Genomic DNA, 137613 nt, shown 5'->3' on the forward strand with positions numbered 1-137613 from the left:
TCTCCTCTCCGCCGCTCGCCGCTCACATCCGTCATGCCTCCCAGCGGCAGCATGTATAACGCTGGAAGGTCGTTGATTTATGCAAACACCGGGGTCACATGAGTGACCCGGCGTTAAAGCAACAGTACCACAATCACAGTGGGAGGCTTAGATATCTCCCACGTGTGATTGTTAATTCTGATTGGAAGTTATCCAATCAGAATTTAACCTAGGGTATTTATACTCACCTTTCCTGTTCCTCCCTGCAGGGGCGTATTTGCCGCGAGTCAAACAAGGCATTTGCCTTGGGCGGCATTTTCCAGGGGGCGGCAAAAAAAGCCGCCCCCAAACGCCCAGGGCAAATGCCTTGTTAGCCTTGCGGCTAACAGACATCCTGGGCTGGTGGCTGGTTGCTGGGCGGGCGGGCGGCTGGCGAGGGAGCACTTCCTCTGAGCTGTCTGCTCAGCTCCCTCGCGCGCCGCAGAGTGAGGCTGGGAGCCGGAATATGACGTCATATTCCGGCTCCGCCTCCCAGCCTCACTCTGCGGCGCGCGAGGGAGCTGAGCAGACAGCTCAGAGGAAGTGCTCCCTCGCCAGCCGCCCGCCCAGCAACCAGCCCAGCAGCCTGACCGGCAGCCCCACTAGACCCCAGGGAGAGGGAGAACCCCCCCAGCATTCCCAAAGGTAAGGAGGCTGGGGGGGTAAATTAAAAAAAAAAATGAGTTAATGTGAGTGAGTGTGTCTGTTAGTGTGTGTCTGTTAGTGTGTGTCTGTTAGTGTGTGTCTGTTAGTGAGTGTGTCTGTTAGTGTGTGTGTGTGTGTCTGTTAGTGTGTGTGAGTGTGTCTGACTGTGTGTGTGAGTGTGTCTGACTGTGTGTGTCTGTTAGTGTGTGTGAGTGTGTCTGTTAGTGTGTGTGTGTGTGTGTCTGTTAGTGAGTGTGAGAGTGTGTGTGAGTGTGTCTGACTGTGTGTGTCTGTTAGTGTGTGTGAGTGTGTCTGTTAGTGTCTGTTAGTGTGTGTCTGTTAGTGAGTGTGAGTGTGTCTGTTTGTCTGTTAGAGTGTGTGTGTGAGAGTGTGTCTGTTAGAGTGTGTGTGTGTGTCTGACTGTGTGTGTCTGTTAGTGTGTATGTCAGTGTGTGTGAGTGTGTCTGTTAGTGAGTGTGTGAGTGTGTCTGTTAGCAGCTAACAGACACACTCACACACTCACTAACAGACACTCACACACACTGACATACACACACTAACAGACACACACACTAACAGACACACACACTAACAGACACACTCACTAACAGACACACTCACTAACAGACACACTCACTAACAGACACACTCACACTCACTAACAGACACACTCACACACACACACACTCATACACTCACACACACACACACTGACAGATACGCATCCATTAGCTAACAGTTAGCTAATGGATGCGTATCTGTCAGTGTGTGTGTATTTAGAAGGCGGGGGAAGGGTTGGGTGGGGGTGGCGGGGGGGGGGGTGAGGGGGGCGCCTGAGTTTTGTCCTGCCTAGGGCAGCACAAAACCAGGATACACCCCTGCCTCCCTGCCCTGTTGTGGTCTTTGCTGTATGGTATTGATTCTGAACTTGTGATTTCTGGTTACGTACTCTCTGGCTTGTTAAACTGACTTTGTGACTTTCTCCTACCCTTTGACCTCGGCTTGTTTATCGTTATCCTGTTTTCTGGTTCCCCTGACTCGGCTTGTCTCCTGACTATTCTGTGTGTGCTTAGCCCGGCCACTCTAAGGTCCGGTACGGCACCTTTTCTGTGTGTGTGTGTCTGTTAGCGTGTTGGGTTCCCGGAATCGTGACATTACAACAGGGCCATTATGAAACCTGCTGACATTCCACAGCTCCTAGTTAATCAGGAGGCTAGAATGGATGGTTTAGACCATCGTATGGATCAGTTTGCCCAGGCTTTACAAACCATACTGGCTCGTACTGCCCACTTGCAACCTGCCGTTCAAGAAGTTGTTGCTGCTGGGCCAGAACCCAGTCCTGATCCGGTAACCGCTCCTGCTCACGTGGTTCACATGACGCCACCTCAGCGCTATAGCGGTGATCCAGCATCGTGCCGTGGTTTCCTCAACCAAATTGATATTCATTTGGTGATGAATCCGCAATCATACCCCACTGACAGAGCCAAAATTGCTTTTCTGATCAACCATTTGTCAGGAAAAGCTCTAGCATGGGCCAACCCCATGTGGGAGAACACGTCCCCAATGTCCTTTGCAGACTTTCTAACAGCTTTCAAACGTACGTTTGATCAGCCCGGCCGGGTTGCTTCTGCTGGCAAAGCTCTGCTTAGGATCCGACAGGGCAGTAGATCAGTAGCGGATTATACCATTGAATTCCGCACTCTGGCAGCTGAAGTGGTTTGGAATAACGACTCTCTCGTAACAGCTTTTCAGGAGGGTTTGGCCGCTTACATATTAGACGAAATAGCATCCAGGGAATTGCCTATTCTTCTGGATGATCTAATAGATTATATCATTCTAATTGACAACCGTATAAGAGAGAGGCGTAGTCAAAGAAGAATGAATACACAGGGGTTACCTGCTTTATCCAGTACTGCACTACTAGCGTTACCTCCCCCTACTCAACCACCTCCCGAACCCATGCAATTAGGTGCTGTAGGCTTATCTGAAGCTGAAAGAACATACCGCAGAAGGGAGGGCTTGTGCCTTTATTGTGGTAAGAGGGGGCATCTCCGAAGTAACTGTCCTAGTTTGCAGGGAAACTACAGCACCTAAGGCCTAGAGAGGGGTCGGCCTCGGGTGTTATGGTTTTTTCCCCTCATGTGTCCATCTCCAGACCATTCATTACGGTTACTCTTTTGGTCAATCAAACCACGATTACAACTAAAGCCTTGATCGATTCAGGTGCTGCAGATAACTTTATCGATGAGAACTTTGCTAAAACCGCAGCCTTGAATCTGATCCAAAAGGCCACACCCTTGGCCGTTGAGGCCATAGATGGTAGACCACTTGAGAAACCCCTGGTGACCCATGAGACCCAAGAAATGGTTATGGCCGTGGGGGCCTTACACAAAGAAAGGATAACCTTCCAAATAATTGACTCCCCTACAGCTTCCATCATACTGGGCTTCCCCTGGTTAGTTAAGCATAACCCGGTACTTGATTGGGGTTGTTTGGATATACTCTCCTGGGGGGAATCCTGTCAACAAGACTGTATGGTCCGTTTACGTCCCGTTTGGTTACTCAATGTGCCTACAGCTAAACCACTTTCTGTTTCTGTCCCCCCTGTCTATGCAGACCTCGCATTGGTCTTTGAAAAAAGGGAAGCTGATAGACTACCCCCACATCGGGATTATGATTGTGCCATAAACTTGTTACCTGGAACGATGCCTCCTAGGGGCAAGGTCTACCCGCTTTCTGAGAAAGAAAACCAGGTCATGGAGGAGTACATACAGGAATCCTTACGTAAAGGTTTTATCAGAAGGTCCTCCTCTCCGGCTGGTGCTGGTTTCTTTTTTGTTGCCAAGAAAGAGGGCGATTTAAGGCCATGTATAGACTATAGAGGCCTGAATAATATAACAGTTAAAAATGCTTATCCTATCCCTCTCATTACTAAGTTGTTTGACCGTTTCAAAGGTTCTAGATTTTTTACCAAACTAGACCTCAGGGGGGCTTATAACTTGGTTCGTATAAAAGAAAACGATGAATGGAAGACAGCGTTCAATACACGCAGTGGGCATTACGAGTATCTAGTTATGCCTTTCGGACTGTGTAATGCTCCTGCTGTCTTTCAGGACCTCATAAATGATGTCCTTAGAGATTTACTACATGTCTGTGCCGTGGTCTATCTCGATGATATACTTGTGTTTTCTCCTGATCTGGAGTCTCATCATGCCCATGTGAGGAAGGTACTTAAGAGATTGCTACAAAATGGTCTTTATTGTAAATTGGAAAAATGTTTATTCGACCAAAAATCAGTACAATTCCTAGGGTACATCATTTCTGAACAGGGGTTCAGCATGGATCCTTCAAAATTAGAAGCCATGTTGTCTTGGCCTCTTCCTCAAGGCCTTAAAGCAATACAGCGATTTATAGGCTTTGCCAATTATTATCGCAGGTTTATTAAAAACTTTTCATCAGTCATTTCTCCTATCACTAAACTGACTAAAAAGGGTTTGCACCCCAGGGTTTGGACTCCTGAAGCCATTAAAGCCTTTGAGACTCTCAAAAAGGCATTTGCCACTGCCCCTGTGCTACACCATCCCGATCCTTCCCTTCCCTTTGTAATGGAAGTAGACGCTTCAGAATCAGGTGTGGGAGCTGTATTATCACAAAGACTATCCTATAACGAACCACTCCATCCCTGTTGTTACTTTTCTAAAAAATTATCTGATTCGGAAAAAAATTACGACGTCGGGAACAGGGAACTATTAGCTATTGTGATGGCTTTTAAAGAGTGGAGATACTTATTAGAAGGAGCCAGACACGAAATCCTGGTTATAACTGATCATAAGAACCTCTCCTACATAGCTGATGCTAAAAGATTGTCCTCTCGTCAAGCCAGATGGTCTTTATTTCTTTCACGCTTTCAGTTCATTATCACATATAGGCCTGGGTACCGTAATGTCAAGGCTGATGCTATCTCCCGACAATACGAACCTTTGGAGTCTATTGCCCCCGCTCCTGAACCCATTGTACCCACGTCTAAGATAATAGCCGCTACCCGTTTGGTTATTTTGTCCCTTTTCCTGGATGGTATCAAGGCATACCAAACCCAAGCACCCTCTGAGACACCTGTTGATTATACGTGAAAGAAAGAGATAGAAAGAAATTGTTTTATTTCACACCGCCAAAACGGCTGGTCACCCAGGGGTTACCAAAACATACAAGGGTCTCCTTCAACAATTCTGGTGGCCTTCACTTAAGCAAGACGTAGTGGATTATGTGCAGGCTTGTCGTGTTTGTGCACAGTGTAAGTCCCCTACTGTTAAACCCCCGGGTCTCCTGATGCCTCTGTCCGTACCCAAGAAACCATGGACCCACCTATCCATGGACTTTATTGTTGATCTTCCTTCATCCGATGGAATGACAGTAATTTTGACTGTGACTGATAGGTTCTCTAAGATGGCACACTTTATTCCACTCAAAAAACTACCTTCTGCGGTTCAGTTGGCTCGGGTGTTTGCCAATGAGGTTTTCCGCTTGCATGGTATACCACGGGATGTCGTATCCGACAGGGGTCCTCAGTTTGTCTCTCGGTTTTGGAGGGGCTTTTGTGCTGAGATGGGGATTTCCTTGTCATTTACCTCCTCCTATCATCCACAATCCAATGGAGCTGCCGAACGGGCAAATCAATCTGTGGAGTTGTATTTACGCTGCTTCACGAATGCACACCAGGACAACTGGTCTCACCTCCTTCCCTGGGCGGAATTCGCCAGAAACACTGTGACTCATTCGTCCACTGGCTTAAGTCCTTTTTTGGTTGCTTATGGGTTCCAACCCTCTGTCCTTCCCGGCGTATTCTCCGACAAGGGAATACCCGCTTTGGACGAGCACCTAACCTCCTTACGGAAGATGTGGGATCAGGTCCATGCTACTCTTTCTGGCTGTTGCTCAGAAGAGATTTGCTGATCGCCGTAGAGGTGCTGCTCCTTCTTATGTTCCGGGTGATAGGGTTTGGTTGTCCTCTAAGAATCTCCGCCTCAGGGCCCCCTCGATGAAATTCGCACACAGGTTCCTTGGCCCCTACAAGGTATTGCGTAGGGTCAATCCTGTGTCCTACTCCCTGGCCTTACCTCCTTCCATGCGTATTCCTAACACCTTTCACACCTCCCTTTTGAAGCCCCTGCTCTGTAATCGATTCTCTGGCCCTCTCAGGCGTCCGGATTCCCTCCGCGCAGCCTCTAGTGGCATGTACGACGTGGCTGCCCTGCTTGATTCTCGTTTTTCTCGGGGTCGCTTGCAGTATCTGGTTGACTGGAAGGGATACAGCCCTGAGGAGCGGTCCTGGGTTTCTGCCTCTGACGTGAACGCGCCCCTCTTTGGTCCGCTCCTTTCATGCGCGGTTTCCTTTGAAGCCTTCAGCTTCCCGCCCGTTGGGCGGTCCTCGAGGGGGGGTTATGTCAGGGGTCCGCAGGCGGCTAGTAGGGGAGGCTGCTCGCAACTCGCAGCACTCACCCTCAGTCCATCGCCGCCCGCGGTCTCCCCTCCTCCTACCTGTCGGCGAGCGGCGTCTCCTCTCCGCCGCTCGCCGCTCACATCGGCCACGCCTCCCAGCGGCAGCATGTATAACGCTGCACGCTGGAAGGTCGTTGATTTATGCAAACACCGGGGTCACGTGAGTGACCCGGCGTTAAAGCAACAGTACCACAATCACAGTGGAAGGCTTAGATATCTCCCACGTGTGATTGTTAATTCTGATTGGAAGTTATCCAATCAGAATTTAACCTAGGGTATTTATACTCACCTTTCCTGTTCCTCCCTGCCCTGTTGTGGTCTTTGCTGTATGGTATTGATTCTGAACTTGTGATTTCTGGTTACGTACTCTCTGGCTTGTTAAACTGACTTTGTGACTTTCTCCTACCCTTTGACCTCGGCTTGTTTATCGTTATCCTGTTTTCTGGTTCCCCTGACTCGGCTTGTCTCCTGACTATTCTGTGTGTGCTTAGCCCGGCCACTCTAAGGTCCGTTACGGCACCTTTTCTGTGTGTGTGTGTCTGTTAGCGTGTTGGGTTCCCGGAATCGTGACGGGGGAAAGCCAGGAGTCGCGGAGGCTGTTTGTTTTGATGGGCTGGGAGAGCGGCCGTCTCTACCCTGCCCTGCGTGTTGTAGGCCCCAAGCCTCGGGTCAGGCTTTCCAGCGGGCATATCAGGCATGTAAGGTATCCCCCTGTTCCCCTGCTTCTGTATAACAAGATGAGGTAGGTTGGGGTTCAATCCAAGGCGATGCGCCCCTATTTTCCGTCGATTATTAGGCCCAGGCTCGGGAGCTCACAGATAGTGTGTCTGCTCAGCTCCACAGTCAGGCTCCGCCCCCATATCGGCAGACATTTTGTGCTATGATAGAAATTAAAATGTATATTGTCAGAGTCACTCTGAACAGAGCAGACTCCATTTTGTTATTTTCAAGCTAACAAAAGACACAAGATTTCTATCCTTTCTGTAACGCTAACTACTGAGCTGGGAGCTTAGGAATGTTTGTATATACAAATCAAGTGATAAGAAATGAGAACGGGGATGGACAGACTGTCTAAATGCTAATGGAATAGAATAAATTCTAAACCCAGACATTTGTGACAGAGAAGATTAAATAATTTAATTTTACTTTCGATATTGTATAAGGTCCCATTGTAATTTAGAGGTCATATTTAGTTATAACTGTCATATTAGAAATTATAGCAGAATTTGCCAGACACATAGTCTGAAGAAAGCCCAAAGAAACTCTTTGAACTGACTGAAAACTAAAGTTATAGATAACCATAAAGATAAGCTAAATGACGTCAAAATAGCCACCAGGAAAAGTTAACTCTTTCCTGGATAGGAATGTTTAGTGGGACGAGACTGCCCTCTATAGACCAAATACTTATATTGCTATCTGGAAGGTAACCGCACCTCCAGTTTTCTATTGGTCTATCACCTAGTGACGAACAGAGAATTTTTCCCTTTAAAAGTTAAGCCAAAGGGAAGAGAGGTATGCAAAGGAAGCAAAGGGGTGAGCAGTCGGGGACAAAGCAAGGAGTCAGAAAGAAGCAAGTGAGTCAGAGCGAGAAAGAGACCCATGACAAACATTCCTTGACACTTAGCTACCTGAGAACATCTGATGAGAACATCTCTTCAACTGGTAATTATACTGGTTTCATTTAATTAATCTAAATTAATTAAAAAATTTCTAATAGCATGATATATGACTGGATAAATCACGATCAGATTTCGATACTTAGAAATCTTACTTAACCAAGGAATATATAGTTAAGCATTCCATTCTGCAGATGGAAAAGAGTAATTATATATTAGTGTGATTACATCACATGTTAGCATATCGTGATATTTATCCAGGTGTATTGATTTGCTCTAAAATAAGATAAAATATCTGTTTAGGCAAATTAAAATTCTGCTTATAGAACATGGTAAATTACTCTTATTGGATGGTTCCAGGAAATGACTAATGAGCTGGTTTAAATGTTATTTTATTTAAAATTACATGAGAATAGATCTTAATTACCTAGGAGGTCTAGCCAGCATTGCAAGGGTTATTCTAACTGTTAGCTAAAGTTTTTATGGCCTTATGCTGCAAGCTGTGTGAAAAAAAGTGTCTCTGTGAAGCCCTTCATAAATCATTGTCTTGACAATTGGCTGTGTTAACCATTGGAATGTATTGCCATTTGTATTGCATACTCATGTTATACTGAATATTCATTGATTATTATAACGCATGTTACATATTATTATTTAAATTGTCACAATAAATTGTATCTATTTTTATAACAATTTGTGATTTTATTTATATGGAATACATTTCACTTACATGATAACGATCTTTGGGATCTGAGAACTGAAATAGTGGGCAATTCTCAACTGTTTACTATTATCCCATAAATATCCCCGCATTACAAAGAAAGGTTAAAAAATGTGAATCTCTTTCGTTTGGAAAAACAGCGCCTCAGAGGGGATATGATAACATTATACAAATATATTCGGGGCCAATACAAACCATTATCTGGAAATCTATTCATAAACAGGGTTATACATAGGACCCGAGGTCACACATTTAGGCTGGAAGAAAGGAGATTTCATCTAAGGCAAAGAACAGGTTTTTTTACACTAAGAGCAATAAGGATATTGAATTCTCTGCCTGAAGAGGTGGTTTTATCAGAGTCCATACAGATGTTTAAACTGCAATTGGATAAATACTTGCAAAAACATAACATACAGGGATATCATTTCTAATTAGTGAGGTAATAGCTGCGTGATCCAAGGAGACATCTGACTGCTATTTTGGGGTCAAGAAGGAATTTTTTCCTAGTTTGTTGCAAAATTGGAAGCACTTCAGACTGGTTTTTTTTTTTTTTTTTTTTTAATTCTTTATTTTTGTTGTGCACAAAATTAACAGACAGCCTTGCTACGCCACAACAGCGATTGCAAGATATGTAGTAGTACAGTATATAATACAAGTTGTGACATTTGTTAATCAGGCACTATTTTTTTTTTTTGAGTAAATGATTTAACAGTTATTTTTCTCTGTTTGTTAACAAAGCCTAGAGAGTTAACTTATACACACAATATAGCTATACAAACATGTTAGGTTGGGTAGTGCGTATCTAGGTCCTCTGTCTGCGTGTATGGCAATGCTGCTTGCTATATAACAGATGATAATAATGCACTTTTTATAACACGAAAATAACCTTATGGTGTAACGGCATGCTATATCTCCATTGCTAGGGAGTTTCTTAACTGTATGTAGGGTAAGATTAATTGCAGGATAAAGAGGCTTACAGGGTATAGACTAATGGTTGCACTGTGATGTCTATCTCAGCTGGGATACATCTGCAGCAGCAGGGAGGGTGTCAGTTAAGTAGGCTGGTATGCCCTCAGAGGTGCACCGCCCGGGGAAGGAGCCTGTATGATCCCTATGTTGTACTATATGTTAGAGGTTTAACATTCATATCTATGAGCAGACTTATCTAGTTCACTGATTGGGTTAGGCAGATTAGCAGTGGTTGGGGTTCTTGAGAGTTCGTTTGGGGCATGGGAGGCTGAGTGACTGTGATTACTATGCCTGGTAATAAGTCCAAGTCAGCTGGTGCCTTCTCGTGGCTAAGTGTGTGCCCCCCATGTTAGTCTTTTGAGCTGTGTATCACCCGTTTATTCCTTGGTGGATCTGCGGCGTTTGCTGGTTGTGGTCTGCTCTTTCATCCTCCTGGTGTTTGGTGTCTGCTTCTGTTCGAGTGGTAAAGCGATTACCTCGCCGCCGACAGGCTTCAACCTCGGGGGCATCCCGCCCAGGAAGGCAGTCGTGGAGCCAGGCTCGATCTTTGGTGGTAAGCAGGGGCTGTTCAGAGGGTCAGACGCTTGTCTGTAGGCTCATGGTGTATGCTGCGTGTGGTCCTGTGGGCAGAGCTGCTTGCAGATAGCTGCAGATGCAGTTCCCGGCATCAGTTGCGTCTCCGCCATTTTGGCGCCCCAGCGTGTGGTGCGTTTTATCAGGCGGGCTCGGAGGGAATTAGGCGGTAGTTCCCTCCAGGGAGGACCGGGATAACCCCCCCGGTCCATGGGGGGGAAGCAGGGGCCCGTGAGACACATCACTGGGCTATTGCGCGGGAACCAGGTTCCAAAGCAGGACGGCGGCCGTCCGCCCCGCTCTCCACCCGCATAGGCCGCAGACCCCGAAGCCTCGCATCTCCCCCTGGGTCTGCAAAGCTCCCGATCTCGGGGACTGCAGTGGCACCGGCAACCACCCGGACATGAGAGGTGGCCTCTTGGCTCCGAGTCAGGCTTTAAGTTTGGTATTTTCTCCCAATTTAGGCCGATTCTTGCAGGAGCGTCTCCAGCCCGCGACCGGTCAGCATGGCGGTCGGGCCCCGCCCCCAGACTGGGTTTTTTACCTTCTTTTGGATCAACAGCAAAAACATAGGTGAGGAAGGCTGAACTTGATGGACGCAAGTCTCTTTTCAGCTATGTAACTATGTAACCTCTTGGGCCTCAGCTCAGGGCATGGTTGATGTTCTAGTGGTTGTGTGATGGGGGTGAGAGATCTGTTAGAGATGCGCCCCCAGAACTCCTGGCAGAGTTGGTCAAATCGGGCCTCGAAGCCTTCCCTCCATTTCAGGCTGTCAGCGTCTTTCTGGGCCCGTAGGGTCCATTTTGGGCTCACCATGCGGTCTCCAGCCCAGCGGGAGAGTCGGAGGATGCAGAGAGGTGGGATTCCCCAGCGAGGACTGGGATATCCCCCACCGGTCCAGAGGGGGGTTGCGGGGCACCACGGCTGTTGCTGAGCGATGCACACCCAGCGCCGGGAGATCGTCCGCCTTCCCTGACTGCCAGGCCATCACCCCCTCTGGCCTTATGACCAGATGGGTCGATGGCACGGCTATGCAGTGTGTTTCACAATTGCTGGAGCTACCGGTCGGTGTTGCTGTAGGTTGGTGCTCAGGCAAGGCTATTTGTAGCTTGTTAGTAGGGAAAAAAATGCTTTTTTCAGCCCAATTGTGCAGGAGCCGAGCTGAAACATCTTGGCTCCCAGGCCCCGCCCTGTAGGTATTTTATTTGGCTTCTTTATTAAAAGCCTTTTTCGCAAAGTTAATCAATACCTGAGTCCGACGCAGTTTTGTCTTGATTTTCCAAAGCTGGAAGTTGCTTTTTAACATCAAGCAGGGCCGCCATCAGGGGGTGACAACCATGACGGTTGTCACGGGCCCGGCGGTCCTGGGGGGCCCGGACTGCACAGGTAATCCTCTGCATGCCCGGGCCCCCAGCCCTTCAATCTGCATATATAAATAGCGAGTTCCGCTATTTATATATGCCTCTGCGGGCCCTGCTGGCTTCCAAGCAGGACCCAGGATATAATTACCTTCCCCTCCAGCACTCTCGCGAGCCACGGCTGTAAAGCGTTGCCGCAGGTTGTCATGACAACGCTCCGCGGCACGCAATGCATGCTGGGCTCGCATAGAGCAGTGGCTGGCAGGAGGGAGAACGTGGAGGGAGTCTGCTGGGCTCCTCCTTGCTGCACCAACAAGCGGAGCCACCAGACCACCAGGGAATCCAGTGTCCCACCTCCCTTCCTACAGGTAAGAGGCAGGGAGGGGGGAATACATCTTTTCTTTATTATACATCATCCACTACACAACCATGCACATCATCCACTACACAACCACGCACATCATCCACTACACAACCACACACATCATCCACTACACAACCATACACATCATCCACTACACAACCATACACATCATCCAATACACAAATACACACAATGCATCCACTACACAACCACACACATCATCCACTACACAACCATACACATCATCCACTACACAACCATGCACATCATCCACTACACAACCACGCACATCATCCACTACACAACCACACACATCATCCACTACACAACCATACACATCATCCACTACACAACCATACACATCATCCACTACACAACCACGCACATCATCCACTACACAACCACGCACATCATCCACTACACAACCACACACATCATCCACTACACAACCATACACATCATCCACTACACAACCATACACATCATCCAATACACAAATACACACAATGCATCCACTACACAACCACACACATCATCCACTACACAACCATACACATCATCCACTACACAACCATGCACATCATCCACTACACAACCACGCACATCATCCACTACACAACCACACACATCATCCACTACACAACCATACACATCATCCACTACACAACCATACACATCATCCACTACACAAATACACACAATGCATCCACTACACAACCACACACATCATTCACTACACAACCATACACATCATCCACTACACAACCACACACATCATCCACTACACAACCATACACATCATCCACTACACAACCATACACATCATCCACTACACAACCATACACATCATCCACTACACAAATACACACAATGCATCCACTACACAACCACACACATCATCCACTACACAACCATATACATCATCCACTACACAACCACACACATCATCCACTACACAACCATACACATCATCCACTACACAACCATACACATCATCCGTTACACAACCACACACATCATCCACACAACCATACACATCATCCACTACACAACCATACACATCATCCACTACACAACCATGCACCTCATCCACTACACAAATACACACACTGCAACCACACACATCATCAGCTACACAACCATACACATAATCCACTACACAACCATACACATAATCCACTACACAACCAAACACATCATCCACTACACAACCATACACATCATCCACTACATAAACACACAAACTACATCCACTACACAACCACACACATCATCCACTACACAACCACACACATCATCCACTACATAAAGACACAAACTGCATCCACAACACAACCACACACATCATCCACTACACAACCATACACATCATCCACTACATAAAGACACAAACTGCATCCACTACACAGCCACACACATCATCCACTACACAACCATACACATCATCCACTACACAAATACACACACTGCATCCACTACACAACCACACACATCATCCACCACATAAACACACAAACTGCATCCACTACACAAACATACACATCATCCACCACATAAACACACACTACATCCACCACACAACCACACACATCATCCACTACACAACAACACTAACTGCATCCACTACACAACCATACACATCATCCACTACACAACCACACACACATCATCCACTACATAAACACACAAACTGCATACACTACACACATCATCCACTACACACACACACACAGCATCCACTACACAAACACACACTGCATTCACTACACACATAATCCACTACACAAACACACACTGCATTCACTACACAAACACACACTACTTCCACTACACAAATACACACTCTGCATTAACTATACACACACACTACATCCACTATACACACACTACTTACACTTCACAAACACACACTCTGCATTAACTATGCACACACACTACATCCACTACACAAACACACACTCTGCATTCACTATTCAAATACTACATCCACTACACAAACACACACTCTGCATTCACTATACACACAATACATCCACTATACACACACTCTGTCCACTACACAAATATACAATCTGAATCCACTATAAACAGTGTATCCACTTTACTCACACACTTTGTATCCACTACACACATTCTATAGCCACTATACACACACACAAAAAATTCAGTACACACACACTTCATCCTTGTGGGTGGACTTAAGAAGGGCCCTGTGGGTGGATTTGGGGACGGTCATGTGGGCGAACTTGGTGAAGGTCACTTGGACTGACTTGCACCACGGTTCGCCGGCGAATAGTTACTGGCGAACATAGCGTGTTCGCGTTCGCGGCGGCGGGCGAACATATGTGATGTTCGGTCCGCCCCCTATTCGTCATCATTGTGTAAACTTTGACCCTGTACCTCACATTCAGCAGACACATTCCAGCCAATCAGCAGCAGACCCTCCCTTCCAGACCCTCCTGCCTCCTGGACAGCATCCATTTAAGATTCATTCAGAAGCTGCATTCATATTTATATATTTTTTCAATTTATTATTATTATTTTTTTCAGTGCATGTAAATGTTACAAGCAGATACTGCCCCAGACACTCTGTATTACTGCAGATACTCCCCCCAGACACTCTGTGTTACTGCAGATACTCCATCCAGACACTCTGTGTTACTGCAGATACTCCCCCCAGACACTCTGTGTTACTGCAGATACTCCCTCCAGACACCCTGTGTTACTGCAGATACTCCCTCCAGCCACTCTGTATTACTGCAGATACTCCCCCCAGCAGAGACGCCATCAGGGCATGACAACCGCAACGGTTGTCATGGGCCTGGCGGTCCTGGGGGGCCCGGACTGCTCAGGTCGTCCGGGCCCAACATTCAGTGGGTACATACCGGGTCGCAGGGGGCCCTGCGACCCCGGTATGTACCCACTGGGCCAGCCTCTTCTCCTGGGGGGCCCAGCAGCCGGTCACCTCAGGGCCCCCCAGAGGCTGGCCCTGCTGACAACCGGCGGGCGCGCGAGGGAGCACTCTCCTCTGAGTGCTTCCTCTTCAGCTCCCTCGCGCACCGTACTGATGCCGGAGCCAGAAGATGACGTCATCTTCCGGCTCCGGCATCAGTACGCGGCGCGCGAGGGAGCTGAAGAGGAAGCACTCAGCCAGGGAGAGTGCTCCCTCGCGCACCCGCCGGGTGTCATGAGGAAATTTGAGTGAGTGGGGGAGAGGGAGGGAGGAAATTTGAGTGAGTGGGGGTGGGGGGGGGGGAGGGAGGAAATTTGAGTGAGTAGGGGTGGGGGGGAGAGGGAGGAAATTTGAGTGAGTGGGGGTGGGGGGGAGAGGGAGGAAATTTGAGTGAGTGGGGGGAGAGGGAGGAAATTTGAGTGAGTGGGGGTGGGGGGGAGAGGGAGGAAATTTGAGTGAGTGGGGGTGGGGGGGGAGAGGGAGGAAATTTGAGTGGGTGGGGGGGGAGGGAGGGAGGACATTTGAATGAGTGGGGGGGAGAGGGAGGGAGGACATTTGGGGGAGGGGGGAGAGGAAGGGAGGAAATTTGAGGGAGGGGGGAGAGGAAGGGAGGAAATTTGAGGGAGGGGGAGAGGAAGGGAGGACATTTGAGGGGGAGAGGAAGGGAGGAAATTTGAGGGGGGAGGAAGGAAATTTGAGGGAGGGGGGAGAGGAAGGGAGGAAATTTGAGGGAGGGGGGAGAGGAAGGAAATTTGAGGGAGGGGAAGGGAGGAAGGAAATTGGAGGGGGGAGAGGAAGGAAACTGGAGGGGGGAGGAAGGAAATTGGAGGGGGGAGAAGGAAGGAAATGAGAGGGAGGGGAGAAGAAGGAAATTGGAGGGGGAGAAGGCAATGAGAGGGAGGGGGAGAAGAAGGAAATTATTGGAGAGGGGGGGAGAAGAAGGAAATTGACGGGGGTAGGGGGAGAGATTGACATCATCACACACACACAATGCACCCCTTGCACACAGAAAAACACACGATGCATTACACACAGACACACATACACAAGCAATGCATCCCTTACACACAGCAACACACAATGCACCCCTTCCACACACTCAGTGCATCCCTTACAGACACACACACTGCATCCCATACATACACAAACTCACCTTGCAGCCCTTACACATACAAACACAGATTCACACAATGCATTCCTTACACACATCAGGACATCCCCCCCCCCCCCACACACCCCTGTGAACAAACTCATTGGTGGAACATGAAGGTGGACCCTGGAACCCAGACCTTGAGCTGTGTAAAGGGCCCTCAAAAAATGGAGCTGCTTCCCGTTCTCCCAGAACATTCATTTTTGTGACCACAGTTACAAACCGCCTCCAGAGAGCCTGTTCTACACCAGACCAGTGGAGCCAGACGGCAGCTGAAGCCCATCATCATCCTCATCTGGTTGTAAGTAGGCAATCTCAGGGGCGTATTAGCCGCGAGGCAAACAAGGCATTTGCCTTGGGCGGCATTTTCCAGGGGGCGGCAAAAAACGCCGCCCCCAAATGCCCAAGGCAAATGTCTTGTTAGCCTTGCGGCTAACAGACATGCTGGGCTGGTTGCTGGTTGCTGGGCGGCCAGCGAGGGAGCTCTTCCCCTGAGCTCTCTGCTCAGCTCCCTCGCGCGCCGCCCGCAGAGTGAGACTGGGAGCCGGAATATGACGTCATATTCCGGCTCCGCCTCCCAGCCTCACTCTGCGGGCGGCGCGCAAGGGAGCTGAGCAGAGAGCTCAGGGGAAGAGCTCCCTCGCCGGCCGCCCAACCTGCCCGCCAGTGCCGTCCTGCAGCCACTGGACCACCAGGGAATGGGAGAACCCCCCCACCCCCAGCATTCCCAAAGGTAGGGGGGGGGGGGGAGTAAATAATAAAAAAAAAATGTGTTAATGTGAGTGTGTGTGTGTGTCTGAGTGTGTGTGTCTGATAGTGTGTGTGTGTGTGTGTGTGTGTCTGTTAGTGTGTGTGTGTGTGTGTGTGTGTGTCTGTTAGTGTGTGTCTGTGACTGTGTGTGTTAGTGTGTGTGTGTCTGTTAGTGTGTGTGTGTCTGTTAGTGTGTGTGTCTGACTGTGTGTGTCTGACTGTGTGTCCGACAGTGTGTGTCTGTTAGTGTGTGTGTGTCTGACTGTGTGTTTGTTAGTGTGTGTGTCTCACTGTGTGTGTCTGTTAGTGTGTGTGTGTGTCCGACTGTGTGTGTTTGTTAGTGTGTGTGTCCGACTGTGTGTGTTTGTTAGTGTGTGTGTCAGACTGTGTGTGTTTGTTAGTGTGTGTGTCTCACTGTGTGTGTCTGTTAGTGTGCGTGTGTCCGACTGTGTGTGTTTGTTAGTGTGTGTGTCTGACTGTGTGTGTTTGTTAGTGTGTGTGTGTCCGACTGTGTGTGTTTGTTAGTGTGTGTGTCCGACTGTGTGGGTTTGTTAGTGTGTGTGTCTCACTGTGTGTGTCTGTTAGTGTGTGTGTGTCCGACTGTGTGTGTTTGTTAGTGTGTGTGTCTGACTGTGTGTGTTTGTTAGTGTGTGTGTGTCCGACTGTGTGTGTTTGTTAGTGTGTGTGTCCGACTGTGTGTGTTTGTTAGTGTGTGTGTCTCACTGTGTGTGTCTGTTAGTGTGTGTGTGTGTCCGACTGTGTGTGTTTGTTAGTGTGTGTGTGTGTCCGACTGTGTGTGTCTGACTGTGTGTGTCTGTTAGCTAGTGTATGCGTATCTGTCAGTGAATGTGTGTGTATTTAGAAGGCGGGGCAGGGGGGAAGGGTTGGGTGGGGGTGGCGCACGCGCGCGCGGGGGGGGGGGGGGTCTGAGTTTTGTCCTGCCTAGGGCAGCACAAAACCAAGATACACCACTGGGCAATCTAGTATATTATTCGTGGCACTAATCTCTAATTTACCTCACATTAAAGGGACACTATAGTCCCCAGAACCACTGCAGCTTAATGTAGTGGTTCTGGTGTCTATAGCCTGTCCCTGCAGGCCTTTTATTGTAAACACGGCGGCACTGCAGCACTGTGTTAGTTAACATGGCAGATCATATGGGTGGGGCACTGTGATGTCACATGGGGGGCGGCAAACTTTACTAAAAAAAAAATAAGCGGGTGGACCTACTGTCCCCCCCAGCCCCCCACCTGAGTGGTGGGTGGGGGCCCTAGATAAAAATCCCCACCCCCCAATCAAAGGTGACTAGGGGTTCCCAAGCCCCTAGTCACCCACCCCCCCACCCCAAAAGAAGTTACCCCCTACCTACCCCCCTCACCCTAAAAAAATAGTGAGGGGGGAATAAAATAGCTAACCTGTAAAGAAAAATTCAACTTACCATTTGACGTCTTCTTTTTTCTAAAATCTTCTTTTTTCAGCCCCAAAAAAGGCCAAATAAAAAGCCATAAGAACCGACGCAATTTAAAAAAACAATAAGGGGGGGATTTTTATTTAGGGCCCCCACCCACAGCTCAGGGGTGGGGGCCAGGGGGGGAGGACAGTAGGTCCCCCCCGCCTCATTATTTTTAGGGCCCCCACCCACCGCGCAGGGGTGGGGGCCGGGGGGAGGACAGTAGGTCCCCCCTCACTATTTTCATGGCCCCCACCCACCGCGCAGGGGTGGGGGCCGGGGGGAGGACAGTAGGTCCCCCCCATTGTGATTTATGGCCCCCACCCACCGCGCAGGGGTGGGGGCCGGGGGGAGGACAGTAGGTCCCCCCCCTCACTATTTTCATGGCCCCCGCCCACCGCGCAGGGGGGGGGGAGGGGGGGGGAGGACAGTAGCCCCCCCCCCCTTATCCTTATTTACTGAATATTCCCCTGTATAACAATGTTTGGCATTTAGTGAATATTCCCTATTCTGCTCTGTGTCAGTGTGTATCAGGGATCCTTAGGATAGGTGTCAATCCATATCTGCCAAGTGACCCTATGTAGGGGGAACAGTCCCTATTCTGCTCTGTGTCAGTGTGTATCAGGGATCCTTAGGATAGGTGTCAATCCATATCTGCCAAGTGACCCTATGTAGGGGGAACAGTCCCTATTCTGCTCTGTGTCAGTGTGTATCAGGGATCCTTAGGATAGGTGTCAATCCATATCTGCCAAGTGACCCTATGCAGGAGGAACAGTCCCTATTCTGCTCTGTGTCAGTGTGTATCAGGGATCCTTAGGATAGGTGTCAATCCATATCTGCCAAGTGACCCTATGTAGGGGGAACAGTCCCTATTCTGCTCTGTGTCAGTGTGTATCAGGGATCCTTAGGATAGGTGTCAATCCATATCTGCCAAGTGACCATATGTAGGGGGAACAGTCCCTATTCTGCTCTGTGTCAGTGTGTATCAGGGATCCTTAGGATAGGTGTCAATCTATATCTGCCAAGTGACCCTATGTAGGGGGAACAGTCCCTATTCTGCTCTGTGTCAGTGTGTATCAGGGTCTCTGAGGACAGGTGTCAATCCATATGTCAAGGTGTCAATATGTCATATGTCAGGTGTCAATCCATATCCATTGTGATTTAGGAATGTTAGGTGATTTATGCCCTTTATGGATTAAAACCAGACTCTGCATCAACTGTGTAATTTCCCATGGGAGTTTTGCCATGGATCCCCCTCAGGCATGCCACAGTCCAGGTGTTAGTCCCCTTGAAACAACTTTTCCATCACTATTGTGGCCAGAAAGAGTCCCTGTGGGTTTTAAAATTCGCCTGCCCATTTAAGACTATGGCGGTTTTCCCGGTTCGCCAGTTCGCGAACGTTTGCGGAAAATTTTATGTTCGCGACATCACTATTGGTGATGAGAAAACACTCCCTCTCTGGACCCGCTCACTGCTCACTGGGCCGCTGTCATTAAAAATGTTCAGGTCAATTTATTTTCCCAGCCCGGACCTGGTCAGCTGGAGGTTGTCCCTTGTTTTGCCAAAGATGCCAGGTACCTTAACCACGTTCCCTTGCTGCTTTATGTACAAAGCACAATTCTAAAGGTAAAGCAGCCTCTGCAGGATTACATTGTGTTACAGTAAATGAGTCAGGAACAATAGTTGATGATTTACCCCCTGCAGTGTAAGCACACCCTCTGTACATTATTAGGAAGACAGAGTGGGGTCTGTTGCTTTGATTGTTCCTCCCTCCCCTTCTGGAATGACCTGTACCTGATGTCTTTTGTTATTTAGTGTTTGAGATTTTTTTTAACATCACCTGCTGTCTATTGTACCTGTAATTGAATTGCCTGTTTTAAATTAGGCTCCTCCCTATTGTTTGAGATTTAACTTAGTATAATTGATTTTATTTTTCCCCTGGGCCAGTGGCAGAACTACCGCCAGCTCAGGTGGCCCATCGGGTCGCCCATGCACTTAGGGCAACCCAATGAGTATTCTTTATTTTTTGCTAAACAGGGGCCCGGTTGGGTGCCCTTTAAGACCACGACCGGTCCCCTGTGATACCTACTGGTTGGGAGGAAGGGACAGCAGATCACTTCCTCCCAGCTTCTTACTGAAAGACTGCTTGGGAAGAAAGGGAGGAGGTGGCGGATGAGGAGGCACAGGCAACATTGGAGAAGACAGACAGGAGCTATCTAGACAACTACACCAGCTCCCCTCAGCCAGCAGCAGCAAGACTCCAAACAAGCCAAGATATGTTAACTGTTGGGTGGCTGCAAATATAAAAATTAACATTTATGTGTTTATGTCAGATTGTGTGTGTGTGTGTGTGTGTGTGTGTGTGTGTGTGTATATATGTGTGTGTGTGTATCTGTGTCATGGAGTTTGTCTGTGTGCCAAGGTATATTTCAGTGTGTGTATATGTGTGTCAGGTTGTGTGCATGTGTCAGTGTGTTTCTTTGTGTATGTGTTTATATGTGTGTCAGTATGTTTATATGTGCATCTGTGTGTTAATGTATATGTATATCTGAGTAAGTATGTAGTTCATTGTGTGTATCAGGTTGTGCATCTGTGTATGTGTGTGTGCATCATGTGTGTCAGGGTGTATGTGTGTGTGTCAGTGTGAGTGTATCTGTGTATTTTGGTGTTTGTGTATATGTCAGTGTGTATCTGTGTACCAGGGTGTGTACAGTATGTGTGTATATGAATTTGTGTGTATGTGTTAGTGTGTTTATATATATGTATCTGTGTGTTAATGTGTATGTATATCTGTGTAAGTGTGTATGTATGTGGCAGTGTATGTGTGTATGTTCATATATCCAAGCAATTAAACACCAACACAACATGCAAACACACTCCAGCTATCTAACACAAAGATTACATACAAACACACCCCTTAACCTCGGAAATTATAAACAAACACACTCCGTCACATACTACACACAAATGTACAACCACATTTGAAAAAGCCAACATTACATACAAACACACCCCTGCAATCAAATGCAAAAATTACATACAAACACACACCTGTGTTAAGACACTAAAGTTCAAGCACCCCTTCAATCAAACACCAACACTATTCACAAAAGCACACTTTCATTTAAAATACACCCCTGCATTCAAACTCAAACACAACACACAAGTATACCACAGCATTCCAATTACAGCAGTACATACAAATACACCCCTACATGCACACATATACTCTATACAAAAATAAGCTTACATTCAAACGCACACAAATACAATCCTGCAAGGATGGGCAAATTGTAGATCCCCAGCTGGTATAGCATATTTGGAGTTGCACGACAGATGGGGATCTACCTTTTGGCCACACTTGCACTATAGTGGGGCCCAAATAACTTTCTTGCACTAGTGCCCTCTCGACATTAGTTCTGCCACTGCCCTGGGCCTCTTGAGTCCCTGATAGGTCACTGTTGTTTATGTGTTGTTTGGAGAACTGCTATATATTCTGTCTATGAACCAGAATAAAGTGTGTTCGTGATTTACCAAGAAGGAACTTGTGTGTCTCTTAAAGTATCCAGGTATGTTGTCCACTTTAGAGTAGTTACACATAAACAATTGCCTGTGGACTAGATATATAGATGTTCAAACAGCTACTAGATGCATACTTGCAAAGACAGAATATTCAAGGATATAATCTTTCAATGTAGGGTAATAACTGCTTGATTCAAGGATAAATCTGACTGCCATTCTGGGGTCAAGAAGGAATTTTTTGTCCTAGCTTGTTGCAAAATTGTGCTTCAAACTGGGGTTTTTTTTGTTTGTTTTTGTTTTTTTTTTCTTTTGGATCAACAGCAAAAAACAGGTGTGAGGAAGGCTGAACTTGATGGACGCAAGTCTCTTTTCAGCTATCTAACTATGTAACTATGTAACTATGTAATATCCTATATTACCTGGAGCTATCAGTGCAGTATTCCCTGCATTGCTGGTGGATACACAAATCAAAGTACTGTGTATAGTATAGTGGTTAGCTGTGCAGGTTATTGAGAGAAGCCCATGGATGACAATGCTAGGCTGACAGATATTCTCCTGACTGGCACCCAACCTACAAGACCATGCAGAGAGCATTGCTGAAGCACTCTCTCCATGGCTCTTGTGCTCTCCGCACAGTTAGAGCTTGTATAATGTTGCGCTTGTACCGTGCTACCCATGGACAGCTCCCTGTTGTCCCTGAATGCAGGGAACTAAATCGGGATGGCGGGACAAGACCTCGAAATCTGGATTGTCTTGCTGAAAGCTAACAGTTGGGAGGCCTGCAACCCTCTATTTTTTTTTAATCAGGCTGTAAAAAAACAGTTTGAAAAGTGGAGATCCCTCTTACAATTTGGCCAATGTGAAAGTACACTTCTACGTTTGTCTTTACAACTATGGGCAGCAGTGGTAGTAGTGTGTGTGTGTTTTGTTTTGAAGAATCCTACAGAATATGCATTATACATACTGCAGGGCAATGCTTTTCATGCAATTTCATAAATATGACCAAATTATATGTGTCTTAGTAAACATGGAGGGTCTAGTTACCCTGCCTTAGACTGATGCAGGGTATTGGAGGTTTTAGAGAACGTGAGTGTCCAACCTTTTGCTACTAAAATGGAGTGTGAGTGAAAAAGTGTAGTCGTCAGCGTTAATATAAAAACCAGAAAGACACAGGTGTGAAGAAGTGCCTCTGACAGCCACAGGTTACCTTACAGTATGTGTGTAAATGTGTCTAAGATGGCGTGCTAGCATGTAGAGTGTGTGTATGTGTATTATGTCAGTATATATATATATATATATATATGTATTGTATATCCATGTGTGTCTGTGTTTATGCCTGTAAAAGTGTTAAAGTGTGTCTATACGTGTCTTTATTCTAAATGTCTGATAATATTGCTAAGGTCAGGGTGTGTAACAAGTTGTGTATGTGTGTCAATGACCTATGAATGAGTGTATGTGGCTAAGTAGTTGCATGGGCATGGGTACAACTGTATGTAGTTTTATTACATGTTCATAAGTGCATGTGTGGTAATTATATATGTGTGGGAGGTGAGACCCAGCTTATTTCTCTTTACTAAAGTGAGAATTATTGGGAATTCAAAGTGAAATTAAAATGAATTTCAAATTTATAGGAACACCCCAATGTCCAAATACAACATAAAAAATAAATAAATCACTGTTTAATATATACACCCCCAATGAAAATATGCCTGCATTCAATTATGCATTTTTCATTGGGATATTTACAGGTGATACTCGAAAAATTAGAATATCGTGCAAAAGTTAATTTATTTCAGTAATGTAACGTAAAAGGGGAAACTAATATTTGAGATAGACGCATTACATGCAAAGCACAATAGTTCAAGCCGTGATTTGTCATAAGTGCGATAATTATGGCTTATAGCTCATGAAAAACGGAAATCCACAATCTCAGTAAATTAGAATATTGTTAAAAGGTGCAATATTCTAGGCTCACAGTGTCTCACTCTAATCAGCTAAGTAAGCCATAACACCTGCAAAGGGTTTCTGAGCCTTTTACATGAGTTATGTGCAAGAAATTGGCATTTCATTCATGTATTTTAGCGTCCTGCCATATTGAATGTTTATTTGTTTACAGCCAATGCACTCACTGATTTATAAGGAAGATTTGAGTCTGAAGAGCTTACAAGGGGTATTTGCTGCTATTTGAGTGGCCTTACAGCCATTTACATTGTAAGAAAAATGAATCCCACATTAACCTATATTACCTATTATTATTTATTATTATTATTTTATTATATATACAGTATAGCTTCAGCAAATTCCGTAGCGCTGTACAATGGGTATTTTTTTTAAAGGCAGTGTTTACATGATAATTCCTGCAGGGACTGACTCTATTCACCAGAACATGTTTATTGAATGACCCCATGTCAGTTCCCCTGTCACTACAATTCTGGATTTAGAACTACAGGAGCTGTTGTTGTAGTTCTCGCGGGAGCCGGAAGGGGTCACTGTCTCCTATCCTCCATCCCTCCCCATACTCCTTTCTCGTTGATTGACAGCTGAGCGAGGGGGAGGGGCTAGAGAGGAAAAAAAAATACAGGAGGAGAAAGGCGAAGAGTCGGAGAGCCCTGTCGCCTTTAATCCGTCGCCATCCTGCGCACCGACCGCCCATCCCGACCCCGGCATTATCCACAAGTTACCGCAAAAGAGCCCTCCACAAGACCAGGTTGGTAGTTGTAGCGGGGCGGCGCTCTGGGCCATTATATCCCGGGAGGAGGCGGGGGAGCTGGGGCTGGGGCTGGGTTAGGCCCAGGCCGCAGCTTTGTTCGGTCAGGCCCAGCAGCCATCTTCGGTGGGGTCTGTGCAGGAGGACACTACCCTGGGGGCGTCCTTGGGGTCTCCCTGACTCCCTCCATGAGTCCCAGAAGGGATTGGGTATCACCGTGAGGCCTACTCCATCCTCCAGCCCCCTCCATAGGCCTGATCATCAGGGCAGGGGCCAGTGATGGAGGATGGGAGCACCCCCTCCCCCTATATCCCAGTATCTGTCTGTATACAGGGGGTGACCATAGGCTGGGGGGCTTTGTAATGGTGTAGGGGGGGGGGGGGGGGGGGGGGACATTGAGCCCTGGGTCTGTGTGGGTGCTTCTCATAACCTCATCTATTTAGTAAATACCTACAATTAATATCCTGTAAGATGTACACTGGGCTACTGTTCTTTGTAACAGTAGGCTTTCTTTGAAAAAAAAAAAAAAAGCATTTCAATACATTTTGTGTATGTGGCTTATTGAATTTTGATATTCATAAAACCATGGCTGTTTGGTGAAAATTGGTTTGTTTGTGTGTGTGTGTATATAGATCTATCTATAGTTATTAGAGTATGTGCATCTTAAAATGGACTCCTAATGAATATTCCTTTTATAAATGTGTCACATTCTGTTTTGCTACATTCTAACAACATGGAGGCTGAAATCAGTGTGTGTGTGTGTGAGAGATACACCTCACATACAATTTTTTTTTTTTTTTAGAATTCATTTATGTACATAGACAAAAGGAAATGGTATGGAGAGAAACCTTATTTTCTCTTCTCTCCCTCCCCCCTTTTCTTCATGAGCTTTTTTTGTGTATGCAGTTATTGCTCTAATATTACAGCTCCACCATTTCATATGCACAGGATGATTGTGTTCTACTGCCTTATTGCTATTACGGTGTATTTCTAAGGAACGTACTGTTCTCCCCAAATGTGTGTGTTTGGATGGGAAACTGGTGCATAAATAAATCACTGCTGACTAATGTTTTGAAGACGCCTCTAGGAGAGAAAGGGTTAGTGTCGTATTTACAATGTCTATTGTACTTCCAGTATGTTAACTGCCCACACAACTTCCGATGTGTGTGTATAAACTGAGTTTCTCGTGTGGATGTTTTTTAATAGTGTAGTGTTTCAAATATGCATGTGCAGACATTTAAATCTGCTATCCCCGTTTCCATCTTGTACGGTCCTATAGCAAAATTATTTTTTGTGTTTGGCCTCTGATTTATATGTACTGGTCTCTTGTCATTTACCATTATTTCTAGGTTACTAAATTCAGTAAGAGTCACAATCTTTGAAGGCTTAAGAATTCTTTGTAAGATACCTAGAACTACATGTATCATTGGTTTTATTGAAAGTCTGTCGATCTTGAGTAAGCATGAAGTATGTGTCCTTTTGGTACTTTATGTATTGCAAATGAGTGCATTTGTTATTGGATGAGCATTGTAAGGGTTGGAAGTAAAATGTTAGACTTATTTAAATTGCAGACTTAGTATGATGAAATAATTTACTTTGGTAATCAGAGCAGGAAATCCTGTCGGATTTCTCCAAAGAAATATTTGATATCCGTTGTAGAAGAACCAAAGTTCTGCACCACCTTGTGTTTGACTGGACAGCGATTATCAAAAACAGCGATTCTTAAAGGGACACTATAGTCACCTGAACAACTTAATGATACAGTTTTGGTGTATAGAACATACCCCTGCAGCCTCACTGCTCAATCCTCTGCCATTTAGGAGTTAAATCCCTTTGTTTATGAACCCTAGTCACACCTCCCTACATGTGACTTGCAAAGCCTTCCATAAACACTTCCTGTAAAGAGAGCCCAATTTAGGCTTTCTTTATTGCAAGTTCTGTTTAATTAAGATTTTCTTATCCCCTGCTATGTTAATAGCTTGCTAGACCCTGCAAGAGCCTCCTGTATGTGATTAAAGTTCAATTTAGAGATTGAGATACAATTATTTAAGGTAAATTACATCTGTTTGAAAGTGAAACCAGGTTTTTTTTTTTTCATGCAGGCTCTGTCAATCATAGCCAGGGGAGGTGTGGCTAGGGCTGCATAAACAGAAACAAAGTGATTTAACTCCTAAATGACAGTGAATTGAGCAGTGAAATTGCAGGGGAATGATCTATACACTAAAACTGCTTTATTTAGCTAAAGTAATTTAGGTGACTAGTGTTCCTTTAACCTCTTTAGTAAGCACCCAAACTTTGTAAATGTAATTCACCTAATGACCCATTCTTTAATTTCAAAACAACCTCATTGACCCATTATTATACAAGATGCAGAAACCATACTCACTTAATCTTGTTGAAGTGGATATGGTTCTCTAATACTGTCTCTGCTGTTAATTCAAGGTGTGTTTGTGTCCGCGTCCTCCTCTCTCCCCCGTAATTCTGTCTGTAAGAAACCAGATATTCTCCTTCCTCTCTCTCATACCAATAAGTTGGCTTTGTTGGCATGCATAGGAAGCTCATATAGATGGATGTGCAGGCACTCCTGAACCCCGCCACTAATCATCATTGACTTCCATTGCCTGTCCCAATGGAGGAGACTGTGAGTCTTGTTGTGACCAAAGCTGTGATTGTCTATAAGATTGATGGTATCCACGGTAACAGCACATGATCCCTATGTCCGAATTGTTTCTCTCTTTTTTTCTTTTTTAATTAACAGGGCATAGGTCAAGTTAATGGGACAAATAATTATTCATAGAATATCACTTTAATTCAATGAAGAACCTTTTTTTTTTTTTATTATGCACTTCAGAGTGTCAAAGTCCTAGAGAAAGCAGTGCCACCAAGGCAGCATATTTATTGTGGCCAGCTACCTGTAAACTGATTAATATTACGTGCTTGTTCTGACAATTGAATGCCCTTTAAAACAATGATCGTAACCAACTGGTTAGAGGCACCATAAACACCACAGCCGTTAAGGTAGTTTTGGTTCTTGCAGACTGTTGCTACAGCCCCAGTTCTACCTTAAACCATCCTCGAGTGGTTTGGCACAAGCGGAAGGTATCCTCGGTGTCCGGCCCAACCAATATTTATTTCTGCATTGACCATGTCATTTTTGTCTATTTGGACAGCCTAAATTAGCTGACTTTGTCATCCACAACAAATCGTTGGTTGGTGTTAAACCACTCAGTTTGACACAGAACCTGTGGACAGTGACTAGCCTGCTAGCACCATCACAGCTATTGATTGTAGTGGATATGGTGATTCCAATGGCAATTTTAAAAGCCACTGAACTAAAACAATCAATTTTGGGTGAGATGTGTAGATCTAAATGTTTTTCACTAAACAACTTGGGTTTAGGCCCAAAATTGCAATATTGAAAACTTTCTCCAACTCTAATGTTCCCAAGTCAGTGTGTTTTTTCTTTATTAAAGTGGAACAGTCCCAAAAAACAAGATTCCATAGCGCTTTACAATATTACGAGAGGGAGGATTTAACTATAAATAGGACAATTACAAGAAAACTTACAGGGAATAATAGGTTGAAGAGGGCTTTCCCATAGGATTGGCTGAGACTGACAGGGGCAGAGCCAGCATGATTCAAACACAGCCCTGGCCAATCAGCATCTCCTCATAGAGATGAATTGAATCAATGAATCTCTATGAGGAATGTTCAGTGTCTGCATGCAGAGGGAGGAGATACTGAATGTTTGGATGCATTTTAGGCAGCCATGACCCAGGAAGGATCTATAACAGCAATCTGAGGAGTAGCCAGTGAAGTTATCAATAGACTGTTAAGTAAACACTGCACTTTCTCTGAAAAGACAGTGTTTACAGCAAAAAGCCTGAAGGAAATGATTCTACTCACCAGAACAAATTCAACAAGCTGTAGTTGTTCTGGTGACTATAGTGTCCCTTTTTTTTTTTTTTTTTTTTTACAGAGTTTATTCCTTCAATATGTTCGTTGAGGGATAGAGCAGGGTTTGACAAATTTGCTTTGAATCTAGGAGCCAGCTTAAAAAAGTTAGGAGCCTGGGATGCAGGGATTGCAATGCATCATTCCTGGCAAAATGTCAAATAGTGAGTGGTTGTTCAGCATTCAAAGAGTCAATAAAACCTTTCTAATCTATGGCCATTGCTTTGTAAGGATCTGTTACTGGTTGTCGGCTCAAGCTCTTTCGCATACAGTAATCTTTTCTGCTTGGATTTCTGTAATTGGCTTCATTAGTTTATTTAAAATTTGCCTCTGTTTTGAGTTCTAAGTGAGGCCATGCAAAATCTAGATTCACAGTAAATAATTTACACCTTATAGTGAAATGGTCACTTTTAAAAGGCAAGCTAATAACACATTATAATAGCCTACTTAAAGTGAACCAGTCATGGCAGGTTTATTTCAACAGATAAAAAGATACCATGGCAGTAAATCTCACTTGTAGTGAACTTGGGGCTTTGAACACTGTAGTGCTGTAAAGAGAAGTGTTTTTACTTGCTTCTGTTGCACTTCTCACCCCCAGCAAGCACTTCAATTACATTACGGAGTGTTAAAGAATAAAGAACTGCCACTTTTTGACATTTGTTTCAAATCCCCAGGATTTACTGCTTGTCCAGAGACCTGGGAATGGCATAATCTGTCAGCCTGAATCCTCCTCTGGCTTTCATTAGAATCACTGTATGAATTCCATAAACCCAGTTGATTATAATCTACGTTCAGTGTTTAATGTTTGCTTTAAGAATTCAGTCTAGAATCGGGTTAAGATTGACATTATTTATAATATAGTGTCAATGGAGATAATTATGGTGAATTTTATGTAAACTGGTTATTAGTTAAAGGTTTATTGGCTAAAAAGGAAAACTAGCCTTCTTTGGAAATGATTTAAAGAGATTATAAAGTGTTAGGAAGGACTATATTGGTATTTCATTGAAATAAATCAGAAGATGTCAAAATTTGGGGTACTTTCTTTTACAGACAATACTAATTTTGACAATATGTGGCAATGAGCAGGGTTTCCATCTCAACATCTTGCCACCGACTTAAAATTTTTTATGGGAAAAGTGCACCTATAAATCGTTGCACATAAGCAAAACCATCTATGGAAAATCCTGTGGTCTCAAGGAATATAGGCCTACATTTTATACTCGTGTGTATGCTTCAGGTTGCTATAGCTGCTCCTGGAAGATTCAAGCCACTACAAACTGAAAAAGATCGCCGTGCCAAGGGAATAAAACGTCAGTTAATAGATCTACCTTTCTCCAATAAGCCAAATGTGAAACTCTTTAAAGATATGCTTGGTTCTGCCTGATAGTTCGGGCAGGTTGATGACATTCTAAAGACTAAATGGTGTTGTCATTAGATACAATGTCAACGCTGCCTTACCACCCTCACCATTTGTGTGGGGAAGGGGGGGCGGGCAGTGGCTGCTTATGCAACTTCTGTGCCAGTGGAATAACTATTAAATCCTTGTATAACGTTAAATTGACACTAAGGAATAATATGGCCATTACGTTCAACTAGAATTTTATATACATGCTCTTTCAGCCTGTGACCTCTTTAAATCGTAAGTTTGCCTTGAAGGAACACTCGACCCATTATAACATCCACAGACCTTGTCAAACGTTTTGGATTCTGTTGGGAATCTGTGTCCTTGCAGGACAATCCAGTTCGCTCACATGAGGTAAGCAGAGCTGTGCATGGCTGCTCTGATTGGTTGAGAATGTCGGATGAGAGCTTTCTGCCCATGAGCGTGGTTCTGTATGGAACTTCTTAGCTCAGTGATGACTTCCAGAAAAAGCTGGATGCAGTGTTAGCCCAGGTAAGTTGCTCTAAAACAGACAAATTACTCTAGGGCGGTGCCAAGACACTCAATCATCATAACCACCAGAGAGGGGACTGTAGTGGAAATGGTGATTGTAGTATTCCTTTTAAATGGACAAATGCTCAACACCTTGCATTTTAATCCAGCATTGGGGTGCTTTAATCTCTTTGTACATCTATGCAATCATCCCTTCCATAAGGGTCCATGAAGAGGTTGACATAGAGGGGCTTGAGATGTAACGTTAGTTGAGTATAGGTGCACAGCAGTGCTGCTGCCCTCGAAATACTATGTGCTATTTATTTTGTAGCTAGTTCTCCACTTATTTGTAAATTGTTTATGTGATGGGTACTATACATTTTTTTTTATTTTTTTTATTACAGTTTCTAAAAATAAAATTTCCTGGATAATATTGGTGTCATCACAGTGCAATAGTTGTTGTTGTTGTTGGTTTTTTTTTTTTTTTTTTATGTACCGATAAAGGGGGAAAAAAAGCATCTGTTTTGTAAGTTCTGTGCTGGCTTTCATCTCTCTGTATTTACACTGAACAAAACTATAAACGCAACACTTCAAAGATCTAAGACTTTATATATGTACACAAAAGGCCCATTTCTCTCAAATATTGTTCACATATCTGTTAGTGAGCACTTCTCCTTTGCCGAGATAATCCATCTACCTCACAGGTGTGGCATATCAAGATGCTGCTTAGACAGCATGACTATTGCACAGGTGTGTCTTAGGCTGGCCACAATAAAAGGCCACTCTAAAATGTGCAGTTTTACTGGGGGTGGGGGGATCCTACCCATACCATAACGCCACCATGGGCCACTAGATCCACAACGTTGACCTCCGCAAACCGCTCACCCACACGACTCCATACATGCTGCCATATGCCCTGTACAGTGAAAACCGTGATTCATCTGTTAAGAGAACACACACTTCGACGTAAAGAATACACAAGCAACGTGTACCCTTAATGGAAGTGAATTAGGGATAACCACACACGAAAAGGACTTGGGAATTGTTATAGACAACAAACTATGCACCAATATGTAATGTCAATCAGCAGTGGCTAAGGCCAGTAAGGTATTGTCATGCATGAAAAAGGGCATTCATTCTCAGGACGAGAATATCATTTTGCCTCTTTATAAATCACTTGTAAAGTGGTAAGATCACATATTGAATATACTGCAATTTTTGGGCACCTATTCTAAAGGATATTCTGGCACTAGAAAAAGTGCAGAGACGGGCTACAAAATGTAATAAAAGGAATGGAACATATCAGCTATGAAGAAAGGTTAACAAATTTAAACCTATTTAGTTTAGAAAAACGTTGCCTGAGAGGGGATATGATAACATTATACAAATATATTCGGGGCCAATACAAACCATTGTGTGGAAATCTATTCACAAACCGGACTTTACATAGGAGACGAGGTCATGCGTTTGACTAGAAAGAAGATTTCGTCTATGGCAAAAGGAAAGGGTGTTTTTTTTTTTTGTTTTTTTTTTGGTAAGAACAATAAGGATGTGGAATTCTCTGCCTGAAGTGGATTTATCAGAGTCCATAGAGATGTTTCAACAGCAACTAGATGCATACTTGCAAAAACAGAATATTCAAGGATATAATCTTTTAATGTAGGGTAATAACTGTTTGATCCAAGGATAAATCTGACTGCCATTCTGGGGTCAAAAAGGATTTTTTTTTTCCTAGCTTGTTGCAAAATTGGAAGCGCTTCAGACTGGGTTTGTTTGCCTTCTTTTGGATCAACAGCAAAAAAAACAAAGGTGAGAGGCTGAACTTGATGGACGCAAGTCTCTTTTCAGCTATGTAACCTCTCCAAAGTGCTAGACGCCATCGAATGTGAGCATTTGCCCACTCAAGTTGGTTATGACAACAAATTGCAGTCAGGTCGAGACCCCGATGAGGACGACTAGCATGCATATGAGCTTCTCTGAGACAGTTTGTGCAGAAATTCTTTGGTTATGCAAACCGATTGTTGCAGCAGCTGTCCTGGTGTCAGGTGATCCTGGAAGTGATGCTGCTGGATGGGGAGGTTCTGGGCTGGTGTTGTTGTTACACGTGGTTCTGAGGCCGGTTGGATGTACTGCCAAATTCTATGAAACTCCTTTTGGAGACAGCTTATGGTAGAGAAATGAACATTCAATTCACAGGCAACCGCTCTGGTGGACATTCCTGCAATGAGCATGCAAATTGCACGCTCCCTCAAAACTTGCAACATCTGTGGCATTGTGCTGTGTGATAAAACTGCACATTTTAGAGTGGCCTTTTATTGTATTTAAAAAAAAAAAAGTGTAAATTTTACTATTTAGGAACAGACTCAGAATCACCTGTCGGTCTGTGGCTCCAGCTGACAGAGGAGACAGTCTGGCATGGATTGATACCTGGTGCAATTCCTGATACAAGTGGTGATTTAGCTTTGCTGGTACAATACTTTTAACAAAGTAAACAAAAAGGCAGCAATACTTTGAAGAAAATTATAGTGTAATACTTATTTCTTCATTTATTGCGGTAATGGCTATTTGAATTAAAGTTTCCACAACACTTTTAAAGTTGACAGAGTAGCTATCAAATGATTGCTCAATTGATTTAAAATATTGTATGGTACTTTTTAGCGCATGTCAGTCTGTGCAGTCATACTGTGGTACTTGAAGGGACATAGCAGGCACTCTAAAAATTTAGTCTTATTGAATTATTAATAGCGCCTTGAGTCTCTTGGCACTGCACGTCCATTCACAGTTAAACTGTGTTTGAGCAGTTTAACACTCAATGAGAGTCCCTGGGTTCCCATAGCCCTGCCCCCACATGATATGTGACTGAGTTTACACACTTTCTTCTAGCCATAGCAAGTCAAAAGTGGTAATCCGATGTGATTCTCTGAGCCAATCACAATGCTTTATTATTATTTATATAGCGCCATCAAATTCCGCAGCCCTTTACAATGGGTGGACGAACAGACATGTAGTTGTAACCAGACAAGTTGGATACATAGGAACAGAGGGGTTGAGGGCCCTGCTCAATGAGCTTACATACTAGAGGGAGTGGGGTAAAATGAAACTTAGGATTTCACTTAGGATTGGCTGAGACTGTCAAAGTCAATCAAACACAGCCCTGGACAATCTGCATCTCCTCATAGACCTGCATTGAATCAATGCATCTATATATGAGGAAAGTTCAGTGTCTCCATGCAGTGGGTGGAGACACTGACAGTGCTGCAAAGTGAGCAGCACTGCCCCACGAAGCACCTCTAGCAGCCATCTGAGAAGTGGCCAGTGGAGTTATCAATAGACTGTAATGTAAACACTGCATTTTCTTTGAAGACCGTGTTTACTGCAAAAAGCCTGAACGGAATGATTCTAATCACCAGAACAAATACAATAAGCTGTAGTTTTTCTGGTGACTATAGTGTCCCTTTCAGGAAAGATTACATTCATCATAACCACTACAGCAAACTTAAGTGGATATGGTGCTAGGGGTGCACTGGTGCCCCTCATTTTAAGAAGTCCAGTTTTATATCAATTTAAATAAGTACCTGGGGTCCACCAAGCACTGCTCTCTATCTGCACATTTCCACCAGTCGGAAGATCTCTGTTTGAGGTAAACCTGGATTAGGAGTATGTCGGATGTAGTGCAGATAGGGACACTGCTCTGTGGACACCAGGTAAGAATTCATATATTTTTAGAGCAATTTGACTGCTTGCACTTGGGAGGTGCATCATAACCACTACAGTGCACTATACTGGTTATTGTGCGTGGAGTGTTCTCTTGAAGGGACACCCCTACAGCAATTTAGGTTGCTGAAATGGCTTACATGTGAAGTGTGTTTTGCTCTATTTCAGTTTACGAAAGGTGCAGATTTAAGTTGGCACTCTTTTTTTATAAATATATATATAAAAAAAAAGAAGAAAACAATGTGAACAACCTAAAAAGTGCCTACTAGATCCTACCTGCTGCGGCGGTATCAACTGACGTGTACCAGGGATCGACCGATATTGATTTTTAAAAAAAAAATTATAGAGCAGATACTGATAATCTGTGAACTTTCAGGCCGATAGCCGATAACCTACCGATATTCAATACATTTACCATTTTGAAAAAAAAAACTATTTCTAAAGGTAAATGCACAAAATATACATGCCACATGTAGTGGATGCAGTGTGTTTAGACAGGGGAGCTGTGTGTGTTTGTGTAGTGAATGCAGTGTGTATTTGTGTAGTGTGTGTGTGTGTGTGTGTGTGTGTGTGTGTGTGTGTGTATATAATGAATGCAGGGTGTATTTGTGTAGTGTGTGTAAATTTAGTGAATCCAGAGTGTGCTGTAGGGATATTTATGGGATGATAATATTAAACAGTCGAGAATTGCCCACTATTTCAATTCTCTTAGATCTAGAAGATCGTTATCATGTAAGTGAAATGTATTCCATACAAATAAAATCACAATTTGTTATAAAAATAGATATAATTTATTGTGACTAATAATAATATTGGGCAACATGCATGATGATGATGATCAGTGAATATTTAGTATAACATGAGTATGCAATACAATGGCATGGCTAACAGCATCAATTGTCAAGACAAGATTTGAGGTACTTCCGACAGAGTAAAACTTCACACACCGTGCAGTGAAGAGTCATAAAACTTAGGCTAACAGTTCAACTAAGTAACCCTTTCAACGCTGGCTAGATCCTCCTAGGCATTTAATATCCTATTCTTATGTAATTTTCAAATAAAATAACATTTAAACCCGCTCATTAATAATTTCCTGGAACCATCCAATAAGCATAATCTACCAGATTCTATAAGCCGAATTTTAATTTGCCTAAAAAGATCTTATTTTAGAGCAAATCAATACATCTGGATAAAAACATCGGTATGCTAACATGTGATAATAGCACACTAATATATATAATTATTCTTAATTCCACCTGCAGAATGGAATGTTTAGAACTATATATTCTTTAGTTAACTAAGATTTCTAAATATTGAAATCTGACCGTGATTTATCCAGTCATATATCATGCTATTAGATTTTTAATTAATTTAGATTAAGGGGGGGCGGGGCCCGACCGCCATGCTGACCGGTCGCGGGCTGGAGAGGCTCCTGCAGGATCTGGCCTAACATGGAGGAAAACCCAAGCTTAAAGCTGGTCCCAGAGCCAAGAGACCACCTCTCATGTCCGGGTGGTTGCCGAGATCGGGAGTTTTGCAGCCCCAGGGGGTGATGCGAGCCTTCGGGGTCTGCGGCCTATGTGGGTGGAGAGCGGGACGGACGGCTGCCGTCCTGCTTTGGAACCTGGCAGCCGCGCAATAGCCCAGGGATATGTCTCACGGGCCCCTGCTTTTCACCCACCCCCCCATGGACCGGGGGGGATATCCCGGTCCTCACGTGAGGGAACCACCGCCTAACTGACCCTCCGAGCACGCCTAGCACCCCACATCCTATGCCTGGGCGCCAAAATGGCGGCAACGCGACTAAGATCAGCATCTGCATCTACCAGCTCACCAAGCAGAATACACGGGCCACGGAACCCGAACCGGCAGACAAGCATCAGACCCTCTAATAAGCATCTGCTTACCCCCTCACGGATCAAGCCTTGTTCCACGACTGCCTTCCTGTGCGGGGAGCCCCCAAAGTTGAAACCTCGAGGATCCGACCAGAAGTAGACACCAAGCGTTCATTGGGGTGGAGGAGCTGACCACCGCCAGCAAACACTGCAGATCTGACAATCAATACACCCCAGAGGTCCCCGGCCACAAGACAAGATGGACAGGGAGACATAAATGGCAAAGCTCCAGTGGACTTTTCCTACACACATGGGTCACCTGACTGACAGTATGCATTAAGCTCTGTGGCTACCAACTCTCTGCATAAGGCATATAGTCTAGGCATAGTTCCCTCCATCTTGACACACTCATGTTCCTGCTTACACTTACTATGACTACTTATCTATTTTTCTTTTTTATATATATATATATATATATATATATATATATATATATTCTCTTTACCATGCAAGTAACATGACATAGTGCTGCCTAAACCAAAAGCTAGCCCAATCTGCTTACTTATGCCTATCTTGTACCCAGTGGGCACAGTATATCGACATGCCCTATAGCATTCATACAACCTATTACCAAAGCACAGCATGTTTAACCTACGATAAATCAGATTATGTAAATGCTACTCACACTCGCGATAAAGTTAAACCTAACATGTATTAATCCACTCTACTAATACATTATCACAATTATATATGCCTAACTAATCAGACAAAGCGACATCCTTTAAAACATAAAATGAAGCACACTCAGGAGAATATATATCAAGGTTAACAGTTATTGCATATGTTTGTATATTCACTGATGTATTCTTCCTTCTCTTCCTTTCTGTAACAATTTCACATTGCTTCAATAAAATAAAGAATGGGAAAAAAAAATAATAATTTAGATTAAATAAAACCGGCATAATTACCAGTTAAGTAGATGTTCTCATCAGATGAGTAGGTAGTCCCAGGATTGGTTGTATGCGTGTATGGAGGTGTGTAAGTACTAGTGAAAAATAGTGTTGCTTAGAAAGTAAGAGTAAAATTCTAAGTGTTTCTTGAGTTGGGTCCAAGAGAGTTTGAATGTTAGTCAGTCCCAGAGTGAATATCTGTCATAGATCTCTCTGCATGTCCGGATCTGAAAGCCCCAACTTCAACTCCTAACTAACCTCTTTCCTTTGTCCTAACTTTTAAAGGGAAAGATTCTCTGTACGTCATCAGTTGATAAGGCCAATAGGAAACTGAAGGTGTGGTCAACCTGCAGATTGCAATTTAGGTATTTGGTCTATAGAGGGCAGTCTCGCCTTACTAAACCTTCCTATCCAGGAAACCGTTAACTTTTCCTGATGACGATTTTGACGTCATTTGGCTTATCTATATGACTACCTATAACTTACATTTTCTGTCGGTTCAAAGCGTTTCTTTTTATTTTCTCCAGACAGTGCATCGACAGTTCCTGCTGTAATTTCTAAAATTGACAGTTTAAACTTAATTTAACATTTTACTTTACAATGGGACCTTGTAAAATTAATTACTAATCTTCTCTGTCACTAATGTCTGCGTTTAGAATTATTTCTATTTCATTAACACTTAAACATAGCATTTCATCCCCCTGTCTCATTGTATCACTTGGTTTGTTTATATAATGCATTCTTTAGTTCAGGCTAGTGTTTAGTTACAAAAAGGCAATTATGTGTCTTTGTTAGCCTGAAATCCGAAATGGAGTCTGCTCTGTCCTGAGTGACTCGGACAATAATACACTTTTAATTTCTATTTTAGCACAAAATGTCTGCCGATATAAATATTCTGACAGTGCGTAAAGTGAATGCAGTGTGTGTGTGTATATAATGAATGCAGAGTGTGTGTTTCTGAAGGGATGTCATTTGTGAAATGAGGTGGGGCATTTATTTTATTTTTAATATTTGTTTTTTTTGTATGGCATTCTCTGGTGGTCCGGTGGCATGGACTGTGCAGTGGGGGCCCGCTGCAAGCTGTTCCTTACTTTTCCTTCAGCTCCCTGTGTAAATCTCGTGGTCTGCGTGCCTCGCGGAGCGTTGCCACGGTAACCCATGGCAACGCTCTGACGGCAAGATTTGCACAGGGAGCTGCTGTAATGGGCCTGGCGGTCCTGGTAAGTAATATAGGTATCTTTATTGGCCTATACCGATGTTGCCCAAAATACTGAATATCGGCCGATAATCAGTTGATCCTTAACGTGTACTCTTCCCCCCTTTTATTTTTTTATTTATTTTTTTTTTTAAATGCAAAGAAAATGAACTAGGACCCTGCATACCCAAGCATACAAGACACACACCAAATATATAGTAAAAGTGACATTTCAATAAAAATGTATTTAATCTGAAAAAAAGCCTTAAGATTAAAAACCAAAACAGAGCGGTAACAGTTCTCATTTTGTAGCACTGCCAAAGCAAACCTGGACTCTTGGTATAACGCTTTAAATATGTCCTGTATCCTGTAGGGATTCACCTCCCTCCTCCGGCAGCTTAATGTCTGCTGCTCTGCCTCGCTCACATGCTTATTTGGGTCTCGCTCATGGTACATTCTCCCTCCGAACTGTATGTTCTCAGTTTTGTAAGTGAATTCAATGTCCCTGCTGTGTCCTGCAAGTTTCATAACTTATGCCTACACGTTTTTGCCTGAAACAAGACTTCCTCAGGGCTAAATTTTAGAAATGAACCATGTTACACCTCCCTGACTTTCAAGTGGACAACAGGTTCTGTTACTTCCTGGTTTATTTAGCTCAGTGGAGCTGAACTCAAGAGGCGCCAATTGCCCAGAGCACCGGCTTTTTAAAAGACATCTCATTGAGCTGCATTGGAAAGTCTGTGATTGGACAGCCACAGAAAGACTGTGCGGAGTTAGCTTTTGCAGGCTGTATTTAGATATACCACCAATGGAGGAACATAAAAATCATAAATACATTGCATGTTGTCCTACACTTTTAGTGCTCATTGAGTAATAAGTGGCAACACACATCATTGTTCTTTTCTAATTCAATGCGTGCATGTTTTCATTTAATAAAAATATGTGTGTATGTGTGTATATATATATATATATATATATATATATATATATATATATATGTGTGTGTGTGTGTGTATATATATATATATATATATATATATATATATATATATATATATATATATATATATATATATATATAAAAAATTTAATTTTTTTTTTTGGTCCAGTGGAGTGTCCACTTTTAAGTCCCAGATATATTTCCATCTTTCCTGTTTGTTTTAGCAATTGGGTTAGGTGAGGATTGTTAGTTCAGTTTATTAATTCAGCCACTTGGATATCATTTACCATAATCTGTCAATACATATGTTTTTTATGACAACCCTTGTATTAAATAAACCATGTTGTTCTTTGGTGACTGTGCTCTCTGGTTCATGGAATCTTATCTATTGTCTCTGACTTTTTCCGCCAGCTATACTTGCCAGCTGTCATGTTAAGGGCGTATGGTGGGTTATAGGTGTGTAGACACCTAGTAGTACAGCTCGTGTGGAGGTTGTCTGAAGAATGAATTGGATGGATTGTTACTTATGTCTACCCCAGATAACAATTTATATATAAGAAATTTACATATTGGTCTTGGAAAAAAATTAGTTTGTGCCATATACATCAAATCACACCAGAACAAATTGATCCATCTGCAATGTACCTGGGATATCTTCTTTATACAGTAATATATATTTATATAAATATATATATTTTTTAATTCGGTGAAGATCAGCCATGTTGGTCCTGCTAATCGCTTGATGAAGGCTGTTAGTAGCTGAAATGTTCATCCATTAAATCTGCCTGCACTTTAGATCTGTGCTCAATTATTTTTTTTTGTTTGTTTTTATTTATTTATTTTCACTGAAGAAGACTCCAGGGGAAAATCCCAGACAGAGCGATACGTTCAGGTGTGAATTAAAAGGAGTGTGATTTGAATGAACATTTGTTGCACAAGCCTACATATGGCTTCAACACTGGCAGCTGTGCATTCTCCCATGTGCTACGTCCGTGGCGTATATAAATGCTGCCCAGTGCAAGAACTTTTTTTTTTTAAATGTAAATAATTGTAACCGTATTGCCAGCATACATTATAGTTTAAATGTATCATTTTTGAAAGGTGAGCATGTAATCTACACCATTTGTAAGATCAAGTCATTTTTTTTTATTTATTTTTTTAAGTTGCTTGTTCACACCTGTAAATGGAATGCTGTCTGTATTTTCCTCTTTCCAGGTGGTGGATGAATTAAAAACGGGAATTGCTCAAATATGACTAGTTTCTCCACCCCTGACTCCAGATAACAGATGCCAATATTTGCTTTCTGTTCAATATGCAGGAATACAACTCAATGTCTTGATACGTTGTTTGTAGTCTGCCTGTTCCATGTTTTAATTATGGTTTAACAAAGTCTGTTTTAAGAGGTATGTTGTAGCACACAGATCATAATCTATTTCACTGGAATTTTAATATGAAGTTTGTGCAGAAATAGTAAATGCAAGAGCAGGGAACTTGGATACTTGCATGCTATCTGGGACATTTGTTTCTTATCTTTGTTGCTCGTCTTGAGTGGACATTTTAAACCTCTGGTTCATGGCTGTGTCTTTGGATTGTGTACGTACTTTTAAAGACCTGTTTAGAGCTGCTTACTTGACCGTGCAATTACATTTATGGTATGCTTGCACCGTCATTATTATTGCAATTTATATAGCGCCAACAGATTCCACAGCCCTTTACAATATTATGAGAGGGGATTTAATTATAAATGGGACAATTACAGGAACGATGGATTGAAGAGGTCCCTGCTCAATCGAGCTTACAGTCTATAGGAGGTGGGGTATAAAACACAATAGGACAGGAAATGGCCTTTGGTTAAGCTGCGATTAGGTTGTTAGTAACTTTGGTAAGAGCAGTCTTGGTAGAGTGGAGATGGCGGAAGCCAGATTGAAGTGGGTCAAGGAGAGAGTTCTGGAAGTGAGACATACGGGTAAAGACAAGTCTTTCCAGAAGCTTTGAGTAAAAAGGGAGCAGGAATATGGGACGATAGAGGGGGAGGACGTGTCAATGTGTTTTTTGTTTTTTGTTTTATATATAAAGGATAGGTACTACAGTAGCATGTTTAACCCCTTAAGGACCAAACTTCTGGAATAAAAGGGAATCATGACATGTCACACATGTCATGTGTCCTTAAGGTTTTAAGGCCAACAGGGCCAATGCCAGAAGAAAGCAGTTGAAGATGTGTGTTATGGAAGGCACAAGACAAGGTGGGGGAGATCTGATAAGATGAGATTGGAGAGGATCTAGTGGGCAAGTGGTGGAGTGAGCGGAAAGGGGAAGCACAGCCACCTCTTGTTCAGTAGCCGGGGAGAAAGTCTGAAGGGTAGGAAAGGAATGATCAACGTGTAGTTGAGAGAACGGGAAGGTGGGTGAATTCTTTCCTTTGCTGTAAAATCTTGTTGGTAAATTAGCATGCAAAGCTATCGTCTGTAAGGTTCGTTTGAGGGGAGGGGGTTGAGGGGCCACAGCAGGGCGAAGAAGAGAGTTAAACGTGATGGACGTCTGGGATTGCGTGAACTAATGACTGTTTGGTGAGGGCAAGGGCTGCGCTTTATGAGCACAATATGAATCTATAATGGAGAAAGTCTGACTGGGTGCAAGACTTACTCCAGGAGTGTTAAACACAACAGGAGCATCTTTGCAGGTAGCGTGTTGATTTAGTATGCCACGCTTGGGGGCGTGTCCTCCTCGAGGCACATGTTTGGAGCGGGGCTGCAGCGTTCAAGGCAGAGGTGTGGGTACTGTTATATGTGGAGATGGCCAGTGAGCGACAGAAGCGGGAAGGGATGGATAGCAGTTGTGACACAATTTTAGCTAACAGCTGCTGGAGGTCAATAGAATTAAGGTTCCTCCTGGTTTGAGGGGGATTAGGCTGAGGTTGTTGGGTGAGGGGCTACTCGAGAGCAAACTATAAGAGGTGGGGATCAGAGAGGTAATGGAGTGTTGCAGATACTAGATACTCTACATGCATAAGAGAAAATGAGGTTGAGGGTATTGCAAGCTACATGGGTGGGAGAATTAGCCCACTGCGATAGCCCGAGGGAAGTAATTGACAGTAGTTTAGAGGCTGCTGAGTTCAAAGGTGGGTTAATGGGAATATTGAAATCTCCGAGAATTGGGGATGGAATATTTAAAAGAGAGCAAGTAGGGTAGCCAGGCAGAAAAGTGGTCAAGGAAGAGGAGAGGGGAACCAGGGGGCGATAAATAAATAACAGCAATGTTGGAAGAGAAGGGTTTGAAAAGGCGAATCAAATGATTGGCATGAGAGGGAAAGGGGGGTGGGTAGAGGTTTGAAGGAGCAATGAGGTGAGCGGAGAAACACTACACCACCATCTTTACATTCAGAGTGTCTTGGGTTGTGGGGAAGTTGAACACAACCAAAGGACAATAATGCAGCGGTAGCAGTGTCAGAGGGGGAGAGACATGTTTCTGTTAAGGCTAGTAAATCTAGGGAACGAGAGATGAAGAGGTAGTGGACAGCAGTGGATTTTGTAATATTGCAAACAGAGTGTGCATTCCATTACTAAAGCTTTTATTTATTACCTGGGTAAAGTAAAATCACTGAACCTCTCCTGGTTTCTATGACCTGGTAGACCATAATGTCCAGTAACTGGGCTTTCTTTCTGTGTAATGCCTGATTTGGCTATCCATCAAGGAAAGGTCAAATTTATATGGAACCCTGAAACTGGCAGAACCATATCCTGTACCCGTGTGCAGTGTAATGTCTTAAAAAAAAAAAAAAAAAGTTTAAAAAAAAAAGCTTATATTTTCTTCAGTGCCGAGTCTCCCACAGCTCTGTGCATTGAGAACCGGAGGCGTATGTGTTGCTTGCTTTAAGCTGCCAAAGATTGTCCTAGAGAATCATCGAATGAATTCATTCTGTGGCACTGCACCTGCGCGTGTAGTCTCGGTTCTTCTATACAGTCGCACTAGCAAGCCTTCAAAGTAAAGAGGGAACTATTGTAGGCACCATTTATTGGCCATTACTTGTGCAAACTTTGTAAATGCGATGCTCCAGGTTTTTAATTTATATGAATGGATTAGTAATGACCTCATCCATTCAGACAACGCGAAGCCAGGGCAGATATTTCAAATGAAAAGGAGAAATTAAATTTCCGGATGAATGATTTAAGAAGAAGCAGAGAGAAGGTCAATTTATGCACTTGAAAAAGACTGAAAGTCGAAACGCGTTGTGCTTTACCTATGTTTATTTTTACTGCGATTCTTTTATTGATGTTTCTTTTATTCAAGTGAAGATTTTTTATATCTTATTAATCCTGGTTTGCTACTCATCTCTTATGCATCTGGGGAAGGACATCAGCTGATATATGAAGATCGTGGGGATAGCTTGAAAAAGCTTATTTTTCAAACGTGATTACAGCTAGAGCCTGCTATTTTAGGCTCTATACATCGTGAGTGACCGATTACCTGTGTCATATATATTTGATGCTTTATATACAGTATTATGCTATGTATGCATCATTATATTTTTCAGGTTAACCTCAAGACTTACTACTATTAAGTGTGTGTGTGTGTCTCTCTGGTTTGAACCCCCCACATTGTTTTATTGTTGTTTCACTGTTTGTTAGTGTCTTTTAGTGATTTTTAGACACTGGGGGTAGTTGCTGTCTTGTACTATTTAGCGCCAATCCACCTACACTTTTTAGGGGAAAAAAATGTTCTTGTTTTATACTAGTTTTAACCCCTTAAGGACCAAACTTCTGGAATAAAAGGGAATCATGACATGTCATGTGTCCTTAAGGGGTTAAACTAACTGCTTGGGTCACAGGTCCAATCAGATCACATTTGTTAAAAAAACCTTAGTTGATTTCTGGTAGCGCCTAGTGACAGCCACTGGAGATGCTTCCTATTTCACACACTGCATGGAGACTAATTTATTCAGTGCATATCTATATGGGAATGCATTGGATTGGCAGAGATCATCCAGGTTGACCATTTTAATCCATTCTGTAGGGACCCCTAAATATCTAGTCCTATATTCGTGTTGGCAATCTTAACACCATAGTGTTGCTTTTAGGTGTGTGTGTGTGTGTGTGTGTGTGTGTGTATATATATATATATATATATATATATATATATATATATATATATATAGAGGTGTGTGTGTGTATATTCAAATTTTTATAAAATGAGACATTGAGGTCTCTGTTTTTTTATTTTTTGGGATGCAATCTTTTCGCTTAATTTAATTTTTTTTGAGTGTGTATGAGTGGAAAGTTATTTTAAAATATGCTGCTGGTGTTAAATGCCTAAACTTGTACTTTACTGCATACATCTGTGTAAACCTCAGCTGTCACACCTAGTCAGTACAGGAAGGTTTGTTTAGTCTGCTTCCCCCAACAATACACCATCTTGTGTTTACTATGGTTCTCTGTGCTTCGTGTTCAGACTTGCTCAGTGGCTTGAGGTAGTCTGCATACCCTAGTACTCCACTTCTTATGTGAGTAGATAATTTTCATTTAGGTAAAAGTGGATTGTGAATAGGAATGTAACAAACCTTAACTAAAACAACTGACTTGGGGTTATTACGTTATATTTTTATTATTTTGGAGCAATGGATTCTCCTGTTTCAATTCTTTTTTTTTTTTTTTTTTTTTTTATAACCGAACTAAATGGTTTAAAAAGACTTTTTTAGGGAGACCAAGAGAATACTTGAGAAACGGACAATCGCTCAAATACCTTGCCCTTCAGTGGGTCCCCGCTCAGTTCTCAAGCTGGTTTTAGCTCACATTGTGCCAGTTAAGAATTATTTTTTTTTTTTACCCTCCTCTCCATTAAATTGTCTGAGGGCTGGTGTCTAATTACACCAACTTAAATGCATTTGATGGGTTTAAGACTGCATTGATCTGCTTTATTTTTGCATACAAACTATTAGCCCCACTATTCACATCAGAAAAACACATCCTTGTCATAGTTGTCACTGACCGACAACACTGAGTGATTTTGAACAAAGCAGCAACCTGCTTTAGAAGGAGAGGACACCTGTGTCTGTAGTTTGTCTGCAACCAGGTGGTGGATTAAAAACAGCTCACGCAGTGTTGGTGCACCAACACAACATTTTTAGGTGTGGTTTTACACCAAAGTTGCTTCCCAGGTGCTCATCCCACACTGTCCCTCCCCCCATTTTCTGCTAGTCTCTTGTACTGAGCAGAAAAGGGAAGCATTGGACACTGGTGATGGGCAGAGATCGTTAGCTGAGGCTCTCAGCGCGTACGGTTACTTGCAATGGGCAGCCAGTGATTGGCACAAAGCGTACTTTATTGAGGTTGTTGTGTCAGTTTCTTATGCAACTTTTTTTGCACGGAAGTATGTTTTATAAAAAGTAGTTGTGTGGTTTCTCTATGTCCCTCCATATTATTTTAAACAAATCTGACACTCCAAAAGCAGTCACTATTTTACCATTTCAGAATTGATTTCAGATATATGGGTTGAGAATTTGTATAACTAATTTAGAATTTAACTCTGCTGTAGGGAGACTACCCCAGCTTATGTCAAACTGCTTCAGAGTGGTTTGAAAGTAAAAATGTGGGACTGTCCCACCGACTCATAACACCGGAATTACGGTGAGCTATACAAAAGGAATTGTTTGTTACGGTGTTTGGAGTGTCTTTACTACCCATATTTTAATACATTATCTAGATAATTCATTAGAAAAGACAAAATAATGTATAAGCAATACTGTTGCATCTTGTCAAGAAGCGGTTATTGGGATAAGTTGTTCTTCATATAGGATGCATTGAACCACTTGGTAAACTGATGGCGACCATACTGCTGTCTATACATTGCCAATTTCACTCTTTGGTCACCTATGCTAAACTGTTTCCTTTTAAAATTGCTGCACTACTAAGACCCTCTCAGAGCTGAGAATAGACTTGCAAATGCAAAGTTGTTATGGTGCTTAGTGTTCATTTAAGGTGCAGTCTTTCAGTGAAATCTCTAGTTAATTTTTATTAATTCTCAACAATCGCTAGATGTATTAGCTTTTTACCCTGTCTTGTAATGAAGCTTTGAGGTTTTTTTTTTTTTTTTAGCAAGCTCTGCTCCTTCCCAGCAGTTCTAGCTCTGCCTTAACCCTGCATTTGCCACATTTGTGGGCATGTAGATTGTTTTGTATAGCCTGTCAGAAAGTTTTGGAAGGCTTTCCCAACAGCTGTATAGCCCCTGTTGACATACATGTTGTGGCTTTATTTCTAGCTCATCAGTCCGTGTGTGTGTGTTTTTTTGCAGACGTAAGTGCTGGCTTGGAATGGAGGGCTAATATAGTGTTATATTTTTAGCAAGGCTTCTGCGTTCTCTTGTGCGTAATAGCTTCATGAGGAAAGTAGGTGCGTCTGTGGCTTGCCTGTTATTGTAGTATTTTGCCCACAAGCAAGTTGGGTCTAGAGGGCCTAAAAGCTTATAGCTTATGTCACTCCCTGCAGTGTATAAGAGCTCTTATCTAAGGGTTACCACGGCAATGCTCTGATACACTAGAGTTATGGCTGTACCAGCCTGCTTTCAATCTCCATCATGAAGCTAAATGGTCTCGCGATAACTCGCCCATTACTTGCAAAAACGGCATTTGCCAGGTCTTCAGGAACTTGGCAAACTTGCATGCAAAACGCATGCGCACTTGCCGACAATGAAGCAGGGCTAGAGTAAACTGTGAAGACTGCAGTATCCCTATCAGACAGACATCGGCATAGTCTATTTAAGCGATGGTGAACCTATAGTACACGTGCCACAGCTGGCAAGCCAAGCCCTCTGTGGGCACGCAGCAATAGGTAGACCTATTCAAGCGCCGGCCCTGCTGGGTGCCTTCACGGACGGGGGTAATAACAGAGATTTCCCTCACCCGTCTGCAGGGACATTGCTGGCAGGGGAGGGAGAGGAAACTGGGGATTCTCCACTGGACCCCCAGGGCTTCACAATCAATATTCCCCCATCCCGGGGCAAAGGTAAGAAGGGAGGGGGGATATAAAGCATATCTTTTTTTTATTTAAAAAAAACATTGTTTTAATGAGCCCGCAACTACACACACGCTACCCCCACTGCACACCCATACACACTGCACCCTCATATACACACACTGCGCCCCACACACACTGCCCCCACTGTACATCCATACACACTGACACACACACACACACACACACAGTGTTCCCACTGCACCCTGTCTATATACTGCACTCCCATGCACACGTTACACCTCTAGTTCGGACAACTGTATGAGTTGTTTTTTTCTAAACTTAAATCTCAGTATTCAGGTTTAATTGCCGTTTTGGCACTTTTGAGGGAAAAAAAAGTTGGTTTATAGTACGTTTTGGGCACTCTGGCTAAAAACTGTTCGCCATTACTGGTCTATACTGTTGGTAGGCTAGGGAGCGTGATTTCTAGCTCTGCTCTATAAGGAAATTATGTGAAAACTTGTGAGGAATTTAATAATTTGTATGTGAAAAAGTGCATGACAGTTGTGTTGTCCTTTCATTTCTGGGGAAATGTTTGAATTTGAACTGCTTCTATAAATTAATGGGAGCAACTGGCAGATTACATAACCTATGTCCGTTTTAATTTTTTCCCCATTAGAATAATGAAATGGTAAGTTCCTTTTTTAAGGAAATTCTGAGCTTCTAGTAAGGATTGGCACATAACCTTTAATGAATGTACTAGTAAAAAAAAAAAAGTTACAGGGAATCTCTGTGCACCATAACGACTTCATCAGAACTAATGCATCTAGTCCCTTGTTCTAGTATATTTGTATAACTTTGACATGTTTAGCACAGTTCATATGTTGTATTGAACTCACACCCCCAATTACTCTTAGCCTGTCACTGATATCGAAAGCTATAAAGAACGTTCACTTCTGCAATATGGGACCTATAATACAGTGAGAAATGGATCCCGTAATGAGAACTTGGACTCTAAAGAGGGACAATTGGGGAGGTATGGGTGTATGTATCATTTACAAAGTAGCAAATCTAACTCTCAAATTGTTTATAATTTCATACTACTGTTAGAAACTGCTCCTAGAGATTACAATATTTGCATAATTTGTTTTTGTATTTGTACTTCTGCAATGCTTATCTTCGTAGGGAACGAGTTTATTTTAATGTCTTGTTCAGAAAGGATCGCTAGCGATTTCTCTGCAGCGAGAGAGGAAAGTGCTTTGGAGGCTTTCCACCCACCTTGGGAAAGCAGACTGATCACATGTAATTTGAAGACTTTTTTTTTTAATTGTCCCCAATGTGATTTAGACAATCATATTTGTAGGAATAAACACAATCCCTTAGAGAGGGCAGGGTGGTTTACTACTTGCATGAAAATTTCTCACTATGGTGATTTTGTTAGGGAAATGTATTTATTTTATTCTTTGTGCATTGTATGTATTCTCATAATTGTCACCGAATTTAAAATGTATGCAGCAAGGAGCACTGTTTCACAAACCGCTGTTCTGAGGATCTGCTATTCCTCATTTGATTTCATCTTGGCTATCTAGCTTCATTGATGCTCCACTTTGCTTACTGCTAAGTTATATAACCTGTGATACGCATGGGAGTAAAGGGCTTAATGTATTTAGTATGTTTGTATAATCGACATTGGTATATCTAAAGCACTGTTTAGCTTAACCCACAGAGTGAACCCACCCCCATTATTCTTAGCTGGTCACTGGTGTTCAGGGCTACAGTGGTAAGTGTGGAAATTCACATCTGTATTATAGGAGCCATAATGAGTGGCTGGAGTAGTACACAGTGGAAATGCGGCAAACAAAGCAGCATCAATATGCATATATACAGCAAAGATCCGGCACAGCCTAGTACATTTTGACAGGATTAAATCTTTTTTTTTTTTTGGTAAAAGTATAGTAAATCCTGACTAAGTCTAAGCAGAAAGCATATAACATGTTTCCTGAAGGTGATACAGTTACAAGATGCAAATGGGTAGTAAGTATACAACTACTGTTTTTCGCTGTGTAGAGGCGGAGACTGCTCCACAGGTACATTCACTTATGAGATAAAAAAAGCGAGCGCGGGGAGATGATGTTAATGAGGGAGCTAGCTAGGCCGGGACATACATGCCCCAGAATCATGACTTGGAAATAATAAGGCAACATAATAAAAGTATCTAACAATATAAAAAAAAAAGCAGGAAAACTGATCCTTCTCATACAAGCGACTACACTCAGGTGACTGCCACACTTAATGCGCCGCTTTCCGGAGGCTTAAATGGAGTAATGTTAGCTGGATCCCAGAAGGTGGGTGTGGGTGGAGTTGTAGTCTGAAGCCTTAAGCGGACAAGACTGCATCCACCTCCGAGACATCGGTTACTTTAGGCTCGCTGTTAAGATGGATAATGAGGGAGCGTGGATAGCCCCATCTATATTTCAGGTTATAGGTAGACCCGACTATGCCGCCATTAAGGGTTGGAGAAACTCGGTCCACCGCAGAGTGGAATGTGAAAGATCAACGAAAAGGTTAGTACCATTTCCTCAAAGCGATAAGGGGTCTTCCCTTAGTGGCCTGCAAGAAGACTGCCTTTTCTTGCTCGTCTTGAACTTGACTACAATTTCTCCAGCAGTCGAGGCCTTGCTGGACTGAGGTATGGACAGACGGATCATGCCATCCAACTGGATGCTCTTTGACTGGACATTTTTGGCCCTGTTGCCTCCTAGACAGAGGCTGAAATGTGGCAGCTCAGCCGTTGCAATGCTCCTTTGAAACACCCCCGATCTTCAAATGCTTCCACCTTTTTACGCCTGACATCCACCTGCACTTGAGTTATAGCAGCGGATAAGGCTTGCCAGAAATTCTCCTCTGCCGGTGGAGAGGGTTTGGAGGGACCCTGGTAGCTTAAATCTTCCTTACGGTGTAGAGTTGGTCCCTCTGAGGTGTCATTGAATTTGTCCAGATCTGCCACCATGTTTGGCCTATGCACACCACGCAGCCTCAAAAAAGTTCCTGAAAGCGGCATAAACTGGCCAACCCGGCCTCAGCTTTTTAGATTTGCGCCCCATCGCATGTACAGCACCGTGAGGGGGTCCATCAGATAAGTTTGTCCTGTCGGTGGCTCCAATATCGCCTGTTTACTTATTTGCTGTTGGAGCACCGTAGACATGCGTCTACTCCGTTCAGGCGCAAGCTCACCAAACCCCCACCCCTCCTAAAATTGGCTCTTGTATGGGTAGGAGTAGTCACCAGGAGACTGCCCACAAAAATTGGGCCATGTAGTAGCACTACCTTCAAAGAGGTTTCTGTCTGGAAAGAGTCTAATGAAGGCATTTTGATCTATTACATAACCCTTGAATATGCATTCCTGGGCTAATGCTGTGTGCATAATTTAGGTTGCTGTCATAAGTCTGTTTGGAACCACTACTTTAACCTGTGCATACACTAACCATATCATCCCCTTCAGAGAGTGGAGATATGTTTTCATGTGTATCTGAACTGTAAGGTTATTCACTAAAGTATTGCTGTGGTTTCTAAATTAATTTAAAACTGTAGGCCAATATAGAAAAACTGGATAAGGCAATCTTGCAGAATATTACCAGTTCTTTGTGATATTTAGGCCCAAATAGTTTCACATGATAGTGAATAATCCTGCTAGATTGTAAACCTATAAAAGGAATTATGGTATTTATAAACCATACGTTTTTTTTATTATATATATTTTTTTTTTACACAATTGACCGTAGGATGTTATCGCCAGTGCGTAGGGTGTTATCAATATCTGAACACAGGTGAGTAAGTTCTAGGATATCCTGTGACTCATACAAGTTTACGATGTTTTTCCTTTTCATTTCTTTTGAAGGGTTATTAAAGCTGCTTACCTTGCACAACATTTATTGTACATGTCTTCCCCTGAGGGTTGAAGACCTGAAGGAGTTTGTCTTTGTTGGTTCGTTTTTTTGTTTTGTTTTTTAAGACCCATATTTCCTTTTTGGGGTTGATTTGAGACTGGTTTCTGCCTCTAATTTAGCCACCCATTTTTGTAATGTATTTTAAGGGAAGAGTGTAACTACTTATCAGGAATTGGGTTGGGGGATTTTAAGAGATACTTTACAATTATTTATATAGCGCCAACATATTCCTCAGCGCTGAACAATAGGCAAGCAACCACTAAATTCTAACAAAACATGATTGTCTGACAGGAACAGAAGGTGAAGAGGGTCTTGCCAAACAAGCTTACAATCGAAAGGCAGCTTTGGTGTATAGATCAGGGCCATGCAGTCTCACTGTTCAAATATCTGCCATTTAGGAAATAAACCACTTTTTTTTTTTTTTTTTTTTTAAATATACACCCATATCTACACCTGGCTGTGACTCACAGAGCCTCCAAATATAGGAGGCTGGTTTAGAATTAGAATGTAGCATGGGGTGGGAAATTCTAAATTAAAGGAACACAATGGTCACCTAAATTACTTTAGCTAAATAAAAGCCGTTTTAGTGTATAGATCATTCCCTTGCAATATCACTGTCATTTAGGAGTTAAATCACTTTGTTTCTGTTTATGCAGCCCTAGCCACACCTCCCCTGGCTATGATTGACAGAGCCTTCATGGAAAAAAAAACTGGTTTCACTTTCAAACAGATGTAATTTACCTTAAATAGTTGTATCTCAATCTCTAAATTGAACTTGAATCACATACAGGAGGCTATTGCAGGGTCTAGCAAGCTATTAACATAGCAGGGGATAAGAAAATCTTAATTCAACAGAACTTGCAATAAAAGCCTAAATAGGGCCCTCTTTACAGGAAGTGTTTATGGAAGGCTGTGCAAGTCACATGCAGGGAGGTGTGACTAGGGTTCATAAACAAAGGGATTTAACTCCTAAATGGCAGTGTATTGAGCAGTGAGGCTGCAGGGGCATGTTCTATACACCAAAACTGCTTCATTAAGCTAAAGTTGTGCAGGTGACTATAGTGTCCATTTAAATAAACTGCTATAAGGGATTTAAAAGAAAATAACTGTCTGTCTTTATCTCTGTCTGTCTTTATCTCTGTCTGTCTTTATCTCTGTCTGTCTTTATCTCTGTCTGTCTTTATCTCTGTCTGTCTTTATCTCTGTCTGTCTTTATCTCTGTCTGTCTTTATCTCTGTCTGTCTTTATCTCTGTCTGTCTTTATCTCTGTCTGTCTTTATCTCTGTCTGTCTTTATCTCTGTCTGTCTTTATCTCTGTCTGTCTTTATCTCTGTCTGTCTTTATCTCTGTCTGTCTTTATCTCTGTCTGTCTTTATCTCTGTCTGTCTTTATCTCTGTCTGTCTTTATCTCTGTCTGTCTTTATCTCTGTCTGTCTTTATCTCTGTCTGTCTTTAATCTCGATCTCTCTCCAACAAGCGGCAATCGTTCCAAGACAAGTGTGATGTACAGTAAAGCATTATAAGGCAAAATGACGGACAAGCCCTGTCACTAGCTCATAGCATGTAACCGTACGATATTATTTGAAAACAAGTTCTGCTGATTTTAGAGTAAAGATAGAGATTGCAAAGGGAAGGAACAGGAAGAAAGTAGGAAAAAGGGAAGTTAGTTTTGCAGAAGGCTGAGAACTGACCCTGCATATTATTCATTAAGGTTGGGGGCGGTAGGGTGTTGGGGCCAGAGTACCTTACCCAATGCCCAGGCTACTATCGAGGGGACTTGGGCTACTTGCTCTATCTCAGTCCCTCCTCCAACGCCCCTGGCGTAAACCTCCCAGGATGACCAGGCCTCCATAACACCCCGGACTCTATTGGAACTCATATAAGCCATTTTCTTGTAGACCCCATTTGTTGTAACCTGTTGAAGCACCTCCTCCCTTCGCGGAGCCATGGTAGACTTCCACCTACTGGCTATTGATAAATTCGCTGCTATTAGGATGTGGAAGGCGAACATACTCTGGGGCTTCGTTAGTGCCTGGTTACTGTCGATATCACTGCTGCTATCCCCGTCCAAAATTGGCATATTTTCGAGCACTCCCACCATATATGTATCACCGACCCTTTTTCTAGACCACAACTCCAACATTTGTTCGAGGTGTGTCGAAACATATATGCCAATCTAGTCGGGAGCAGATACCACTGTGTTGCTATCTTCCTCAGTGTGTAATGCACTTGGTGTATTTTTTTTTTTTTTTTATGAATGGTAAAGGCCTTGCGCCACTGTTCTTGAGGGATGTTGCATCCTAGATCTTTTCCCCATTCCTTAGTGTAGCTCGGTAAAGGGGATTTTGTGTTGTACAATAGAGCGTCGTAACATACCGAGATGCCTTTCTTTAATGGGTACTGGACCGACACACATTTTTTCTATGATCGATAGATTGGAGGTCTGTGTTTCATTAGGAACGTTGCGTTTCTGGTTTTGCCTCAGGAGAGTGGATCTCAGTTGGAGGTAAGACAGGAATTGCGTGGGTGGGATGTCATGATCTTTTTGTAGCAGTGTAAGCGGTTTTAGGCTAGATCCCTCCCACAGGTGGATTAAGTGCGTCTGTTCCCTATCCTCCCATCCCCTGCTGTCAAACATGGGTATCATGTGTTTGAATCATTTTAGGGGTGTGGCCAATGATATTGGGCTCCAGATTGCTATTTAAGTCCTATACCTGTCCCAGGTGCATGCCATAAGGGCAGTAGTAGGGAGAATGTCTGTTGCGAGTGGTCTATTGGACTTCGGTATCCATAGTAGGGAGGGAATACCCCCAGGTGGTGCCCAGTGAGATTCAATCTCCGCCCATTCTGGAGATGCCTTGGGGTCTATGGTTGTAATCGCCTGAGCAAGCAAGGAGGCGCTGTAGTATAATACAAAGTATTTTCCCTTAGCCATACACTTGGGAATCCTCGCTTTACGTCTCCCGTACACAAACCGGTTCACTTGTTTCTGAATCGAGGGTGGCAAAGCCAACGGTGATCTAAACCTGAATTATAGCTTTGGAAGAAGTATCATCTTAAATGCCGCGATGCGGCCTATCCACGTTATTTGTTTATCTTTCCATTTTTCTAAGTCTGACCGGATTGTTGTGGCGAGTTTGCCGTATTTCGTCGTGAAGAGGTCTTTTGGGTTTTTGGTGATCTTCACCCCTGGGTATATGATGTAGTCATCCCTCCAGTCGTAGTGGTATGTTTTTTTGTTTTTTCTTTTTGTTTTTTTTTCAGAAGTTGGGTCGCATCACGTCGTGTGCTTGTGTATGGATAGAGCCTGGGTCTTGGTCGTGTTCAGTTTGTAGTATGAGTATTTACTGTAGTATCGTCGTTGGGGCAGGGATGGAGGTCAGGGGTTTGCGTGAGTGTCAAGAGTACGTCGTCTGCAGATAAACTCAGTTTGTGTCTTTCTCCAATTTTTATGCCGATAATTTAGGCTGCTGTCCTTAATTGTATGGCCAGTGGCTCCAAAGCCATTAAATGCAGAAAGTGCGACAGGGGACATCCCTGTCATGTGCCGTTATTTGGAATGTGGAATCAGGCAGGAAGATGTTCCGTAGTTGGCTATAATTCTGTCAACAACTAGAATATTCTGTCTTGGTGGGGTCGCTACTAACCACACTAGTAGCTGCACAGATGTAACGTTCTGGTGCAGAGTTTTTATAATGAGTGTCCCTAGAGATTACGAGCCAGAGCCAAAGTAAGACACATACTTTCATTACATTTGCTTTGACGTCTTGTATTGCAGTAGCATATGGGTAAATCTAAACAGAGCTCAGCTCCTTTTTTAATTGATCTGTTTACTAGTTCAAGATATTGGTCATGGGGAATATTTTGAAATTGCAAACATCTGCACTTTCCAGCATACACGTTTTAACTGGTGGACTATGCTCTTGTCATTAAACCCCCCTCCTCCCCCCTATTAAACAGAGTAAGTAATTTTCATGACCCACAGTCTATTTTGTTACATTATTATTGATTTATTAAGTTGCGTATTTCTCTGTACCAGTAACGCTCAATGCCATCATCTCTACTAAAGAGCCTGCAGCAGTGTGGAGAATCCGGTTTATCTAGCATTGACAGCTGAAGGCAGGCCTACTGTCACAAAATCGGTGGAATATTCCATTTTGTAATGGGATTGATTCTTTAAAGGACACTACAAGCAGGGTAACCACTAATGCTCATAGCTTTTCAGCTATTTCTTGATCTGGCCAGGATGCACTGCTGCAGCTGCAAATCCCAAGAATTTGCAGTTAATTCAGGAACTTAAAATACAACTTTGCCTTTAATTTTCTTGCTTGCATTATATATATGTATATATCATTCATACAGAATAATGAGGTCAAATTGTGCCAGCCTGAGTTGTCCCAAATATGGTTTATGTTGTGATTCATTTATGTATAAAAAATGTTAATCTCCATCTGTGGTGCTATTTCACATCCCTACTGAAGATCTTACCCATACACATTTGATTTTAAATTGTGAGATGTAAGCGATCTAATCTTTTCCCCTTGAGAATTTGGATTGTGGGGGTGGTAGTAATGTCTTCTGGCTGAGACGCATACTGCTTTTATCTGGATAGTTTATATCCTAAAAACCAGGTGAATGCTGTGACCTGGGGTCCCCCTTTGTCAAATTGCTTTTTTTTGGAAAGCTTAGTCAAAGTTTTGCATGCTATGTACAATGTGTATTAAGAGCACATGGAGTGCTTGAATACCTTTCTCTTAATATTTGATTGTCCACCATAGACTAAACTCATCTGTTTAACAATGCACCTACAAAGCAGTACATTTTGTCCGGTTCTGTGCGATCTGCTTCAGGTTTGATGGGAAGAGTTTCCTTGCCTTTCTAAAGCTCATGCTTATGGAAACCAAGACTATTTTGACACACATTCAGAGTATTTCAAGGTGTTGGCTCATCACAAACTCTATTTGTATGTTTTTTTGTTTTGTTTGCTTTCCTGATGCTGGTTATTTTCTAATAGGCCTGAATATTGACAGCATGAACATGGTGCTGTTTGAAATCCATACTAAATTTGTCTCAGAGATGCAATTGTAAGTGAAGTCACACTCACCTGGTATTTCTTGACGACAGGCTTGTCACAGAAAGCAAAGGGTTAATCAGCGTGACTGGTTTTGTGCTATGCACAGTATTGTGGGTGTCATGGTGCACATCTACACACCAGAACTTATTTTAGGTATAATTTGGTTTAAAAGAACCATATAAGTTGTACCGGAAGTCTTTTAAATTGTACAGTTGTTGTTCCTGCTGTACCTGTTACCTGTTTTTTGCAACTGAAACTCCAGATTCTAGAATTCTAAATTGAAACTGAAAATGTGGTTGTGTCCCTTAAAAGCCTCAGCAGGTGGTGGGAAGAAATCAAGCAACCTCTGTTAAAGGGACACTCCAGGCACCCAGACCACTTCTGCCCATTGGAGTGGTCTGGGTGCCAACTCCCACTACCCTTAACCCTGCAACTGTAAATATTGCAGTTTTCATAAACTGCAATATTTACATTGCAGGGTTAGCTCCTCCTCTAGTGGCTGTCTACTAGACCAGTGCTCCCCAACCTTTTTATCGCCGCGGACCGGTAAACATTTGATAATTTTTCCGTGGCCCGCTTGTTTTGATTTAATAAGACAAAAAAAAAAAAAACAGTCACATATATTAAAAAAACACGCAGACACATACAGTCAGAAAATCACAAACACAGTCACATAAAGACATAGACTCAAAATTGTGTGTATGTGTGTGTGAGCGGTGCAGTGTGTATGTGAGGGTGGCAGTGTGTGTGAGAGTTGCAGTGTGTGTGTGTTTGGGGCAGTGTTTGCGGGGCAGTGTGTGTAGTGTGTGTATGGGGCAGTGTTTGGGGGCAGTGTGTGTAGTGTGTGTATGGGGCAGTGTGTGTAGTGTATGTATGGGGCAGTGTTTGCAGTGTGTGTGTGGGGCAGTGTTTGGGGGCAGTGTGTGTATGGGGGCAGTGTGTGTAGTGTGTGTATGGGGGCAGTGTGTGTAGTGTGTGTATGGGGGAGTGTTTGTGGGGCAGTGTGTGTAGTGTGTGTATGGGGCAGTGTTTGTGGGGCAGTGTGTGTAGTGTGTGTGTGGGGCAGTGTGTGTATGGGGCAGTGTTTGTGGGGCAGTGTGTGTAGTGTGTGTATGGGGGCAGTGTTTGCGGGGCAGTGTGTGTAGTGTGTGTATGGGGGCAGTGTTTGCGGGGCAGTGTGTGTAGTGTGTGTATGGGGGCAGTGTTTGCGGGGCAGTGTGTGTAGTGTGTGTATGGGGGCAGTGTTTGCGGGGCAGTGTGTGTAGTGTGTGTATGGGGCAGTGTTTGTGGGGCAGTGTGTGTAGTGTGTGTATGGGGCAGTGTTTGTGGGTGTGTATGGGGGCAGTGTGTGTAGTGTGTGTATGGGGGCAGTGTGTGTAGTGTGTGTATGGGGGCAGTGTTTGCGGGGCAGTGTGTGTAGTGTGTGTATGGGGCAGTGTTTGTGGGGCAGTGTGTGTAGTGTGTGTATGGGGCAGTGTTTGTGGGGCTGGGTGTGTAGTGTGTGTATGGGGGCAGTGTTTGTGGGGCTATGTGTGTATGGGGCAGTGTTTGTGGGGCAGTGTGTGTAGTGTGTGTATGGGGCAGTGTGTGTAGTGTGTGTATGGGGCAGTGTTTGTGGGGCTGTGTGTGTATGGGGCAGTGTTTGTGGGGCTGTGTGTGTATGGGGCAGTATTTGTGGGGCAGTGTGTGTATGGGGCAGTGTGTGTAGTGTGTGTATGGGGGCAGTGTGTGTAGTGTGTGTATGGGGCAGTGTTTGTGGGGCTGTGTGTGTAGTGTGTTTGTGGGGCTGTGTGTGTAGTGTGTGTATGGGGCAGTGTTTGGGGGCAGTGTGTGTAGTGTGTGTATGGGGGCAGTGTGTGTAGTGTGTGTATGGGGCAGTGTTTGTGGGGCTGTGTGTGTAGTGTGTTTGTGGGGCTGTGTGTGTAGTGTGTGTATGGGGCAGTGTTTGTGGGGCAGTGTGTGTAGGGCTGTGTGTGTAGTGTGTGTATGGGGGCAGTGTGTGTATGGGGAGTAAGGAGGGTAGGGAGGCTTTTTTTTATATATTTAATTAAAAATAATATATTGATGTCCCCCCTCCCTTCTTACCTTTACTGGGAGGAGGGGGGACATTTCTTAGTCCCTGGTGGTCCGGTGGGTATTCCCTGGTGGTCCCAGTGGTGGTGAGATGAACTCTAGCCCAGTTACAGGGCTAGAGTTCACTCTCGCGAGATTTGGAGCGTTGCCGTGGTAACCGCGGCAACGCTCCAAATCTCGCGAGAGGAGGACCCGGAGGAGCTGCAGGTAAGAGCTTCCGGGTCCTCTCTCACTCCCTCCCCTGCCGGCTGTCAGCAATGTGCCTGCGGACCGGGGAGGGAGATCTCTGATCTCCCCTCCGGTCCGCAGGCACATTGCAGGGCTGGCACTTGGGCAATGCCAGCCCTGCATTAGCCGGCAGGCTCGCACACCCCTGGGCGGCCCGGTACCGTTTGATCCACGGACCGGTACCGGTCCGCGGCCCGGGGGTTGGGGAACACTGTACTAGACAGCCACTAGAGGGCACTTCCTGGTTTATAGCCCAGATTTTTTGTGCTATAGCGTCACTGGACATCCTCACGCTATGTGAGGACCTCCAGCGTCGCTAAATTCCCCATGGGAAAGCATTGAAAGCATCTTTCAATGCTTTCCTATGGGGAGGTCTAATGCGCGTGTGCGGCTTTGCCGCGCATGCGCATTAGGTCTCCCCCGCCGGATGATGTGGGCAGACCCTGAACCAGCGCCGAGGGACATCGGATTTTTTTTCCTGGCACTGGAGAGTTCCTTTAACACATCACATCCTTAATATTGTATACATTGTGTTTACATCTGCTGCAGTTGTTATAGAATTATTTTCTTTATCTCCCCCTGCAGGCAGATCGGGAAAGGTGCAGAGAAAAATTTCCCTACTAGATGACATTTCATCGCAATGTCCGATCGTTTGGGGCAGATATCAAAGGGAAAGGATGGGAAAAGCAAATACTCGTCTCTCAACCTGTTTGACAAGTATAAAGGGAAGTCAATAGAAGCCATCAGAACTACAAGTAGGTGGTCTTTCAAAAGTAAAAATGAACAGTCAAAGTACCATAACCACTTCTGCTTCTTAAATAGTATACGGAGCCTTGAATTCTTCTTCTTAAACTTTTTATAGGTTTTGTCATAGTTTTACATAACTTTAACCACAAAAAAAACACCTATGCATGCCAGAACAGCCAGTAGTTTCACAAGATACATGAGTTTGGCAGAATAAACTACACAAAGGATTATTTTACTAAACTGAGAATTTTCAGGAATTCAAAGTGAATTTAAAATTTATGATGAAAATGTCTTAACTGGAAATAAGTCTTAAGCCAGCTATGCTTAGTTTGGCTACTTTAGCCTTAAATTTGAAATTCACTTGGGGTTTACTTTGAATTCCCAACAACTCTTACTTTAGTAAATAACCCTCTACTAAATTGAGCGTTTTTAAGCTCCTTTTGTGATTTTTCTTGAATGAAATGATTTGTGACGTTATCTGCCAAGGGCCATATAGCTTTCAGTGGAAAGCCAAGGTGTGACCTTTATGGCATTGATTGCTGCTGTTCAGGCATTTTATGGCATATTAAGTGTTTCCGTTTAAAGTAGAGGACTAGGATTGTCTGACAATGCATTATGGAGATAAGGGGTGACTTAAGTGGTCATCTTCAACTTTAAAATAAGTCTGTTGTCTTGCATTTGTCCATTGTTGACTGTGTACCTAGGGGCTACAATCCTGCATTCATGCAATTGAATATGGATCTGAAAAATTGCCTGCCCCCAAACAATTGGTCTTTTTTGTGCATCTTTGTGGAAATCAATGCACATTATAGTAAAGTTAATAAACCTTGGGTCAGTAACCGTAACCAAATTGCATGTTTGTGTCTCTCTCTCTTAGTTATACCTAGACATGGCTTACAGAGTCTTGGGAAAGTTGCCGCTGCCCGGCGTATGCCACCTCCCGCAAACCTGCCAAGCTTGAAATCAGAAAACAAAGGAAACGACCCAAATATATTTATAGTGCCCAAAGACGGAACGGGATGGGCAAACAAACAAGAGCAGCCAGACCAAAAGAGGTGAGTACAGGGAAAGGTGTTTTATAATCACCTGTAATTCATAGTAACCTTTTATGTGATGCTCTGATTTTCTGTGTGTGAAAGACCTGGCAATTTACAACATAATACAGTTTGGTGCGATAACAGCCATGGACACAATGCATTGAAGCAGATGCATTGTTTGTTTTTCCAGCTCTGCAATTTTATTTTTATTTGATTAAAAAAAACGCAGATAAATCAAATGGTGTATCACATAGCCACTGTAAATAGCCAATCACAAATGTGCTAACTAGCTCCCAGAAATCCACTGTTTAGCGCAATAGAAATGCTTCTTTGAATGGCCTGATGGTGCTGAACGCACCACTTTAATGTCAAGATGTCCGTTCTGCCTCCAGCAACTTTGTTTTCTTTTCAGATTGTTTTATTTATAAAGTGTCAGCTGGTTTAGTGCGCTTTTGGTTGGAGTTCCCTCCAGTGTGAAATTTGCAGTAGCTCCGGCTCTCGCTAGGGAGAGTAAATCTGCATGCACCGCACGTCTGAGGTACTAGGCTGCTGTCTGGTTTGTGAGGAATTGAAGGGTTTTGGATGACAAAGAAACTAGGTCAATGGATTTCACAAATGATAGACTTTTTGCATTTCTCAAACCTCACCCTGAATGGTAGATTTCTTTTTTTTTTTTTTTTTTTTATAAAGCTATGGTTGCCCTTAATCCTTAAGTAAGTCAATCTAATGTTTTATATTTGACTGTTTTGTTAATTTTTTTTTTTATTTTTTTTTGACAATCTTTGTCACAATATATTTTCACAATAAATTAATTATGCTGTTCAGAAAACAAATGTATACAGTTCGGTTACATTTAGACAGTTAAGATGATCCAGTATCTGTCAGATGCAGTAGAATAGCGTTTGGGGTGGATATACATCTAGAGTAGTTACAGATTGGCATCCTGTGGCCATTAAACATAGAATGTGGCGGCAGATAAGAACCATTCGGCCCATTTAAGTCATTTGTACATCTCTGGACTCTCTGCCTGTCGCTTTATCAGGTATTTCATTTCAAGAGTGGGTTTAGGTTTAAACTGTATGTATCGGTGTTGCCTAGTGTAGTGCAGTAGTGTGTTTTTTGATATGTATGGCAAACAGGGAGACTAGAGTATTAATAGAAGCACACTGGTGGCGCTCATTGTCTTTTCTGCACCTGACGTCTTCTCGTCTGGAGCAAATTGTGATGGGATATGCATTTAGGCTTAGGGGTACACCGGTGAGCTGGGCGTTCTTAGCAATGTCCATATCCTGTATGTCTAAGGGGCGTTAGTGGGTGCTCTGAAGGCCGCGGGTCTTGCACTGGGGAGCTGCAGGAAAGGTAAGTAACCGCTTGCCACCGGGCTTGTAATGGGCCTGGCGGTCCTGGGGGGTATTATCGGCAATATCGGTATCTATGTTGGCAGATACCGATTTTGCCGAAAATACTGAATATTAGCCATAATATCGGTAAAACCGATAATCGGTCGATCCCTAATATGTACCCAATCTGCTACCCGGAGTCCTGCCAGGTTTGGGTTGTGTGTGATAAGGGTAAGTGGGTTGGGTGATGTAGTCAGTTGTCTTTTTAAACATAGCGTACACTAGACGCCCAGTGTGGCGTCCATCAAAAGGTTATAAAAACATAGTGAGCTCAACGGTTCTGTTCCCAGCCAGAGCGCAGATGGGATCTTGCCCTCTGCCTGTTGGGTCTCTAGAGACACCCATAGTTTCTTTGCAGGGTACGTGTGCCAATCTAGGCATCTATGCAGGTGGGCAGCATGATAATATATTGTAATAGATGGGAGACCCATCCCTCCAGCCACCTTGGGCAGCTCCAGGAGGACCCGCCGAAGTCTAGACTGGCGATGGTTCCACACAAACTGCCGTATCGCCGTGGGTACAGCGTCGCATATCTTTTTGGAGAGTGTCCAGCAGGGGAAGATAGTTTAAGCCGGTACAGTTGGGTCAGGTGCCTAGGTTTATCCGTGCACCACCTGAAGGGGAACTCTGCCCAAAGGTGTGTAGGGTCAAGTGGGCCCTGTGGCAGGTGGAGCGCCTCCGACTTGTCAAGGTTCAATTTCAGGTTGGAGACCATGCCGAACCGCCTGAATGACTCCAGCTGGTTTGGCAGGGAAACCCTGGGCTGCTCCAGGAAGAAGAGCATATCATCCGCGCATGCTGCGACCCGGTGCTCGCCACCGCCCGAGACGAAACCCGTAATACCCCCGTCCCTTCTGATCGCCTCCAGAAACGGTTCGAGAGAGAGAGGGCAAAGAGGAGGGGGGGGCAGGCGGCACCCCTGACTGGTCCTATTGCATATCAGGAATGATGCAGTTAATGCACCGACTCCCATACATTGCAGTACGGCTGTCAAGTACTGCCAATCTACCTGGTCAAATGCCTTCTCTGCATCCGGGGAGAGAAGCACCAGTTCTTTTTTTGGTTGACCGGGCAGCATGAATAATGTTGAGGGCTCTGATGGTGTTGTCGCGTCCCTCTCGGCCCGGGATAAAGCCAACCTGTTCGGGGTGGATCAGGCCAGGGAGGGTCCTCGACAAGTGAAGGGCCATCGCTTTTGCGAACAGTTTGAGGTCCGCATTCAGAAGCTAAATGGGTCGATAGCTCGAGCAGCTCATTGGGTCTCTTCCTTCTTTTGGTATTATGGTTACCACCGCAGCCAGGGAGTCTATGGAAAACTGGCCTCCTGTGTGGATTGAGTTTATCCCCTTCAGGAGTCTCGGCAAGAGATCTCGTTACGTACGTAGATATGTCAGGGGTAGGCCATCCATGCCTGGAGCCGGTGGGCTTTTGACCACTTGAGAGCTTCAGTAAGCTCTTCGATTGTTAGCGGTAGTCATAGTGCCTCCGCCGATAGTGTCCTCGTAACATTGTGTGCGAGGTAGTCCGTGATCAGGAGTTGCCGCTGTTGTGCAGCGTTCTCTTGGCGTGTTTGGGATAGATTATACAGGTCTGTATAATAGGAGTGGAATGCCTGTAGGATTCCGTCCGGCAGTCGGGTCTCCCCTGTGTTGTGCATTCTGATTTTATGGATATGGTGCAGTCGTTGCCTGTCTTGCTGCTGTTGGGCCAGTAGTTTCCGGGTTTTGTTATAATGTTCAAAGAAAAATCGGTTTGACTTTCTCAGTGTATGTAGGAGGCCCTGGGCAAGGAGGTCTCGCAGCTGTCTGCGTGTGTCTGTCAGCTGGAGGAATGTATCCTCTGCTAGCGTGCGTTTGTGTGCTTTCAAGGTCTACGATCCTGTGGACCAGTGAGGCAGTCTTTCTCGCATGTGCTTTCTTGCGGTGCGTGCACATTTTTATATAGGGTCCTCTGATCTCACACGTGTGCTTCCCAGACTGTAGACGGGGGGTGTCAGGTGTGTTGTTGGTGTCAAAGTATTGGGCCAGTTCGTCCTCATCGATTCTAGTTCTACTGGGTCCGTTAACAGGTTCTTATTAAGCTTCCACTGGCGGTCCCTGGGCTTAAAGAGGGGGAATTGCAGTGTGAGCGAGACTGGCGAATGGTCAGTGCTAACCATGGTCCTAATGTCTGAGTCGATGAGTAATGGTAAAAATTCTTGTGCCAGAAAGTAGTAGTCGATTCGACTATAGTGTTTGTAGACAATCTACCAGGCCCAGCAGCCCCAAGGATTGTCTAACCAGGTGGATGTGTCGGTGCGGGAGAGAGCTAGTTCCCCTGGAGGTATTTTGTCGTGGCATGTTAATGTCGTCTGCAACCAGTAGAAACCCTTCCTGAATTTCTCCAATCGGGACAGCGTACGTGTCAGGAAGGCATGTTGGTTCTGGTTCGGGCTATAGAGGCATGCGAAAGTGTACTTGTGATCAGCTATTGTTCCCTTAAGGAAGAGGTATCTGCCCTGAGGGTCTGCGAGTGTCTCTGTGCATACCAATGGTATGGTGTTGGCGAATAGAATGGCTACTCCCGCCCTCCTGGCCTCGTTGTGGTTAGCAAAAAAGCCCATAGGGAATTAGTGTTTTTTAAGTAAGGGGGCGTCAGGGCCTCGGAAAGGAGTTTCCTGGAGGAAGGCTATGGAAACGCACTCTGCCCACAGGCTTCTGAGTAGTTGGGAGCGTTTTTCAGGGACGTTCAGTCCCCTCACGTTATTAGTCCAGAACCGGAGTTGGGCGGGTGCGAAGCCAGAGTCAGTCATTCTGGGGCGGCGGAGGTGGGGCGGCTCCGCTCCTTCAGATGGCTTGCATAGAGAAGGAAAGCTGCAGAAGGGAGGCAAGCCACAGAGAAGAAAGAGGTGGGGTGAAGGCTCAGGGGGGTAGGCAGGGCTATGAGCGCCCTATATTTGACTTTTTGTTTGTGAGTAAACATTGCCATTTATCTGCCAGTTTTGTTTTCATTTTTCAATGGGAAATCATTTAAAAATACACACGTATGATGGGCAATATTTGTATAAATAAAATGAGACCACACAATAACCACAGACAACGTTTGCATTTTTTTCAATGAGCTTGGCCCCATGGTGTTTGTTCAAAGCTTAAGGGGCATGCAACCATAATTTCATGAACTTGGATCTTTAAAACTTTTTTAACTTTATTAACCACCAAATAGCCAGTCAGTTTTAGATGATGTGACCGCCGTTTATGTAAATCTATTAACTTTATTAACCATCATATTGCCAGTCAGTCTTAACTAACCTTGACCCTGAGGATGACTTTTTGCCCCAATGCTTCATAACACCATGACAATATAGTTAACTAAAATTAAAGGGAGGCAGGGTGAGTCCTGCTTCAATACACTGACCGGATTAAACTTGTGCTGCTGCTTTGTATACTGTCCCAATTTCCTGTGCATTTACTGCTTGCGACCTGTAATCTATTCCAGGCCAGCTCTAGCCCTCAACAGCTGGTTCATCAATTCTGCTCAGATACTGGTCTACCTGACCGACCACATAACAGTCAAATCCCAGACAAGGCAGATTAACACCTTCATTGCCACCATACATATATGCCACAGTGCTTAGATCCTGTGGCTTCTATTTTACCTACCTAGTTTGGCAACTGGTTGAAGCTAACACGCAGCAGCTCCTGTGGCTCTGTGGTTGCCATTCTATTGAGACCCCATACACCTATTAACCCTCTGGCTGTTCGCCCGCTGCAGGACTTTGTTCTACCCTCAGAAGGCAATGGATGGCATTGAATCTGGGATAGGGTCTTATTGACTGATTGGTACTTGGCCAAAAACCTTTCTCCCAGCGGACACTCTACTTTGTAACTTAGTTAAACTCATTTTGTGCTTACTATATTTTATTACTTTGAAATGTGCAGCCTATTATTTAATGCTAATCTGATGGATTTTTAAAATCTTTTTCTGGATGCTATACTTGTGCAGATGTTACCATATTTGCTATTGCTTCGGGTCCTGCTACTTGATGAGAATCTGTGAATGTATCACTGCACAATAAAAACAAAACATGTTCTCTGTTTCAATATGTATACCCTACTCTTATTCCTATGTTTAAGTCAGATTCGCCTTGGGTTTCTCTTCTCCCCAGTGATGCTGTTTTTTGTGCCTATGTCATAAATACTAATAAAGCTTGAATCTTGTATCATCACATGGATTTGGCATTCTCTTGGTATGCATATATACATTGTGTCCCCTTCTCGGGCTTTATAGGTTTTTTTTTGTTTTTTTAAAGGAACGCTATATTGTTAGGAATACAAAGTCCAGCCTCCCCGCCATGTAAAGTTTAAAAACCCCTTTATATACTTGCCTGATTCAAGCATTGGTGTCCCTCTGTGCTGGGTCAGATTCCCCCTCTTTTGACATCAACTGATTTGGGGGTTGAGGGTTTCATGTGCATCAAGTGCCGCTCACATTACGCCTTCCCCACAAGAAAGCATTGATTCAGTGTTTTCCTATGAGGTTTTTCAATATGCTAGATGTCCTCCTGCAAAGCGTGACGCCCATGAGCGGCAGTCTTAACACTGCAATGTAACCTTTGCTATTTCTCTAAAACTGAAATGTTTTACATTGCATAGATGAAGGAAAACTATACTGTTAATAATACAAAACTTTATTTCTAACCGTAAAGTGCCCTCCTATGCATCCCTAGATGTCCCTTGGCGCTAGATTGCGCTCCACTGTTGCCATCAGCCAATGTGAATGGTGTATTGTGGATAACTAATATCTTGTTTGTGACCCACCATGTCTTATCTTGCATGTTGTGTTCTGTGCATTCATATGTTTTGTGTTTGGGTTCTCTGCAGCGAACATAGTCGTCAATGTTGAATTTACAAAAGAAATAGTTGTTTTTACAATATACTGAAAGCTCTATAGATGTGCAAATAAAATACCAGTGTGTGTGTGTGTGTGTGTTTTTTTTTTTGTCTCTGTTATAAAATAACTTGTAGATCATCATCTTTCACTGCAGCTCACAGTAGTGGTTATGGTGCCAGGACTACCCTGGTGCCCCCTCTCCTATTGTTGTAGGTTTGTCTTTGAAGGATGGTTGATTGTTACAGTTGTTAAGCCAACTGACTTCTCTAAAACGATCAGTTATAGATGTAATGGGTCTATCTGCTTATACAATTCTATGGAATGTATCCCTTGTTTCTGCTAACATGCACATGTTCTCTGTAGTTCCACAGTGACAGCTCCTGTGCCGCAGGAGTTGCTGCCGCCGCAGGGTTCGCAGAAGTCTGTCTCCAATTTACAGAAACCGAACCCAGTGACAAATCCAGAGGTGAGACTCACACTGATGTTTAGATGCCAAAGTGCTTTGATTGTGACCATGCTTCTTTTCTTTATAAGTGCAGCCAAAAACACTATAAGAACATTGAGAAAAGAAAAATACAAAGTCTGCTTTCTGAACATTTTAGGATGAAAAGTGCTAAATGCTAATCTGATGGAATTTTTTTATCTTTTTCTGAATGCTATATGTAGCTTGATTTATTTATTTTTTGTCCAAAGACAATGAGACATGTGAACTATTAAAACTAAAGTAAACCTGAATAAAAAATATTTAGCATATAGTGTGTTTTAATATAATATTCTTTTTCATTTTACAGAATATAAATTTAGTGCCAGGTGGGCAAAAGTCATGGGCACAGCTGAATGGAAAGCCAGCAGGACAAGAAGGTGGTAAGTGTCCTGTAATCCAAGTCAGAGGTGCACTTGCTCTCAGCAGACACTGCAGCTAGGTCATAGTCTAGTGCAGGGGTTCCCAATTCATTTTTCCCATGGAGCCCTTTGACATAGTGTATCAATGTGTGTATGGGGGGGGGGGGGGGGCGGGGGTTGTATTGATGTGTCTCTGTGTTTGTATGTTATGTGCCGGTGTACGTCTCTGTCTGACACACAGATCCACACACTGGCACATAGTGTAAAATACACACACAGTGACCCACAGATACGCGCACACACTGAAAGATACACAGTGACACATGGATATACACTCAAATGCACAGTGACTCATACACTTACACACAGATACTCACTGTGACACATTAATACACACACTTAGATACACTCAGTGACATACACACAGTGACACAAATATTTCACACACGTGCCATTTTTTACATTTGCAGTAACCCTCTTGTAAGCATACCTGTTGTCTGCAGGAGGGTGACGTGTGTGCGCGTGTGTCTGCTTGTGCGTGCGCGTCTGCTGCCCCTCTCCCTCCAGCACGTAGTTTTCCGTATGAAGCTGGGAGGAAATGAGTCACTTTCTCCCAGCATCCCATACTATGGGGACCCGGTCACGCAATTAATCGGCCGCGGCGCTGACTGGGTCCCTCTGCAGCAATAGGGCCAGGCTCTGGGGAAAATAACCGCGGAAGCCCAATTTTGTTCTCGCGGAACACCCATTGGGAAACATTGGTCTAGTGTATCCCTAGCTTACAATACTTGCCATTTTGTGTTTCTGCTTCCGCCCCATTGTCTTGCTTTTTAAGTTAGACTGTTCCTTTAAAAAGGTATGTGTGCAAAACCTGTTTATTTGAAACACAAATCCTACTCCCAACTTTATTTGTTCTTAGAAGGTATTTGCATTTATTTTGTTGACAGGTTCAAGGGGCTCAAACCGACTGTTGTCCTTCTCTCCCGAGGAATTTCCAACATTGAAAGCAGCTGGCGAGCAAGACAAGGTTGGCAAAGAAAAGAGCGTCTTAGATCCGTCGTATGGGCCCGGACCAAGCCTCCGCCCCCAGAGTAAGCTCCTCGCCCTGCTTCCCGGTAACCGCTCTGAACGTTTTGTCAGTCTTCCCCTTACCCCTTGTGTGACTTAATAGTCATACGTCCTCTACTCTAACTTATCAGATGTTTAATGTGCTTTCAATAAATGGTCTCCATAGTTTTCTGCAGCCAAATATTTTTTTAATGTAAATTTTTATCTTTGCACTGTTTCTCTTATGCATTTAATATTCATTATTGTAAAATGGAAGTTGCCTCCCCACCTCCCACCCAAAACAATACTCATTTAAAAAATAATAATAATAATTCTCTTCTCTATTGCCATTTGGACAATTTGGTAATCCCTATCGCGGCTGCACCTTACGTGCCTATTTTGATTGTCATAAATCAATATAGGAAAATGCTCAGGAGCTGTTTCCTTTAATGTGCTACTGATCTAAAGCCAAAATGTCCCTAGTTCCTTTAGTAACCAACTTGTCATAGATGGATTTTCATGATGCACAGCCAGCCACTCTATTAGAATGTAATGTCCCATAGCTGTCAGAATGAGCACTGTACTTTTACAACTCCCAGATTCTTAAAGGCTTAGCTATAGGTTGGTGACTTCTGTTCTATGGTTGCATTCTAGGGGGGAAAAAATTCATTTTTTCAGAAGGTTCAGGTTTTTTTCCCACTTACAGGGGAGGTTCCAGTAGTAATAATGATTACCATTGATTTGTAATAATATTCAAATGGTGAATAGGTCTGTGATGATTTTATGTGCTTTGTATGTAGGATATGTTTTTTTGTTTTTTTAAATGCATCATACAGAAACGGAATCATCCCAGTTGAGATCTGGTCACGTATTTTAGCTGGGCAGTCCACACTATAACCACTCAGATAATCACTCATCACCACTCAAAGTGCCTAGAGTCCTCTGTTTCTACCACATTGTACATTGTTATACTGTTCTCAATTTCTGTGTTACTGAATGTGGATCTCTGGACACATGTACCTCCACTTTGCATGAAGGGGTGGCTACGGCACAGTTGAACTCTTCCATGGCCATACCAATCCATATCAGATGTGGGCAGCATTGATAGACTAAGAGCTTCCTTCATTCAGTATTAAAACAGTCGAAAATTGTTTAGCAATAAACAATGGAGCTGTGCCAGAGGACTCTATGCACCATAACCCCTTCATCTCACAGAGTATTCCCTGGGGTAAAAAAATATATATTAAAGGGTAACCATGAAGTAAAAATTGGCATCTAATATTTAATTTCATTATGAAGGTTATAATAAAAAAAAGGGGGGGGGGGGGCGGAGGAGTATCCCATAAACCTCTGAACAGTAGTTTTGTAGGATAAGTAGTTTTAATGCGATGAGTGGAATTTCTCTTGTGCAAGAGTTAAATTGCCCAGTAAACCAATAGTAGCTTTACCATGGCTGCTATCTGTTCACATGTTTCACTGTTTAGTGGGCCATGCTATGTTAAGCTCTTAGCAAATGTGTGGTGTACAGTCCACAGCTCTGCTTTCTCTTGTATATGGAGAGAACAGAGCCCAAGTTGTGCATATAGTATGCAAAAGCTGCACACAGAATTTGGATAAAACTGATCTAGTCAGGCAACAAGTCTCTTTCTATTCCAGAAGTGGAGTTACACCTCAGCAGAAATTCTAGTGTCTCGGTACTGCTTGCATCTCAAGCTATAACCATACATATGATGGCAAACTTAAATGGTTCTAGTCCTTAAAGTAACCCTCTAACTTTAAATATTGGTTACCTTCAACAGAGCAGTGCCTCTACTTTTTTTATATATATATATATATATATATATATATATATATATATATATTCTTTCATTGTAATGTGGGTATTTTGTATAAAGTGCCTTATTTTGTTTTTTTTTTTAAATTATACATTTTAACCTGTTTCTAATATGGTCTATTCTTCCTATCCCATTTCAGATGTCACCAGTTGGAGGGAGGGCGGTGGGAGAATCATTACTTCTAGTGTGTCTCCGACCGTCTCTCCTACTGAGCCGGGAAGCAAACCCACCATCCCAGCAGATGGTGCCCCCTCCCCAGCGCTTGCGAACGATTCGAAGGAGCTTTCGCTGCGCCCGGCTCAGCCCAACCGAAAAGGGGCTCAGTTCTTGGGGAACTCATACCATCCACCAACTTACCATGACATGCTACCAGCTTTTGTACGTATTACTGCCCAGTATTGTCTTATTACATTCCAATTGTTTTTGCTTAAATCAGGCATCTCAAACTCTGCCACTCCCCAGATGTTTCTGAAATACAACTTTCACATATTCAATCTAATAAGGCGGTTGTAAACCGTAAAGGAACACTCCGTTGCAAATGTCAATATTTTCTTTTTAGCTATTTAGCATATATACACCAATGTAAAACAGCTCATTGATCAGGAGGGAAGACAGATACGCTCTAACCCAATGTGCCTGCCACTTTTGGAAGACCGGATCAAGGCCAGGAATGTGAGACTCTGAGTGGTCCCTGAAACTGTCATCTACGAAGAGATACCTTATTTATCCATGGGCTTCTGGCCTCACTCCTACCCCCAAAGCACAAAGCAGATGAAGTTAGTCGTGATGGACTATTGCTTTCGTTTACCAGAGGCTCACTGGGCCCCAAAGGACACATCCAGGGACATTTGGATAAAATTTGATTGGACAGAGGGATTGTCAGAGGACAACCAAGGGTACCCCTACCACAGCATTCGAAGGCTATCGACTTACCTTTTACCATGACCTGTCCTGTCACACCACCATATGGAGACAGTCCCTCCGACATGTTACCCAACGCCTGAGGGACCACAATGTGCCTTACAAATGGGGCACACGCAGGCTTTTAGTGGAGAAAGGCGTCAAAACCCACTCCCTCACGCACCTTACTGAAGTGTCAGCCTTGTTCGAATGCTGGGTATACCAGACGCACCTCACACACCAGCAAGCCGACCATTCTAATGTGTGGACCAGATAACCCCATTTGTACTCAGTGCTGCGATCCTCCACCCCGAGGGGCACAACCGTGCACCCTTACCTACCTAGCACGCTTAATGTGTGAAAACTGTTTCCTTATTTCTCATTTTCTATTGTATAGGTTCACTGTTATGAATTTTTTATTTATTTTTATTTTTTTAAACCTCCACCGGAGCCGTAAGCTAAAGATTAGGAAAGGCCATACAGTTTGACCCACCCCCAAACCCAGAACACCACTGGCAGACAACCCCTACGCACAGAGGGACATTCTGATAAAACAGAGGCCCAGCCATTATACCAGCTGATGGCTCATACCCAACCGTGATCCCCTCACTCCCTAAAGGCAGACAGACAATCAGATGAGAGAGCCACAACCCACACACATGCAAACAGAAATATAAGTGGAGCTTCAATTTACCTTTTCAGACAATGGTATTGTACAATTGGATAAGATGCTATTATAATAATCTGCAAATAATAAACAATAGACAAACAAATCTTAGTGCAGATGGTTTTCGCAGAAATATGTGTGAGAAAATAATAGATGGGTAACTCACAAACGTAGAGCCAATAAAACACTTGGCTCTGGTGGAAAGCGCCTCTGGATCTTTAAAGGGAGATCCCACACCTTCTTTCAATCTCCTCCTGGTCTCCTCCACTTTAAACCAAAATAATAGGAATAGAGAAGGGCTGCTCCAAGGAAGGTTTAAACAAAATTTATTTGTATAGGTAAAAAATAATAGTGAATATAAAATGATACAAAGATCAATGAAATTAATATCTATGAGTCCAATAACGCGTTTCGCCAGTAACTGGCTTCCTCAGACCAACTGAGGAAGCCAGTTACTGGCGAAACGCGTTATTGGACTCATAGATATTAATTTCATTGATCTTTGTATCATTTTATATTCACTATTATTTTTTACCTATACAAATAAATTTTGTTTAAACCTTCCTTGGAGCAGCCCTTCTCTATTCCTATTATTTTGGTTTAAAGTGGAGGAGACCAGGAGGAGATTGAAAGAAGGTGTGGGATCTCCCTTTAAAGATCCAGAGGCGCTTTCCACCAGAGCCAAGTGTTTTATTGGCTCTACGTTTGTGAGTTACCCATCTATTATTTTCTCACACATATTTCTGTGAAAACCATCTGCACTAAGATTTGTTTGTCTATTGTTTATTATTTGCAGATTATTATAATAGCATCTTATCCAATTGTACAATACCATTGTCTGAAAAGGTAAATTGAAGCTCCACTTATATTTCTGTTTGCATGTTCTATGTTGTGAAGGTTAAGGGATCCCTTCACTTAAGTGTAAGAGCTCACTTTCACCTTACTGTTACTGTGGATACACCGTTTTTTTTTCGTTCTATATATACACAACCCACACACATGTACAGGATAATTGTCCTCCTTCTCACGTAAGCCAGAATACCTTATGGTTTATAACACGCATGATTGGTTGACTTATTTATTAATATTTGTATTACTCTTATAAAAAATAGTGTCTGTACCTTTTAACATGCACCATGTACCAAAATGTGCAGTGTTTTAATGTGGACCCTGCTATGTCCAAACAAGTTTTATGCAACTGTTTATAGCACGACAAAAATAATGTCCAAAAAAATCTAGTGGAGCAGAGTTTGAGGTTCCTGGCTCGATTGTAAGTGACCGGACATGCAAGTTAATTTTTATATATTTCTGCCAGATGTGCTCTCAGCACCAATCAGAACCCACTGGGACATCGGATCGTGCTTCTTTTCCTATCCACCCTACTTCCCAACCTCGTCTGGAACCTCGTGTACCATTTAGACAGTTTCAGATGAATGACCATGAAGGGTAAGTCCTAGGAGATTGCATGACTGATGCATTTGGATTTTACTATCAATTTTTTTTATTTAATTTTTTTTAACTTGATGCTCTTGTTATCCTACATTCATTGTTTTTATTTGCCATGCAGATTTTTTTTTTAGGTCTTTGTGGCTGTTCTTCATTTCATTTAGCCAAGCTTTTTGTAAAATTCTATTGTCTCTGGTTATTTCTTAGAAGAGAGAACCGATATCCAGGAGGACCTTCTCGACCTGTACGTCAAACTCGTCCTCAAGGAGAGAGAGCACCAAGGGCCACCATCATTAATGCTGAAGACCTCAAGGAGTTGGATGACCTTGACAATGATGCTGAAGATGGTTGGGCTGGTATGTGTTTTTTTTTTTTTTTTAAATCTATTAAATCTATTATGTATATGTTCTACTGACAAGAACATAATTAAGTTTCCCGTAATTGAGCTCTAGTATGTATTTTTATTATTATAATCTTTATATATCGCCTACAAATTCTGTAGCATTTTACAATGGGTGTACTAATTTTTGTATATATTCTTGTAGGTCTGCATGACGAGGTGGATTATTCGGAAAAACTTAAGTTCAGTGAGGATGAGGAAGATGAGGATGTCAATAAGGAGGGCAGAAATAAATGGTAAGCATTGTTTTATTTATTTTTTAATTTATTTTTAAATTCTTTATTCCCAAGTTCCACTAGGATACATATTATAGGCTGCTGATGACCACCAAAGCATAGCCTGCACATTCCTGACATTTATTGATCCAATCACTGCTTTTAGCAGCTAAATGGTTAGAGGGATCCACCTGCCCAATGAAAGGCTTGCTATCTTATAAAGGACTTAAGGCTGGAAATGATCATGATGTTGTGGTTGTAAAACAGCTGATGTGATATTTTCTTTGGACACCACTGCCAGGGCTCAAAACGTCCATTTGACACTAGCTATTGGCAAGTTAAAAGTTAGCCCTGGCAAGTAGAAGTCCACTTCTGGAGGGTATACTATGGTTTACAGTGGCAAGTCACTTTTAAGGATGTTGGTTTGTTTCTTATGTATAATTTGAGTTCCTGTTTTGTGTGTGTTGGGTGAGATGGGTTTCCTCACACATAATGGAAAAAATTATGCTTTAAGAGCAGATTAATTTTTGGTAAACCTTTTTTATTTTCAACAATGTGTATTTGCAGTGTTATCATGGCAGATTTAGAGATCCACATTATCCTGTTTTGTGCTTGATCTAACTGGACCTTCCACAAAAGAATGAGATCTGAGTCAGTTTATGAAGCTACTGATCATGCTCTTGCCCTTCATGTTTTTCAGATGGTAAAATTCATTTATATTTCCTTGTAGTGCTAAACTTTTTAAGTTGCATAATATTAAACTGCCAGACTACTCCCCACAGGAATGGCTGGGATTGCAGAAGGCAGCGGCAGGTCTCTTTTACCTCCACTGACAGTGCAGATGCAAAGCACCCAACAGAGGATGGTAAAAACTGGAGCGATCCATTGGCCCATCAGCGACCTGCTCGAAGAACACCAGAACCATTGCAGCAAGGGTCCCGGAAACCAAACAGCTGGGCAGCAGTAGCTGAGCAACAGGTAGCATACATGTTTAACAAAAATAAACACTAGTGAGAGTATAGATGTATGCACCTTGCAGCCTTTGGCAGAACATCCACAAGTATCTTGAGTAGCTCAGTTAAGCACATTTATTAATGTGTAAAGCAGTCTTGTATGTTTTGTGGGGGGGGGAGGAGGTTCAGGCTTGTCTACAGTTTGTATGCTAGATAGTTTTCAGATGGAAATAATACAAAATGTTATTTATCTGTGCTTTTTCTTTATAGCAGAAGTCTACACCAGTTATTCTGCAACAGTCTGTGGAAGAAAAGGACAAGTTGCCTCCACGGCAAAAGTTTGTGCAGTCAGAGATATCCGAGGCAGTGGAGCGTGCCCGAAAACGACGTGAAGAGGAGGAGCGACGGGCCAGAGAAGAGCGTCTTGCTGCTTGTGCCGCTAAATTAAAACAACTGGATCAAAAAACAAAACAGGCTCCAAAATCTCCTGGTGGTGACCTTCCAAGACAGACAGAAAACAAAGAGAATGAGGACCCACGGTCTCCAGTGTCAGACAAGAGCGGCACTCAGGAGAACAGTCATGCTTTCCGAAGAGGTACGTACGCTTGAGAGGTTAACCTCTGGAAATCAAACTTTGAACATTCCAAATCAAAATCATGGTTTATTGGTCAGAGGTGATAAATGTTTTAATATCCTACTTCTATCAGTTGGCTCTAAACTACAGGCAGAAATCTTGTTAATATTTATATGCAACAAGCAATGCATATATAATAGAACAGTTTTGTGTGCAGATTGCTTTTCTTGAAAATATTAAAGTTATGGAAATTTACAGAATTTGTATTTTCCATTCTTTTATAGAATTTTTTTATTTTATTTTTTTAAACACCTTCAAGACAGTATACAATGTCCTTTTTATCCTGCAATATTTATAACCGGGTCTGAATTGACCCACTAAAACTTATTTTACGGTTTAGCAGGAGGGTGAGCTGACATTTCCCATACACTTGCAGTCATTAAATAAGTAGCGGCTTTCTTTATTGGAAAATAAATGTTCATCTTAGGCTAGTAATCACTCCTACAGTGAGTGAGGCTTTATGGGCTAAATTTTGTTCTGCGGTGTACTTGAAAGTAAAATGTATGGGTTTAGTGTGAATCAGCAGGAGTTGATGGTGAAATTCAAATTATAGCAAAGATTAAATATTTTTCATAGTGTTTTTCCAAATTGACTTGTGGCCTAAAAGTTATTAGGTATTCAAAGTTCACTTTGGTCTGTGAATAATGTGCCAGTTTTGTGGAGGCTATGCAAGTCATAGCAAGGACAGGTATGACTAGGACTGCTTAAATAAGGTGATTTAACTCCTAAAACACAAATTCTTGAGCAGTGACACCGTAGGCATGATTTATTCACCAAAATATCTTCATTTTGAACTAAAGTTTGTTTTGTTGATTAAAGTATCCCTTTACTTTGTGGGGTTTGCGTCATCCTTGTTGTGTTTTAGTTTACCTGTTCAGTTCTGTAGGTATGTTGGTGCCTAATAAATAGAAAATCCATGCACATTGATCTTGGATTGCTCTGAAACCCTGGTGTTGCAACTTAACAATAGCAGTGTTGTTACAAGAACAGGAAAAGCAATAAAGCGCTCCTTATAAACTTCATGTTTGTGTATTAACCCCTTAAGGACGCAGCTTCAAAAACTGGACTTACCTTTAAGGACATCCATTTTTTTATTTTTTTGTAGTTTGTGTTCAAATGCAATTTGCATCTCCGTCATTTATTGCACCAACATGTCCAGCTTAGAAAAAGTAATTCAAAATAAATTAATTTGTCTCTTGATTTATAGAGTACATAATATGTACAGGTGAGAAAATAATAGAACTAAAATAAAATTTAAATACACACACACGTGTGAAAACTATTTCTCTCTATCGCTCTAATGGTCATTTTTAATTCTTGTCATACATTTAAGATCTCACACAGTCTTTGTGGTAGAGGGAAGCAGCCTGGTGAGGATTGAATTGCATTTTGTTTTAAATGTTTAAGCTGATGAAAGCAGAGTTTGCTATTTTATGTTTCAAATCCCCCCACCCCCCAAAAAGCACAGATTACTTCCCTCAGATCACTTTTTTCATTCTGCAGATTTCTAATGGTGCATGATGGATGATTTATGAATTTTATTTTTTTTTGACTCATTTTGTTATGCTTTTCATTAAAATAGTTAAATACTCTAGGCTCAAGTTACATACACATTTGCAACAGTTCTCACATTTGAAGCTCCTCCATTTGCTGCAAACACATGGGTTTTGCAGCTTCAGTGAACCTTGAGGCACTTTGATTTGTTTTCAGGCTTTTCCCCCAAAATATATTTGGGGAAATGTATTTTGTTTTGTTTTTAAAAAGTTGTTATTTCTGCTGTCATAGTTTCAAAGATCCCATTGTGATGTTTAGAAATAAAGGAGAAAATTGTATTGAAAGTGTTAAAACCAGAAAAACTAAACATTTTATAATTGTTGCTGCTTTTCTGTATGTAGCAGCTTTCTAAATATCCCAGTCAATCTGTAATTTAAAGAGTGCAAGTGATTTAAATTTTTTAATCAACATGGGATATGCTGACCTCAAGGTATCTGCCCATCTTTTTCTCCCAAGGGTTTTCCATGCTTGTGATTCCTCAAAGACACTATAGTGAAGAAAGCTTGATCACACATTTTGCATTGTAAGTTAAATTGAGCTGATCCATTTGATTAAAGGACCACTATAGGGACTTAGACCAGGTTTTGCCTTTAGTCCTGCTATGCAACACATTGCTGCTTTGTATACAGCAATAGTCTCTTTGCAGGGCTAAACATACCCCTAGTGTCTCTTTTGAATAGTTCCTACAGAGTGCTTCCTGTGGGAAAGCATTGGATTGGCTGAAATCCTCACAATTGGTTATCTCCGCCAAGAAGGCGGAACTTGGGCAGGGCTAGCCGAGAGGAGCCCTGCACGGAGCTGGGAAAAAAAATTATGCGGCCCTTTTTTATTGGTGCAAGCGAGGCCGGGTGGGACAAATGGTGTTTTACACCTATGGTGTCAGGAATACATACTTATATTCCTGAGATTATAGCGTTCCTTAAAGAATAACAATTTCAATAAATTCCAGTTGCTTAGAATAACATTAAGTGTTTTTTATACATATTTTTACCCCTGCGTTATAGAATACTCAACGCAGGAATACCCACCTGATTACCTAGAGGAAGAACCTGCTGCAGCTCCTCGGGCTGAAACAAGTAGCGAAGAAGAATATACAGAATCTTCCTCTCCCGTTCAGGAATTCGGTAAACATCAGAAGCTCATCCCCCCTAGATTCCAGCGGCAGCAACAGGTAAGTGACATAATTGCTCACACACACACACACACACACAAAAAAAAAATCCAAAAATATCTTCAACTTTCTTGACTTAACTTTGTTTTTAAGTTCTAAAGGAAAACATTTCTGCAATGCATCAGCTTACAGACATAGGCCATAGCAGTGGTATATGCGGTCATGGTTTTAAAATGAAGTCTGAGTATTTGATTTATTTTATAAATATTTTTTTATATTAAACAAAAGTGTATGATGCTGAACTTGTGACTTCTTTATAAGTCACGCTAATTGCAAGTTGTACAGCAGTAAATGGGAAGCTGAGCTACATCCCAAATACCTAGAACTTCTGTGCAGCCTCTTAAGATTCATTTAAACCCTGTGTATAGTTGTATTGCAGTAAACTAGAAAGAATCATGACCTATTAAGTCTCCTCGTTTGTCAATATTTCTCTGTAGGAGCAGTTGTATAAAATGCAGCAATGGCAGCAGCAGCAGCAGCAGCAACAACAACAACAACAACAACAACAAGCAGCCTATGTTGCATCCACACATTCCACCCCCCCGCGCACTTTCTATTCACATCATCCACAGATGTTGGGGTTTGACCCTCGTTGGATGATGATGCCTTCCTACATGGACCCACGAATGACCCAGGGCCGGGCACCAGTGGATTTCTACCCTCCTTCAATCCACCCTCCAGGTGAGTGCTCAGCTACAGATATTGCTTATAGAAGAGAATTAGTTTGGTACAGTTTTATGAAATGCACCTGGCAAATGTTGTACAAATTGTGTGTGTATATATATATATATATATATATATATATATATATATATATATATTCTCTAGTTCATGTCTGCATATATTCGGCCCTAGTTCTTGAGATTTTTATTTTTTTTCCCTCTTAAAAGTTAGTTAAATAGAGGTCCATGCACAGTGTTTACGTCTCATTCCCTACTCTGTTAATTGAACTAAATTCACACATGAGGCTCCTACAGGCTCTAGCAGGCAGAATTATATAAGAAATTATAAACTAAACACACTGTGTGTAAAAAAGGAAGCTTTAGATCTCTTTACAGGGAGAGTGTAGGGAGGATGTGGAAGTATGCTAATGCTGCATAAACAAAGTGTCAACACCTAAATGACAAAAAATTGAGCAGTGAGATTGCACAAATGTCTTTTCGACTTTTACTCTTTCGGATGCCAGAGGAGTGTGCAGTGTCCTGCCTTTAGAACTGTTGGTACGGTATATAAAAATGCATCACTTGAAATAAGACATGTATATTCTGTTTCCCATTTTTCAGGAGTGATGAAACATATTATTCCTCAAGAGTCTATGACCCCAGCAGAGGAGTGCCAGTCTAGCCTGCAACCAGAGAGGAGACCTCAGTCTGCAGAACCAGTTTCTGCATGGCACCAAGATGGTTATGTCCACATGCAGAACAAAGTTTATTCTATGCCTTTGCCGAAGCAAGCTGATGCCACCGCGGAGGGCAATTACAGCAGGTATTTTACTGATTTTGTTTCTGGTGATTTAAAGAAATGTCTCATTTTCAGTGTATTTCGCATTCATGCCTGTTTTCCATAGTTCAAATGTCTACACCACCAAAGGAACAGAAAACACATTACCGGACTATGATCTATGTTATCAGGTTGCCTAGCATTTTTTGGCAGGTAGTAATTTGTGTAGTCTTGGTGAGCTGCAACTCAAAAAAAAATATATATTTTTTTAATCCGTAACTATGAAGGTCAAGTTTCGTTTAGGACAAAATCAGACTTTGCGGCTAAAACTAAATTTAAAAAAAAAAAAATTAAGAGAAGTGTTACATTTTTGTTTGGGGAATCATGTGCATATTCTATAATTTTGATCTCTGACACAAGTTACATATTTAACTCTTCATTTGGTGTCCACAAAATTTTTTTTTTTTCTTCTTCTCTTTGGCAATGGTTTTTTTTTTTAAATTACCTGATTTACTTTCCAGCCACTAAACCTTCTGAGTAATTCCCCTTTTAAACTCCTTTTATTGGACACTGTACCTTGTTGACAAGAGGTTAATGCACTGTCCTCCTATGAATGCCATGTCCATTGTCAGAGAGGTCCAGCCCAAAACGGATAAGCTGGCAGTAGTGCTAGCTCATTGTAGGTAGAACATATATTGCTGGACCTCCCACATAAACAAAATGATTTGTCCTCTTCATGGAAGTCCACAAAATGGTTCCGTATAAGAATCCTAAAAGTAACATACATCTCCGGAACTGCCAGAGTTCTTGGGAGAATAATGTTGCTTTCAAAACACCAAAACAGTGCTTTGATAAGAGTGCACAGGGAGATTTAAGCACCCTGTTTTTGCTCACTGTGGGTTGCCGTTACCCCACTGACTTATTTTCTGGTTTGCTTTCAGGAACGAAAGCTCTTACTCGGCCTCAAGAGAAAGGTCAGAGAGTGTACAAACACACCGTGATACCATAGAAGAACGTGCAGAAGATTATTTAGCATCCACCAGTTATGAGAAGAAATCAACTGGAAACATAAACAGCTGTATTTCACCTCAAAGAAGAGGGCATGATGTACTGTACCAGCATCTTGAAACTGCTGCAGATTCTGGCGTGAACAGGGGGCACCCGATTAATTCAAGGGATGCATCTTCAAGGAGCTCAGAGCTCCCCAAAAATGATAAAAAATCTCAGTTCAAAGGGTGGGGTCATGCAAACCATAATAAATCATCCGACACAGCCAGCAGTGTTGAAGAAGAGGTCCCTAAGGAGGCACAAGGATTGGGATCAGATTTGTGGAAGAAGGAAGATGGCGTATGTCAAGACTCAACAAGTGAAGCCCGTTGGCGAAGTGAATCCACAAACTCAAACAATCAACAGTCTGAACATCTAGGTAGGAGCCGTAGATCTGGTCCAATAAAGAAGCCAGTTCTTAAAGCACTTAAAGTGGAAGAGAAGGAGCTGGATAAAAGCAAACCAGAAACAAAAGATCAGGTGAAAACAATGAAAGAAAAACTTCTTTCAAGGCCTGAAAATGTGGTAAAAACTGAACCTACAGTTCTTAGCTCTTCATCAGTTTTATTAGAAGAAAAGAATTTCCAGGCAAGCCACAATCAGGAAACTGAAAAGTTCCCTCAAGAGAAAGTCGAAAGGAGTTGGGAAACTAAACCTTCAAGAGAGTCGAGCAACCCTTCCATGACAAAGCGTAGCAACTGGATATTTATTGATGAAGAACAGGCTTTTGGGGGCAGGTCTCAAGGTCGTGGAAGGGGTAGAGGTTTCAGAGACTTCAGCTTTAGAGGCCGTGGAACTATCAATCCCTACAATGGAACGAGAATGAGTAGGGGTAGAGGGATAAGGGAGTTTAACCCCACAGAAGATTTCAGAGGCAAAGTTTCACGAAGGCGTGTTGCCAGTGAAACACACAGTGAAGGGTCAGAATATGAAGAACTTCCAAAACGCAGGCGACAGAGAGTGGTAGAAAATGGAAATGAGCCCCCTCTTTTAGAAAGAGATGGGGATGATTCAAGAAAAGGTGACCTTCAGGACTCCTGGAGGTCTAACAGAAATTATTCTGATGATCCTAATATTGATTCGAAGTCAAACGCCCCACGGGCTTTTGGGCGGACTCTTCCTCCAAGGCTTAGTAATAGCTATGGGAGAAGGTCTTTCAACTTCAAAGAATCATCATCTCATTGGCAGGCCAAATCTGTTGGATCTTCTTGGCAGGAGTATAATACGTCATCAGAGTCATATGGAACCCGACATAACACAGATAAAGACTATGTCCATGACTATAGATATTCAGACTCATATGCTGGTAGAGGTTTTAATGAAAACCAAGGAGATGAGAGGAGACCTTTTTTCCAAGAGGACTATTTAGATCGAGATAGTTTAGAGAAAAGGTCTTTTGGAAGGAGACGACCTCCTCGCCAAGACAAGCCACCAAGGTTCCGACGTCTTAGACAGGAAAGAGAATCTGTTGGTCAGTTGAGTGGTGAAGAAGTGGGTAGTGTAAATAATAATGATCAGTGGCAAGTGCGTCAAAAGATGACGTTGGGTGAGAAATCTGGTCCATCTACAAGACGGTCCCCAGAAATGACTTACCATAATGCTGATCATGTCAATGAAGAGTGGGAAACTGCATCCGAAAGCAGTGACTTTAGTGAGAAGAGACCAGCAGATATGGAGGGTGATGGCAATCTATCTGGGAGTGGGTTCTCCGAAAAGAGAGAACTTTCCAAAAGGAGTTTCTCCAGCCAAAGACCTCTTGCCGACCGCCAGAGTCGTAAAGTGGACTCTTCTGGTTATGAGGAAAATAACCCAAGAGCCAGTGGGAATTCTTCACGTAATGATTACCAGCAAAATGGACCTCCATTAAAAGGAAGGTGGGTCGTTTACATGTATAGATGTACAAAGTTTACGTGAAGAATTGACGTCTCAGTTTTAAACATATTCGAGCAGTGAAATATATTTGGGTCCCAGTTGTTTGAACTCCACATGTTAAGTTGCTTGAATAAGCACACAGTTGTCCTTTTCATGTTCTGTCTTAAAAACTAGCTAAATCTGTAAAAAGGCTGTTTGCCTTAAGCTATCCAAATAAAATAACCTGTGGCATTGTATGATTTACAGCTATTGGCTGCTGCAAGACATTGCTGACGTCTTAATGTGGTTACCTTACAATTAACACAGGGACACGCCAGGCACCAAAACAACTTTTTTTGCCCCCTAGGTGGCATGTGGCTTTTGAATTTTCAGATTCAAGAAGTGCAAGTGCCGCCGGGTAGGGGTGCTGCTGATTGGCTTAGAGCGGTTAGCTGATGCTTTCAGCCAACCCGTGACTCCTCATTCACAAAACTGGCTTAGTAAGAAAAGTACCTTTTCTAAGCCAGTTTTGTGAATGGGGAGTCGCTAATTGCCTGAGAGCGTCAGCTTGGCGATCTCAGCCAATCAGCAGCGCCCCTACCCTGGGGGGAGTGGGCATCGCTGCTGCAGGTAACTTAGGAGTTAAACTATTTTCAAATGGTTTAAGCTCTTCAAGTAAGAGTGCCTCCGGGGTCTTCTGGCACTATAACAACTTAGATTAAGTTGTTTTTGAGCATGGATTGTTCCTTTAAAGAGGTAGTCCAAAAATCCTAACTACAGCCCACTGTAGAGGTTATAGTGCCATGGTGCTTTTCCACAGTAAGATGTCAAAACAATTTTAGCATGATTTGACAACTTACCTGTTTCCTGCCGGACGCACCCCTTGTAATGCAGGGCCATGTCAGACCACACTCATTTGTCTGAGAGCTCAACTAATGCTCTCATCTGTGAGCACATTACTGCATTGACTTTACTGTTCTACGTGCATCTGCGATAGCCCGGCATAATTCTGGTAAGTTCTCAAACTGTGCTTAAATGGTTTGACCACTTACCCTAGGATGATTCCAGAGCGCTTCTGGCCATGGTGCTTGGAATGTTTCTTTAAGTGGCACTATGGTACTTCCAGCCCTTACTTTGCTACAGTAACCTAAGGTTGTTTTTGGTGCTTGCAGAGTTTCTTTAACCCCTTAAGGACAGTGGGCGTTCTATGATGTCCTTGGGGACTCACCAGGAAATCCTCCTCCTTCCTCTTCGGCCCTCCTGGGCCATGTGATCGCGAGGACCTCACGATCACATGGACGACACCTGCTGCCTGAAAACTGTTAAATAAAAGATTTAATAACAGTTTAAAATATATACTTAGATCACCAAGTGTATTTTAATATATATATATATATATATATATATATATATATATATATATATAATATCAAAATACACGTACGATATGAAAATTTATTAAATATAATTTTCATTATATATAAAATAAATATGTAAATACGTTAAAAAATAAAAAATATATATGTAAATTCGTTCTAACTGTATTTTAAAATTAATATCCAGGGAATTTAATTTGCTAGCATTATATTTAACCCTGTAACTTTCCAAGACACCATCAAACCTGTACATGGGTGTACTGTTTTACTTGGTAGACTTCGCTGAACACAAATATTAGTGTTTCAAAACCGTAAAATGTATTACGATATCGTCCGTGAAAGTGAAATTCTTTTCATTTTTCACACACAAATTGCACTTACACGGACGATATAATTGTTGTGATACGTTTTACTGTTTTGAAACACTATTTGTGTTCAGCAAAGTCTCCCGAGTATAATAGTACCCCTCATGTACAGGTTTTGAGGTGTTCTCAAAAGTTAGTCAAATATAAGGCTTGTGTTTCAGTTTTTTCACTTTGAAATTCGCCAGGTTGGTTATGTTGCCTTTGAGACCGTATGGTAGCCCAGGAATGAAAATTACCCCCAGGATGGCATACCATTTGCAATAGTAGACAACCCAAGGTATTGCAAATGGGGTATATGTCCAGTCTTTTTTAGTAGCCACTTGGTCACAAACACTGGCCAAAATTGGGGTTCAAATTAGTTTTTTACATTTTTCACACAAATATTAACGCTAATTTTGGCCAGTGCTAATTCTCATTCCTGGGTCTCAAAGGCATGGTAACCAATCTGGCGAAAACTGAAAAATGGAACATGCTATATTTGACCCTGTAACTTCCAAAAACACCATAAAACCTGTACATAGGGGGTACTGTTTTTTACACGTGAGACTTCGCTGAATTCAAATGTGTATTTTATTGCAGTAAAATCAAACTGTATTATGACATTCACAGTTAAAGGGTCACGTAAAACTAAAAAAATAGAAAATTATTTTCTCCCATTTTTTGATATTTTATTCATAATAAATTGTTTTATACCTAAATATTTGATGTTTAATGAAAGCCCTGTTTCCCCTGAATAAAATGATATATAATATGAAAGAGGTGAATTATGCCTGAACTTACATATAGCGCAAATTCAAGTTTACGTTTTGTTTTGATCACAACTTGTACCTTTGGCTCAGTCCTTAAGGGGTTAACACTTGTTGTTTCTTAGTGCCATTATCAATGAAACAGTAGCTGAAAATCCAAGTTTGATTTCTAGTGATCTGATCATTTGGGTCAACGCATAAAATACTTGACAGGTTTCTCTAAGTCTATACCTGAAATTATTACTTTGGTATATGTACCTTAAAGTGGTAACCAAAAGGGATTATATGGTGCCCTATTTTAAATTTATAGATTTAAAGCAAGTGTGTGAGCATTGGTAGTTGCATGGGACCTTTATTTGTATGTCTTCTCTATTTCAACAGTCACTTAAAAATTAAAATTTGGATAGGTTTTTAGATGTTGGAAGAGATGGATTCCTGTTTTCTAGGCAAACTAATTTGAAATTATGCAAGCTTATTCATTTGAAAGAGATAGTTGTGGTGGTTTTGTCCTGTCTCTCTCTATTTTTGTGCAGAAAACTGGCTAGAAGTGTATTCTTTTTATTTTACATATGTGTAGTTTCAAACTGTTTTTTCCTTATACCTTCCTGTACTTCCAGTAGATGTCCTGAAGAGTCATATGCTCAAGAAAATGGCCAGCATCGCTATGGATTGGAGAGGTCTATGCACTGTGATAATGGCGATGCATCTGGGAAAAAACAGGAGAGGGACTCCAGGCAATCCGGCTTAAAGGCTAGCGATAAAGCAGAAGTCCTAACCCCATATGATATGAAATATGGAGGTATGTTTTGGTTACATCTGGTTTCTTCTTTCGTAGCACTCATATGATGGTTATAATCGATACCTTATTGTTTTCTTCAGATTCCGTCCTGGAAGAAGATCCAGAAATAGGAGGAGACGGTTACCCTGACACGAGTAGCAAGCCACGACGCGGGCTTGACAAAGATCGCCGGAAAAGGGACCAGATAGTCCAGGTGAGGTGCTTTTTTGTTAAAGATTACACGCCCGCTTGTGTATTAAATATTGCTATAAGCCTTTAATACAATCTGTCACAGGACACAAAGTAACAAACTACAGGACATGTTTGATTTTTTTTTTTAAATACAAAATCTGTATTCCCAAACTTTGTGCCGCGCTATGTTTCCCTGGTGCTATGAACAGTGGTGGATCCCCCCCCTTTCCCCACTCTCAGAGATCTCCATCAGCACGCTAGCACTAAAATGCTCCCCATCCGGCAGGGGAAGGGGAGAGGACTCGGGGGAGCTCTAATCTGCAGCTCCGCCGGGTTCTCCTCTTGTGAGTGTGGAGCGTTGCCGCTGTTACCATGCTAGAATTCACTCTCACCACTTAGACCACCAGGATTTAGTACCTTCCCCCTCCCAGGCAAAGGAAAGAAGGGAGGGAGAATATGAATATTATTTTTATTGTTTAAATAAAGTATACATATATTTAATAATCTGCCCTTCAACCGCCATAGACCCACAATTACTCTTCCTCCCCCAGTTTCAATTCTTACCACAGCAGTGTAGTGGCACAATAACCACTACAGAGTGATGTAGTTGTTATTGTGCCTTGATTGTTTCTTTAATCTACCAGTGCCTCTCCCAAGATTAGGTTCTGGATCCACCCCTGACCGGGAAACCTATCTGCTGAACAGGGGCCCTGTATATGCTACAGCGCTGTACATATATACAACCTAGAAATTTGTTTTGACTTGTGGCTACAGGTATAAATGGTAACTATGCTATAGTAACACATGATGATATAGTAAAGTAAGAAATGAGATGGAGTATCTTCCAAGCTTCACTCAGTACCTGGAGGTTGTGGGAGCTGCTGCTAGATGTAAAATGCAGAGCTTCAGTATTGTTGGTTCTGGGAGTGTGAGGTGCATCTCTGTGGGGAATGCTGCACTCAATGCAGCACTGTAATACAAAGCACTATCAGTGGCTGTATGAGTGACTGCCACTAGAGGTGTTACTAGGCACCAATGTAAACATGGTCTTTTCTTTGAAAACAAGGCGTTTACATTAAAAAGCCTGCTATAGACACCAGAACCACTACATTAAGTTGTAGTGCTTATGGTGACACTAGGATCAGTTTAAATACAGGAATTTACATTTAATTCAGATTAAATTGGCGAATGGGAGTACTGTGTGAGCTGAGCTGCTGATTTAAAGATGCTCCTCTGTTTTACATTTATATTGATTTGCATGAGTATTTGTAGCAGTATTTAAAAAATATTAAAATGTAAATGTTGTATCCTAGCCTAATGCATAAAACAATGCAGCTTTTCAAACAACCAGGTTTCCATAGGGTTAAGCAGTAGTGAGACCCTTAGAACTTAGGACTTCTGCCTGCGCAAACCTGCCTCACTTCTCAGCCATCTTTCATAGCAAGCATTACTTGACTTTTCCCAAATATAATACCAATTTTGTGTGAGTCCAGCCAGACTTCCTCAGGTTGTTGGAACCTTTGACCTGTCTGGCATGGGAATTGTTTCAAGAATAATTGTGGGTTATTATAGCTGTTCATGCTTTGTGAATGGTGTTCACGGTCTTATGATTTTTATTTTTTGTTTTTAAACTTTATTTCAGGTGCCTGCCAAGGGCAACGGTATTCAGTCAAGAATTCCTCCTCGCTTTGCCAAAAAACAGAATGGCATGTGCCTGGATCAGACAGATATGGGTGGCAAAGAAATTTGGGAGAACAACAACCAAGGTTAGCATCACATCATATTCTATAAATCTTTAAATTCTAAAAATATAATACACCTTGTTTGCCATCTTGATTTGGGTAGAGTGCCAGCACAGATATTAGGATGTCTCAAAGTGTGTGTGTATATTAATGTATACATGGTTCTATCTTATACTAACCCACATGGCAATCAGAACATTGGTTAGAATGTCTTGCCATGTGACTCCTGTATTTGTATTTTTATATTCATTGTTTTCTCCCTGCCCAGCTATGGCTGTACAGTCCGGCGGTGATACTTGGAGCAAGCCGGTGAGTGCATTTAGCACAGAGTCCAGCTCTACAGAGGTAAATTGAGTTACTTATTGTTCTTTGGTTCGTTGGTAGGTCAAGCATGGCTGTGTTTCATATGCTGATGATGTTCCTTACAGGGTTTTCTGAACTAATGATCACTAATCTGCAGAGCCCAGTCTCCATAATGTTCCAATTGATCCTTCTGAACCTTCAATATGTACTCACTAAAAGGGTTTCTGAGGAGATGCTTTTCCTGAGAGACTGGAATTAATGCACTTTAAATGTCAAAAGGATTTTCTACAACTGTCCATTTTGACAAAGACTAGTAAATGGCGTTATCTCCTGTAAACTACAGCCTATTTTTAACCATTATGAGTGTAGTGACCAATTTAGCTACGTTCCTGAGGGCCATCTCCCTGACTGCACCATATGCATTAAAAAAAAAATCAGTTTGTTAAACAAATCACTCATTTCTTTTGATTTTTCTTCTCAATATTGTGCATTACCACCTCTTTATCTTCTCTTGAATGCTTTGTGCTTTTTGTTTGCTTTACCATTCTCCTACTTGCACACACTCCTGCTGTACCTCAGCTACATGCTTGCTCTCTATCAATGAATCCCCTCATGAACCTGAATAATAATTAAAAATGGTCACAGTTTGAGTATGGCTGATTTAAAAGGGTATGAATTTGGCTAGTTTGGTTCTCTTCTTCCTTGTGTCCTTTCAGCTTAATTATTCTATAAAACCTCTTAAAAGGTTGCTGTGTGTATATATAACATCTCTGCCTTGCGTATTTGTGGATGGTGAGTGTTTTCTTGGGGGACTGATTTCTGCTTGGTTCTTGTGGTATGCTGTGATTTTTGATTCGTGCTTTGCTTGGCCTGTTAGGGCTTTAAAGCCAGTCAAGGGGACAGCGGCATCGACCTAAGTGCGGAGTCTCGGGAATCATCTGCCACTTCCTCACAGCGTAGCTCCCCGTATGGCACCATGAAACCTGAAGAGATGAATGGCACAGGCATGGTGGAGGCAAAAGGAGATTGCCCAAAGGAACAAGGGCAGAAACAGTCAGACAAAAAGGTGTGACATGCATTCCTTGACTTGGTGTAAAACTGGACCTGTGTGTCCACGTTCGGATAATAGTGAAACTCTGGTGCACCAGCTGTTCTGACGATTTATTGCACGATACTTAGCAAACTCCTACTGTCAGAGGGAACGTCATTGGCATTAGCTTCAATATCATAGTTTAACCCATACCAGGGTTTTTTTTTATTGATTTTTCTTTTCTTTACTGGAGGCACCAGCTATTACTGGGTAACAAGGCCCAGGTGGCTCACTAGCTTGATCACTGACATGTTTGCTGTAATCTACCCTTCTTTAATGTGTGTGTTTAGAACTATGGGTTTTTGTATTTTAGGTTTTGTTAAATGTACTTTATCCTTATGGTAAAACTGTATATCCCTGTTTTTCCTTGAAGGAAAATGAAACTGCCTCTGGTCTAAATAAAGAACACAAGCCAGGTCCGATTGGCAATGAGCGTTCCCTAAAGAACAGAAAGGGGTCAGAAGGGACAGAACGTTTGGAAGGTGGTGTTCCTCCAGTTAATGGGGTAGAAATCCACGTGGATCCAGTTCTTGCTGTGACGCCCATTGAATTTGGTGTAAGCTCAAAAGTGAGGATTTTATTTTTATTATTCATATGTGTTGGTTAAGACATTTGTAACTTGCATATTTTTGTTTTATATTGTGCATGAATTGTCTGATTGAATGCAATTTGTTTTTTCAAAGTTTTTGTTTACCCTCTCACCTATATGGATTTTGGTTTCGCTCTGCCTCCTCTGGTGTCATTTGATCCAGGGGAGATGGGGGTGGCTGAAGTGGTCTTACTGCGTATAGTGTCCCTTTAACATTAAACGGCTACTACCGTTTGCTATGCTCTACTGATTAACATTTATACAGATACGGTATAGGACTCTTGGTCTTGTGCCTTAATTATGTCTGAGATGGAAATCCCTGGATTTCTTCCCTGAACCAGAAATTGTGTAAAATACACAGGATTGAAAATAGTAGGCCAAAATACCCAAAGTCAAGAAAAATTCTGCAAGTCTGTTTTCCAATTTGACTATTTTGGCCTAGAATGTGTATTTTCCATGGGCTTAAATTTTGCAATTGCGTTGTCAGTACTCGAAAATGGCTGGTTAACCTTCTGCTTCTTAATGCAACTCCAGTTAAAAGTAAAATGTCAAATGTAAGTTAATGGTACGTTGAGGTCTAAAATGTAAACTACGTATCTACGTACGGAAAATCATCAGACTATGGTGTCTGCTTGTAGTAATTAACACTTTGTCCCTTGCATGAGAACTTTCAATCTTTTTACGGTTTTTTTTAAGGTACTGTTAAACCACTGAATATTTATTTTTTGGTTATGCAAACACAAAGCTCTGGTGATATGTTTGACAGTCAAATTAAAAAACTTGAAAGGCACTTTTTGATCATGTTGTGTGTTTTACTTTGTTACTGTCCACAGGATGCAGATTATTCCTTACCCCCTGCAGCAGCCCCGGGATCTGCAGGTAACACCGTCACAAAGCTTCAAGATTCTTTGGTGGGGAAGGTACGTTAAAAGTAACTATACATTTCCTTTTTTTTTTTTTTTTTTTTTTGTGAAGTGGGTTTGTTGTCATCACATGACATCACTTCATTTAGTCACTTATTCTGGCAGTTACCTACAAGATCCATGTTCTGTTCAGTGGTTGAATTAGCCGTCAGAAGCATTGCAGCTCTTCTATTTAAAAGCTGGTTTACATAGCCCGTTTTCAAAGGATGACGAAGGACTGTGAAACTTGTAAATTTATAGGTATAAGGGGAAATTGTCCTGTGTGTGTGTGTGTGTGTGTGTGTATATATGTATGTGTGTGTGTATATATATATATATATATATATATATATATATATATATATATATATATATATATATATATATATATATATATATATATATATAATATATATATATATATATATATTTATTTATTTATTTCTCACCCCTTTGATAGTTAGTGTTTTGCTTCCAACAACCTGAGTACACTGAACCAGCAATACAGAACTGGATTTCTGTTACCTTGTAAAGCTGTGAAACGTCATAGAGAAATGTTTAAATCCCTTTTCTTATGGTTTTGTCCTTTCTCCCAATAGGCTGGATTAACACAGTCCATACAAATGCTAAGAAGAGATCACGCCTTACAGCAGGGGATTGGTTTAAACACCATATCCTCATACTCTTCTGCTGACTTCACACTAAAGGTAATGGCACTACTTTTACTAACTCAATACACTTGGCATGGCATAAAGCTCCAAACTAACACCAAGTTCTAACTGTACTGCCACAGGTTGTAACTTATTGGGAATATTGGGTTACTGCACAAAATAATGGGCAGATGAGATTTAGCTGACTAAAAATTTCCTCTTTCCCATCATTCCTGCCTCTGCAATTTTGCAGTTTGCTCTGTGGTCTCTATGATGTTCCAATAGATCCTACTGACCCTTCACTATGTACTCAGAAGGAAAATGTGGAGAAAATGTAACTGAGAGACCATTTCTCTAGGAGTGTAGACCCTTGGCTAACGCAGATCAGGATGCATTGACAGCTTTTTTGGTGTCAAATTTTTGTAGGTAATTGTAAAATATTTTCCATGAGCCGGACTTGCCGCATCTCGGGGTAAATATAATGCCTTGGTTTGGAGCATTCACCTTAGAAACCGAATGTTTGATATAGGTTTCTCTCGTTTTGCAGTAATATATTGCCCATAATGAGTGGAAAGGACAGTCTATTCTCTTCATTCTTGCATTAACATAGTGTATATGGGTTGATCATTAATGTAGTTGTAATTATTTTATATAACCGTCATTGCATATGACCCTTTTTACCTTTTTTCTATTTAAGTATGCTAGTCTTTAATGGAAAAGGCCCTTGTCACTTCTTCCCAGTTCATGCCTTTTGTGAATAAACCCTATGTTATTGCATTCCATTTTGATTGGTACAAGCAGCTGAATAGTTTTTAGTAAGGCAGTGGTAATGCCCCAGTTTGGGAAATTTTCGTTGTGTTGGATATGGTTTCCACTCCCTGTCTTTGTTTTTCATATAGATGGAGTCTGCACGCAAGGCATGGGAAAACTCGCCCAATTTGCCAGACCAGAACTCTCCGGTTGGCTCTGGCTCTGGAATACAGCCTCCTTCCAGCGTGGGGGCTTCCTCTGGCGTTAGTTACAGCTCCTTCGGCGGGGTGTCCATGCCACCCATGCCCATTGCTTCTGTGGCCCCTTCTGCCTCTATTCCAGGTAATTGTACTATTATCTCTATTATACTCTACCACTGCAGGCATTATATACTAAAGCTTCTACCCCATGCTTCCAGGTAGGAAAGAAACAAGTTACATTTCTTAAGAAAGGACTTTACTTCTTACTGTAATTTAAGCAGTATTTTTTCCTGCTTCAAATCAACTTAAAAGTAGGCTTTCCTTTTGAAGAATCCTTTAAATCCTGGAATCCTACCAACGTGTTGCTTCCTAAATCTCAAAATAGATATAATTGAGCAATTTGCACACTCGATCTGGCCTGTTGTATACTGTTAACAGGCTTTGATATTGAAACATTTGGCCTCAGAGAATTGACAGTCAAGTGCAGAGTTTAAATTAAAATTGCAAAACAGAAGGGAAAATTGTTTTAGATTTTCTCACATATTTTGCACTTTGTTTTTAATTTCCTCTTTAGTGAAAAGACCATTACATTATAAACTACACTCTTGCACTGAAATGTTTAGCGATGTCAAGAACACCAGTCTTTCTCATGGTTACACAGCGATTCCGTGACATGCTCAATAGGCATCAACAATTTTGTTTCTCTTTTTTTCTGAATTCTACTCATTTTTTTTCTTTTGCAGGTAACCACATGACTCCCTTGTATCTAGATGGTCATGTGTTTGCAAGTCAGCCCCGTCTGGTACAGCAGACAATACCTCAGCAACAAGGATACCAGCAGGTATGCGTATGCACACATATGCTTCTTCCATTGCCCATTTGCAGCAGGCTCCTTACCAAGGCCACCTCCATACTCAGCAGTGCCTTAAGTTGATGACGTTTTTGAGATATGAGAGTGGAAATGTATTGGTTTACATGTTTTATTTTTTTAACTCCTTAAGGACACATGGCATGTGTGACATGTCATGATTCCCTTTTATTCCAGAAGTTTGGTCCTTAAGGGGTTAAAGTGACTGCCCAAGAATGCTGGTTCCACCAAGGAAATCATACAATACAAAAGCTGGCCTTGGCTGATTACTGACTGAGAGATGGGCATTACTGTTTGCCATTTCCATTTCTTGGTCTCTGTGATGTTCCAATAGATCCTGCTGACCCTTCACTATGTACTCAGAAGGGAAATGGGGAGACAATTTAACTGAGAGACCATCATTTCTCAAAGTGTAGATAGCTTGTTGATTGTTGACTAATGCTTCCGCTGTTTTCAGTTTTATATTTTTTAGGTAATAAAAATTTTAGAAAAAATCCCCACTGCAGTCATCTCACATTTCACTAGAAATCCTTAATCACTTGCTGCAGTATTATAATTGTGATGTTTTACTGTCTCACTAATACCATAACTAAAGTAAAATAGAATAATGGCTAATGTGCCCAAAGAGGGCTAATGCTGTTAGTTCACCAATTGTGTTCTCTCTTAACAGGCGGCAGCAGCCCAGCAGATCCCCATTTCTTTACACACATCCCTCCAGGCGCAGGCCCAGCTAAGTTTGAGGGGAGGACTTCCTGTTTCCCAGTCACAGGAAATGTACAGCTCAATGCAGCCTTTTAGGTAGCCTAAAAGGTTTCCCTTGTATGATTAATTTGTAGTGTGTGATCTTCTTATTAGAGGTTGCTGACTGACATTTAACTTGTGCCTGTAGGTCCCAGATGTACGTACACCCAAGCCTCTCACAGCCCAATGCCATGGTACTCGCCAGTGGCACTGGTCTCAAGCCTCCGTACTCCCCGTTTCCTGGCATGCAACCCCTCGAGATGGTAAAGACACAAGCTGGTTCATACCAGACTATGAATGGAAGCCAGCAGCTTGTTTACGAAAGCCAGCTGAACCAGTCTGCAGGAATGGGAGCTTCTCAGATGATGGACTCTCAACTGACACAGGTGACTACAAAAGCCTTTTATAGGTCTCTCCTGGATTGATGTTTCATGTTAAGTCATTAAACCAGCAAATGCATGGGTAACATTTGTTTTGTTTGTCATTTTGAGAACTTTAGGGTAATGTAGGGTAATAACTGCTTGATCCAAGGATAAATCTGACTGCCATTCTGGGGTCAAAAAGGATTTTTTTCCTAGCTTGTTGCAAAATTGTGCTTCAAACTGGGTCTTTTTGCCTTCTTTTGGATCAAAAGCAAATAACAAATGTGAGGAAGGCTGAACTTGATGGGTGCAAGTCTCTTTTCAGCTATGTAACTAATGGAGTTATCTTTATTAAAGGGACAATGTAGGCATCCAGCCAATTGAAGTGGTCTGGGTGCTTTTGCATTTAGTGCTGCAATGTAAAACATTGCAGTTCCAGAGAAACAGCAATGTTTACATTGCAGCTCCAAGTCTGCCCTCTGTGGCTGTCTAACACTTTATTATAGCTCACTCTACCTAATTTTGATTTATTTTTTTTGTTAAAGGATTTTTAGATTTAGGCTGTGATTAAGACTGGAAGTAGCAGTCAGAATGTTGATGTGTTGTAATATATGTTGACTATTAGTAAATATTTGTGGCATCTTTATGTAAGATCAAACCTAATTTGGCATTAAAGTTGCATACGTTACCCTTTGTGGTCTTTAATAGAATGTAAATGTGTGTGATATGATTTTAAAGTATTTTTTCTTTCTTGTTTTCTTTCTTGTTTTCAGTTAACCATGCCAATGTCTGGTGCACAGCTTCAAATGCCACGTTACAGTTCTGGCCAACAAGCCATGCTTCTGCCACAGTCCATTCAGCTTTCCCAAGGGCAAAATCTGCCTGTTGGGGCACCTCGGAGAATGCAACCCTCAGTCTTAACCACAAACAGAGAGGTACTTGATCACTGCTAACTATTGCATAGTATTCTAAATGAGATTTTTGTACAATGATCTGATCTGGATTACATATTTGTTGTTATATAAACATGTATCACACGTATTTGTGTGTGCATTTCACAGTAACGGCTCTGCCTGTGCCTTTACAGAAGGTTTTTTGTTTTGTTTTTTTATATATATATATATTGGTGGGAGAATGAGGTATAAGTTCAGTAGGGCTGAAAGAGCAGTGCATGAACCCGGATAATTAAGTAGTAAGAAGACTAGAACTAGCTCTTAACCATCAAGTATGGTTAGAAAATAAGTCAAACGTAACTTTTAATATTGTATTAGACAAAAGGGGTATATTTGGTATTTCCACTAGATGGAGACAAAACTTAACCATGCTAAGAAATCGCATCAAAGAAAAATATACTTGGGGATCTATTCACAATATATACAGTGTTGAAAAAGGAAAAGAACAAAAATCAAAGTGTGTGTGTGTATATATAATATATATATACACACACACACACACACACACACTTTACTCTGGGATGTGTATAGATATAGTAGCAAGCTGTGCTCAATGAAAATGCAGTGGTCTATAGAGAATCAAATAAACGGTCTGTAATAGTTTATCACCAGAATGCAACATGGTATGATAACACCATGTTAACTATTCAGTGCCAGGTGCCCTTGAAGGAACAGACTAGCATATCTTTGAAGCAGAATTATTTTCCTGCCATTTTTGACTTGCTACTGTATTTTGGAATAGTGATAATTATCGGCAGTCCTATTCAGTGACCGTGAATCCAGCATAGGTGCCCTTGAAGGCACAGATTAAGCATCTGTATACACTCGATATTTTCACCATTATTCACATTGTTTACTGTACAACAGTCCTTTCTAGGACTTCGCCTCTCACTGTTTTAGTAGCCACTGTACTTTGCTTGAATTCCCATATTGCCGAGGGTTCCCCCGGCACTGAATAGTTAACATGTTATCATAACATGTTGCTTTCTGGAGATAAACTGTTGCAGATCGTTTTTTTTATTCTCTATAGAACGCTGAATTTTCATTGAGCACAGCTTGCTACTATATTTCTATACACATCCCAGAGTAAACTCTAATTTGTAAATATATATATTTAGATTTTTGTTCTTTCCCATTTTCAACACTCTATATATTGTGAATAGATCACGAAGTATCTTTTTCTTTCATGCTATTTCTTAGCATGGTTAAGTTTTGTCTCCAAGTGGAAATAACAAATATTGTCTCCATATATTCCCTTTTTGTCTAATACAATATTAAGTTACGTTTTAATTATTTTCTAACCATACTTCAGGGTTAAGAGCGAGTTCTCTTCTTACTATTTTATATATTGATAGCTAAATTTATTTTCTGTAAAAAGAAGAAAAATATATTGATATCCACATGTAAAGGTTTGATATGTCTGTATTTCTCTGTATTCCTCAGTCCTCCCAAATGGAGATGAAAGGTTATCATTTCACGGATGGTAAACAAAACATGCCCTCGACCAACATGCAAGCACAGCATTCCTATCGGTAAGAGCACTTCACACATGACTTCCTTTTCCATGTGCATGTTACTAAGCCGAGAGACAATTCATGGCGCCCCTTGGAATGAAAATCACCAACTACGACAAAGCTCTATGTATTCAAACTTCTGTTTATCTTTTTAGTTTGTCGGTTTCATTTTGTAGAAGCAAGTTATTAATGCCATGCAATAATATATTGTTTTACAATGGAAGGATTTGTGTAAAGGTGCTGCAGCAAATGGTGTAGAAGACTATGCTTTTCTATAGGATACCAGTTTGTCAACGTAGCATAATGTAACTTTTTGTCAGGGGTTGTCTTTAACCTGTTTATTTTTATTTTTTTAATCTGGACACTACTAGTTTCACAGAGCAAATGGCTACAGCTCTTCGCCTGTAATTCACATGTTCTCTAATTCAGCCAAGATTGTTGAAGTTCTTGATTATTGAGGTCCCTGAAAATCTAGTGGTGCAGGTTAAGATACCTGGCTAGTGTACCGTTCATTAATAGTGCAGTATAACTGTGCTTTCCTCTTCTTCCTCATCAGCAGAGATATAAATATAAAATGAATAAGCATTTAATTTGAATGCCATCAACACTTGATGTCCCCTGCCATCACATCTTTGGATTGATTTCTCAGATTAGAAAGATAAGCTAAAACCAATCCAGTTAATTAGTTTGAACGGTCTTGTTTTTGTGACCGGATTTCTTTTATGTTTTATTAATACGCTTACATTGGGACAATAGCACTCACTCATAGGTCCATAAACTCATTATGAATCTTTTGAAAGTAAGCCCGGAAAATATACAGTGGGGTGAATTTTTGGCATTTTTTCCCCTTATCTTTTTAAATTTTAATTGTAAACAGATTAAGGTCAAAGTGTGCATTTTGACTAAAGCAAAGTGGTTCCTCTAGCCAAGGTTATGAGAGCTATAGTTCATCCACAAGTTGAGCAAATCAGTATATTTGCCATTGTACACAGCTACGCGTGTATTTTTCAGCCCTTTATATTGCCCATCAGTAAGTTCCTGTAAGGAAGCAATGAGACTAAATCTCTTATTGGCAAGAAACAAGACCATATGAAGTGTGGCATTGCACTCTGGTATATTCTGTCTGTGCATAAACCTACCTTATAAGGCAAAGCCCAATGATTTATGCTGCTGGAAAAGTGTATAGTCCGTATGGAATACCTGTGAAATATTAGCAGAGGAAAGTATCAAAAAATCAAACACAAAAAAGCATGGCAAAACACTTGACCTGGAGCAGTGTTAGGCAACGTTCGGCAATCCAGATATTGTTAAAGGGACACTATAGTCACCAGAACAACTACAGCTTATTGTAGTTGTTCTGGTGTCTATAGCCTTCCACTGCGGGCGTTTTGCTGCCTTTTCAGATTCCCCTATGAATCTTGGATTATGTTTAAGATAGTGGAATAATTTACAAGATTTTTTTGCACGATTTGAATCCCACAGGGTTATTAACTAAATTGAAACTTGCAATGAGTTCAGAGAAGCCTAGCTTGAAAAGTTCGCCTCAGTTTTCGGCTTGGCTATTTTGGTCTTAAATTTTAAATTCTTGGCTATTCTTTCTTTAGTGAATAGCCCTGCTAATGTGTTTTTTAGCTGCCTATGCATGTACACATAGAATGGTGCGACTCTACCCCACCATTTGTGCATCTGATTGTGTTTAAATAATTTATGCAAGCACGCATTTGTTGCTTAGTGACTAGCCTGGTTAAACACAGCATGACCGTGTGTTCAGCTAGACACTCGGGTATCTGATTTTTAAGATCAGAATTGTCCACCTACAAGGAACCTCTCCCATATATCTGGTGCACTCTATTGGCATAAATGGTAAAAAATGACTGAAGTAGTTTGATCAATATTTTAACTGCCCCGTAAGCACTGCTCTGTGGCCTTGTCAGTTTGATTTTGTGCTTTGCCTGTTCTGAAACAGTTGCCTTTCATTTTAAGGCCCAGTTCAGCTAGTCCCAGTGGAAAATCACCTGGACCGGGGCCATCTGCCAACTTGGGGTCTGTGCAAGGACACTATCCTCAACAGGTAAAGAAATAAATAATCCTGTGACAAAAAGCCTGTTTTTGACAGTCTTTATTTTACAGACTTAGACCATCTCAGACTGACATAATCACCCATTGCTGCAGTGTAATTAGGGATTATTGTAAATAGAAGCATTGCCTAAATTGGTGTTATCACATGGTAACAAAGAATTAAATAAGTGGCATCCCTGTGTTAAAAAAAAGCCTATCCTAATAACCTCTCACAGAATAGTTACCATTGTGTGCACGGTCAGTTTTTGGGTGATGCATGTAGGAACTGAATGGTGGTTAGATTCTTTTCATCTGTCAGATCCATCTTGACGTTGCCCCCCCAAAAAAACAACAACAAAAAAAACTAATTTTGATGTCTATAATATGTGCAAGCAAAGCATTAAGCTCCATAGAAAAAAATGCATCTTACAAGTGTGAGGTTGTTCTTTTTTCAGTGTAACTAATAACTTATTGATTAATTGCATTCTATAATGAAACATGGTCTGGACATTTGTCCAGTGGTTAAACTAGCACTGTGGTCATTCACCTGTAACTAATGGGAAAATATTCAAAGTTAAATTAAGGAGACACTTAGCAGTCCATTTACTTTATTTAGTTTTTCTTAAAGGAACACTAAATTGTTAGGAATACAAATGTGTTTAAGTTGATGCAAGCATTGTTTAAGTACAAAAAAGGTTGTTAAACCCCCACAAAGGATATAAATGTTAATTTGTATTTTCTCCCATACCACGTTGCTCTCTGCAGTCTGTCTTTTTGGCTGGGATCATCAATCTTGTTGATCTCAGCCAGTACAATACTTTTTCATTGGGAAGCTGGTGCGGATATGCAGAAAAATACTGTAGTGTGCCAATCTCTTGATCTGAGACCATCTGACTTAAATAGCCAAGTTTCAGTTGATTATTTCAGCGGAAGTCCCTCTAGTGGCTGTCAGAGTTGCTGCAACTTGAGGCATTTAAACCCTGCAATGAAAACATTGCCATTATTGCAGGAAATCAATGTTTTCGCTTGCAGGGTTAAAACTAAAGGGATGTCATTGTAATGATTTGGCTGGGTGCTTATATTATGACAATATTTTAAAAGTACACTGCAGGCACCAATACAAGTGTTATATTCATGCTGTATCTTTCTTCACATTAAAATCTCATCTTTGTAATAAAAGGGGAAGATAGGTCTATGGTCTTTTAGATTTACTCCACTCCGTAGCCAGTTGCGGTCATAGTCATTCCTTGTCTCCAGACATTGACATTTAAAAATAAGATCGTGATTGGCACAGTCAAGCCAGCAGCCTGGCTCCTACTTGTCTCTCATTGGCTGAGCTACATTTTTTCCCCTTCCAATCGGGAAATTTTGCAAAAAGAGGAAGTGGGACTAGCTTATGCTACTGAAAGCAGTAAAACCACTTTTTTTTTTTTTTTTTTTTAAAGAACACTTCAAGCACCATCCATAACCGCTTCAGCTCGCTTGAAAGAGTGCCCTGACATCCCCTCATATTGTAAGACGTCAAACCTTTTGGGGAACATTTTTGACTTCTTACCTGGCATTCATTGTCGCTACTAACAGCAACAAGCAAATTCCTAAGGCAGAGTGAGAGTGATACCCTGGTTGATGACTGACCCCAAAAGAGTGGCATTAATTTGGATACTGAATAAGAATGCTCTTACCAACTTAAGTGATGCTTCCTAAATAATTACAACTTAGAAATGCAAAACTATAAGGTACTGGAAAGTGAGTGTAGATAATGGCCTTTAAAAAGTGGGGGGAAATATAAAAAAAATCCACATTTATAGTAAGGTAATATTAGGAGTCAACACAATCTGTCTACATGTCTACAAATGCTCGCAGTTTAGGGAATAAGATCCATGAACTTGTGGCAATAATGGCAACTGATAGTGTAGATTTAGTCGCTGTTACTGAGACATGGTATAATGAGAAAAATGACTGGGACATAGCAATACCAGGGTACTCTTTATATAGAAAAGACAGGGAAGGCAAGAAAGGGGGAGGGGTGGCCCTGTATGTAAAGAATAGCATAAAATCTAGCCTAATAAAGGTTAGTGAGGCGAACATAGAGTCAGTTTGGGTTACGTTAGAATTTGGTAATCACACAGTAACTCGTGTAGGTGTGATTTATAGGCCCCCAGGACAAATTGAAGAGTTAGATAATCTACTAGTTGAAGAAATAGCTAAAATGACAATGAAGGGGGAAGTTATCATCATGGGTGACTTTAATCTTCCTGATATAAATTGGAAAACAAAAATAGCTACTTGTGCCAGGAGCACACATATTCTAAACTCCCTACTGGGATTGTCTCTAAAACAAGTCGTTGAGGAGCCAACTCGTAAAGAGGCCATACTAGATTTAGTGTTAACAAATGGAGATTTGGTATCAGATATTACTGTAGGTGAAAGTTTAGGATCCAGTGATCATCAATCAGTGTGGTTTAATATAAGAACAGTGACTGAGTCACACCACACAAAAACAAAAGTTTTAGACTTTAGAAAAACAGACTTTTCCAAAATTAGAATATGTGTAAAGGAGTCATTATCAGACTGGAGCAATTTAAATGGAGTCCAAAAGAAATGGGATTATTTAAAAGTTGCACTACTGAAGGCAACAGAAAATTGCATTAGGCTTGTCAGTAAAAGCAAAAAATTCAAGAAACCACTGTGGTACTCCACAGATGTAGCCAAAATAGTAAAAAACAAAAAGTTAGCATTTAGTAATTATAAAAAAACCCAGAGTGAGGAAGACAGAATGACCTATAAGATTAGGCAGAAAGAGGCTAAGCAAGTTATAAGAGCTTCCAAATCACACACAGAAGAGAAAATAGCACAGTCAGTAAAAAAGGGGGACAAAACCTTTTTTAGATACATAAATGAGAAAAGAAAAGTAAAACAAGGATTAGTTAGATTAAAAACAAAAGAAGGAAGGTATGTAGATGAGGATAAAGGTCTAGCTGACTGCCTCAATGAATATTTTTGTTCGGTATTTACAGATGAAAATGAAGGAAAGGGACCTCAGTTAAGAAAAAGGATAAATGAGTCATTTATTACACGTGAGTTTACAGAGGAAGAGGTTCTATTTCAACTGTCAAAAGTAAAGACAAATAAGTCAATGGGACCTGATGGAATACACCCAAAGCTATTAAAAGAGCTTAGTGGTGTACTAGCAAAACCATTAACAGATTTATTTAACCAATCATTGATAACAGGAGTAGTCCCAGAAGATTGGAAGTTAGCGAATGTTGTGCCCATTCACAAGAAAGGTAATAGGGAGGAGTCGGGCAACTATAGGCCAGTAAGCCTAACTTCAGTAGTGGGGAAAGTGATGGAAACCATGTTAAAGGATAGGATTGTTGAACATCTAAAAACACATGGATTTCAAGATCAGAGACAACATGGGTTTACTTCAGGGAGATCATGCCAAACTAATCTTATTGATTTTTTTGATTGGGTAACTAAAATTATAGATCAGGGTGGTGCAGTAGACATTGCTTACCTCGATTTCAGTAAGGCTTTTGACACTGTTGCACATAGAAGGCTTATCAACAAACTACAATCTTTGAGTTTGGATTCCAATATTGTTGAATGGGTAAGGCAGTGGCTGAGTGACAGGCAACAGAGGGTTGTAGTCAATGGAGTATATTCGAAGCTTGGGCTTGTCACCAGTGGGGTACCTCAGGGATCTGTACTTGGACCCATTCTCTTTAATATTTTTATTAGTGATATTGCAGAAGGTCTTGATGGTAAGGTGTGTCTTTTTGCGGATGATACTAAGATATGTAACAGGGTTGATGTTCCAGGAGGGATAAGCCAAATGGAAAATGATTTAGGTAGACTAGAAAAATGGTCAGAGTTGTGGCAACTGACATTTAATGTGGATAAGTGCAAGATAATGCATCTTGGACGTAAAAACCCAAGGGCAGAGTACAGAATATTTGATAGAGTCCTAACCTCAACATCTGAGGAAAGGGATTTAGGGGTGATTATTTCTGATGACTTAAAGGTAGGCAGACAATGTAATAGAGCAGCAGGAAATGCTAGCAGAATGCTTGGTTGTATAGGGAGAGGTATTAGCAGTAGAAAGAGGGAAGTGCTCATGCCATTGTACAGAACACTGGTGAGACCTCACTTGGAGTACTGTACACAGTACTGGAGACCCTATCTTCAGAAGGATATTGATACCTTAGAGAGAGTTCAAAGAAGGGCTACTAAACTGGTTCATGGATTGCAGGATAAAACTTACCAGGAAAGGTTAAAGGATCTTAACATGTATAGCATGGAGGAAAGACGAGACAGGGGGGATATGATAGAAACATTCAAATACATAAAGGGAATCAACACAGTAAAGGAGGAGACTATATTTAAAAGAAGAAAAACTACCACAACAAGAGGACATAGTCTTAAATTAGAGGGACAAAGGTTTAAAAATAATATCAGGAAGTATTACTTTACTGAGAGGGTAGTGGATGCATGGAATAGCCTTCCAGCTGAAGTGGTAGAGGTTAACACAGTAAAGGAGTTTAAGCATGCGTGGGATAGGCATAAGGCTATCCTAACTATAAGATAAGGCCAGGGACTAATGAAAGTATTTAGAAAACTGGGCAGACTAGATGGGCCGAATGGTTCTTATCTGCCGTCACATTCTATGTTTCTATGTTTCTAATCTTTATATTGCTGATAAATATACATAAAACAATAAAATAACCAGTGTATGTTGCAAGGATGAAAAACACCTTTCAAAAACAGAGGCACGAAAGTTTATTTTCAAATGGATTTGTCCCAGCCAAATGAGCAGTTTGTATAAAGCATTCAAAAAAACTGGTTCAACTCCAACTTGGTGTCTTGTTAATTCCTCCACAACAGCTGAGACTCGTGAATAGGGTAGCTATGTTACCTTTGATAATAGAGCTTGAAATAAGAGATGCTTTGTCGCCAGCATTTGTTATGTCTACAGTGTAGTTACATTTAAAGGTTGCACTGGAGTCCTTTTTTTCTGGAACCTAGGTTACTAAGTAAGTAACTAAATATATGGTTTAAAAAAAAAAAAAGGACCGAGTTGCCACGGTTTACTAGTAAATGATTGTTGGCTTTGAAATAAAACATTTGGTGAACCACACACAAGGCTGCCATTTTGCACTGATAGTACAATATAATATATTGAATTATAACAAATTAAGACTCCTTTAACTAAACACAAGAAAATATAGATGCTCATGGATACTGAAATTTTATCTGGTGCACTTTACATGGGTAGTCATTGGCTAGCTGCTATTGCGTGTGAGTTGGTAGAGGTTGTGGCTGCATCCATCCCAATATGTTGTCATTTTACTTGCAGTCCTAGGAACAAGTAAAGGTTTTTGGTTTTCCCCACTTGTGGAACTGACAAACATTGCTCATCTTCTGAAATATTGTTGTGTTTAGTGGATTTCATGTTAGACTGTGCCTTCTCTGGTATGGTTGTTCAGCCTTGTACATTTTTTTTTTAAATATTCAGATTTGGTGGTTTTAATAGGTTACCTGTAATTAGTTTGTAAGAAACACTCCATTGCAAATAATTTATTTTATTTCTGTTTATTGTACAATCTATAGATAAACCACTCAAGAAAATGTGCATGTTTCCTTTGGAGTATAGAAAAAAAAACTAACTTGCAAAAGCTGCAGACTTTGCAAGTCTTCCTCTTTCCCAAGCACAGACTTTTAGTATACTCCAAGCAGAGGCTTCTTGTTGAAAAATCTCTATGCTGTGGCTTTCCGGTGCTTCTGTGATACAGCTCATTGAGGTGCATGTTTGCAGCAGAAGAACAGTTCCTTGGCTGTTTTGACAGACAGGGAGGAGAGTATAAACTCCAAATAAAGTAAAGAATCCAAATACATAAAGCTGTGAAGTGTTTCTTTAATGAGTAATCGCCTATGGCAATAAAACAAAACCTACCAAAACAGAACTGTAATCGTAATGCTAGGTAGAAAACAATAGGAAAACCTATAGTTAATGGTACGGTAAGAGGCACATTTTAACCCGGAGTTCTAAAAGAAGAGGGGGAAAAAAAAGTAAAACTGAGTCTTTTATATTCTTGTTTCATGTATACTTCTTGTTATCTCTCCATGTGTTTGGTACACTTAAAGGAACACTATGTGCTATAACCGTTTATCTCTTTGACATGGTTATAGTGGCTGGGGCCCCTAGGGCCATCTTTCTATTCAATGTTTAACATCGAAAGAAGTCCTGGCCACTCACAACTCTGCCTAAGGCAAACCTCCAGGGTGGCAGGGATTGCATTTTAACAAATTTATACGAGCAATGGGCAGCTGTGATTGGTTGAAAGTAATTTGCTGACACTTTCAGCCAACTTCTTTCATCCATTGCTGCTTTGCTAATTGGCCTAAAGAGCACAGAGAGAGAATGATAGAGGGCTGCAGACACTATAACCACTTCAGTGAAATGAAGTGGTTGGAGTGTTAAACGGACAGTATAGGCACCCAGTCTCATTGAAGTGGTCTGAGTGCACGGTCCTTGTCCCCTTAGCCCTGCAAGTGAATACATTGCAAGGTTAAGGTTGCCTCTAGTGGCTGTCCTGCTTTAAAGGTGCTTCCTGGCCTGTCCTGCTTTGCATGAGGACGTCCAGCGTCTTCACTTCCCTAACAGGACAGCATTGACTTAATGCTTTCCTATGGCGAAGGCCTAATGCTTGCCTGTGTATTAGGCCAGCCCCCACCCCCGTCACAGAGATACCTTGACGCTGGAATCAGGTAAAGGGGGAGGGTGTTTTGGTTAACCCTTTATTTGCAGAGGGAGGCAGCAGAGAGGCACTATTGTGTTAAGAATACAATTTTGTATTCATAACACTAAAGTGTTCCTTTAATCGTATCCTGTAAATATGGGTAGAATGCACATCTGCAGTGGGGCATTCATTGCTAATTTTAATGCCTAACTGAGTTTGTTTGGTCTTGTAGAATGCTAAATTCTTTGACATTTAAAAAAAAAAAAAAAAAAAAAAATTGCATTCACTCTTTATTGAAAACTCACAGTGCTCTCTTACCCTTTATTGAACAGGTAAAGCAGAGGTCGGATGACAACAGAGGAAGCAGCTTGGCATCTCCAAAACTTTCCGAGCAGTCCTCAGCTGGTCAGATGAAACCCGTCCGTACAGGAACCATCAAACCTCAAATGGTGAAGGTGGAAGAAAGCAAGGCCTAGCAAGAAGTCTTTCTGTATATACCAACTTGTTCCACCTCCCACTCTTACCCATCACCCCCCTGTTCTCCTTCTCTATGACCATATCTTCCTGATCCCTAAGGAATCTTCATCGAAGAATGGCCCTATACAGTCATGAGAAAAACACAAATATTAACTGCCTGTACATTCTCTGATAACTCTGTGGCCATGACTTTTTGTCTGCTTCAAGCAAAACGGACTCCTGTGTTTTTCAAGGAGCACGATAGGCCTTTTACCCTTGTCCTCACCCAATCCCCTCATCATGTGGCCATGCAGTCGGTGATATGTTGGTCTCTCATGTCCCAGCCTCCATCTTGTAACTGACATAAAGCTACATAGCAACGTCATTACTTTCCTCAGTTATGATTTTAATGTACTTTTATCTGTCCCCTATTTTGTATTTTTTTTTTACTACAGCTGTAGCTTATGACAAACTGCAGAGATTTTAGACAAACTTGTTTTTTGTTTTTTTTTACCCTATCGATAGCTCATTGTTTCTTTTTATATATTTTAAACACCCTCCCTGCCCCACTATGTATTACTTTCTTGTTCCACAGAAGTTGTCAGATCCTTAGGAGGACATTACAAGTGAGGGTTGGCATGGCCAATATTAAACACACCGAGAGACAATTTGGCAAGGCTTTCATGGTGGGGTGTAGCTGGCATCAAATTGAACATTGTTAACCAATTTTGGTGGACCCTCTTAGGAAATGAGCAACTTACAAACTTTCTGACTGGTCTCACTGATTGGTAAAACTTCCGTGTCCACTTCTGTCCCTTCCTGTCTGGATCATTCAGTACTTGTACCCTAAACAGCTCTTACACTAACTGTCTACACATCAAACCTTGGCAAAGAAACCTAAATAACTCCCCCCATCCCCTCTTCCCCCCCACCCTTTTGATTTACAATCACTGTACATAGATTAGCAGCTGACAATGTCCAGAATAGAACTCTTACATGAAATTGCTTCCTTCACTTTTATATACTTGTTTGAAAATCGACCTGCAATTAAGATCTCAGAGCTGTCACAGTTTGAGCACTACGATGGTCAAAAGGGTGCTTGGTGAACCTTAAGCTGAGCAGACAAATTGCTATGTTCCAGACATGACCATCTGCTTATGGTACACCACTCCTTTTTCTGTATAGTGGAGGAATGAAGTTTCCTAATGTATTTTTCTGGACTGTCCCCATGCATGCTAACTGGTATTTAATGGGTTCCCCTACCACTGTACTATTATTCAAAGAATGGTGAATGTTAAATCTATTAATCTCCTTGGCCTAATTGTGTAGAACAATCGACCAACTGGGGACACCATTCTAGAGAAATGTTTTATTTATAATGTTATGACTGGGAAAGGGGTTCTCGATTTTCATCTTTTAGGCAGTTAGTGCAATGGGGTCTTTTTAACCTGCCCTCTTTTACCTTGTTGACATTCACTTCAATCAAGGAGTTGGCCTGTTTTGAAATAGGGTGATGTCCTTCTCAGCTCAAGTCTTCAGGTTCCAAGCTTTCATTAAATGCCCTGCCTTATTTGTAACTGGGTTATGACTGGCTCACCTGTGCTCAAGTAGAGATGTCTAGGAGTTGGTAGCACCATCCCTTGAGTAGGAGCAACCTCAAAGATGTTTCTACTTCAGTATAGATGGGCCAATCGCTAGTCGAGCCACGTTGATGAATCTCTGTGCTCCTTGTGGGATTTTATGAATGTCTGGACTTTCTCGCAGCTTTGGAGGACTAGAATTGATTATCCCTTCTACGTTATCCTGCTAATCGTTTGGTTAAATAAATTATCATACAGTAGAAGTAACAGGTTTTCTGAGTAATTGCTAGTCTCCTCGTGGCTAGGAGTTTACAAGTGGAAAAAGACTCACAAAATATTTAACTTCTATACAAACTATTCCATGAGAAATAAAAGTTTTTATTTTCTTGGGTGTTACAATGCAATTGCAATTATGTCTCTTGATTTCTAATATGTCACATTTAAGCTGTCACATCAGCATTATTTGGGTTGCTTAAACTGAATTGGTGGTGGCTCTGTAATTCTAAGTTTTTTTTTGGTTTTTGTTTTGTTTTTTATAACCCATCACAGTGGTTGGGACCTCTGATGGCTTACGAAGAGCAACATGTGCATTTCTCTAGAGTCACTTCAAAGCGGTTTACCGATATAATTTCTACACGACACTGATGTTAAAATCTGTTTCTAGTTAAGCATATTTGTTTTTATAGAGATGCATGGTTCATTGCCACATTCTGATGTTATACTAGATCAGGCCTTCTGACTTTTAAGGGGTCAAAAGACTATAAAATAAATCTGTTCCAGCTGCCCTAGTTAAGCCATGAGGGGAGAGGGGGGAGTTGTGCTTGCTATTTTTGGGAAAAGTTGCATACAATAGAATAGCAGTCTCCCCCTGCTCCCCTTTCCTCTTCATCCCCTAGAATGGTAAGGTGGATCAGTAATGTCTTAAAATAAATGGCACGGTTATAAAGTATCACACAAGGTGTAGACAGGGTGCAAATGTGCATGTGGAGATTATAGAAAATGCCTGTTCGTTATAAACATGTCATGAAGACCATAAGAAACAAATGAATGCTCACATTTGAAATAAAGTGGAATCTGATTTCTTGGTGATACATTTGGAAAATCGCTGTGAATTAAAGGACAATTGTCACCTCAAAAAAACTGAAACTCCTTAAAATAGTATAAAAGGTAAGGTCTCTAGCGTTTTGGTCTTGCAGGTACGCAGCATTAGCAACCCAAACAAGAATCTCAGCAATTACAGACTCGGTGTCCTTTGAGGGAGCATGTAATCTTTGGCAAAACACATTGGTGTTTTTCTTTTATGGTTTTAATCTTTTTATTTTTTTTTTAGTAATTTTTAAACCATATTTGGACCTTCCTGACTTTATTCAAAAGATCCTGGCCTTTCTATATCGTGAATAGCTTGATGACCCTTTGCTGCTATGCTTATATGCAGTTCACAAGCCTAAAATACTTTTGAGCTTGGAAACTCATACCACACCAGCTACCAAAACTACTGTAAAGACTCCTACACGCAAGATCAAGATATTCCACAGACCCATAGTCAGGGATTATACCGCCCAAGCGGGTACATTTGGAGAAAATTACTAAATAAAGTGTATGTGCCCCCCTCCCCAATATACTCCTTATTGCCTTTACTATATGATAGGATCCTTCAGTCATATACATACATGGTCCTCTGCTTCTATGCAGGGAGTGAAGCTGGGAAGATCAGAGACTATCTGGTTTCAAACACTGTCCGACCCAAGGTGCATGCATATAGCTGAAGGATCCTATTCTAAAAGTAGGAATGAGCATTTCTCAATTTGTTTAGATGTAGACTTTAAAAAAAATCTTGATGAAAGAACTAGATTAAAAACCGTTTCGAGCTGACAGCTGTCCTATAATATCATGGTCACTGACCAAGAAGTACAAAGGAAAATTGTCTACCCTCTTGTCTGATTTAAAATTCTCAATTAAATTTTACAAAACTTAAATCTAACTATGTACTTGTATTACACATTCATCCAAATTCTGATATCAAAGTCCAACTTTATTTTAAGCATTACTTTTATTTGTATCATACATCTGTTTCGTAACCAGCAAAATTCCAAACTCAAGATTAATGCTGCATTTACATTGTTCATATTTTTTGTCACTAACAGTTATCTTATATATATTTTTTTGTGTAATTATGTTTGGAGTCCTGCACACACAATTTGTGAGTTAGCAGAACACATAATTATGCGGGAAGTCCGCTGTCACTCTGTAAATAAAATTGCTACCTCTTCAAATGTCAAAAGGTTTTGATTCCCTGCGCACCCATTTTGGTATTCCAAGGTGTGAGCACAAGAAAAGAAGAAAATATAGTTACATTCTGCCTTTCTTTAGAATATATATTCAATGTTGTAGGGGTCAAGATATACAAAAAAAATATATAAAATACTTTTTTTTGTTTTAGTTTTTTTATTAAGTCTAAAATGTTTTGTGCAGGAAAAATAATTTGTGTAAAATGCCCTGCATGTTCATTAAACCATGTCTTATCTAATGATGTCCTTTTCACGGACTCCCATTTCCCTTTAATGTGCAATGCAATCTCATTTGATATCCTAAATGGGCAATTTGGGCTTCATTGTGGTTAAGAGACCCCAAATACTCTTGTCACACACCAAAGTCTTGTTAATCTGTAAAAAAGGAAACTATTGTCGTATTGTGAAATGTTGCAGGGGGGGGGGATTCAAATGGTGGATCTCCTGCTATTGTAGATTTTAAAAACATAATGCAGACGTGTTTTTATGTATAGCGCAAGCATGCCAGGTGGAACACCTTTCTGGTAATCAAAACACTCCTATGCAAGTTGATTCATAATGCCTAAATTCTACTTAGACACGAAATGTATTTTAATTAAGAACATTTTTTTTCACCCCACTGTGCAAGTTTGTCATTGCTTTTTAGGTATACCCCCAATAACATGCATTTATTTAATTATACTTTTTTTTTTCTTCATTGAAGGCATATCTAAAAGCCGCTTGCAAAAGCTGAAGATATCTTGTCTGCAGCCTTTGTAAGCCCTCCCCTTCTAATCCTGCCCAGTCTTTCTGTGGCTGCCCAATTAGTGTTCCCAATGCAACTCAATGAGAAGTCTTTGCAAGGCAGGTGCTCTGGGCAATTGTTGCCTCTTGAATTTTTACTCCACTGAGCTAACCAAACCAGGACGTAAGAGGAATGGTTGTCTGACAATCATGGGGTGTAGCAAGTTTACATTCAAAAAGTCAGTATCTATTGAAAATCTGCATTTTTTTAAATTTATTTTTTTGTAATATTAAAAAAATTAGGCCACTCTTCACACAAATCACTTCAGTAAGCTGGAGTGTCCTTTTCAGTTATACTTGTATAATTAATGTGTTGGGGTGTCTGACAACCAGCTCTCCAAATTTAGACAAAATTGCCAAGTCATGGGGGGGAAAAAATCACATATTTTATTTTCATGGGAAGGCTGGCAAGAAGAGCCATTGCACTCTTGGGACACAACCATACAGGTGCGGTGGGCTGCAGCTTTACGCCATTGTGTTGATTTTTAAAAACCGTGAGGTGTGTTAGGGATTACCTGGGGCTGACCAGACTGCCTGGGTATATCTGATGCAACTCAAGCTAGTTCTTATCGGTTCCAATGATGTCACAGGAGTAGCCATCTTTGACATGCATAGATTTCAGTGAATGCTTGATCATGCTGTGCAGGTCAGACCGTGCAGCTCCTACAGCTTCCATTTGTCAAATCCATATTTTCCGTGTGCATATGACCCTCTACAGTACGCAAAGCATGTCAAACTTGCAGCTTCCATGTGGCCCACCTGCCCTGGGGCCACATAGTGTTGTGGCTGCGACCAGCCGCAAGAGAGGAGAGGTTTCCTGTCTGATTCTTGTCTTCCCTCCCACGGCCGCTAGTGTGCTCCCGCAGGCCAGCCCTCCTGCTCGCAGTGTAAGAGGAGCGTCTGGCCTGCTTAGGCAGAAATGAGCAGAGCTGGAACTGGAGGATGGGTGGCTCATCTTAAGGTAGGGGAAAGGGGTTTTGGGGGACCTTACTGTGTAGTGTGTTAAATTGGGATGGAGGGGCACTGTTAATGTGGGGTTGGAGGGGGCCAGTGTATTAATTTGAGGGAGGAGGGGAAGTGTATTAATTTGGGAGAGGGAGGCGGACTGTATTAAATTAGGGAAGGGGGGCGGCAGTGTATTTGGTTAGAGTGGAGGGAGGAGGTGCAGTGTTTTAGAATGTGGGACGGGGGCAGTGTATTAGATTGGGTCTGCATGGAGGTGCTGATTGGCCGCACAGCTTTTTGCCACACATGCACAATTTGCCTCCCAATGCTTTCCTATGGGAAAACATTGGATTGGCTGAGAGCATGAAGTTTGATCTACACACACTCATAGGACTTCAAAATCAACAAGATAATGTCATTTGTTTTTTACAGCTGTGCAACAGCCTACATTCACTATTTCAGTCCCATTACCAACTCAATATGTCAAGGTAGTTGAATTGAAACATTGGTTATATAAATTTGCTCTTTTTTGTTTACTTTAAAGCACTACGATCGTGAGGACTTTAAAAAAAAAAATTGTATACTGTACTTACCGAAATAAATCGTTTTCTATGGGCCCCTTCCCCATGATGTTTTGGTAAGCAAGTGTTCTAAGCAGAGAGCTGCACCCTCCCCACACAGTTTGTTGAGTAGCTTCCAGGAAGGGCTCAAGTGTGAGGTTAAAAAGTAGAGAGAGGGCATTCCTGACGTATATCATTATGGATAGGGAAAGAAGGTGTCAATGTTTTACCAAGCCAAGGGACACAAGTGCAGGGAAGAGATTAATTTGCGGATACTAGGGATGTGCATGGGAAAAAAAATTTGGTGTGGAAACTCGAGTAAGTAAAATAATTTGCCTGCTTCAGCAATTCGTACCAATGGCATTCGGGTTACTTCGGCTCTTGAAATAAAATTCGTACGACTGTACATTCAAAACGAATTGCACATGTCTACGTCACATGAATGCAAGCCAACAGTCTGATTTATATATTATCCCACCTCAATGACTCTGTGTACCTTCATTGGCCAAGTGTCCGTGCCAAAATCACCATTAATTGGCTATCCTCTAACATCAATCACAAAAATGTGCTTATTTCATTGCACAGGGAATAGTGAAACCGCATTGGGCAAGCAAGCATTACATTGCACAAAAGGAATTGGCTTATTGGTCAAGATTCCTGTCATCATTCACGTAATTTTCCCTCCCTCTTTTGTTTTGCCACTTTTCAGAAATCCGAATCACTTCGGCACTTTGGACATTCGTAAGCATCCAAATGTCCAAATGGCATGAAATTCTTACGAATGTACATTCGGAACGAAACAAATCACACATTAGTAGCGGATACATTCTTCGAAACCCATCATGCGGAGGGTGGTAAACATGAGGTTCAGACCACCCAATCACCGGCCTTCTCTGCATCAGTCGAGAATGAGAGGTCTTACCAGTTGAGAAGCCATGTGCATCTGATTGTCTTTTGCAGATTGTGTCATCCTTTGCCTCCCTCCTGGGGACGAAGCCGACCTGATGGACAAGGGTAGGTGCCACCTGTTTGATTCTTTCAGTGAAACCTTAGCAATGAGTTTGATGTCTACATTTAACTGAGAGATGGCTCTGTAGCTGGAGAGTGTGCTCAGATCTTTGCCCTCCATAGGGCATAGTACTGTGATGGAGTCTCTTGGTAGGGTGTTGTCCTGTAATCGGTTATTGAGGCCATCTAACAGTTTGGGGAAATAATTCAGTTTTCATAGAAATAAAGGTGTATTTCGAGAAGTACAGTATAAAAAAAAGTTGCTTGACACTGGATGTCCTCATGCTCTTAAAGCGGCACTGTCATGCCGAACTTACCTTTCCCCAATCGATTCCTCTTCTCTCCCTCTCTCAGGATCTGTTCTTCTTTTCTTCCTATCTGCTATAGTTTTCTTTAAAACTTAAGAAAAAGTAGGGACTATTTCCATTCTGGAGGTTTCCTACGCAGTGACCAGCGGAGGAGCAAAGTGTGCTTCGTTTCCGGTGGTCAAGGCAATTTTCCCATGATCCTTGGCTTTCCTCCCTGTTCCCACGATGCTTCCTGTCACTTAGACAGAACGCCGGCAAAACTGCCGAATTGCGTTCTAACAGTTTCTCCATTCGTGGGTGGGGGCCCTACTGTCTTCCCCCCCTGGCCCCCACCCCTGAGCGGTGGGTGGGGGCCCTAAAAACCAATAAGGGGGGGGACCTACTGTCCTCCCCCAGCCCCCACCCCTGAGCGGTGGGTGGGGGCCCTAAATAAAAATCCCCCCCCCCCAATCAAGGTGACTAGGGGTCCCAAGCCCCTACTCACCCTTCCCCCCCCCACCCCCCAATAAAACTATCCCCTACCTAACCCCCTCACCCTAAAAATAGTGAGGGGGGAATACAATAACTAACCTGTAAAGAAAAATTCAACTTACCATTTGACGTCTTCTTTTTTCTAAAATCTTCATTTTTCAGCCCCAAAAAAGGCCAAATAAAAAGCCATCATACCCGTCGAATTTAAAATAAAATAACAAACCCGAGCGCAAAAAAAAAATCCTGACGAAAAAGAAAAACCCGACGCTTAAAAAATGAATCCATCTTCACCCATGGAGGGCTCCGCGCAGACTGAGCTCTGCAGGGCGGGGGATGGCTTATAAAGCGTGGGAAAGTTCTTTGGAATTTTCCCACGCTGTGTAAAATGACAGAGCACTCTGATTGGCTTAAACCAGCCAATCAGAGTGTTCTTAGCCTAATTGCAGGGGCAAGGCTCACCCTCCATGGGTGAAGATGTATGGACAGGTATGATGTTGTTTTTCTATTTGGCCTTTTTTGGGGCTGAAAAATGAAGATTTTAGAAAAAAGAAGACATCAAATGGGGTTTGTTTTAGGGCCCCCACCTGCCGCCCAAGGGTGGGGGCCTGGGAAGGAGAACAGTAGGTCCCCCCCCTCATTATTTTTATGGCCCCCACCCAACGCTCACGGCGGGGGGAGGACTGTAATTCCCCCCCAATTTTGATTTATGGCCCCCACCCACCGTGCAGGGGTGGGGGCCAGGGGGGGACAGCGCCATCATGAAGACCCAATCTAATACACTGCCCACAAATCCAATACATTGCGCCCCTCCCTCACTCCACGCTAATACACTGCTCCTTAATCTAATACATTGCACCTCCTCCCTCCACTGTAACTAAATACACTGCCCCCTTTCCAAATTGAATACACTGCCCCCTCCCTACCCCAATTTTATACACTGTTTTCCCCCAATTTAGCACACTGCCCCTCCCTCCCCCAAATTAATACACTGCCTCCCTCAAATTAATACACTGGACCCCTGCATCCCCCAAACTAATACAGTGCCTCCTCCCTAATATTAAAACACTGCCCCTTCCTTATTTAAATTAAAACAATGCCATTGCCTTATTTAACACACTACACAGTAAGGTCTTACCTTAAAATGAGCCACCCATCCTCCAGTACCAGCACTGCTCTTTTCTGCTCAAGCAGGCCAGGCACTCCTCTGGCATTGCGAGCAGGAGGGAACGGGGAGTGGCTGGCCTGTGGGAGCAAGCGACCAGACACGGGAGGTAAGACAAGAATAAGACCGCAGATATATCTCCACAACACAAACTGGCCCCAGGGCAGGTGGACCGCAAGTTTGACATGCTTGGTTTAGGGAGATCAGGTCATTGCAGGTCTAATAATATTGTACGGTGAGGCCATCTGGCCTGGGTTCCCTTCCTCTCGCGACAGTCTCTATCACAGTCCAGCCCCAGTCCACACATATGCCTTCCAACCTAATGCTCATAAACCCAAACTCTAATCCCTGTCACTATCTGAGTCCCTTCCAGAGCAAATAGGGCCCAGTGTGGATGGACCTGGTGGAGTTGCCAATGCCCATATTTTTGGGGCACAGTGGGCTGCTTGTTATGGATCTCTGGCTTCATCAGACTGGTGAAAATGAGGTTTCAGCAGGCCAGTTTCCAGGTACTGAAGGTCACTTCTTTGGTTGGAACGCCACTGCTGGGTTCTCCAGTGATAGACTGCCCCTTCTCCATCCTCAGTTGCCTCTCAGGCCTGATTCGGGAGCTTGTGGAGACTGGATCCAGTTCTGAATCTCCATTGGTGGTATGTAAAGGTGGGCCAAAAATTCCAGAACCTCTTCTGGCTTGCAGAGGGATGCCAGGTGAAGCCCCCGGGTCCCAGCATTAGGTTATATGCCTCTTTTGAAGGGTGAGCGTGATGGGCCTCAGATACTGGAAGATGGAAACTTTAGCATTGTGGAAATGCAAGGTGCTCTGTGTCCTGGCCGCTGTCATAATGCGTTCTTTTATCGAGAAGGAGTGCAACTGTCAGATGACATCTCTCGAACGGCACGCTGGTGTTCTGGGTTGCAGGACCCTGTGGGTAAGCTCAATTTCAATCTGTATAGGCTCTTTGTTGCCCAGTAGTTGGTTTATGAGGGCCTGCAGGGTGTCAAAGCAGGGGTTCTCAGGTAGCCCTTGGATTCTGCTGTTCATTTTAGGATCCTTTGTTGATGAGGTAGTCTACATGGTGTCATATGTCCAGAAGGAATTAGCCCACCTGGCCATGAGTTCTGTGGATTGATGTCACTGGGTAGAGGCCTGAAGGGCCTCTACCCAGTGACACAGCCATCAAAAGTTATTGACTTTGCATGCCATAGAGGGATGCCGGTTTCGACCGGATTGTAGTTTTTAAGTCTGCGACAAAGGAGGCCATGTCTGCCTTTGTGAGAAGGCTGTATGCTGGGGTGGTGATAGTTTTGCTGCTCTGGGGTGGTGGAGACTCCTCGGTAGCCGTTCCGCCAATAGTTCACACAGAAGTGCCTATATGTCGATGGGATCGGTGGGATGGTCTATTGATGAGGCAGGTTGTTGGAGCGTTTTGGGCAACCCATCACTGGCGAAACCGCTTCTGGGTTGGGTCTGGGCACTAGGAGTTACAAGTTCATACAGCCATTACACTCGGTAGCCGAACCATCCTCTCGTGTCTTTTGTATATAAACCTCAAAATAAACGGCTATTCACTGGTTATACAAAGGGATTTTCTATTTGTATATACATTAGATTGTGCTATTGCAACATGATTTAAAAAAAAAAGTGCTTTGTGTAGATTTGCACGTAACATCTAAATTTTCTCAACTGTCAACATCACACCCAACATCATACTGCTGAACACTGTAAATGCTTCTCTGTGATCTATGCGCTGCAAAATCTTGTGGTCACTACTGTATCCTAATTCTCTTTGACCTGTCTGTGGCTTTTGACACTGTTGATCATCAACAGCTTCTTCTCATCCTCCGCAATATCGGTCTACAAGATATTGGTGTCCCCCAAGGTTCAGTCCTTGGTCCCTGTAACGAAAATATACCCCAACTCGCAGGATTCAACTCGACAAAAGACAACACAGAGGAGAGATACGTCTACCGGACCTTAGAATGGCCGGACTCGACGTATATGAGAGGAGACAGAGTCAGGAACGATCCGAGGTCAAGGGCACAGAGAGACAGCGTAAACTAGGACTAGCCGGGGTCTGGTACACAGTAAACAGCAAGCCAGCAAACAGAACAGATAAGGATAAAGAGATAACGTAGTCAGAAACTAAGCCAAGGTCAATACGAAGGAACACAACTGAAAACCACAAGCGCTAAAGGGAACTGAAACAGAAACCACGATAGGCAAGTCAACGGTGTTACCATCCGCTCCACCAGGCAGGCTCGCTGCCTAGGTGTTCTCTTTGACTCCGACCCCTCCTTAACACCTCATGTTAAGTCTATCGCCAAATCCTGTCATTTCCATCTCAAAAACATTGCGCGCTTCTGACCCTACTTAACGCCAGATGCGACTAAGGTGCTGATCCATTCCATTGTCCTTTCTTGCCTTGACTACTGTAATCCGCTTTTCAGTGGTCTTACGTGCTCCCACCTTGCGCCGTTACAGTCCATAATGAATGCGGCGTCGAGGCTCATCTTCCTGCCCGCCTGCACCTCCCACGCCTCACCCTTCTGTCAGTCCCTACATTGGCTTCCTGTAAGATATAGGGCTCAATTTAAAATTCTGGTTCTTGCTTTCAAATCTCTACATAATGCTGCTCCCACCTTTTTATCCTCACTAATACACAAGTATGTCCCATCTAGGCCCTTACACTCTGCTGAAGACTTACGTCTATCTTCTGTCCGTACTCCAACCTCTGATGCTCGCCTTCAAGACTTCTCGAGCGCTGCACCATTCCTGTGGAACTCACTTCCCTCCTCCGTTAGATGCTCACCCAGTCTCCACTCATTCCAAAAATCATTAAAAATCCACGTCTTCGAGGGGGCGGAGCTTGCCAACACGCTGAGCCAGACGCCATTTCTAACAGCTCCTGACCAAAACTTGACAATCATCACAAAATCCCTGATGCTGAAGCCCATCCGGTCCTCTGACCCATAGCATCGGAACCAGCAAGAAACGCTGCGTCGGTAGATGCCTTTTTTTCAAGCCCAAAAGCTACCTAAACGGAAAACCGGGGCCTACCTCACGCCCTTGGTCCTTGGCCTCGAGCGGTTCCTCCGAGGACACGCGCCAGCTGGAGCGGACCTTCTCCCCTCCACCTTCCGACCTCACGTCGTACATGCCGGCTATGGGGCGGCGTTCCCAAAAAACTCCGGCTGAGGGGAGAGACATCGGGTCAATGCTGCAGAGACCCACGCAGCCCAAAACAGCATCCACACCTATGGAAGACAGGCAGGCAACCAACAGAGCTTCCAGCCCGGAACAAAGAACACCGGAGACCCCTCCAACCACACAGGTACCGCAACAACCCTCACCAGAGGCACAGGGTGACTCAGCTCCTACTACCAGGGGGGATCTCAAACTCTTACTGGCAGAAATACACAGGCCGACTCAGCCTTCCTCAAAGCAGAAGTGAGGGCCATCACTGACAGGGTGCAAGCCACGGAATAAGACTTGGTGGGTGTCCAAACTCAACTGACAGTACTAGATCACACAGTACACCGGCTCCAATACCAACAAAAGCTTACGGCACTCAAAATAGCAACCATGGAAGACCGTCAGAGACGCACACATATTAAAATCAGGGGTATACCCACCGCAATCTGGCAGAAGAGCTGCCACATTATGTCAGACGCTTGCTAGCCACCATACTCCCGCATGCTGTGGCGAAGAGAATTGCCATAGATGGAATATTCCGCCTCCCGACATGCACATGTCTGAGGTCCTCTGCAATACGAGACGTGATCCTGCGATGTGTCTCAATCCAAGACAAGCAACACAACATGGCTGCACTAAAGGGCAATACGCCTCTTTCCTTTGAGGAATCATCCCTCACCTTCTATCAAGACCTGTCGAAAGCCACTCTACTTTGGCGCAAGTCCTACGGCCCAGTCACCATGCAACTATGCAAAGCAGGAATAGCATACCGATGGGGGGCAGGCGGCTCACTTGAAGTAACACACGCAGGGTCCGCTCAAGTTCTTACCTCGATGGAGGAGGCCCCAACCTTCCTGAAAACTCTTGGACTGTCAAACCTAGAAACAGCAACACCAACAACAGTCTCCAGGGAGAACCGGGAACCCACCACGGCTACCCCTTTGGCCTCTAGAACAGGGGGAACGCAGCCTCTAGTGCCATGACAATGGGTGAAAACAAACCACCCCAAACTGCATTTCTGTTATTCTTAAGTTCGCTTATGTTTACAAGTTATTGCAACCCCCTTCACCACTCACCACACACTAACAAATAATCTAGATATCACAGGGCCCTAGAGCCCCAAACCGATTGACAACCCTCCTACAGGGCATCTTAAACAACCCTCCCCCCGCAGCACGGACCCAGATGGGGTAAACTCATTCAACCACCATCACTACCAGCGGATAATCCAACACGACAGGCACATCATACTCGCCTCTAAAACGCCTCGTAAGCCTACAAAGACTTGCATCCAACCTATGTCACACACAAAATGCTATATAAAACAGAGCCAAACGACAGCACATTATAGCAGATAATCCTGAAGCCGGAACACCCTATAACACCTCACACTGGCCCCGTCAGCCCAGAATTAACCCAACTGGCGACACCAGCCAGCCACCAGAAGGATCTACCCTTTGATCGCACAGTCTCACATGTCACACAGTTCTATAGCCAGACAACAAGCTTCCACCCACTACCACACTACCTACGCTTAGCTAGTCTTATTGATTACTGAAGACGTGTATTTCTAACTTGTTTCTTGTTACTGATTTTCTTTTTCAAAAATGGTGCAATATCCTTATGTCAAGACCACATTTTACCTTGCATGCAATATCATTGCTGGTTAAAACTGATATGGCATTGTATGCGAGGATGAACACAATTGCACTACTAAATAATGAAAGAATTATAAAAAAAAAAAAAAAAACACGTCTTCATAAAAGCGTATCAATTAAACTGTTAATAGCTCCCGACTGATTCCTCTTCTGCAACTGTCACTAGTCTAATACTATCCTTACCTTTAGTGTCACTTTACCCCACTCCCTCTAGCATGTAAGCTCATTGAGCAGGGCCCTCAACCCCTCTGTTCCGGTGTGTCCAACTTGTCTGGTTACAACTACAGGTCTGTTTGTCCACACAGAATTTGTCCGCAGAATTTGTTGGCGCTATATAAATACCATAATAATAATAATAATAATGTATGAAGTATCTTGGAGACTGCCCAGTCTGAAGAGGATAGATTCACTGGTATGGGAAGAGAGCTGGAGTTGGAGTGGGGAGAAGGACCATCGAACGACCACCCTATAATATAAGAGAGTAGGCCAACTGGTGGATGGAGAGAATGGCTGGAGATGACTATCTGCAACCAATATGTGGGAGGAAAAAAAAAGCTTCCATGTGCATGTAATTGCTAGAATTCTTATATTTATGATGACCCACTCATGGATCTGTGCGTCTTATTTAACTAGTAAACCACTTATCAGGTCCTGTGGGATGGAAATGCTCATCACATTGGGTGCCTGCATGTCTCATTTGTTTTTTTTTTGTTTTTTTTTAAACCATTAAAATATATTAATCTCAAAAATTTGTGTATATCTTGGAGACAGATGATGCAATAAACTAATTGTAATTTTTTTTTTTATATGATAAATCTTTCAGCCTCCCTAAAAAAAAAAAAAGTGTAAAATATGTTTATTAGTCCTCCACAGCTACCACCACTTGCACCATGCTTTTTTTTTTTTTTTTTTATTCTTTATTTTGGTGAGGCAGTTAAGTGATACAGTACGAATCATGACAATGGGAGTTCGCTAAGCCCTGAACGCAGTCAAGGTGGACGAGCTCCAGCAAAAAGTAGCCTCAAATTTTTTTTTTATTGTAACAAGTATAGTACAACATTGCAGGTATAGAGTACAAGCATTTAACAATGTATTGCGATAATTTGCAGTGTATAAGTGGCAATGATTATTACTTTGTAAGAGTAGTGGCCTATAGCTCAACAAGCCTGTGACCCATAGGCCTGAGTCTCACAAGCAGGCTTTCATGGAGGTTTACGGTGTGAAACATATGTCAGGCTCCGTCAAGGTACAGCATTACAATCTTATATGGGGTCAGTGTGTCTGGGAGGTGCCATGGGTTCGTAATGGTGACCTGTCAGTTTCACTATTGTTAGGACATCATGCTTGCATTTAACTAAGAGAATATTGTCACACTGTGTGAGGTCTGAGCCGGGAGGCCCGAGGTGTAAATTATGCGTTCGCTGTCGTGCGTGTGCGGGTTGGGAGCCCCTGACCAAAGGGGAGGGCACATCAAAGTGCGATAGTCCCAGAGTCTCCAGGAAGGTCGGTGCGTCCGCCATAGATGCCAGATTGTGTGTTTTCCCGCCTTGGGTCGTAGTCAGGGACCAATTCAGTCGCCATCGGTATTGTAGCCCTGCAGCTCGCAGTTGTGCTGTCACCGTGCTATATGACTTACGGTGTAGGAGTGTGGCCCTTGTTAAGTCCTGGAAAAAAGTGAGGCTTGCAGTTTCAAAGGTGAAGGGTGTTTTGCCTTTCATAGCTGACATGATCTGTAGCTTGTCAGGTAGTGAGGTGCAGCGGAGGATGACATCTCGCACCGCTGTGGACTTACCCTACCTACCGCCGAGGTGTGCGTCTTCTGGGAGCGCCTACCCATGCTTGGCATGCTCTGAGGTGAAGCCTGCAGCGTGTGGGTGTAGGGTTGCTCCACTCTTGGCTCTGCTATTCCTCCCAGGAAGCTCCCCAGGCCTTGCAGCGTGTTGTAGGCCCCGGTTTTGGATTTCCGTCGGGCTGACTTAGGTGGTTGGAAAAAAGGCATCTATCGATGCTATATGTTCTTCCGATCTCGGCTGTGATTGTGTGGAAGCCGGATTGGGTTCGGTTTAGCAGATATCTGCTGGATTCGAGTTTTAGTTTAGGGAGCTTCAGAAATGGCGTCTGGTCAGGACGATTGGTAAGCCCCGCCCCCCTTGCTTTGTTCACTTGTTTTCATTCCTCCCTTAATATGTGATTGAACTAGCTCTTACCTGGGAAGGTTCCCACAAAAATGTAATTCTTTTGTACAAGATATACTTATTTAATCAGGTTCACAAGTATTATATTAGCTGAATGGAAATAGTGTTAAAACAATGTAAAATTAAATGATTTTCCCTTTAAACCTGTTTATCATCCATTACCTCCAATGCTATTTTTCACTCTCCTGTGAAATCTTATCTGTTTTTCTGGCAGGTAAATTTAAAGTGGCGCTATAGACAACAAAACACCACACACCCACCCCCACCCTGGCTGTGACTTACATAGTCTGCATGGAAAAAAAAAATGTTTCATTTTCAATAAGATCTTAACTTACTTTATAAGTTTGTATCTTCTGTTCTGTACATTGAACTATATACTGATGGCTCCTGCAAGGTCTAGCAAGCTATTATCAGTGCAGGAGATAAGACATTCTAAATTAAACTATGTAATAAAGGAAGTTTAAAAATGAGTTCTCGGGGGCGGAGCCTAGCATCCAGGCAGAGTGGTTGTGCTGAACCTCAGCTCCAGCTTCACTCTGCACTTTCCGGGGGTAATCCCCCAACAAATCAGCGCAATCGCACACTGGAGAGGAGCTACCATGATGAAGGGGACACCCGGGGGTATCACCCGATACCAAAATCAAGCCTGTAAACCCCTGGGAACACGACTATCTGCACTGAGGCCTACCGGAGATCGGGCAGCGGGGAGACGGGCGCTCCCCATGCTGACTGACCTGGACATGGATCCCTCAAGATTGTCACCTCCTACCCCCCCCCCCCCCCCCGCACCGATCATCTCGGTCCACATCAAGCGACTGGAGTGGCAGTAATGAGCCAACCATACAACTCGACAAACCGCAACGCCAGGGCAGTCTAGCACATGGCGCACCCAAAATGGCGGCGACACGCACGCCAAGCGAGCCAAAATGCCTACCTGAGACGGAGGATCACAGCAACATCCAGCGGTGAATAGATGCTGCTTTTGCCCAATTCTGGCACAGGCTAGGAAAACGGCTGCAAGCACCTCAAGCGAACCTGCACTCCCTGCCAGATAAATGCAAGCTAGACCGTGCCCACGGGGAGCGGAGAAAGATACCACCACAAGGGCAGCCAGACCGCAAGACTGGAGCTGGGGTTGGGGGGGGAAGAGGCGCCCCACTCCGGGTACAGTGACTATCCCCAAGCTAACCACGCAAGCACGCAGCCCACCCAGGCTGAGGGCTGCGAGGAGACTGCCTCCACAGCATCGATCACCCTGCAGGAGGAATGCCCGCCGCAGGCGGCGATGGAAAACCGGCTCCAACTGCACCCGATATGGGAATGCCTCGAACTCACAGTCAGTGGTCAGATGATGCCACCCTCTATAAGGGCCTGGGGCTGGAGGGGGTCCTCGCCCCGCAATTGTCGCTCCGACACCCTTTGCCTTTCCATCCCTGATGACAACCTGCCGCGAACCGGCATGGGCTGAACGGGACTGATTTGCGGACATGCAGTGATTTCTAACTCTCTCCTCTCACTTTTTTTTTTTTTTTATTTCTCTATATCCTACTTACAAACGATGAAACGCTATGTTTATAATTATTGCCTTTAACGCAGCCTACGTTATAATTGCACTGTTTTCTCCTGGTATGTCGCACCACATAGATGTGCTGTTTACTTTAAGTTTACTTTGTGAGACAAATCTTAGCCATATGACTAATCTTATAGCTTGGGCAGCATTGTTGTTCTTGCAGAGCTAATCTAATACCACAACACACTCCTGCACACAATTAACATGTACCTGAACAGTACCCATAAAAGCAAATGAGGGAGTGCCTGGGCTAGCATGCTTCTTACCATTTAAACTGAGCTTAAGCAAGCCCGTCCAGGCGTTACCCGTCACACCTGACTCATGTGTTATATAATTGTTTACTAGTCATGAGGTACCATAACGTGCGTAACCATACTAACCTGTACACTACTATTAAGTGCTATTTTAAATGTCACGTGATGTAGCGCTCTGTTACTGCTTACCACCGCAACTTTTATATAGTACATGGCATGCCTGACGTTTAACTTTGCTCCCACTGACCCACTAGAAGCACAATAACGCTATTCCTCAGTTCATATAGCATCAAATCTCATAGCACACCCTGTTATCTAGACTGAATGGTGTATACAGCGCAGAACTACCTGACTTTTGTTACGTATTACTACACTGTTGGACTTGAATATGTTTTTGCTACACGACATAACAAAACAACAAACAATGAGGCATCACTATTCAGGAAATGTAATTTCTCCACGTTAACGATGTACTAACCCTATACTGTAAAACATTCTTGCATTTCCCTCTCTTTATCTTGTACCCCATCTCGCATGTCTCAATAAAAGAAAGATTGACAAAAATTAGTTCTCACTTTACAGGAAGTGTTTAGGAAGGCTGTGCATGTTATATGCAGGGAGGTGTGGCTAGGGCTGCATAAACAAAGTGGTTTAACTGCTATATGGCAGATAATGGAGTAGTGAGACTGCAATGACATGATCTGTATACCAAAACTGCTTAATTAAGCTAAATTTGTTTTTTGTGACTATAGTGTCCCTTTAAGACAAGATCACTTGCATACATATTTTTTTTTTAGCCAAGATTAACAAACTATAACCTAGTGTAAGTGGCTGGAGTAACCAGTTTTGGCCTGTCAGTGCTGCAAAGTATAGTTTAATTAGGTTCCTTTGCAAAACTCTTTAAAACATGGTGACACAAATTTAGATGGTTTCATTGGTGCTCCATAATAATTGTGAATTAAAGGACGATGTGTCCAAATGTTGGATTCAGGTGCTCCTGGATTCATTGTGGTGACTGAATGATGATTATATCCCCTCTACCGGTGCTCCAGTCAAAATTGCCAGTTTCTGTAATTAACAAGGACCTCCCTATTACTGCCTTAGGTTAGAATGCAAGCTGAGACTCCAAACTGTCAAACATGTTATACTTTAGATGGCTTGTGAACTTATATACTAAGCTGTTCAGCAAGGATCATCCTGTTGGCTCTGATAGTGGGATCCTTGAAGAAATACACACAGCTCCAAATGGAACTAACATGCATTACTTTAAACTTGCAACTAGCCCCTATGCACATTACATTAAACTTGTGGTGACAACTTCAGTAAAAATAAAAAATATTCAAGGGGGCGGGGCCCGACCGCCATGCTGACCGGTCGCGGGCTGGAGACGCTCCTGCAAGAATCGGCCTAAATTGGGAGAAAATACCAAACTTAAAGCCTGACTCGGAGCCAAGAGGCCACCTCTCATGTCCGGGTGGTTGCCGGTGCCACTGCAGTCCCCGAGATCGGGAGCTTTGCAGACCCAGGGGGAGATGCGAGGCTTCGGGGTCTGCGGCCTATGCGGGTGGAGAGCGGGGCGGACGGCCGCCGTCCTGCTTTGGAACCTGGTTGCCGCGCAATAGCCCAGTGATGTGTCTCACGGGCCCCTGCTTCCCCCCCATGGACCGGGGGGGTTATCCCGGTCCTCCCTGGAGGGAACTACCGCCTAATTCCCTCCGAGCCCGCCTGATAAAACGCACCACACGCTTGGGCGCCAAAATGGCGGAGACGCAACTGATGCCGGGAATTGCATCTGCAGCTATCTGCAAGCAGCTCTGCCCACAGGACCACACGCAGCATACACCATGAGCCTACAGACAAGCGTCTGACCCTCTGAACAGCCCCTGCTTACCACCAAAGATCGAGCCTGGCTCCACGACTGCCTTCCTGGGCGGGATGCCCCCGAGGTTGAAGCCTGTCGGCGGCGAGGTAATCGCTTTACCACTCGAACAGAAGCAGACACCAAACACCAGGAGGATGAAAGAGCAGACCACAACCAGCAAACGCCGCAGATCCACCAAGGAATAAACGGGTGATACACAGCTCCAAAGACTAACATGGGGGGCACACACTTAGCCACGAGAAGGCACCAGCTGACTTGGACTTATTACCAGGCATAGTAATCACAGTCACTCAGCCTCCCATGCCCCAAACGAACTCTCAAGAACCCCAACCACTGCTAATCTGCCTAACCCAATCAGTGAACTAGATAAGTCTGCTCATAGATATGAATGTTAAACCTCTAACATATAGTACAACATAGGGATCATACAGGCTCCTTCCCCGGGCGGTGCACCTCTGAGGGCATACCAGCCTACTTAACTGACACCCTCCCTGCTGCTGCAGATGTATCCCAGCTGAGATAGACATCACAGTGCAACCATTAGTCTATACCCTGTAAGCCTCTTTATCCTGCAATTAATCTTACCCTACATACAGTTAAGAAACTCCCTAGCAATGGAGATATAGCATGCCGTTACACCATAAGGTTATTTTCGTGTTATAAAAAGTGCATTATTATCATCATCTGTTATATAGCCAGCAGCATTACCATACACGCAGACAGAGGACCTAGATACGCACTACCCAACCTAGCATGTTTGTATAGCTATATTGTGTGTATAAGTTAACTCTCTAGGCTTTGTTAACAAACAGAGAAAACTAACTGTTAAATCATTTACTCAAAAAAAAAAAATAGTGCCTGATTAACAAATGTCACAACTTGTATTATATACTGTACTACTACATACCTTGCAATCGCTGTTGTGGCGTAGCAAGGCTGTCTGTTAATTTTGTGCACAACAAAAATAAAGAATTAAAAAAAATAAAATATTCAAATCATATGGGAAACACACAGGAACTCACAATAACATATTTATAAAGGGGAAGGGAATATAATAAGTAACCCATAATATTTCCCCTGCCTGCTGAAATCATAATATACAAATCTACCTGAATATGCAAATTACAAACCTTGGTATTCAGGTAGTGCATATAGCTGTTACAAGATCCTCACAGCCAACAGATGGCACTGTACAGGCTCCACAGCCAAATCCATTTAGTTGATTGCATGCATCAGCAGGACAAGAGAGCACACAAACATAAACAAACACATTATACACACGCTGTACCTATAATGGTGATGGTGAATACCGTCACACAATCCCTTGGCTTTTCCTCATACGGTTTGACAAAACAAATTAGATTTTATCAAATCCCAAAGCTGATCTCCCCTTTTTGGGAAGACATAATTGTTACGGACACTCCACAGACTCATATTGGATTACACTATGTTAACCCCTTAAGGACACAGCTTCAGAAGCCTGTCTTACGCTTAATGACACAAGCAATTTTTGCATTTTCTTGCTGTATACGTTCAACTTCAATTTGCATCTCTCTAGTTTATTGCACCGACACATATTATATACTGTTTTTTAGAGGACAGAAAGGGCTTTAATTTGATGTAATATATATATATATATATATATATATATATATATATATTGCAATAATAATGTGTGCCTAATTAGTGCAGGTTAAAGAAAGTAATTAAAAATAAATTCATTTAGTTGTTCTGATTTACAGAATATACAATGTGTCTGGGATTTTCTGTTTTTTTTTGGTAGTTACAGGTCACAAAGCACAAGGAGTAAAATAAACTTTTAATATGGAGCGATTTTAGAATTTGGTATGTTTGTCTTGTAAGCTTAATAGCCATAAAAGAAAACAAAATTGCCACACAAAAGTATATATTTATATAAAGAAGACATCACAGGCTATTGTCCTAAGGTTGTTTTGACACTTTCTAAGCAGCCATTTCACCGCCAATCTCTGCTAAATATTGGAGTAAAATTTAGTATTTTGGGGTTTTTGGCACACAAACTTATAACAAAAAACTTCTCATGTGTATTTTGTAAAGTTGGTGTGTGCTATTGCTGTACAAGGTTTTATTATGTGTTCAGTTACTTCTGCTGAGTACAACGGTACCCCCATTGTATGTCTTTGGCACTATTTCGTGAAGCTACAGTGCCATATAGGAGACCTGTCCGTTTCAACATTTACAGTAGAATTTTGAGAGGTGGATTTAATGGGCCTATGCTTCAATTTGGGGTATTATAGCAGTTTGACTGTTAACTTTAGTAAATGACGGAAATTTTCCGTCAACGGTCCTTAACTGAAGGACAAGGTTGACGGAAAATTTCCGTCACCGGTCGGGAAGGGGTTAAAGTACCGAAGACGGTTCCTTCGGTATTTCTATTACTTATACCCATTTACACGTGCATACGAACTCGGACCACCTGGCCCCTGGCGTGTGCCGCCACTTAACCCTGTTGACCTCGGAAACAACCGAACGGATGACCACCGGGAGGTTGCGGTTTATTACAACCTTAATTGACTACCTCAGAGTGGCCTCGTTCGTCGACTATTTTCAACGTATCCAAACTCCCGAATGAGGACCACCTACACCCCGGCGTGTGTCTGTAATTAGAGAGCGGTATTCGTGCAGCTTGCTATCCGTGTTTGGTTCCAGGAGTTTTGAAACCGATACCCGCTCGCCTATTCACAAGCAGAATAGATGGCCGCCATCTCGTGTTAGGGACAACGAGACACGAAAAGACTTATATCTTATAGACTAGCCATACCGTTCGTGAGGTCTGAGCGCTATTCGTCTATCTGATGCGACCTATCTAACGATGGTAGAATGTAAGGGGTATTTCGTAAACTGTTATAAATATATATTTTATTCTGTTTTTACCTGTTGGAAATACACGTGGGATTCTGGGCACTTGGAGATAATTGAATTGCCATAACCGTTGGAATCATTATCTCCAAGCTGGGAGGGGACTATTTCAAACGATGCAGCTGTCAGGGACCAGGAACCAGACAGAGACAGAACTAGATGCAAAAACAACTTTATTAATAAATAACAAATAAATAACCAAAAGAAAAGTCCAGGAATCAAGCAGGGGTCAGTCACCAGAGCGGGTAGTCAGACAAGCTAGGATCAGGAGCACGGAGAGCAGTGGAGTCAGGAACAAGGCGGAGTCAGGAACCAGGAACAAACAGGAAACAAAGGAACAAGGAGACTTCTGGGGAACAGGAAACCACGCAAGGGCAAGGAGGTTCTGGGATTTGCTGATTTAATAGGCTGAACTGATTAGCAGCAGGGTTGATTACTACTCTCAGGTGAGTAACCGTGGCAACATGCTGAAGGAGCTGATAGTAATTACAGCTGAAAGCTCAGTCACTGAAACAGAAAGGGTTGCTGTTTAAAACAGCAAAGAAACCCTGACAGCAGTGTATTGTAATTGGTCAACTGTATGTATTGTCCCTGTATCCCATCAGGTCCAGAGGGGGCTGTCCCTGGACATGGGATTTTGCATAAATAACGCTAACCCTGTGCCATTAAAGCCAGTTCGTGTTTGACCTTCAAATCGCAGCCTCGACTCATTTTGTGGGAATCAGAGTATCCTAGCTATACTAGAGCTAGTGGGATTGCTTTGTATTCACAGGACTCTGGTGGTCTGCTGAACGGAACAGCGCTTCTCTCTCTCTCCACCTACGGGAACCAGGACATCCAAGCGGTCCAGCCTTCAGCTAGTCTGGGGTTAACTGTAACAATTGGTGGCAGTGGCGGGATCTTCCTGGAGTTCCTCGGAGAGATACAGAGCAGATGGAGAGCGCTTATGACAAACTAAAACGCACCACGTTAAAGGATCTATTAGAAAGCAGAGGTGGGAACGCTAGCAACCGGCCTAGGAGGGAGCTGATCGCAGAGCTGACAGAACTGGATCAAAGCCTGACCATGACAGAGACACTGATGTCCGCTAGCGAGGAAAAGAACCGGATTGTTCGGGAGAGACTCTCCTGGTTCGGCCCGAACCCGACCATGGAACTGATACAGCAAACCATGGCACAGGTAGAGATCCGAGAGGCCAGAGCACACGAAATGAGCTTAAACCCACCACAGCAAAACCCCGCGGCGGGGATGGCAAGGGACCCGGCAGAAAGGGCTGGGAAGCCAAAGATTCCCCATGCAGCGTTCCAACCGTTCCTAGAGAATGAGATGGGGATCGATGAATATTTGGCCGATTTTGAGAGGCAATGTGCGCTTCATCGGATACCCAGCGAGGATTGGCCCACTATCTTGTCGGGGAAACTATCAGGCCGAGCCCTAGATGCGTTTTGCACACTGTCTACCGAGGAAGTGACACATTATGACCGGGTTAAAGATACGCTATTACAAAGGTATGCAGTAACCCCAGATACGTATCATAGGCAATTCAGGAACACGAAAAAGAAGCCGAACGATACGCATACTGAATGGGCTCATCGAATGAGGAGAGCAGCCGATCACTAGATGAAAGGGTGCCGAGCCGTAACGGGTGAGGAAGTATTGCAATTATTTCTTTTAGAACATTTCTACAATTGGGTAGATTAACAATGCAAGGAATGGCTCCGTGATCGTAGACCCACTACCCTAACGGAGACGGCTATGCTAGCTGATGAACATTGTGACTCACGACTGCACGAAAGTAACAACTACCGACCAACAATTCGTACAGAAAACCGAGAAACCTACCAAACGCCGGCACGACCGGACTTCAGGGCTCCCGTACCCGCAGGACCTACCAGGCATCTGGGACCTCCAGGTGGCCATACTACCGAACGCCCACGACCAACCTGTTACCGGTGCAAACAACCGGGGCATATCATGGGAAGTTGCCCCCTCAACAACCACCATCAAAACTCCCGGACTTATAATAATTCCACGGGGTCATCTCGGCCCGCCCAGGCTCCATGTGTTAACCAGGAGGGCCCCATGGAAGAATACCTGGGACCTCTCCACGAGGCCGACCCTGTATATGCTGCCTCCGACAACCGCCAGCATCACAGGCAAAAGGTATGGCTCGAGGGTCACTCCACTGAGGGACTGAGAGACAATGGAGCTACCATAACTTTAGTTCAGAGCCAGGTACCAGAGCACAAGCGCTCCGGACAAACCGTGGCCGTTCGAGTGGCTGGGGGAGACGTATACAAAATCCCGACCGCCAAGGTCCATTTGGATTGGGGGGCGGGAAAAGGCACTGTGAACGTCGGGATTATGGATAATTTGCCATGATTTGGGACTGATGACATCTGCTTATGCCCCAGCCTATAACTCCGAGGCTCATCCGGTGACTACCCAATCACAAGCCAGGAATCAGCCTGACCCTTCACCAGTGCGGGAACCACAGGTAAGACTCACCCCGACCTTGACTGCCCCACCAGACCCCATACCCTGGGACACTCCCGCCTCCTTTGAACACGAGTCCAAATCTGACCCGACCTTGCAAAAGTATAGGGAAAAAGCCGAATCTGGAGGGGGGGGGGAACTAGATAACGAGACATTTAGATGGGAGAAAGGGAAACTGTACCGGTTAACCGAAAAGAAGGGACAACTGTAGTGGAGGGGCAGTGGTTACTCCAATGGCTCTCCGCTGGGAACAAAGATTCAGCATACAAAATCACAGGAACACAGCATAATCCACCTCGACAAGGACTAGACGACACATAGTCTGGGAGTCAACTGTCAGCTTTATTCACAAGTTTGCTTTTATGCATTTTTCCCATGCAAGGGAGGTAACTTACAGTATCCAATCATATCGTGGTCACCTCCTCTCCCTCTCCTCCCCTTAGATTAACAGTTAAACATATTAGTGGGGACAGAGTTTTCCCCACTTTCTGGATGTCCCCCAAATACAGGGGGTACGGGGACAAATAAGGGGTCCCCTGGTAGGTCTGATCTGGGTGAGCAACATACTCAAAATTCACCCAGATCGGACCAGGGGTTCGGGAGTTACAGCCAGTTAAAGTATTGACCAATCGCAAGGATTTAGTAGCCGAAAACAGCTCCATGAATTCTGGCCCTGCGGTCGGTCTATTTCAATGAATAAAAAGTACCTAACAGCTTAGCCATCCGGCTCTAACTCTGCGTTTGGATGAATCCCCTAGTCTGGGGGATTCATCCTACCGAACGGCAGGCCGGTCGGCAGTTTGAATTCAACGTTTCCGTTGTTCTGGAGGTCTGAGCGGTGTCTGGGTAGTCGAGCGTCCGATTTCAGTTCCAGACGCTCGACGACCAGACACCGCTGTTCGTGAGTTAAGATGGCCACCGCCACGTGTTCGTTATACGAATGGCGGCCACACACGAACCCAATTACCAGTGTTTGCAACATTGTTGCCTTCCACTAATGGGAGGCACACGACCACAGCAGGGTGGTCTCTCTTTCGGTATTTCAATCGGTTCCCGAACCGGCTAAGAGTTCTGGTTCGGGAACCGATTACAATATTACATACAGTTCAAATACAGGCAATAATCAATGCAAAAGTCTCTTGTGGCTGCTTCTGCCACAACAACATAGGCGACAATTGGTAGTCCCGTACAAATACTGACAGGAGATACTCAGGATAGGACATGATATTCCCTTAGCAGGACATCTAGCCGTAACCCGCACTCTTTGCCGTATTACCCATACCTTCTTCTGGCCTGGGGTTCACGTAGATGTGCGGACCCATTGCAGCACATGCGATGTGTGTCAACGCATCGGGAGGAGGGGAGACCATCCCAAGGCACATTTAATGAATATGCCCATTATAGAAGAGCCATTCAGCCGGGTTGCTATTGATTTAGTAGGGCCACTGGCTACCCCTAGTCCCTCCGGTAAACGGACTACGCTACCAGGTATCCTGAAGCAGTGGCTCTATCTAACATTCAGGCAGACACTGTAGCTAATGCGTTAGTACAGGTATTCTCTCGGTTAGGGTTTCCCAAGGAAATCCTATCCGACAGAGGCACTCAGTTTACTGCCGAATTAACTCATCAGCTCTGGCATGTGTGCAAGGTTAAATCGCTTCTCCGCACCCCCTATCATCCCCAGACGAACGGGCTCTGTGAGAGGTTCAACGGAACCCTTAAACAGATGCCAAGAACCTTCGCTCAGGAATATAGGGATTGGGAACGTTTCCTACCGCATCTCCTGTTCGCATACAGGGAGGTGCCCAGGAAACGACAGGGTTCTCTCCCTTCGAGCTGCTATATGGACACCAGGTAAGGGGACCCCTAAACCTGATCCGAGAGCACTGGGAGGGGGAGACCGAGAACGCCGGGGTCCCTATCGTACCCTACGTGCTGGAGCTAAGAGACCGAATGGAGCAATTCGCCAGGTCGTCCAGGCTAATCTCCAGTCGGCCCAACGGAGACAGAAAGTATGGTATGACCGGGGCGCCCGAGCCAGGAGTTTTACCATAGGACAGAAGGTGCTGGTACTTATGCCAGTTAAGGCAGACAAACTACAAGCTGCTTGGCAAGGGCCGTACCAGATAATAGAAAAGAAAGGGGACACTACCTATATCATAGCTAGTTGCCATAACGGAAACTTACGAAAAACATTTCACATAAATATGTGTGACGAAGTGCCCTTCGCCACTTGTGCCTGGAGAGGACTAATTGCCAGCCTCCTGCCCTGTGACTATGGCCCCTGGAAGATTTTGCCCTGTTAGATACTTTATTTGGGCATAGTGAATTTTATTAGACTGATTCTGGCCCTTTAAACGCTCTGACAAAGGATCTGCAGTTTTGCTATGCACTTCGGATGCAGAGTGTGAAGAAAACCCCTGTGTTATGGATTAAGTTTGACTGTTTTATTCCCCCCCTCTTAGAACACCAGTTAAAACCCTTAATAACTGTCATATTTTCAAACTCTGTCTGACCATTTTAACTGTCATTTTGTTTTCCTCTGAGGAGGAGTTGTTTTGCTGCATGAGTGCTGTTGCTTTTGTGTGCTCATTAAACAGACCTGCTTGACCCTTTCTTGAAGCCTTGGCTCATGCTTGGGGGATGGGATAAGTCTGCAGTGCTGATGGTGTCAGTTGGAGTGCTTGGAGTCCTCGGCAAGCACCATCGATTGGTGGAGATACTCGGTCGGAGTGCCAGCGGGTCCGTCACAATATGCTTAAGGAGTATCTAGAGAAACCCGAGAACGTGACAGCCATCTGCATTCCCCCTCACGAGGACCCAGACAACCTTCCCATCCCAGACTAGAAAGGAATCCCCACTCCAACTTAGTGGCACAGGTCCAGATCGGAGACAGACTTAATGAGGAGGAAAGGGAACAATTGAGCCAATTACTCCACGTTAAAAGTACTACATTCTCCCAAGAACCCGGGTACACTCACCTCACCACCCATCAGGTAGACACTCCAGGGCAGCAGCCCCTACGACAAACCCCCTACCGAATTCCTGAAGACGTACGGGCTGGAATGACAACCGAGATTGAAGAAATGCTTAGATTAGGGGTGATTGAGCCCTCCGACAGTCCCTGGGCATCTCCAGTGGTTCTAGTCCCTAAGAAAGACGAAACCACCTGATTTTGTGTGGATTATCGGAGGCTCAACGATAAAATGGTAATGGACGCTTATCCGATGCCCAGAGTTGATGAGCTACTTGATCGTATAGCCAGGGGAAAATATCTAACAACCATTGACCTCTGTAAAGGTTACTGGCCAATTCCCCTGGCTCAGGAAGCTATCCCTAAGTCGGCATTCGTCACCCCGTTCGGTTTATACCACTTTAAGGTAATGCCGTTCGGGATGAAGAATGCCCCCGCTACATTCCAGCGCTTAGTGGATAGACTCCTGAATGGCTTCCAGGAGTTTGCCTGCGCATACCTGGACGACATAGCGATCCACAGTGAGTCCTGGGGGGAACACTTAGTTCATGTGGGAATGGTCCTGGATCAGATTCGGGCCGCTGGCCTGACTCTGAAGCCAGAGAAATGCCATTTTGGAATGGCTGAGGTGCAGTACCTGGGTCACCGTGTGGGGTGCGGGAAACAGTGACCAGAGCCGGCTAAAATAAAAGCGGTCGCCAACTGGCCCACCCCCACCACCAAGACCCAGGTACTAGACTTTCTGGGCACTGCAGGATACTACAGGCGGTTCGTGCCCGACTACAGTACCATAGCTAAGCCCCTGACAAACTTGACTAAGAAAAACCTACCCCGACAAGTCCTGTGGTCTCCCCACTGTGAAACAGCGTTTCAAGCCCTCAAAATTGCTCTTGTTAATGCTCCTGTCTTGGCTGCCCCAACCCCTAACAAACGTTTCATTGTCCACACAGACGCTTCCATGTTCGGGCTGGGGGCAGTCCTCAGCCAAGTAGGAGAAGATGGAGGGGAGCACCCGATTGCCTACATCAGCCGAAAGCTCCTACCACGCGAGGTCAGTTATGCTGCAGTAGAAAAGGAGTGTTTGGCCCTGGTGTGGGCATTAAAGAAACTGACTCCCTATCTATATGGACAAGAATTCACATTGTTGACCGACCATAACCCGCTGGTGTGGTTAAATCGGGTCTCTGGAGACAACGGCAGACTCTTACGTTGGAGCTTATTTTTACAACCATTCAACTTTACCATAACCTATCGACCTGGAAAACAGAATGGGAATGCGGACGGGTTGTCTAGACAAACAGATCTCAGTCCAACATAACCCATCAGTCTGGACAGCCTTAGTCTGCCCCGACGAGGGGTCAGACGGTGTCTGCCGGAGTGTTCCACTAAGAGGGAGCACTGTTATGGACACTCCACAGACTCATATTGGATTACACTATGTTAAAGTACTGAAGACGGTTCCTTCGGTATTTCTATTACTTATACCCATTTACACAAACCCCTTGGATTACATATTCGTGCATACGAACTCGGACCACCCGGCCCCTGGCGTGTGCCGCCACTTAACCCTGTTGACTTCGGAAACAACCGAACGGACGACCACCGGGAGGTTGCGGTTTGCGGTTAACCTCAACCTTAATTGTCTACCTCAGGGTGGCCTCGTTCGTCGACTATTTTCAATGTAACCAAACTCCCGAACGAGGACCACCTACACCCCGGCGTGTGTCTGTAATTAGAACGCTGAGGCTGCGGTTAACCGCAGGCTAATTGGCCCCTTCAGGGCGGTCTACGTTCGGTTCACAAAGGGTTGGGACAACCAGCCAGATAGCGGTATTCATGCAGCTTGCTATCCGTGTTTGGTTCCAGGAGTTTTGAAACTGATACCCGCTCGCCTATTCACAAGCAGAAAAGATGGCCGCCATCTCGTGTTCGGGACAACGAGACACGAAAAGACATATCACATAGACTAGCTATACCGTTCGTGAGGTCTGAGCGCTATTCGTCTATCTGATGCGCTCAGACCCGAGCTATCTAACGAATGGTAGAATGTAAGGGGTATTTTGTAAACTGTTATAAATATATATTTTATTCTGTTTTTACCTGTTGGAAATACACATGGGATTCTGGGCACTTGGAGATAATTGAATTGCCATAACCGTTGGAATCAATATCTCCAAGCTGGGAGGGGACTATTTCAAACGATGCAGTGTATTGTCATTGGTCAACTGTATGTATTGTCCCTGGACCTGGGATTTTGCATAAATAACGCTAACCCTGTGCCATTAAAGCCAGTTCGTGTTTGACCTTCAAATCGCAGCCTCAACTTGTTTTGTGGGAATCAGGGTATCCTAGCTATACTAGAGCTAATGGGATTGCTTTGTATTCACAGGACTCTGGTGGTCTGCTGAACGGAACAGCGCTTCTCTCTCTCCACCTACGGGAACCAGGACATCCAAGCGGGTCCAGCCTTCAGCTAGCCTGGGGGTAACCGTAACAATAATTAAAACATTTTACTTCTTCATCAGTCAAAGATATTTTTATGGGACATAGACAGATTCAGTTGCACAAAATCTCTGCAGATCTTCTGCGACAGACAAATCACTGTTAAGCTCTCCTGATTTGTTTCTCCCACTCATTTGTGCCTCTTTCCCCTTCTCCACATACTTTTCTTTCTTACCCTAGGATACCCTATTGTAAACCCCATCATATGTATTTCTCCCCACACTTGTAATCTGTACTTAATAAACTACCCACTTTTGCCTGTTCACTCCCACCTCCACTGCATCACCTTCCTTTCCCTTTCTAGCCTTGTCTTATCACAGCATAGCTCCAGGGCTGTGTGAGAGGACAACATGGTGGGATTTAACATTGCAGCAAAGGGATGTAAAAAAAAAAACTTGCCTCCGCTTTATTGCCATGTTGAGGGAACTTCACCGCCCTAAGATGCTGCTGCAGGTTTGTTTGGCCTGTTATCCATCCGAGCTGTTCACGCACATGCGCCATGTGTTTAGTACTGGAGGATTAATTAATTTGCATACTTAATTTGAAGAGGCCATGCACAGATTGGAAGTTAAATAGTCTACAAAGCATTTAAAGGGACACTATAGGCACCCAGACCGTTTCAGCTCATTAAAATGGTCTAGGTCATGCATAGGCAACCTTGGGCACTCCAGATGTTTTGGACTACACCTCCAATGATGCTTCACCAGCATTATGGGGGATGTAGTCCACAACATCTGTAGTGCCGAAGGTTGCCTACTCCTGGTCTAGGTGCTGTATCCCAGATCCCTTAACCCTGCAAAGGTAATTATTGCAGTTTTCAATAAACTGCAATAATTACCTTTGAAGGTTAACTCCACTTCTAGACTAGAGAGACTTACGGGTTGCTAGGCAACTTTTGGTCGCCTGACGCTGGACGTCCTCATGCAAAACCCCACAGGAAAGCATTATACAATGCTTTACTATGGGGAAATACTCATGGGAGTGCATTATGTCACCTTAGGCCAAGCTTGCTGACGTCCGAGCTAATGCTGAGGTACATCGGACTCAAGTAAGTGACAGAAGGGGGCTTCGGGGGAGAGGGAAGTTAGTGCCAGGAAAACAATTGTTCTGAGTAATTTTAGGTGACATACTGAAAGTAATTTATGCAGCTAAATGTAATTTAGAATAAAAACAATGTATCTTATTTACACAGACTAATCTCTAAACACGTTTATTGTTGTTTAAAGACATTACTGTGAGTATTTTTTCCTGTTGCACTCAGACATCAATATGGAGCAACTAAAAAAAGAGGGGGAGGGAGATTTGGTCCTAAAATAGTGACTGTCCCTAATAAATTGGAACACTTGGGAAGTTTGCTATATTAGAAAGATGTGCAAAAACCCCATATTTATATTTAGGTGAAATTGTGATTTTGCATATGTTTATTGTATTTTG

The 137613-nt window shown here is 42.8% G+C and overlaps 1 protein-coding gene and 3 non-coding genes across 13 annotated transcripts; all 4 read left to right on the forward strand.

Annotated features, from left to right (window-relative positions):
- The first annotated feature begins 24171 nt into the window (after positions 1 to 24171).
- Positions 24172 to 107431, forward strand: PRRC2B (proline rich coiled-coil 2B). 10 transcript variants are annotated; one of them, XM_063432456.1, is made up of 32 exons: positions 24172 to 24292; positions 58604 to 58773; positions 59643 to 59820; positions 66435 to 66537; positions 66863 to 66935; positions 67862 to 68029; positions 69936 to 70174; positions 72679 to 72809; positions 73017 to 73165; positions 73355 to 73445; positions 74207 to 74402; positions 74648 to 74972; positions 77570 to 77736; positions 78174 to 78417; positions 79020 to 79221; positions 80118 to 82097; positions 85179 to 85360; positions 85441 to 85553; positions 87174 to 87297; positions 87542 to 87618; positions 88454 to 88642; positions 89040 to 89234; positions 90089 to 90175; positions 90757 to 90864; positions 91707 to 91899; positions 92501 to 92598; positions 93296 to 93423; positions 93515 to 93752; positions 94502 to 94663; positions 96125 to 96213; positions 98179 to 98266; positions 105329 to 107431. In XM_063432456.1, exons 2-32 carry the CDS (start codon positions 58659 to 58661, stop codon positions 105470 to 105472), a joined length of 6576 nt encoding a protein of 2191 aa, XP_063288526.1. In that variant the 5' UTR covers positions 24172 to 24292; positions 58604 to 58658; the 3' UTR covers positions 105473 to 107431. The 10 variants fall into 10 exon arrangements, with proteins under 10 accessions (XP_063288526.1, XP_063288531.1, XP_063288527.1 ...); XM_063432461.1 differs by having other exon boundaries at positions 87542 to 87582; XM_063432457.1 differs by having other exon boundaries at positions 85182 to 85360.
- On the forward strand, positions 87741 to 87825 carry LOC134573797 (small nucleolar RNA SNORD62). Its single transcript, XR_010085357.1, has one exon. It is a non-coding gene; the product is annotated as a small nucleolar RNA SNORD62 (small nucleolar RNA).
- LOC134573795 (small nucleolar RNA SNORD62) lies at positions 91073 to 91153 on the forward strand. Its single transcript, XR_010085354.1, has one exon. It is a non-coding gene; the product is annotated as a small nucleolar RNA SNORD62 (small nucleolar RNA).
- LOC134573796 (small nucleolar RNA SNORD62) lies at positions 92940 to 93020 on the forward strand. The gene has a single exon (XR_010085355.1). It is a non-coding gene; the product is annotated as a small nucleolar RNA SNORD62 (small nucleolar RNA).
- Positions 107432 to 137613: the final 30182 nt, after the last annotated feature.

The sequence above is a fragment of the Pelobates fuscus genome, chromosome 9 (genome assembly GCF_036172605.1).
Source record: "Pelobates fuscus isolate aPelFus1 chromosome 9, aPelFus1.pri, whole genome shotgun sequence".
Lineage (NCBI taxonomy): Eukaryota > Metazoa > Chordata > Amphibia > Anura > Pelobatidae > Pelobates > Pelobates fuscus.

Bases quoted from the DNA above. Each gene is read 5' to 3' on its own strand.
- PRRC2B (XM_063432456.1), top strand. From the start codon at position 58,659: ATGTCCGATCGTTTGGGGCAGATATCAAAGGGAAAGGATGGGAAAAGC. The intron at 74,403-74,647 runs GTAGCATACATG...TTTTCTTTATAG, and splicing joins CAGCAGTAGCTGAGCAACAG to CAGAAGTCTACACCAGTTAT. The intron at 93,753-94,501 runs GTGACTACAAAA...TCTTGTTTTCAG, and splicing joins TGGACTCTCAACTGACACAG to TTAACCATGCCAATGTCTGG.